Raw genomic sequence first — 120,938 nt, 5'->3', positions numbered from 1 at the left:
ATAAATGAACGAGAGAAAGAAGGGAATGAGGTGGAAAGGTAGAAGGAGACAAACAGTGAAAGATAAGACAACATCGTGTATCAACAGGCGTTTCAGGGGAGTCGCATTAAAACTAATATCCTCCCAACACACACACACACACACACACACACATGCACACACAAGTTTTCAACTTTAGCTTCATTTTCCTAGCCATGCTCTTAATCCATCTGTACTGGTTCCAGGGCTTTGTCCCCATCGACTAAGTGTGTTTGTGAGTCTTTGTGTGTGTGTGTGTGTGTGTGTGTGTGTGTGTGTGTGTGTGTGTGTGTGTGTGTGTGTGTGTGTGTGTGTGTGTGTTTTATGTGCACGCATTCACACCCACGAGTATGAGCTTCTGTTTATAATGAGAGGGTTCCCTACTGTGTATATATTCAAATGGGACTTGGCAACACACACCATCGTCATTCCTTCAGAGTCCAAACACCCTCACCACCCGCTCGCTCTAAACGTACACAGACCACAGTTAAAACTTCTCACACACGCACACACAGAGACACACACGGCGTCTCTGCCCTTGAGTCACTGCAATGCTTAAGAATTGAGGTAAAGTGAGAAAAGAGAGCCCCCTCCCACCTCAATGGCATGGCAAGCGAGCTCCAAAGGCTACTTATCAGCCCAATGTGTTTCTACTTTTCTAATCTGCATCATTTATTATGGGCAAAACCAGAATAGGGAACACAGCCATGGTCAATATTATGTCTTGGCCCAGTGACTATTACTGAAAAGAACCTTGGTGTCCTGAATACACATGTACGCATACTCACACACATGCACAATAGCAGCCACATGCTTGCACACTCAGTTTGCTCCAACAGACCCCTTACCAGAAAAACCTTGTGTGTCCTTAGAAAAATATAGTTGTTATGGGAAAAGAGCAACAATACAGTAATTTTTTTCCCAACATAAAATATAATTATGTGGGCCTTCACAGAGACTTACAAGAGCTGATAAAGAAAATACTGTGGCACAAATTAGACTGAATCACTTCTCTCTCTATGTTTTTCTCTTTCTCTCTCTCTCTCTCTCTCTCTCTCTCTCTCTCTCTCACACACACACACACACACACAATTCACTGCGAATTAAAGGGACTGGGGACCTTGAGAGATGCCTGGAAGGTTCCTGGAGGCCCAAATGACAGAGCATACACACAAACACACACACACACACACATATGCACAGACATAGATACTCCGCCCTGAGGACAATCCTGATAAAACAGAGAATACTACAGATTTATTCCAAGTAAATGTATATGAGAAATACAATGTGTCCTTTATATACAGTATACTGAGAATGCATGTGTGGCTTTGTGTGTGTGTGTGTGTGGGTGTGTGTGTGTCTGTGTGTGTGTGTGTGTGTGTGTGTGTGTGTGTGTGTGTGTGTGTCAGATAGGACTGTTTAAGGGGCCTGAGGTCTCTGAAGGATTAATGGTGGCAGCCCAGGCAGGGTAATCAGGACAGCGGATAAGTCCTGGTCATCCAGGCGTTGAGCTGAATAAACATGAGAGCCTGGTGATATCTCCTACACATTCACATGCACGCACACACACATATACACACACACGCAGACAAATAATCTCACTCACACAAATAATCACACACGTGCATAGACGTCAACCGGATCTAGAAGGAGCCAGACTTGTTCCAGAGGATGATGCCAATCAGGAGACTATGTCGCGTGCACACACATACACACACATAAATGCAAACATACACACAATATTCTCCCTTATTGCCGTCCATTGAAAGTGCTCCCTCGGGTCATTGAGTGTAGCATGTTTCTGTGTGCCATTAGGCCTCTGATAAGTCCTCGCCATATGTAGACAGTGGAGAATAAAACATGCCTAGACTAGGGGAAAGTCATTATGTGTCCCCTCTCCCAGCAAAAACTTAATGTCCCATGTGCTTCATATTACAGAATCTCTTGTATTGCCTGTGTGGAGAATAATGGAGCCATATTCAATTTAATAGACAAACCAAAAATTTCAGCATTTGTTACACTTAGCCAATAATCCTCCTCTGAATTAATTTTGCATAATGCTGCATGACCCTGGTTTATGAGCTGCAAATTGTGTTTTTTATATTGTGCATATATAAAACTGCACGAAACAAATGTTTTTCCTTAAAAAACCATTCTGGTAGGCCGTATTTGGTCATCAGTGTAATCAAGAGAATTCCTCGGGTTTACCAAAGAGAGTAAATGGCTCTTTTTACCACAGGCAACATAAGATAAAATAACTTGGTGCACACTTTCTACAGTTGAAAAACAAGCTGGGGACTATCTGAGAATGGCTGTGCTTGTTGTGGCCGCACGCCAAGGGTAGGTATGCAGCCCAATGGACACCATCTGCATGAACACATTTTTTAAAAGCTAGCATTTCAAGTGTGTTCCTGCGCGTGTGCATGTGTCTGTGTGTGTACATGTGCAGAGTCGGAAACCAGGAGCAAATGCTTCACGCCAAATCGGGGGGACGAGGTGGGAGAGCAGGACATTCCTGTGAGATGACAAGCCATCACAGTCACACACCAGCACAGGAATGTTGGGAAAACAGACAGGGTGGGTGGGTGGGATGCAGGGTGGGAGGTGGGGGTAGGAGGATGATTGAGCAAGAGGGGAGAGAGAGAGAGAGAGAGACACATGATGAAGAAAGAGTGTCACTTCATTAGACCAGTAGTCATGGGTTTCCAAAACGGAGCAGAGGAGCTGCTGTAATTAGTTTGCACTCACTGAAAAGAGAAAAAAAGGGAGCAGGCAAAGAGATAGAGATACAGATAGAGGACAAGAGAGAGAGAGTGGATGACGGAAGGCTGACTTTTGCCCCCCATCCCCATCAGTGCTCTGCCCGCCCCCTCAGCCCACCCCTGCTGGTGGTTAACTCCAATTTCTGTCATGCAACTGAAAAACCACTGGAGGGGTGAAAGAAAGAGGAAAAATGGATGAAAACAAATCTCTGCGTGCACATGTCTTTGTGTGTGTTTGTGTGCGCTTTTAGTGAGTTTATGAAAGTTAGAGGTGGGCTCGCCATAACGACGACAAAGGGCCCTGAAATGCACTGAAGGAATGTGTCTGGTGGCAGCATTGGGATATATAGAGGGCCAGCAAAGAGTGAGAGGGAGAAAGAGTGTGAACACTAGTGAATATGCGCTCCAGATGTGTCGGCCTGTCACGCTGCAAGTAAACACCCTCGCTGATGGACAGCTCGGGACTGGATGGCCTCACCGTCTTCCCCCCGGGAGCGAGAGTGCTGGAGAAGGAAGGAGAAGAGTGGAGGGAGAGGGGGGGGGCAGGAGCAAAAGGAGACGGGGGAGGAGGAGTTGGGGGGGAAGCGGTGGGTGAAGGAGGAGAGGAGAGGGCTCTGTGCTGAGGGGACCAAGCCAAGAGCAAGTCACCCTGAGGACCTGTGTAGCCTGGCAGGCTGGATACATAGGAGACAGAGAGAGACGGGAGAGAGAGGAAACGAGAGTAAGGGAGAAAGAGGAAAAAAAAAGAAGGGGAAAGGGAGAAAAAGTACATGGGAGAGGGAGAGAACGAGAGGGAGGGATAGCAAGGGAGGACTGGGCCTGATTGTTCCCCTCCTGTCCCTCCTCCATGTGGCCTCCAAGGGGGCTCCTGCAGCCTCAGCGAATTTCCGTCTGGCACAGACCTGCGAGCTCCTGGGAGCAAACTGAAATATGAACTGCAAGAAGGGAGGATGGGAGGAGAGACAGAGAGAAAGGAAAGGACAGAAAAGTGAAGGAAGGACAGAGGCACCAAAAATGAGGGACAGACAGGGATCTGGGATGAGTAGGAGTTGTGGTGGTTCATCCCCTGACCTCCGCACATAATTACACATAACCCCTTCCATTTTGTCCCTGACAGATTTAAAGTGTGGGTTCACCCAAATTACAAAAAAATACATACATTTTCTCACTTGCCTCTTTGATATGTAGCAATGCAGTGGTTTATTTGTCCAGGTTTTAAGTTAACTGCCTCTGAGATGTTTGCCAGGACCCTGATACAATGGAGCTGAATGGAATTTTGATGTGATGCTCAAACCGCAGAAAAATTAGATTTAGAAAAGTAAGCATCTCTGTCCAGAAATAGTGTCCCAGATATGGTAGATAATCCATGGGACACACAACCACTAGCTTTATTAGGACTCTTTGTTTTGTTGTTGTTCCAATGAAAACTGATGACTGTGAGGTCTGTGTCCGCTGTATTGGGGTGGCAGCGTAAATATAGGGTAAGCAAAACCAGTCTGACTGATAACAAGCTTTCTTAGGAGTCAAATACCAGTGCTGTCTGTAAAAAGGTCAGGCAGCAAGATGAATTCATTTAAGGTATGCAATACTCTCATGACTTAATCTTATCTGTGTAACTGAATCTGATCTCACGTACGGTAGTGGTTTGGTTTAGTAAATAAAAACAGGCTAGCAAAACTGGTCATGGTGGCCAGCAAGGTGATTTGAGTGCAGTCACCAGTGTAGGGATACACTGACTTGTGTTTTTCATGTCTGACTGCAAGCCAATAATAAAACTAAAATCCATGGTTATACCACCAGAGGTACACAAGAAATGTGCTTTTGTGATTTGAGGGAAGTGGCCCTTTAAGGTAAGTTTAGAAGAAAAAACCTTAGGCGCTCAGACACACACATGCAAGTGGAGAAAACAGCCACATGTTAAGATCCCACATGTTCACCTTGAGCATGTGCACCTTTCTCACTCTTATGAAACTTGTATTATGTAGTATTATTCCAACTGCTCCGCTGTTATTTTAGCTGCACCGGACAGAAGCGCTCCAGCGGAGTGTGAGAGAGAGAGAGAGAGAGCGCATGATTGGATAACTGCATACACAGTGGTCAGGTGACCATTACTGGCCAAGAGGGCACCCCTCTGGTGCGTGATGGGTTTGCCAAGTAGTCACCAAACCATGAGTTTGTCAAGCATGGGGGGAGAAAAGAGGAATAACTGCAGCATAGGCTTTTGTCAAGAATTCTCATTTTTGAAAGTAAAACAGAAAGGTCCCTCCTGATGCTATAATCTAATAGTCTTTGATGGCATATAATTTAATTGAAAGCAACACTAAATTTGACAGACTTATGAGCAGTGAATGGTGAATGGTAAGAACCCTGTCTGTGATCATACACTCCAAATCTGATGTGTCTTGTAATCATACACTGCAACTGTGATATGGCACACATCTAATACACCTTTACCGAGGTGCTCCAAAACCACATTAGTTGATCGGCTAAATGTGGGGGCTCGTGTGTAGCAGATACATTTGAGTCCCGTCAAGTGCAATGGAGCTCCTATCAGAAAGCAGCACTGATGACACTACTGCATTAAGCAGCTGTCCACTCCCATGATCATTAGTGCGATATGGATGCAGCGGAGCAGTGAACAGGATGCTGGGATTGCTACAAAGACAGGTCTCCAGGGGGGAGAAGGCAGGGAGATGAGTCTAAACAACATCAAGTCACCGCAACCCTTGGAGACAGGGTCAAAACTTTTACACGCACAAACAAACATAAGAGATTGAATTCTCCCAACATCTTTCTGTGATAATCAAATCTTATTTCACTCAGCTTCTGCAAATTCAGGACCACGTGACAGCATCATGGGAAGGAGGTCTCTTGGTAAAATCAGTTTTTAAAATAGGAAAAAATAACAGTGACACTCTCCTGTAGTCACATCTATCTTCAAAGTATTTTTCAAAAGAGGATAAAACTGTTTTTGGACATCTGAGAGGGTGTTTCTCATGGCAGCAGTAGACTGACATTAAAGGGAAAGTGTTGCTTGGAGGTGTGCTGATAACTTTTGTACTGCTGATTCAAAGGTGATGTTTTTTCTCCATTTTTTTAAAGTTGTTTGTCCCTTTACAACATTCAACTTTCACAGCAGACATTTTGACTTGTCACAGTAGGAAAAGCACAGGTGTTACTGCTAACATTAAAGGTGGCTCTGTCCCAGTAAGTGGAGACAATAAACCAGCATGCACTATGCCAGTGCCCAGAAACTAAAGCAGCTAAATGGAATCCAGCCCTCATTCGTTTGATTATTTACACCTGACCCATTTACACCCAAACGTCCTCGGTGAAAAAGGCCTATTGTGTGGGTCAAAGTTTTTGTTGTTGTTGTCCACTGACCGCTGACTAACTTCCACTCAGAAAGTAGATCCATAGCTTGCTAATGCTACTTATGTTTGATACTGTTACTTACTAATGGTACTTTTTGGGTATGTTAAATCAACCTGCTGAGTCATCGGCTGTTCCCATACTTAGCATTAGTTGTGTATTGTTTAAGACCTCAGTCCCTTCAAAACATTCAACATTTGGGATGGCCCATTGGGCTTCTTGTTTGCTTTCTAACATCGCTGATTCCCGCTAGACATTATATTTCTATTCATGCTATTTCAACACCTCATCGGCAGCTCTTGCACACTCACTGTAGTAGCTGAAGGAGAGGGGGGTTCATTGATCCAATGATCAAACTGTCAAAACTACGTAGACGCTGATAGACAGCAGCATTTCATTCAAAATAACTTACCACCTTTTTGTCGAAGCTAAACCAGAATGCTATGAAGGCAAAATTGGTTTAACTTGCTGTAATCCTGCTTTTCTTGGCCAACAAAAGATGTAAAAAGACATATTTTGCTCACTGTGCTTTGCTATGATAAGACATGCTAATGTTACCCTCCTGGTTAGCAAGGTTAGCCGAGGCATCCTTGAGGACCAGACCTGCTCCGAAACCACGGCCGTGAAACATAAATTCCACGAAGCTTCAAAAAACACACGCCTCTGAAAATAACTGCACAGCAGATTAAGGGGGGGAAAAAAATTCCATGTACTAAAAGTATTTAAAGCTTGAATGACTGCGTTGGCTCTTAGCATTTATTGAATTCTAACTCAGAGATGTAACCTTGCTCTTGGAATATTTCCACTATCTGGCCAATGAGGTGCAATTGTACTAAGATAGTGTCTAATTAGCTTAATTATGAGTTTTAAGCGAGGGATTACCAGATAAAAATCAGAGGTAGGTGAAGATTACAGCAGAGAAAAGCAGCTCTTTTCTCTATTTTCATGGAAATGGCTGCCACTAGCAATGTGCTACGTAACCTAGAGCAGTGGTCAGAGATGATGAAAAAAGGTGATTAAAAAATAAAGCAAAGAAAAGGCAAGACCAGAGGTAAAGATGTATGTATATATTGAAACTAAGCCCATATCTAGCTTGTATTTCATTTTAGCATATGGTTTGTATTATGTGGGAGCTGTATGTGCCATTGCCAATGAGGAGGGTCTGCTGTATTTCCCCACTGTGAAAAGCAAAGTCACACAGGGGGTAATTATCTGTGACGTGGAGACAGACATGGCTTCCTACACACACACACACTCAGAAATACACACCCCAACATTTATGCACGACCATATGGTCCCTGGTGCACAAATGCATGACTCCCACTATGTGTGTGTTTGTGTGTGTTTACTGAGCTATGGATGGGCTCCCCCTCAGAGCCATGGGTTGAGTGAATATTCTTAGCACGTTGGGACAGTCCACAACACAGTGCGTCCCTGTAGACCCCTGCCCTGCCTGCCTGTACCCTCTGATTTGGACAGAGGGCAATCAAGCAGACCCAGTAAACAATACACAGCGAGGCCATGGAAAACCACAATAGCTCCTCAATGTATTCCTCTCATATCACTGGGGACACCAGTGTTTGTCCAATCACTGTGGAGTCAGAGAGAGGCAGTATGGAGGGACTATTAAAATGATCAAGGATGCTGCTTAATGGCCATTGGAAGATAGGCAGCAGAAGATGACATGCTGTACAGTGCTTTCATAAAGCTTCTTAGGGAACATCCATTAGAGTGATGGCCCATTGGAAAGATATATATAGTGGACTGTCAATGGCTGCTTTTCTAAGGCATGTTCTTGTTTATTTTATCCAGCCTCCAGAGATCTCAGTTCATTCTGAGCCAGGGGGAAGGAGCATGGGGGGCCCTTCATGTGGCAGTCCAGCAGAGGGAAACTCCCAAACTTTTTTGAGAACCTGTTGGTACAAATGAGATAGAAGCTCCAAATACACAGACCTACACACAAACATATGCAACAATGTATGCAACATTACCTGTGTTTTATGATGATGATATTTGGGCATGGATTTTTAAGGTTTGTCACAATACCATTTTTCCTCTCTGTCAAATGTGCCTGACATGTTCTTTGGTCTTTGCACTTTCAGAACATAGAGGCCAAAGAGCCACACAGAAAGAAGGCATTTAAAAGTGAAACCCACTAATCCTCCCACCCAAACAAAAAAACTGGTTGTTTATCAGTGCCCTCCGTTAGATCAGGAGCCCATTTCAAAAAGGCAATTTTCAAGTGTAAAAAGTAGACCACAAATGGTAGTGGCTTCCACAAATTATATTTGCTTGCACATTGCATTGCACATTTTTAAGTTTACAAACAGAGCTCATTCATGGGTCATGAGTTTGACATTTGTTTTGATTCGCGAAACAAAATTAACAACAAAAAATGTTGCTAATTGCAGATTGCAAATTTTGTGATTTTTTTTTTGTACCGGTGTCAGGGGTTTCCTCTGTAAAGCTTCCCGGAATAAATAAAGGTTAATTAAACAAATCAGCAATGCTGGCATTTTTTAGATGAGGAAAAACAAATATATCTTGAAAAACAAACCTATAGATGAATTAAATTAAGTGTGAATTAGAACTTTGTCTATAAAAACTGCAGAGAGGGCGTATTTTCCCCTCTTCTGGTTTTTTTTGCTTTACTTCAAGACAAATCAGCACAACTTTTTTTTTTCTTTCACAGGATTAACAAGAGCAGTACAAAAAGAAATCTAATCTTTTCTAATGTTCCACTCTATACTGTATAACTATCTGTGGTAATGACTAAATAGTCAGGAGTGTCATCTCCAAACAGAAGTAGAGGAAAGAGAGTGTTCCTCTCACATTACCTACTGCTACATTGGCAAATGATTAGGCTGCTGAAAACATCTCATTATCAGTATTTATGAGGGAGTGCGCCAGCCGGAGTAATGACAGCTTTACTCCAAAGTGGCACTCTCTCCCTGCCTCTCTTTCCTTATGTGTGCACACACTCTCTCCCCTCTCTCTCTCTCTCTCTCTCTGTCTGTCTGACACACACTCTGCTTAACCGTATACATACAAGAGGGATATAAATTGTGTAGATATAGATCGATTCAGATACTGTAAATGTTATCTTACTGTAGTGCATTAATGCATTATTCCGGCCACTCTTACTCGAACCCTCCTTGCATGTAAAGCCACTTTTAAAGAGGCCTTTTATTTCCTGCTGTGCATTTGAGAGCCTGTGAGTCTGTGTGTGTGCCACTATATACTGTACAGTACGTCTATCTTTGTAAGAGAGGATGTGAGTTGTAGGCTTTAAGAGTAAGAATATTTTAACCAGACTTCATTCTCTGCAGAGTTTCATTTTAGGAGTTTAGATCAGGGTAAAGTTCAGGTTACTCAGTGGAGGTCCTAACATGTAACACAAATGTGTGGACATACGTGTATGAACTTATATACCAATGTCTAAAAAATAATGTTTTACTTATTATGTTTTATTTGGGACAACCAACCATTGTTGGGCTTCTATTTGATTCACAGTGCATCGAACACTGCAGACAGCCAAGGCTTTTATTTTGCATTAAATGCAGGTGCTGCAGGTAATCTACAACAAAAAGATAATCTCATGCTGTGGTTCCAAGGAAACTTTGGAACTCTCCTCTCTTCTTTCGTTTGTCTTGCAAAGATTGAGTCGCAGATTGGTTACCCTGTCTGGTGTCAAGATGTTAAACCTCAGCTCTGTTGCCTCCTGTTCACTGTTAACACTTATTTAAGGCAAATTTGCAATTTTTACTTGATACTCAATACTTTTATACTTTTACTTTATACCAGTAAACCGACTTTTGGCCAAACATAACTTTCATTTACATCATTTTCTTTTGCTGCTCTCAGACAACTGAACAAGAATAATATACCTGTTAATTCAGGTGAGTGGCAATTTCTACACTCTTGTATTTAGCCTGTCAATAAAATTATTATTCTACACATACAAAACTGTCTGATATCGTAAACATGAACACAGAACTATGAGAACACCTGTATTATCTGATCAGCTACAGTAGCAAGATGAGAAATGTGTCTGCTAAGATATACATCACTGTTTTGGAAAAGCTTCTATTTTTTTTACATACATGAGAATTTTAAGATTTACTGTCAAGAGATGTTCAGTTTTTTGGCGGGAAACCCCCCTAGTTTGGACAGAAAGCTGAACAAAGAAGAAACATTAGACCAGATCAGTGTGGATGTGGACTAACATCCTCCTCAAGACAGTCAACATGTCAACTTCTTTGTTGGAAGCTTTAGTTTTAATTTGGTGAACTTGTTGAAAATCTGGTTTCGGTCACAGATACATACTATCTCTGCACTAATCATTTTTTTCATCTGTAGACCCAACCCGAGAGACTGAGGAGATTTCTTATTAGTTTGGATCCTGTTGCCTGAGGGGGCAGAAAGCGATGAGATATTTGACCAAACGCAGAAACCCAATAAGGGGCCATCGATTAAGAGGGCTGAGCACCATATTGGACACACAGGTGGCTACAAAGAAATTAAAAAGCTGCAACAAAGAAATGGAAGAAATCAAACTGAGGCACCTTAAATCTCTTTGCCTCTCCGCCACAAGTTGAGCGTCAGTTTGTTTGTTTATGTTTTGGATCTCCTGGGTGGAGGGCATGTTGGCTGCCTGAAGAGGAAGTCACAATAGTAAACTTGTGTGGACCATGAAAGAGCGAGTATAAGCTGTGTTCAGTGTGGTCTAGACTGAAACTGGTCATTATTTGATGCTTATGAGTGATCTTTTCATCTTTTTTAAGTTATCCCTGTGATGTGTCCTCTGAGATCATACAACTGTGTATATTTTATACGATTGTGGTTTAAATATTTGGGATTTTGATGGATTGGGATGTCTTTAAAGTTGAAATGAAGTTTAAAATTCAATCAGGATATACTATATACATTCTAAATGTGTCTTTTGACTCATAAGGTGGTTACTTATCTAGTAAAAATTGTAAGCAACAGAAAAATTTAAGTTTTATTTATTTTTCTGCGGTGACAGGGCTTCCAGCATTAGACTTCTCAGGGGGCTGTGATTTTTTTTTTCTTCAGTACTGTATTGGTATTATAATTTGATCATTAAATGTGGTTTGTATAACTATTTTCTTTCTGCAGATATTTTTCAGTTGTTCTTCCTTAAAAGAGAGTCAACTAACAATAGTTATCCTCTTTACTTCCTGTAAATTGTCAATGCTCGGCAGGCATTGATATAATATGACCGAAAAGTGGGAATCAGTGCTAATGTTAGCAAGCTGGGCTAACTAGTTTCTCAATGGAATAAAAATGTAAATGAACAAATGGTTTCTACCAAATGTTTAATGTCACTAAGAGATCGGTTAATAACCAACGCTATGCGGGCATGTTGAAAAAGGGACAGAACGCGTCTTGTATTGTCGATCGTAGACCATAAAGGGCTATGACACAGTCCAGTCAGTAGCGCACCACTAACAGTGAGAAGCGCAACGTCGGCTCTAAAATGTGTCAGCTGCTGCTATGGGGAACACAAACCCAGAGGCTTAAAGACAGTTTTAAGCACACAAATATGCCCAAAAAAGCTTTTACTCGCTTTGAAAAGTTTTTAAAAAATGCAAAAGAGCTATATCAGTATGATTCTAGTTATGGGCTTGAAAAAACTTTATAGACATTGACGTTGACTACATTATCTGTTAAATTCACTGCTAGCTCTAACAAAGTGGCAACGCTTTCTCAATATCGTCTATATTTAACTTTGACAAGAGGGAATGACTATGTTTGTGTTGTAAATACTAAGTGTGCAGGGGCTATAATATGAATTGGCTGCAACTGGATACATGTGACTAGGGGGCAAATGGATCTAATGGTGGTCTTAATGCTGGCCTTGAATAATGAGGCCTTTGTCTAATAAAACTGGAAAGCTTCCAAATACCTATAGGGACCTCGGCTAGTTAGAGCAATAACAGTCTATCAAAAGAGAAAGCAAAGTGATTACTTAGAGGGTAATAAATACAAGGCCCATGCTGGGGAGGGATTGGGGGATAGAGTGAGAGAGAGAAAGCGAGAAAGACAGAGACAGGGACAAAGACAGACAGAAGAGGAGAAAGAAAGCTTAGCCATTGTAACAAACTCCATATCTGTTTTTCCACCAAGTAGCCTCATTCACACACATTCCAGTGTAAGATGTCCAACCAGCATCCTCATACACTGCAAAAGTTCGATATGGAAAAAACTCAGGTGAATACACTTGCATGTACCAAATAATTCAGGCTGCAGTCACACGTAACCTTGTAAATCTTTTAAGAACTACAACATCAAGATTGCTTCAATTGAGATCAAATGAAAAGTGAAAAATTAAACTACAAATGAATTTTGACCATGAGGACCTTGATTATTGTACAAGTGACAAGTAAGAAAATAATAAAGATTAGAATTAAAACTTCTTAACAGGTAGAGATTTTCTTTTTTTTCTGGAATACTTTGAAAACTACTTCACACCACACTTTGTAATTACTTGGCAAAATAGTTTAAAATTCAGCAGAAATATGCTACAAGGAATGACCACCAAACAAAGCTACTGTGTGCTTTTCTATAGCGGCCAAGGGCAAATACTACACTTGAGAAGGAACATGGAGTTCTGAGGAAATATTGTCCTTTATTCAAAATGACAAAATAGTGCAAGCCTGAATGTCAAGATTGTTTTGAATTTTGAAGAACAGTTTGAAAATCAATCAGGTACACTTTGATCGCTTTAACAGACAAAGCAAATGGGTAGCCCTGGTTTTAGCGCTCTCACAAATTTGCACACATATAGGACCATTGCACACACACAGACAACAACAACAAAAAAAAAAAAAGGTTTTCACTGTCTACCCCATTTCCAGCATGTCTTAAATGGTGGAGTACTGCTGACCTGGAGGAACGGCTGCAGGGCCAGAGAAATGGACACAATAACACCACCATCAATTATAGCCCTGAGAGAGGAAAGAGAGAGTCCAATCAGAGAATTAGAGAGATGTGGGGCAGACAGGTGGATCGACAGCCTCAAGGCAGAGGGAGAGGGTGGAAAAGGGGATGACAGAGAGGACAGAGGCAAGACAGACTGCTGGTCACAGCTCTAACTAAGTGACGGGATGAGGATAATAAAGAGTCAGTCACACAGAGCGAACGGTGGCCTCGGAGAGGAGGGAGAGGGAGGGTTCGGGGCAGAGGGGTGACAGAAGTGAGAGATGGACTTCATCAAGACGGCTGCCTGATGGTCAGGGTTCAGACTGTTGCTCTGTTTCTGGCCCTCTGTCTTCAGGGCAGGGAAAGTTGTGTGTGAATTTGTGTGTGCGCGCACTGGCTCAATCCCTAATGACAGGTGAGCGATTCATTGCCCCCTACCAGAGTGACCAATGCCTTTCCACTCCGGGCCTTGATTCATTTCAGCTAATGTATTAGTGGAGGAGCATCACTGTCTGCTGTCCGCTGACTGAGCTGGGCTGACCTAAACACAGCTTTACCGAGCTTCACTGGACTGCACTGGGCTCTCCTGAGAGTTACTAGAGAGGCAGGACAGCCTTCATTTAAGCTTCCTCACTGTGTTCAGATTACACATTCAAATGTGAACCATGAACCTGAAATGCCCGTGCTTTGGGGCACTTTACAAGTTTACTTTGGGTTCATTCATCCAAACCAGGGGAATTTGTGTATTTGAAGGCCTTTACATGGGAAATATTACCAGATATTACCCGGACCAGGCTAAATAAAAATTACAACACACTAAGAACCTGATGAATTTCTGTTATTCCAACCTGTCTCCTTAAAACTGAGCTTATGTACAACTGATTTTCAACAGCAAATGCATTTTGAAGGAAATGTTAAATGCAGCCCGGTTAATGTTTTCTAGGAACAAAATGAGGAACTGTTAAAGGCAGGGTCTGTAACATTTGTTGCTCAATTTTGGAAGTGTCTTACCAAAAATATCCCACTCACTCCCTTCAGGGTTTCCTTCCCCACAACACATGAATGCATGCTGCCTGACTAACGGTACTGCTGGAGGAGGAGTCCGCAACAGTGAACAGAAGCACCCTGTACGCAACCACTGACTGACAACCTCTCTTAGCTTTTCTATCTGACGAATAAAAACCTCTGTTGAATACAACAATCATATAGACGCAAGCAAAATAGTCGACGTGGCCTGTAGCTCAGAGTTGCTGCTCACTCCCCTCAGAGAGCGTCATAGCTTTGTGCTATCAGGGTAGCTCCATGGATGTATGGTTAGCTCAGTAAACGACGGTCTGTCGTGGTGCTCAAATTTGAGAGTCACGGCCCTCTCTTGTTCTTCAGATCAGTGGGTCTGTGCTTCATGCAGGTTAACTGCAGCTCAAATATTGGCTTCTTGTGCCACCAGCTAGCTAGCTTTATCAAGAAGTTGGCAATGCCTTGTGGAGGACAGTGAATACATGGGCAGAGCATGCACAGGTAGACATGTAAATCATAGTCATGTGACATTACATGTAGCAGTGGTGGTTAAAGGTGATAATGATGATTTCTAAGTGTATAAAACTGTGAAAGCGTCTGACTGTTTTTCTTTTGTTTCCCACAAAATATTCCATCTTAATCTGCATTACCTGTCGGCCTTCGAAATATGTAAATGCCAGTATGGCTGTCGAACTTTTGACGTTAATCTGATAATCCTTGATGTATTCCTTTATCTTCATTCAAAATGCAAAGGAGAAAATTATTTTTGACATACAGAAGGGGTCATAGAATAATGATTGCCTACAAGAGGCTCTGTGTGCAAGGACAGCGGATACAGAGAGACAGTCAGAGCGACAGACAGAGAAGGCAGAGGGAGGGGTCGCTGGTGTCCTCAGGGACCAGACTGCCCCTCCTGGCTGCCCATTAAAAACAGAATTCCTCCACAAACTGTTTGTGTTTTCAGTGTAACTCCTCCAGGGTGCCACAGCACAGGACAGTCACACCACGCCTGTCCTCTCCTCTCTCTTTCTCCATTTTCTGTCATGGCTTACATTCCCCTCCTTCCTCTGTCTGAGACCTGTCTACTATCAACATGTGGCACATGTCCTTGACAAGTCAACAGGATCCTTCACCATAGGAGTTGGGTGGCAGTGTCAACCATACACCCCCTTTTCCTCTCTTTTCCTCCTTTCTCCCTCATCCTGCCTCCCACCTTTCACTCTCCCTCTCTCAATATTGAGTTGCCGGGGTAAAAGAGGGCCAGAGGAATCTAATAACTGTGACAGTGGGGCTTTTTTGGCATTGTTCCTGAAGCTGTGCAGACACACACAGGGCTGTCTGCTGGCTCTAATGAAAGGTTAAATGAATAGGACAAAGTGACAGGAGGTACAATAAAGAAACAAGAAGGAGAAGAGAATGTGTGTGCAAGCATGTGTCCACGTCTCTGTGTGTGAGTGTCTTGAGGCCAGCCTCCTCAGCTCAGGGAACAACAAGGACAGCCCCTCCACAGCGCCGCAATATTCAAAACAGATTGGTCTGCGACAAGGTGTGTGTGTGCACTTTTTATGTGTGTCTATGTCATGCATGTGTGTGTGTGTGTGTGTGTGCATGTCTGACTCTCCCACCAGGACACAGATGCTGAAGAGGAATTTCAGCATGGGGTTCTTTGATAAATGTTAAGGTCACTAGCAGAGGGGAGCAGTGGAGGTTGGATGGGGAGGGGAGGGCCGGAGAGCGGGTATAGTGGGGGAGGAGGCAGAGGGAGTGACGAGGGGGGACGCATGTCTCGTCTTGTGCCTCTCCCTGCCTGTGCCTTGGTGGAATGCAGAGTCACATGAAAGAGGCCCTCTTTCTCTCTCCCTCTCTCAGAGACTCGTCTCTTGTGTCTGTCTCAAAAGCGCCACTGTCCCCCTCCTGACACACTACCTGTCAGCAGATTTCCCCTCAGCTCCAAAAACACACACAGCCACAAATGCATGTGAAAACACACAGACGCAATCATATGCACGCAGCCACACACACACATACAGATAGTTCACACACACACACGTACTTTATGTGCATTAAGATTCCTTTAAACAGGAAAAGTGAACTAAGGTGCAAACAAACACCCAAAATCCCATCATCCTTAAACTGCTTAATTACTATGATTAGCAGAGTAAATAGCAACTTTGTCACCATCAATGAGAGGGTAGGACTTCTAACATGTCATCCAGGTGTGTGGCGCGTATTGCATGGCACAGAATAGCTCAATAGCTGCCACAAAATCAATTAAAAATGAATATCCCATGGAGACTGTGAGGTAGATTGAGACACCGATAAGATGTAAATGTCACAATCAGATTTAATATGTGATATCAGACAAAGGAGGAGGTTTCTATCAGACTGCTTCAAATCAGTTCTACAGAGTTAGGCCATGTGTTCCTGCCAAACCATTAGGTCAAGGCCCACTGCAAGCAATATGAACGTAGATGTTCACTATCTTGAGTTTTTGGCAGCAGCTATGTAGTGGTGATAGTCAGCTCCTACTGTTTAAATTGCTTAAAAGGTTGACTCCCATTAAGTGCATGAAGTTTGTCCAACTGTTACATTAACAGCACTTATTTTGATTTCAACAAGAACAACACATATAAGCATTTTATACTATCAAGGACAACATCATTTGTCAGTGCCTTCCAGAACCATTACAAATCACCACTGGAAGAAGAAAAAAACTGCCTATAATGTGATAACAGTCTGGTTACGGTTTGGATGGGTTTAGGCACAAACACAACTTGGTTACAATTAGGGAAAGAACATGGTTTGGTTTGAAATGGATAGGGTTAACCCTAACCCTAACCCTAAGAAAAAGAAGTTTGGGTTTGTCTTGGTTAAAAAAAAAACAATGTTGACTGTTGGTAGGAAATGAAAAAACAGCAGTCTCCCGTGGAAACGTGCCACATGTTGGTCCATCCATCCACCACGACCTCTTCTCTATGTGTCTCAATAAAAACATAACCCAACTTTCTCCTTTGTCTCTAACTGAAAAAGTCACTAGAGGTCTGTGTTACTTTAACATAAACAAATCATTCATTTTGGGAGTATTTACTGAAAGGACACTTCTTGATATATCCACACAATCCATTGGGCACATGAATACATGAAAAGATCCACAACAAAAATGAACACATACAGAATGAACTGACATCCTTCAGTGATGTTTCAAAAGTAATATCTTAAATCAATGGCATAATTCATGCAAGGATAAAGAGTCCAAACTCCACAGTAAGACTAGGTAATAGAGGCCAGTTTATACATTCAGCCCACAAGGTTACAAGAGTGCCAGAAACATTATCAATATATTCAGATAAGAATCATTGTCAGAAATAATCTACTGAAAGTAAAGCCTTGAAAAACCAAGGTGACTACTGCTCCCTCTTGACCCAGCATGTATGGGATTTACACACTGGTTACTACACACTGACATGAACACACAGATTAATGTTACCTGCACTCAAATACTAACCCCCCAACCTGAAAGTTCAACAAGAGCCAGATGTGGGCTGTACAGCTGACTACTGCATTCGTACTGTGTTAAAAAAAAAAAAAAAAAAAGATTGTAGAAATAATAAAAACTGGTTATAAGTTTCTTTATAACATTGTACACAAAACTGTGATCACAAAGGGACGTGACATGTTTGACATGTTTATTTAAGTTAAATCTAATAAGCTCCCAGTTCAGTTCATACACAGACTTACTGTATAGAGCAAGCCTGTTTAATGATGTATGTTCAATATGCAGTGGCTTTACTGTTAAGATTAAATTCTATGAGCACTTAAACAAACAAAAAACATTAATAGCCCAACACACAATTACTCTAATTATGTAAGTAAAGTGGAGGAAAATTGATAAAAATGTATTCAAGTGTGCTTCTGGTTGCATTAATGCTTGTATACAGTAGCACAAGTAAAACAATGGACGGCTGTATTGACTAAAAGTGGAGCGCATCTGTTCTGTCAGAGGCAAGTGAGATGGACGTGTACTGAGTAGACATGCTGTCAGAAGCAAAGCAATACAAACAAGATACAGCTCAAACATTAAATCAAAATATGATTTATTTGCTGTATCGCTCTTACACAAAAAACGCTCCTAGTTTACTGTTTGCATTTGGGAGAGCAACCCAACATGAGTACAACTTTGCAATGTAACAGGCTGTAAGATATTTTAAGAACACCGGGAGTGTCAAACAGAAAGAACCCCAGTAACTGAGCATTTGAATACATCTTGGACATCTCTTTGTTAAGCCCCTGTCCTCTTCCTCTCTGACTGTAGCCACGTTTAGCCTAGAAAAGATCTTCAACAAAGATTCAACATTATAGAATGGAATGAATTCTTAGTAAAATTTTCCCTTTCTAACATGTAATAACAAAATAAACAGTAAAAACTATAAACCCACAGTACATACCAGAAATTCCCAAAGTCCTCCATGAACATTTTGTAGAGTGGCTCAATACTCCCTCTGGTCATTTGTGCTGAATCTGAAAATGTCTTCATTGGACAGTTGTTTATTAGTTAGTAGTACGCCCATCGGAAGCAGTGGCTTGATACAGCGTGTTGAGATGAAGCCAGGTCATTTTTCGTTGGTTAAGCAGTCAGAGTCCCATTGACAGGACATTATCCAGAAACAGCCTTAGATAGAAGCTGGGTTAGCGTAGCGCCTACCCCGGCTCTCTCTCCTCTTCTTCTGGGGTGATCGACCCTCTCGCTGCAGTGCTTGGTCTGGGTGGTCTGGCAGGGTGGCTGGAAGATGCTGTAGGCAGCGTTTGACTCAATGTCCACTTAAATCCAAATGCTTAATGCAAAACTGTAATACACGTTACATCAATGAAGGTGAAAGTGATAACTGCTGAAGCCAGCAATGTAGCGCAGTTTGAACGAGCTACACCTGCTGAACCTGGCAGCGAGGTTGTGGGAGTCAATATTAGAAGAATCTTTGAACAGTTCTACTATGGAATAGTATTTGTGTTTGAAATGCACATCCCTACTTGTAGCTATCTTACAGTGAATGTTTTGTTGCTCGTGTTATGTTTCCTTTGTTGATAACACTTGTTGCAGAAACTGTTGTTGCAGTGACACACTGTAACCCATGTTCTAGGAGTGCAGAGTCTACTAATGGGCTCTATAAGCTCTTCAAATCACTTCTGTAAAGTATCATAATGAATTTTTCATTGAATAGAGACAGTTTCTATGTGACAAGATCTTCTATTGACAGCCCAGCAGAGGAGAGTGTGAAAGCATGAAAACTTTAGAGGAGTGTTGTTTCAAGGATCCTGCAGCATAACCATGCCAGACTGATCAAAGTCATTAGAGTGTCATCACATGGACAATGAGTCTGTTTTTTTAATCAGCGGCCTTCCACACATTCTGTCGCCAAACCTCTACTGTAAGCATTTTTTAGCCTAAAACTGCAAGGAGGTCTTGTGGCACAGATTCCTTGGAGCCTCAACATTGCCAGAGTCAGAATGGAGTAGAGAGCTGGACAGAGGCACAAGGAGGCTGATGACAGGTGGAGGAACAGGACAATGCCCCCCTTCTTAATGATCAATCGGTGTTGGAAGAGGGATGGACAGAGGTGCGAACCACTGCAAAAAGTTGGTGGAACAAAAAGTTGGATTCCAGATCTGTAGTCCTAAAAGGCAATCTGTAAAGTCCTATTTCCAATCATTGTCTGCAACATCTACGTGGTACAAATCACCTGCCGCCACAGGAAAGCAAGGATAAGAGTGCTGAGATGGGAAGTTTACAGATGGGCCGAAACAGCACATGCGAATTTGGTGACCTGCACCAGCTAAGTAAGTGGACAACCCTACAGACATTGTTAAAAGTGCGAAGCCTATGTAAAATAAAACATGTAAAGCCAATGGTAAGGCCCTTCAAGCCACCATGACCATTCTTCTCAATGAACAGGCATTGTAATCTCTTTTATCAAACAGTGTACAGTAACACAATGTAGTATAAAATTGAACAGTACTACAGTAGAAAGCTGAGAAGGAAAGTGTCTGGAATTAAGTGTGAGGCTTAATTTATTCTCTCTTTGGACAGTACATAAACAGTGTTTATATGAGAGAAATCTGGATTGAGAACTAGAGGAATCATTTCAAAGAGCATTCAGGTAAAAATAACATTGTCAGGCACAGTTGCCAGCAAAAGAACTAGACACTCAAGGCAATAATTCCAAAGTCAACTTGCTACGTCTCAGTCCTCAGGAATTTTTCATGAGCCACCACTTATCTTGTCATATCAGATTTCTTCCACCAGCTTTTTTGGAGGGAAGAGAAAAGACACCTTTAGGGTAAATTATTCTCTTTTAATCAAATCACTCTGTATGGCCTGAGGAGATCTTTCCATGCCTTTTGACTCACTTGGGCACGGGGCATGAAAATCAGTCATACAAACAAACATGCACTTAAACGCTATGTATAGAAACGGCAGCAGCTTGGTGTCTTTTTATCTGAAAGCAAGAAATGAGACTCAACAGGAAAATAAAAAATACAAGAAGAAAGCAAGGAACAAAGTGGTGTCTGGAGTTCCCATCACAAGTGAAATCCCAGATTTTCTCACTCACTGTTCATGGAACAAAATCGAACAACTTTATTCTGGAGTGCAGTCAGTGCAGTGGGGAGCTATAAAATATAAATTATACCACATAACCCTATACCTCCCAACTGAGCCATTTGGTTACAACTATACTTCTGTTCGTTACACTGGTCCAGCGTCTCTGGTATTTCTATAGCGTCGACATGAATTATACTCTAGCCCTGCTGAAGAATGTATGGATTACAAGTGAAATGTAATTTCCCCACCGATCGGACAGTTGCCACCCAGTGACACTGAAGTGTTTATTTTACACAGTTGCCGGTAATTAGTTCTGGACAGAATTAATTACGTCCACCCCAAATTACAGCTGAAAATGTGAGAATCATGACTGTGTCTTGGAAGACAGAAAAATGCAGCAGAGGTGTATTTCTAAAGGCTGAGTCGTGCAAAATGTGTTCTATCATTTCTCGCTTTAAACAAACAAAGACTGAGGGAGTGTGTGGCTTCTGCACACACAGGGTGTGTTCATGTACTAACACTAAAGATTTCCTGATTCCTTCCTTAAGGAATAAGAGAGTGTTTGGAATAGCATGTGAAATGAAGCCTGTAGAATAAAAAAAAAGACACCAAAAATTGAACACATGTAAGTACACGTATCCGTTTACAGTTAAAACACAGCTTGTAGCACCGAGCCTGATTTTAATCTGATTAACTTGCCATTTCTATGTGTGATCTACCTTCTCGCCACAGAGACAATGCTATCATTTAGCAGATTAAAAACTCTTACAGATATCAGTGTGTGTGGTAGTACAAGACTAAACACATCTTAAACGCTCATGTCATAACAGCTGTTAACCCTACTCATTACTGTCTGCTATTAATTTCTTTTTTTTCTAAATTCAAGAATCACAGGCCAAATTTCATAATGTATTCGTAGGAAACTGGAGAGTTTTCACGAGTGTAAGTGTGTGAAGATTTAGTTTCTTACTTTGTGTGCTGAGGGACAAAAAATGTAATTATGTCTCCTATATGTATATTGTTTTAAATCAAGTATGTCTCACGCTGGGCTCTTTATTAGATTAGGAGACCTGCGATCCAATTTGTTTTAACATTTCACAGTGTCTCTGTTTAGTCGCTAAAGCCTGCAGCTTAGGTTACAGTGTCTTGTTCAAAGATTTCCATCTCGAGCCACCGCCAGGTATATGACCCCTCTCCCACTTTCAAAATATTACCTTTTCTGTCACTGCCAAGACACACTATCAGTCACTCAAGAGATTATTGGGGCTGAGGACAGACGGAGAGGAGAGGAGTTATATCAGTAGAGCAATGACCCACTCCAGGGTGAATAAAAACACTGCAAAAATGTTGATTTGATGTTGTTGAGGCATCACAGAAACATCGATGTGCATCATGTGGGGACAGGGAGTGATCTAAAAACTTCTCTCTCATCTTTGTTGATTATCTATACCTGTTAGCGTAGGTTAAAGTCCGTATCTTAACATGAGAGTGCAGCCAAGTCATGACTAAAATTCACAGAAAATGGGTAGTGACATGAATATCTACTTAAATGAATCGCAAACATATTAAAGCAAACAAGTGCACAAATAAAAGGAACCAAGAACTCAAAGCAGAAACTATGTAAATGTACCAAATGGGTTATCAGAAGATCCCTTACACACTTAGCACCCATTCTTTTCAAATAAAGGCAGGGAGTGGGGGGGGGGACTAGGGCAAATAGAGAGGATGGAGTGGAGGGAGAAGAGGAGGAAAGAGTTCTCGATGTGAGCAGTAATCAGAGGAAGCCAGCAGGGGGGACAGGGAGGGTTGGTGGGGTCAGAGCAGAGCACTACTAAGCAGCCTTTCTCTTCATTAGCGGCCTCTCTAAGGGGGGCGTCACAGGCCTACCTGTCCAGCAGATTATTGAACCGACTAACCAGTGGCTCCCACCCCACACACACACACACTCTCACACACTCTCCCCTCTCTGATTCCCACAGACGCAGAGGAATCACGACCTAGCTGCTGCCTCGCTGACAACTTTAACTTTTTCTTTAACCTCACGTAGCAGCGCTATAGGCTGAACTGAGGCATCTACTCAGCGTGCAATGAGGACATTTACCTCAACATTTTCTCCATTATATTTATCCAGAGTTTTGTTGTCCAACCTTTTTTTTTCTTTTTGGTTTATGTGTTTTCTTGCAGCAGCACAGTAGCACTTAATCTCTGCCACTATTTCTGAGAACGTAATAAGTGTATAATTATCTGACATGAGCCAGAGAGACAGAAACACACAGATAAAAAGAAATGACAGCATTTTAACTTGTGTGAGCATTTAAATTGCACAGATCCCTGACTGGTCTGGCAGGGAGAAAGCAGCATGGAGATAAAAGTAATGAAATGACACTCCAGGAATGTAAATTGGCGTTCTTCACTGTAGTAGAAGCACCAGCTCAGGCTCATGAAACATCCCTGACACACACTCAGGCCAGGCCAAAACACTGTGCTAGACATTAATCTCACACACATCTCTCTGTGTGAAAGTGTGAGACTACTTTTGTGGTGCTTTTAAGATGGGCCATTCATCTCAATCTCTCTCTCACTGTTTCTCTTTTTCTCCCCGTCTCCCTCCTTCTTGCCTGTCTCCTGAAGCATTCAGATATGTCCACGCTGAAATGTCTTACACTGACATGAAATGCCTCTGTGTGCTTCCGCTTGGGTTTCACTGTCACAGGTTGGCCATGAGTATTCCTTTTAGAGCTACCGCAGCACAGGGACGCACTTTCAGGCACTGAGGCAAGTGTATGCAGCAAAAAGAAATACAGTCAGATTACAGTGTTGTTCAGCTCTGATAACCACCATTGCAAAAAGCAACAATTTAAATTACCTCAAGCTTTTGTTTGCACCGACATCTAACACGGGCAAACTTGTCTGTTTTTGTATAAAACCCATCCTGATGAAGACTTCCACAAACAGACCGAAAATCAACTGAAACAAGACAGTGGAAATTTCAAGAAATCAATAAAAATGTTGCAGAAAAATAGCGTGCACTACAAGAAGGAGTTCTGCGAGAAAGGTGAGGCAGGATTTTCAGCAAAGAGATTTTGGGCCTTGCTGCCAGCTATGAATTGAAGTCTGCTCACATTTATGTAAGTAAATCCCCATAACACATTTTTATCAGCCCTGTGTAGATGTGTCTGCTGTCTGAACACGCTGCACTAAACTGCATTGAATTATAGCATTCACTGGTTTGTATGAGTGTGTAAATATGAAGGCCCAAATCTACAGGTAGTAGGGCTATAAAGTGTTTTATGTCAGAAATACCAGGTCAGCAACTGAAGCAATTAAACAATTCCTCACACTGTATCTGGAGTTAACGATTCACCGTTAAGACGTCAAGTAAGTTTTTAATTCGTCTGTGGGGAGCAGAGAATTGAACACTTTAAATGCGTGACGAAAACTGTAAAAATCATAAGTGAAATAACATTTTGATGACTTACTTCAGATGTCACAGATTGTGGGTCTTTTTTTTTTCTGATTAAGTTCTGGCGAATAGACCAACACTACAGTGATTATTATTGATTTTGCATGGCAAAGAGGGAGAGAAAAGACGACAGAAAAAAAAAGATCAGAACAAGCAGAAGAAAATAATTTTCTTTTCAATGCAGGCATATGAACAAATCTAGCGGATGAGTCGTGTGGCTGAAAAACAAGCGTGGGTAATACTCAGATGGGGAAAAAAAGGTCATTTCATTACTCAGAAAGTCTTGGCTAACTTTTCATCTGCTGTGATGAGTTCAGATGGCACACCAGCGCAGAAGTAATGACCACAAAAGTGACCGATTCTTTCATTTATATTAGTGGTGTGTTTCATTTGGTTAACTTAGGTAAGCACAAGCAGAAAAATCCATATTTACCATTGCTGCATGTTGTATCTGACAGACCCCGGGGCTGCTGGCACTTTTCAAACTTGGCGTCCTCAAAAAAGTCTGATTTCGCCCTCAAGTGGGGAACTTTCTCCTCTTCAATACTGCAATACTGTCTGGTGTGATTCACGGTCAGTGTTCCTTTTGGAAACTTATCATCGCCGTTTATGACAGTTTTGGGTACAACACGGGGAAAAACAGGCACTCTTTATCTCGAGAGCCTCTGAGTCCGCGCTGCCTCACCGACCAAAACGCGCGTCAAGACGTCTGGAAACGCGTCGGTCTCACGGAGAGGAACGAACGCACGACCACGCCACTCGGTTCCCTCTTCTTTTCCCAAAGCGTACGCCGAAGAAATCAAGGAGACAGTGGGGATCTCTGACAACCAGAGGCTGGGTCGTAAAACTGCTTGTCCTACCTTGAGAAAAACGCCTAATAAAACCGCCTTCCTACACTCCCCCGGTGAGTTCCTTCTGCGGAGTCAGCGCAGTGCGCCGAGGAGAGCTGCGGACGGTCCGGGGCTGGAGAGAAGGTGGCTGCTGTGTTATGTTGGGTGAATTCAGACCAGTGTTTTACACGCCGTGTGTGTGTGTGTGTTTGTAACCCGAGTGACTGTGGATCCAGAGATTTTCAGTGCCCGATGAGTTGATTTACGATGATGTGTCAGGAGGAAGAGTCACATCTTTGTGCGACAAAAAATGTGCCAGAAGCCCTCAGTCCCAGGATAAGAAATCGGCAGAACTGACGCGCGTTACAGCCCGTGGAAAGCATTCTGTGATATTTTTCCTTTGTGTGTATTTAATGTAAATATAAAATAATCTGTATTTTAAACAATATCACCTGTAAGATTATCTACCAAATGTAACCAAATAGGCGAGAAAGAGGCCTAGTACGAAATAAAAGTAATTGAAATGAAATCCCTGCCATCTTTAGACTCTTTATTAACTTTTTTGTTTCTTTTGGGGGGTGGGGGAGCTCAAGTAGGCAAACTTTCACTCTTTTCACTTTTTCTGCCCCCCTGAGTACAGTACACGCACGCCTCGTGCGCGTGTGCGCACACACGTGTTTTAGGCACTTAGAAATAGTGTATGGTTTCCCTGTGCACTGCAGGGATGTGACACTGATTTCCTAAGTTGTGTCCCTCAGATCCCTCAGAAGTGGGCGCGCTCATTAAAGTTTCATTGTGCACTTGTTTTTATGAGGATTTGCTCAACATTTGACTGAGACATCTCAAGAGTGAAGAGTTGAAGGAGGGAGGGCTGTGTGGGTATGTGTGTGTGTGTGTGTGTGTGTGTGTGTGTGTGCATGTGTGTGTGTGTGTGTTTGAGTGTGTGAGGATAGAGTGGAGCAGAAAAAGACACATACAGCGCTTCTCAGAGAGACTGCCTGCCTCAGCCTGGTTCCTCCACTGGGGTGAGAGAGGCAGCCGAATCCCAGGGCAGTCATTTCTATCAAGTCAAGCGTCTGGAAGCCCCACTTGCATGTTTGGTCAAGGGGTAAATAATAGATCAGGGATTAGGCTTGTGTAGAATTCATTCCAGGGTAACAAGCTACTGAGGTCCCAGGATATGCATATTCATTCCTTGGCCAAGGCCGTGGGAGAGCGAGGACCATATGCCTGTTTGTCAGAGGGCTTACATTGCTGATTAAATGAGATATTACATACTTATGTGAGCAACAAAACAAAGAGCCTTTAAAGGGTTGTCCAAAAAAAAAAGCATTTGAATCTTTTTCAGTCGACTTCAAATGCTTTGAAGTTGCTTTAATTTGACTCAGGAAGTGTTTTCTCTTCAACAGTGTTGATTAACTGTATTGATACCAGGAGCTGCGGATGAGTAATATGACATAAACTGCACATCAAAGCAAAACATGACCTTTTTGTCTTTGCTCTTAGCATGTTGCCAAACTATGAGATGAAAACTCTCTGTTATGACTAACGCAAGATGTGTGATAGCATAGTTATGATAGCGGAGGTGTAGATAGGCATACCCCATTTTCAGCTTCTAGCTATGTATTTCAAAGACAAGTATTTCATTTGTTTCTCCTACAATATCCACTCTTGCGATACAACATCTGCTTAGAGGAACTGCAGCATGATGTATGTTTTCTATGGTTATGTTTAGGTGCTCACAGCATTTGGTTAAGGTTAGGGAACAATCCTGGTCTTGATTGGACAAAAGTCAACACTAAGTTGAAGGATGAAACCACAAAGTTGTTATCATTTAACCAAAACCACGATCTTTAAATAACCTTAGCCAAGATGCTGTTGTTGCCTTACCCATACCACATGATACAAACCCCGGTCTCATACATCATAGATCCGACACAATCTATCTAGTGGATTTGATGACCACGCTCATCTCCATATGTGACTCGTTTGCTGTGGAGAAATGCAGCAACCCAGGCAGCATGTAAGTTTCTCTCTAAGCATGTTTGGCACAAAGAATTAACAGTATATGAATGTAACTTCTGGGAGATTTGGCAGCCCTTCTAACATGCTTGCAGTGTCTCATTCAACCCTGTCACATTTAGATAATGTGTTGGTGAAAGGTGCTCCCGGGTGCTACAAGTATATCTTTGAAGGTGTAACGTGCTGACATGTATTTGGCTTTTGATATTAGATTATGACACAAAAAGTATAGAAACGTATTGGTTGATTTTACAAATGTCCAGTAAAAGTAATCATTGCTGTCAACATTTAAATTAAATGACACTGTGTAATAGAGTCAATAATTGGGTGATATTTGCTTAGTGCACTACAAAATGCAAAAGATTTGTTTGATGTAATTTACATAATTCATTCAGCAACTTGGGCTTCCATTTTAGTCTATTTTGTTCTTTTTTTTTTTACATACATAACAACAGTGATTGTGTATCAGGCTCTTGCGGCTGCTAAAACCTGGGTGACCATACAGCATTACTGTAGCTAAACGCATCCTAAATGGATGCTGATAGAGGACTGAAGCTGCTGCTGCTGCTGAAGGGCTACTCTCACTACGCAGCCTGTACAGACACACAGTCAGAAAAAATACCTACATCACATAGTTTGTCCACCAGAGAGCACTGGCAAGTTTGTCCATATTGTGGTTCCTTATAAAAATGCACAAACGAACATAAACAAAAAAAAAAGTTCCATTGTGTGTACCTTCAAAAAGTAGTGTTATTAAATATTGATATAAAAAGATATCCAGTATCAGATGAGTTCTACTGTGAACCATCCTGGCATTTAAGTAGACACTGACATTCGATGTATACTGTACAAGTAAAGGCAGCTTGATAGGGAAGTAGAGTATATGTTTATTTGTCCCTGTGACAGGATCCCACTGTTCACTAATTACCCAGTGGGACCGCTGATAATGAGCTATTGAACCTGCTACTGAAGTGTTTCACCTCCTGGGAAGACCATCGGCAGCTGCACCGCACTCCTGGATCCATCAAATCCACAGAGGTCCTCCTGTTCATTAAGTTCCTCTCACCAAAGCATAGAAAAGTCCAGAAAGGTCAGTTTGACCACTGGCAAGAACCCTGAAGAGTTTTTAAAAGACTGGCTCATACAGTTGTCTTCATCAGGAGAATTTTGATGGCTCCAAGGATGCTTCTTTATAATTATGATATTTTCTATTAGATAAGTTCTGTACTGCCATCATGTCACCTTTACATATAAGACCCAAATCACATTTTTTACAGTCTGCACAATCAACCCACGTAAGCAAATAACTAAAAGAAAACATCCAGATTTTTGGCATTGAAGGTTTGATCATAAAAGGATGCAAATGTGATTCAATAAGTAAAACTAAAGCAAAATTCTAAGAATCTCTCAATGTCTTATTTTGATCTCTCCTGAAGGGAAGCACAGGTGTTGGAAATAAGACAAATACTCTTCTCATAAAAGCTTTTTTCCAACTGGACAGCATTTACTCAGGGCGATCAATGTCCCATGTCCTTGGTTTCCTCTCCCACACTCAAGGGAAATATGAACTTAAATACAACCTCACCAACTTAATTTACCCTTTCACCAAGCAAAGGACAAGCTCTCCAGGAAGAACCCAAGGGAAATAGCCTGACTCCTTGTTCCCACACATCCTGAGGGGGCTGACCGGGGTTGGGATGGCACACTAGTTGGGTGAGCCATGAGTGAGTGTGGCCCTGAGGTTCATGGCACCATGGATGCACAAACACACACGCACACACACACACACAGACACAGACACAGACATAGACACAGACACATGTGCTGCTGCCTCTGAGAGGTGGGTCTTGTGTGGATCAATTCCTTCTTTATGAGGGCTCTTGTCTGTTGAGGATAGGATCAGAAGGTCATCAGATGGGAGTCAAACAGAGGTCCACGCCATCTTTTTGGGGCAGGGGTTAGGACATGAACAAGATGCTTGTGCACACAACATGTCGGGGGGGGGGACTTATGGGAAGTCAGCGACATCACATGCATAAATGAATGCACATGATGGCAAAGGTTTGTGAAAGGTTTGTGATGAGGGAAGGTTTTGAGCAAGAATTGTCTGATTTAGGTGCACAGATATTGTATGTCTAAAGGCTGAAAAGAGGGAAGAGAAGTGGTAATCAATGGTTTCTCTGTCCTGGGGTTTTGTAAGGCAGTCCAAGGTCTCACAGGATTCAGCATGAGGATGGCTCATGCTTGAGGTCAAAAGTGGCTGATAATTCTCCCACGGACTCCAGTGAGAGATATAATATCCCTCCTCAGGGCATCACTTGAATAGAAATGTGTACAAACAAGCCCTAAAATGTCAGCAGTTCAACATGACTTTAGTGAGGAGTTTCAATTTCAAAAGACACCCGGTGTGATAACAGCTTATTATTATCTAATCTTATTCAACAAGAAAACATCAGACACTCAACAAATAGAGCCATCAGCCGTGGCACAAAGTGACTGTGTTCAAAGACTTCATGTAACTCTCACATGTTGGGGCCTGTCTGATTTTCATGCAGGGGGGGTCGATGTTCTACTAAACACTGTGCAGGTTTGACATCCCAACTGGCATTTGTACAATCAATGTTCCTCTAAAGCTGGGGACTTGTGACTCCTTAGTATCTATTGTTGTCTCCTGCAGTTCTCAGGTTCTTTCCTCCCTCAGCATCAAAGCTGGGCCACATTAATGCAGACAATATCCCCACTTACCTGAGGCGGCAGGCGGAGACTGTGCTTTCACAATTCTCCACGGAGTGCCATGTTGTGCCTCTCTTCCTTCCTCTGTCAGCATCGGCACTCCGGGGCTTGTCATTTGGGTCTTGAATTTTTCATACAGGTGCATTTGCATGATCACAGCACTGTCACTTCTTCCCTAGGTAGATTAAATGCTGCCTAGCACTTGAACTTCCCAGTGACTCTGCTGAGGCAGAACAGGAGTGAGACAAGCATGCTCAATGGGATTGTCAATGCAAGAGCTGTCTTGTTTCAAGGGGTGGCTCTACGCATTTTAACAGTTGGGCAATTAGATACTAGAGGTGTACAAACACAACTTCAAACAAGGGTGGGTTTACATTTGCTACTGTATTGTTTAAATTTGCAGCTGCATGTACATTTGAGTCGGTCAATTCATGTGGCCAGTCCAGTAAGGACGCAAAATGAACCACGATGTACAATTTCAGGCATGGCTTACTTCGTTTGGTTGAGTATGGGACATAAATTCGGCAAAACAACAAAACAAAATAGTCCGTTTAATCCAGCTGTAAACAGTATTCCACACGCGAACCTGTGCTATAAGTTGAATTCATTATGACAGGAAAAGTAGTCTGTTTCAATCAGACGAGCGAGTTTAATCACTTGACCATCTCTCCCCCAAACACTCAGCAGATCATAACAGCAACTTACGATGAAAATATCCTTTGAGCTATGATGTATGTCAACAAGTATCAATTTCAGAGATCTCATTTAAACTTAGGATGAGTGTGAGTCTTGCGGGCTGAGTCTCTTTTCAATCACAGACCCACAATCCCCATGATTGCCAGGAGACAAGCTAATGATTGAGTGTTGAATTAAATATTCATTCTTCATTCATGCTTCATTTCCTTTACAGTGACTGGTTCAACAGTAGGTTAATTAAATTTGTTATCAAAATAATGTTTAGTAAAGGCAGCCGTTTAGGGTTATTGTCGACATGTACCATTCTTATTGAGACAGTGGTACATCAACTTTGGGCTACTTCATATCAGCAAATTTAGACATTCACACTCTCCATTTCTTTTAATATATCTCGTAACAGTTTGTTTTTGATGAAAGTCAAGCCAAATGTCAGTCCTGCTGCAACATGTGTGGCTCAGATCATTATAATAATTCACATTTTAATTACGTAAGGGAAGAAAATCAGGAAATGTAACTTCAAGAAGTTTATTAAGTGCCTACACTTATCTATTCTATACATCATTTGTCCCACTAGTACAATCTTTTTCCAAGTTCTTTTTTTTTCTTTAGCTTTTTTCCTACATAAGACCAGGATGCTGCAGTGACATAAGTCATTAAGGCCACTTAATGATGGTTAAATGATAAACTGATTTCTAACCTTTTCCATACACCTAGTAAAAGCATTTAGATAAGATTAAACTCAAATGATGACAGAGGCTGAAAAGAGTGCATGAAAATGTTTCTTTTTGTCTTTGTAAATGCAGGAAGCACGTCATTGGGGATATGAAAGAGTGCTCGCCTTTAAAGTGCCCAAAATGTGCTCAGATCTGGATTAATCTGTTATTAGTGGGACAGACGACAAACACTTAAAAGAGGGAGATGCAAGCTGCTTCAGACGTAGGAAAGAGCAGCAGCAGGCACTGTCAAAACATGGTGGAACATGTCTGTGTCGAACATGCAAGCGACTGGAAGTGTCTGGGGCCAAATTATACGCATTTGATGATGAAAGAGGGGATAGTTAGACGATGATCCCTTTGAGTTACCAGCTTCCTCAGAGAGAATTGTGTTAATTTGACTTTCTATTGATCGTGTTTTGCTGTATGATCTGCCTCTTAATGAACCACTTTCAAGGTTTCTAATAAGAGAAATGGAACCTGAAATTTTTGGCACTGGCTAGTTTTGTCTGGTAACAAATATATTTTGAATCTGTGGGTGACTTTTGACCTCAAGAAGAAGGTGCGACTGCAAGGACCAGACTCAAAACCCTGTTGCAGGTGCATCATGGTCATTTTTTCTCATGACAGGAGAGAATGAAAGAGAGAGAGAGAGAGAGAAAGTAAGAAAGAGATCAAGAGGCTTATTCATAGATACCATGTGTCAGTTTGTGTGTCTGAACAAGAAACAGGGGGCAGGCAGATGTTGCGCATTATGTACCAGTCTACTGCCTCTAAAATTGTTCCGCAAATGAGGATCTTAATGAGAGGGAGTGTTCGTGGGTCAAGAAACAGCCTAATCGTGCTAAGTCAATTGCATTTTTTCTCTTTGTGTGTGTGTTCGAGTCTGTGTGTGTGTGTGCGTGTGTGTGTGTGTGTGTGTGTGTGTGTGTGAGAGAGAGAGAGGCAGTGAGCAGATGAACCAACATTTGTCTGGCTGAAGAGGAGCACCAGTCCTCATATTTCTTCATTTTCAGCTCTCACCCTGCACTCCAAATCTGGCTGGACACTTAAGTACATTAGCTACACAATATGGAGTTGTCTTGTCTCACCAGAAAAACAGATGTCAGACACGTGTCTGTGTTCATTTTCTCTTGCTTACATCCAGTTCTCAAAGCACCCACTATGGATTCAAGATTCAAAGTGTATTGTGTGTAATGTCTTTGACCTTACAACAGATCATTAAAAGCATATAAAACAAGGCAAATATCAACAGGGGTAAGATATAAGAGTGTCTATTAAAGGAAAACCAACATTTTAAACATAAACTACCACATAAAGATCAATATCATGTCTCAATGTCATTTCTCTTTACCCTCATTCTTGTGGCTGTTGATCTTTGATATAACAACAGGGATTTACAGCCTTGTAAAACAGCACTTGCAGACACAGGGGAACCCTAATTCTATGTGGTGCATGTGTGTGTGCCTATAATAGCACAATAGCTACACAACATATCTCCTTACCACTGATATGTTTCAGTTTTCTATTAATGTTAGTGTAATTTTGGCAGATTTTACGATTGGTGAGATTTTATTATTACATCTTTAATTTTCAGCTATACTGCTGTTATTTTTTAAGCCCTAAGGGTATAATATGCATAGTCTTCTTTTTCTTCTTGAAAATGTGAGTGTGTTCAAAGTCTATAAGACTGCTTTAATGTCTTTAAGGCCTTAAATTACATCTATTAAGTGGTTTAAATGTTTTGTTAATTGTTTTGACATTTTATTGTCCATAAAGATACAAGTGAAATTTTTTATTAAAATCAGATTTTATCATAAACAATAAATCAATCAACCAGCTTCATACATTATTATTTTGTTACACTGTTTTTTTCATGTAGAAGCGCCTTAATAATTCAAATTGGGGAGGACTTTATATCCACTGGCCTTTTTCACAGCAGGCATTTTGAATTGTGTCTCAGTAAGCCATGACAATGAAACAGTGAGCCATATAGCGGAGTTAAATGTAATTAACACCCTAAATAGTTTGTTAACATGGCCTGTGCTCTTTCTGAAAGGTGGGTACTGTTTATAGCTCTTCCCTGTGCATGCTTGGATAGGCCTAAAAGTGATTCTCTTGGGAAAACAAATGAATAGTTGCACAAACTGTACCATCATCTCCATCCACTGTATTAGATGATTAAAAATTCTTTCACATACGAGTTATTTATAATTTAGAGCCAATAGATTTGATCCATGGCGGTTTGGACTTGGACTTGATCTTAATCGTTGCTCAGAGTTGGTCTTAGTCAGCTAAAATGTGCTTCTGATGAGGACCCAGTGGGAGACACCGGCTGATGGAAGAAGTCACCACCAGGGCAATTCACCAGACTACCAATCTAAGTACAGGATCATGATTTTACGGCAACTTCTCTGGATCCTCTGACAAGGAAATCAGTCACTGGAATGGCGTTTAGTAACATCAAACTATGCCTGTGCATAATTTATATTATTTGCATGCCTACTGTTGTGATAAAAAAGTTCAATAAGTATCTTCAGTAAATATTGTTATAATTGGCTGCTGCTTGTTCCAATCATTTAGCCAACAGCAGGCTTAATCATTTAAAAATATTACATTATAACTGTAAGATTGAGTTTTTGTGAGCTTTTGAACTTTTTTATCCCTAAAGTCCACATTTAAAAGGCTAATCTTGAGTATAAACTTATATTGTAGTGTCTTTATGAGATAAGAAGGTAAAAAAACAAAACAAAACAGAAGGAGTGTGAAAGTGCCAAAGTTTGAACTCAAGTGTCTTTCTTTTCGTTAAGTAGCCTAAATAAGACCTAAAATTGTTGAGGACCACTTGTAACAACCATAAGGACTCCTTATGGTACCCGGACCACATTTGGAAACCACTGCTACATCCAACAAGCAGCATCCATGACAACCATGATTCGGATCCGGATCGACCTGCCGTAACTTAGTGATAGCCGTCGTAAAGTGGCGTGAATACAGTGACGCGGAGGGACAGAAACAGAAAACAGCGGGCTAGTTTGAAAGGAGGAAAGCGTTTTGGTAGTTATTGACAACGGTGTGACTTCCACAAAGTTAGTTTAGGTTTTTGTAGAAAATTATACAAAGGGCATTCTTACTGTGTTATTAAACTTTGCCGTTGAAGCATGCAGGGACGTTGCTCGGGACACTGACTTTACCCGGAAGGTTGTCAACAGCAACAGACGAGAAACGGAAAATATGAATGTTTGTTAAGCGGCTAACGCTAGCTACGTTAGCCACAGTAGCTCTATTTTGTATTACCGTAGCATTGTAAAGCATCTGCTACAGTGTTCACATCTTCCTGCTTAGCAAGCTGTCGAAAGAGGTAAGAGACAAACTGTGTTCACTTTTCCTCAAGAGCGTCAAGTGAGCTCAAAGTCTCATCCTGCGAGTGTGATAGAGACATGTTGACTAGCTAACATCAAATGTAAATGACAAATCCTCTTCTCTATAATGCCTTCAAACAAATGAACACGTTTCCAAATTACCAGTGTCATCCCCGATTAAATACGAACGGGCTTACATGCTGATGTGAGCCATCTGTATAATCTTTTTATCCATAAGAGCCTGAACTGATCTCTCTTGTTATTTTCAGCCCCAAAATGTGCTCTAAAGACATTCTTGTTTTGGAGGAGCAAGTGAGGAGTTTATCAGATGAGTTGATGCAATGCCAGGTATGTATTGATGTGTATTCAAACCCTCTAACACCGTAACAGTTACAAGTACAATAAGCTGCTCTTACATAGTGACATTTATTAGTGAACAGATGACAGCAAGTTTAATCAGCAAATGTCACATCATATTGACAATTTCAAGTTCATGAGCTGACAGTGTGGTGTTGTAATGTTCAAGCGTCCCACTTTGAGGTAAATTCAAATTACCTGACTGTGTACTAATGCAGCCCTCAAGGCGAGCACTATTTGTCATTTGTGTCTATTTACAATATGAACTGTTGTCTTCACATATTTTTCATGAGCCCGGTGAAGTAATGAGTGAAATACGTTTTTACCAGCCCATGAAATATGTAATATATGATGTGTCTATATAACTTTATTGTTTTTTACGTTGAGTATGCAGTCACTACCACAAACAGTTGGTTTATTGTCTGACAGCATGTTAATCTTCTCAGTAAATGCTGATATGCTGTGTGCAAATCCTTTTTTTTGGGGGGGTGCTTTTTGTCACTTCTATCAGAAATTACATTCCAAACCATTTCTCATGTTAATTAGCAGACCTATGACTCACCTAAGATACATACATAACATGTCTCCATTTTATAATATCATTAATAATCAAAAGATTTCTGGAGGGAGAACATTGCATGCTGGACAGAGCATTAATCAGCTGTTGCTGTTTCAGCTCTACAAATTTTGATTGTAGTTTCGAAGTTTAAGACTAAAGGTTGAGCTTGAAAAGCATATATGCCTAAGCATATTTTCAGGGAGTTAGCTATTATTTACTCCTACTAAATCGCATAGAGCATGTTTTAATTGTCTGCTTGTCACTGCTGTTTAGTTGTTTATGACCTCACCGCAGTTTATTGAATGTTCAGGAAAGACAGTAAATGGCGTGGAACAAATATCTATATATAACTCCCCATTTTTTATTTCTTCAAATAAATATAAACACATAGTCCAGAAAATGCTCATGAGCAGACTGAATGTGAGAACCTTTCATCTTCACTTTGTGAGTCAGTGATTGAGGGATGGTGTCCTTGCATACTCACCACCAGGTGGTGCCTAATAACATGAGTGAATTTAACCCAGCATTTCTCACTTTGCATATCCACAGTACCTTTCTGTACAGGTATGTAGACAGCTGTGGGGCTCAGCAGATGATGTGTTACATTTGGGTTTTTATTAGACTATTGATACCACCTAACATATGCGGCAGGAACATTTGTTGTGGTGCTGTTTGGCTATCACCGCATGTGTGCCTGTTGCCTTATTTACACTGTGCACAAGTTTAGTTTGACTTTTGAAGTTAACTTTTTAGCGTATCCTCGGAAAGAATCTTGATACCTTCATTCCATAACTTGTATGAGAGACAAGGAATCCTTACACACTGGTGCACATCCACGTATGCACCTATGCAATTTAATAAACAAGAAAAATTCATTTGCTTCCAATTCACTAAACTGTGTATGAATAACTGAAAATTAGAATGTTCTAGACCTGGTTAAAAATCAAAACACCTGTAACTGTGGCATGAATATTTTGAGTCTTTTTTTTTTTTTTTTAATTTTCAAAATGTGCATTTATTAAGCAACTTGTTGGAAATTATATGTAAGACTATGATTTTTTTTTTCCTTGTTAAATGTTTCTTAAGGTGTTTCCACTGTTCTTGCAAGTAATTAATTTGTATAATTAAGAGGTTTTGCTCACCTAATAACCCACAAAAAAGCACTACTGCTTCATCCCACGTTATCACCTGAAAATGTTCATTTTGCACGTAGTATGTCTCTCTGAAAAGCCTAGAAAACTCCATATAACATTTAATTTGTATAACATACTTAATGCTATTTACTAGTAGCACTAAGTAGACTTTAATCCTAAACACGCTGACAAGCAAATAGGGGCACCTTTAGTCTGTAACACTTGTGTTTCAATGTTTCTTTCAGTTGTAATGTAACACTACTCTGTACTACTGTGATATACCAGAATGATACCTTATGCACTTCAGACTGACAGACTCTGCTGCCCTACATCGCACTGACATTGAGGTCATCCTTGGTGGTCTTGTCAGGAATAGATCATCAGCGATTCTGTCTATCTAATTGGGACCTTTAGTTGCGCAGTGTGCCATTTAAATAGTGGCATTTGAATACCATTGATGTCTTAAGTCTCTGGCAAGATGTACTTCAGGACAGCCATTAACTACAAAGAGACTCATCTGTCGGCCAGCAAATGTTCCTACTAGACCATGTTAATTTTATTAACATGTGGCTGAATTCCAGTGGCTGTCTTTGGTGTGTTTAGCCCATGGTGTTTCAGTGTCTAGATTCAGAATTAATAATTCAGCGATCATCAAACACTCATTCATTGCATCTTTAAGTACACATACGGCAGATGAGAGCTCTTGATGAGAGTCCTGGCTGAAAACTTGTCTGTGGAATGGCTAATGGCAGCCAAAGGCCAGGCAGAGGGAGACCACCTATTTCAAGTCAACCATGCTGTTTAATTTCGTCGTTAGTTGCATTGCAGGGCTGATATGGTGAGATCTCTATCTCCATTCACCCTGCTCCCACTCTGTATACACACACTTACACACAGACACATACAGAGACAGAGATCTACAGTCCTTCCACTTTATATGTTCAGCTCATGGTCTTATCAAGGTCTGCTTCTGCCATTTTAGTAAATAATTGATTAGACACTTTTGAAAAGGGGGTTAAAATTCATGTACTAATTGGAGACCAGTAGATTCCATTGGGAGGGATGACTTTTATCTTATGATGATGTGAACATAATTTATCAGATAATTTTATATTAAGTCGATTTGGTATAATTCTGTCTTTTAATGTCAGAAAATGTAGTTTTTAGATGTCTCTCATTAAATGTAATGTAGCTTAAAAATGTTTGAAAAACCAGCGAGACAATTTGAATTGGAAATGTGTCAGGGGCTGGCTGGGTTTTTTACTTGAAGATGACTCTCTCTGTCATCAGTTTTGAGTTTCTTTGGGGCTAGTTACTTTGGAGCCGTAGTGGAAAACATATCTGGAGCGCAATTGATTAATAAAGAAAATGCAAGCTCGACTGCTGTGTTTTGATTTGGATCCCTGCTCTCCCCAGTCATAAATAGTGCATAATGACAAGTGTCAATGCTTGCTCCCCTTGAGTCGAAGGTCACATCTCAGCGATGAAAAATCCTGTTAAGAGAGGCTCATGATTAGAGAGGGCAGGACAGATCAAAAACTATTTTGTACAAGATATTTAAATTATTGATTGACTACCCCTTCTGTCGTATGCTAATGTCATTGAGCATCCCATTTAATTTTTTGTTTTTCAGTGAGATAAGCTGAGATATGCTGTGGCTTGTCTAGCAGGCCTCAATGCATTTTGAGACAAATTTATCAAAGGCCATTTATCTCAATTAGGAATAACAGCTGTTGACTGAATCCTTTATTTTCACAGGCAGACAAGGAGTTTGTGTGGTCCCTATGGAAACGGCTGCAAGTGGCAAATCCAGACTTGACCCAGGCTGTCAGTTTGGTGGTTGAGCGGTGAGTGGATACATCTTTCAAATTGCTACCTGAGAGGCTCAATAGCTGAAAATTCCTTTATCTCTCAAGTGAAGGGAAATATGTGTGAAAGTCGTTCAAGGGATGTTTAAGGCACCTTGGCCATTCTGCTGGGGTTACGACGGAATCTGGTGCAGATGCTGATTTAAGCCTTCTTATCCCCGGTCTAGCAGTTCAACCATGGAAACCCCTTTAATGAAAACACTCCTCCTCTGCCGCACCCGTTCTGGACAGTTGAAACACTCCTGCCAAATACTTGACTTTATCGGATGAATTGTGAGATTGAATATGACCTCTCTTGCAGGGTGGCTAAGCCACACCAAACATAGTGGCATGAGAACTTTCAGAGAAGAACAGAGGTCTGTGTCTTTTCACAGTTGGATAAATTAAACATATTCCTCCTTATTTGGGAAAAAATATTTGACCTTAAATTTTCTTTGATGCTGGCATCACTGCAGTTTGAACACTGGTTGTTTTGTCCACTTGTATGTATTTCAGATACCAATGAAATGAATGCAAAGCTGTATACAACTTTATAGTTTCCAACTTTTATTCTATTAAGGATTTCTTAGAATGGCATTTCCTCTATCATTTGTGCATATCACTTACTTTTTTAGGTCTGTCAGTTGTTGTGGACCCTTAATAGGGGTATAACACAGTGCAGCAGCATGCAGAGACTTCTTCAGTACCTGTGCCTCTCATTTCTTCTCCACACCCTCTTCAGTGCCTTTATAGCCCCATAGGAAACCCATCAAAGTATGTTGGTCCACTGAGACTGGTGGGGGAACATGCACCCAGAGAGTGCATGTGTATTGTATCACCTGATGCGCAGGAGGATATTGACATGGTAATTGTGTCGACTCCAGTCAAGCGCTGGTGCCCACTGGGAACTGCCATTCACCCTCCCCTCCCCTTCCTGTGTGGATCTTGTAGAGTGATTGGTTGGTTGCTCAGGACATGGTGAACACAGCCCAATATACAAGGAGATGTAGCTAGGCCAGCCCGCGTTCCAGCTCCTCCAGGGACACCAGATACTTATTTCAGTGTCTACCAGGGGAGAGGGCTGATCAGAGGAGACAAAGAGACGAGAGAAAAGGCCTCAGAGATGGGAGGTGTAGAAGGTGCAAGTGATGAGTGGAGGGAATGGGTGGCCCCTGGTGGCCTAAAGCAGTTGAAACAAACAGGTCCCCGACTGATGCCTTGTTTTTGTCTCCCTGAAAGTTCATTATGATAAAAGAGGAGCTAGTGGGCTGGAGAGAAAAGTTTGGTGCAGCAGCGGGATGGTACAGTTACTCTGCTTTTATAACTAATTCAGCAGTTTCCTTTTTATTCACACTGATAGCCTTTTTCTTGAATTTAAGTTTTCCTAAAAATTAAAAAAGAAACAAAAGACCATTAATTGCCTATTTGTTTTGGGGCGTATTTTGGTTCCCAAGATCAGCACCAGCACAAAGATTGTGAAATTGATAGTTGGAAAATGGCATTTTGCAAAACCGTTACAAAGAACAGGATTTACACTGAAAGTATTAAGGAAGCCACGTTACATAGTACTCTTGAGGCATACTGTATGACATCAGGCCAATCAAAATCTCTAAAATACTGAATGTACAGATTTCTGTTTGCCTGTCTCTATCTACTGTACATCCACTGTGTTTGAAAGTTATATTTTGAAGGAGGTGTGGGTCCTTTGTTATAGGCCTTGAATCCGATGATCTTTGCAGATATATTTTGCAATTTTGCAATCCAATTGTTCTGACGCTATGGCCTCAAGTCATTCATTTTTTCTTCTCTCTTTCTTCCAGTGAGAAGCACAAAGCGGAGATAAAGGACAGGAAGGTGCTTGAGATCCTCCAGTCCAAAGACTATAAGATACAGGAGCTGGAACAGGTGCATAACAGTTTGGTCTAAAAGGCTGTAAATGTCTCTGTTAGATCTCAGACACATCAGTAGACAGGGGTAACTCAACCAAGTCCAAGATATTTATTGACAAAGGCTGCTAGTTGTATGCAATAGGATAAGTAGTGTAGAAGTAGAAATCTCTAATCAGATTATAATATATTGTCTCCAAAAGGAGAGCATTTCTCATTGATGTCTCCCAACCACAGTCTCTAAACTACAACGCTAGATTGACTCTCTCTTACCTGGTTTCTCTTGCACCGCCCCGTGAGTAATATTTCTTGATGGTATGATGGCTAACGATAATGACATCACTAATGTAATTTACTCCAAATCATCATCCCTTCACTGAAGCATCTGTCAGTCTCCTTCATTAGCGTCCCTTATCCAGAATCGTGTTCATTCCTAATGAGACTGGCTGTAATGGAGTCATCAGCTTGCCAGGGTTTCTTTTTTTTTTTTTTTTTTTTACATTGCCCTCCTGTCTATACAGTAGTTATAGTAATAATCTTAACAATAAGAACAGATACAATAAAAAAAGACAGCTAACCAGTACAAAGACAGTACAGCACTGCTGACCGCTAACTTGCAAGCAGATCTCACAAACTTTGTTTCTATAGCCTCTGGATAGAACGGCAGCAGTGTTACAAAACCCAATAGAACAAACTATCTGTAGAACATGTTTGTTTATAAGCTAAGAACTAAATGTATTGTGAGACACTAAGGTAATGAATATGTTAGAATATTTCTACTGTAACTACTGCATTAATGTCACTGTAACTTCAAAACTCGGTTTTTAAGCCACTAGCAGTAATAAACTAAAGTAAAAAGTAAGTGTGGCTTATTTATTCTCTATCTATACGAAAGGCCTGCTGTAGCATATTATGCATGAAAAAAGTTTGTTTTACTTTAAATGGTACTTTAGAATTGAAATATTTTCCTTTTCACATTAATGTTAGACCAACACTTTCCCTGAAATTTTATTTTCCAAACAGTACACTCAAAAAATTGGAAATGTTTTTACATCTCAGTGAAGTCTACTTGATTTTAACATACATTGGTTCAACTGAAAACTGTATTGATCTGCATTAATGTAACTGTCATCAGTAACTAATGGCAGGCGAGTGGATATCTTACCACAGCTACATACACGAGGAGCCACACAATCTTAGTTTACGATTTTCCCCCAGTGTCTCAAAGTTGTGAACCAACCTCCTGTGCCACTCTCCAGCTGAAGGCCATAGTGGACTACAGTAACAATGCAAACAGCCAAGCAAAGCCGCCCATTTTATTGGCTGCTTTGAGAGTTGTTATAATTGAGTGATTAAGTAATAAATGAATCCATTACTTGTAACCCAAATTAGTTCCAAAGTACGTGTGAAAGTGTAAACCTATTAATGTCTAATGAGGTGATCTGATAAATTCCAAATTGGCTTTTATAGAAAAGCCAATAAAATGTTAAAATTTAATTAAATTGTTAATGAATTCTTCCATTTTCATACTTACATGCTTTTGTTTCCTGTGCTTAAAAGGTGTCTTGTTCTCCTCTTTAAAGTGTTGGTAATGAAACTTACAGGCTATTTGAGAATCTCATTAAGAGCATTGAGCTCTGTGCTGTGTCATCCGGCCCTCTGACAGTCATCATCTCATCCACAGTCTTGAGCCATACATACCCAAATAATGATTCATTGGTTTTCCCTCTTTTCTGGGGGGATGTGATGGTCCACTGAGTCCACACAGGATCTTTCACTCGTCTTAGTATCTCCACTCTCCAACTTTGATAATGTTTTTTTCCTTCCCATTCTTGTTTTTTTTATTCCACCTCTTTCTCCATATACTTTCCCTCGCTACTCCTTTCCATTTTTGTAACATAATTAGCTTTCATTTTTGAGCTGCACTGGGAATTTCCAAATGCTAATCTTTCTGTCCTAGACCTCTTAACTTAGCGGAACCCCCCTTTTTTCTCCTCTATCAATTGAGCACTACTGGGTTCAAATTGTTCTTGCCTACCTCATTATCAACGTTTGAATTTATTTTCTGCTCTCCAGTATAAATCTCTATTAAAGCCCCTCTGTTCTTAGCACGGCGAGCAAGGAGTAGCGAGGAACGCTAAATCCACTATCTGGATATATCTGAGCGATTTTCCCTCAACGTGGCAATTAATTGCATCCCAGAGCACAGTGTTATTTGAGAGGAGGGTGTACCCACAGAAGGCTGTGGATTACCAGCCAATGCCAAACCCCAGCTGATGCAGTGTTAAGAGGCCAGCCTCCTCCTACTAAGGCCACAAAGGCTGCCAAAAACATGAAGTGAACATATACTAGCATCAAAAGTGGGTGGCCATTAATATCATTGAATCATTTTTTGCGGCCTCTGGACTGGTGAAACATTAAATTGATCATAATAGAGCTTTATATTTTGCGACTCAATATAGATTTCAGTTGGGTCTTAATAGTTGAGTGTGTGTGGTTGCTTTTTGTTAAAAGCTTCAAAGATTAGTGGATTAGAGCCGTTAAATTATCTGTAGCTGTTTTAATAATCTATTAATGGTTTTAAGTAATTTTTCAGGAAAAAAAGCCAAAATATTTGATTGTTCCTGATTCTCAAATGAGAGAATTGCCTCTTTCTTGTGTTTTTACATTACTGTAAATGGAATATCTTCAGATATTAATTATTTATGTCATAAACAAGACATTCACTAACATCACCTGAGGCTCTGGGATATTGTGAAATGTTTTATTGTTTTCTTATATATCTTGAATCTAATCATTAATCGTGAAAATAATGAGCTGAATAATCTATTATGAAAAAATCATTAATTGCAGCCCTATTTTTTGCGATTCAAGGATTAATCACGGATTTTGTCTTTGTGTATTCAACACCTCTGCTGTTAATGTTTACAGACATAGTTTTGGGCAAATTCAAACTTTTTAGTTTTATGCTATTTTGACACAATCAATGCCTTATTTTTGATTTGAGTTTTCCAAGACTCAAACCCTTTGTGCTCTCCCTCTCTTATCTTGATCTCTATCTGTGTTACTTCGTCTTTTTCTTTCTGTCTCACTGTCTGCCACAGAATGTGACAGGGTGGCAGCAGGAGATTAACAACTTGGTACAGAGGAGGACGACAGTGGACAAGGAGAGTGCCTTAATGAAGAAGGAACTGACAGCTCTGCGTGAACAACTGGTCATGAAGAGTCAGGTACTTAAGATTGGTGGAACAAATTTTCCGTGGCAGTCTTGTCCTCAGAGTCGAAAATCTCTTTTCTGTGTGGCACTGAACACGACAAGTTCCCTGTAGCTATAGCCACAGGCGTTTGAATCATTTAGAAGAGAAAGAGGATAGCTCAGCCCTCTTGAACACAATCTCTTTATTTTTGTGTCTTCTCCTCTCGCTTCTCACCATCGCTCTGTCTCACCCTTTCTTGCTCTTAGCTTTCTTTCTTGCTACTGACAACAGAGAATACTTAACAACTGGAATGTATGTGTGTGTGAGTGTGAGAGAGAGAGAGAGAAAAAGCGGGAGAGAAAGGAAAGCAGGTTGTTAACTTGCAGATAAATACTTAATGACTGCTTCAGTGGAGAAAGCGAAAAGTGCGCTTGTGATGGTGTGGCTTCTCCCTAATTATGCTTAGATGGGACCCGGCTATGATTAATTGATAAAGGAATGGTCCTTACACAGTCTTGGTGAGGTCTCATGGCGAGAAATTGTGGGGGACAGCATCAAAGGAGACCTAGGTTGAGTCTAATGGGTCTTGCAGCAAGCACCATTCTCATTAGGAGCCTGTCATTAAAGCCGACAGACTGGCCCCTGTACCTGCATGAGCCCAGCTCTTGAGGCATGGCTCGGCCCATACCAGCCAACTTCTGGCCGCGTGGGCCCAGTCATACAGCGCTGGTGACCTTGGCCAATCAGTGGCCCATGCAGGGGGCTCCCGCAGCAAAGCCGGTCGACTGTTTACATATTCATTTCAGCTTCAACCCCATGGGTCGCTTCTCTTTTTGTATTTCTCCAGCTTTCTGTTTCATTTTCTCAGTTTGAATCGCTACTTTTCCTTTTTCTCTCCTTCAGTCACCATTGTTTATTTGGCCCTTACGACCTCCTGCTCTTCTCCTTACACACACACACCTCTTTTATCCAGGAAATGAAGACGGAGTGTGGGAGGAAAGAGGAGGAGGAGCGGCAGGTGGTGCGTGCTCTAGAGGAGGAGAAAGAGGGATTAACATCCCGCTGCGCCGCCCTGCGAGCTGACCTGGAGGAGAAAGAGAGGCAGGCCAATAGCCAACGAGACCAGAGGGATGCTGCCCAGGCCAGAGTCAAGGTATGAACATGGGGACAAGTCCATTCAGACACACACACACACACACACAAAGTTGTACAGGAAGGGCCCTGTCCTCTAGCTTTCTTTTTTCTTCTGCACACCTTGAACTCTCTGATCCCTCATACCCTTTCCTCCTCAGCATGTGAATATAAAAAGATTTCTGTAGCAAAGCACACAATTTAAATATGCAGGGACTATATTCAAAGGAAGGAAAAATTATGATTCAACATGGGGGAGACTGGTCTTCCTTAGTTGGGGTAAAAAAAAAAAATTGAGCTGACCACAACTGAGAGGAAGTTTTATGAAGTCATTTCCATATGTGGGTGCAAATGTTTGTGGTTGGAAGTTTTCTGTCATTCATTTTTCGCAACTATAAGCGGGTCAGAATCTGTCTATTGCTTGAATCATCGTTACGAATCAATACTTCCCATTTCTGTGAACATGAGGAATGCAGAGATCAGAGAATAACAATAGTGTTGCTGTTTAAACATTCAACCAATCAAATCATAATTAGAGTCCTTGAAGAGTTATCATTCACAATTTAACCTGCCGCCTCTTGCCATTCCCTTACACAAATCAGCTGCCTGCCAATACCAGAGTCTCCGGACAGCAGGAGCAGCAGAAGAACCTCACATTCTTCCCCATCCTTATAGACTAATCGTTATGAAACATTTTGCTTCGCTACTCAAATGGAGTCAGACAGAAAGTCTTGAATAAGTCAGGGCAGCAGAGTAATTACACTTGGACAGAATGAAGCCCAGCAACTAGTCTATGCACATCCATCACAGCCTAAGACACTCCACCTGTTCCTCATTTTTTCTATCATACATTGATTTGAAAGATGGAGATGGAGAATATGGGGTATGCGGTGGATACATCATGCCAATTTGTTTGACATAGCAACAATTTGTCCAGGAATTTATCATTTAATCCCGTGCTTGCACAGATAAAGAACACCTACTGTTTAACTAGACAGGGTGGACAAAATGAAGGAAACACTTATTTCAACACTTAAAAAGTAACTGCCAGACAGTACAAATTATGTCTTAAATAAATGACCACCAAATTAATAAGCACAGTCTCCTCGTGTATAGACACCATACATACTGGATTGTTGTTGTATGTACTTTGAGTGTTATGGCATCGTTTTATGTACTTTCTTGTAATTGCAAGATGACTACTTAATTTTACATATGGTTAATTTTGGCCCATTTTTTAATTACAGTGAAACTGTCAAGGTTTGGAGACCTTTATGTGTGCTGATGCCATGAAATGTGCTTTTCTCTGCTGATTTACTCTTATTAAGGAAAAGCTGTCACTAACACCTTGTCTACTCCTGCTGCACAGCAAAAGTAGCACAATAGCAGCAGCTGCAGCCCTATATCAGTGTCTCCTCTGGATCTGTTCAACCACAGTGCTGCTTTGCAGTCAAAAGTATTTTGACAGTGCTGACAGCCCAAAGCACAATCAATCAGCTGTATGATTAAAACTGAGGAGTATCTGTTCCATCAGATTGATATGAGGGGGACAAATGAGAGTTATTACTGAAATGTGTGTGGTATGGGCAGCCAGTAACAGCAAGGGGTTGTTTGATGTCCAACATAAACACTTTGTCACATTGTCAAATGAAAAATGTTTGTTTCCAGTGCAGAGTATGCAGCCTCACTAGTCTTCAGTGGATTGAGCACTAAATCACACAACACATCGAAATGTAGCAAAACACATAGTGGAGAAATTCCCTCACATAGCACAACCCTAACCCCCAGAATGGTTTTGATAAACTCATGTGGAATAATATGTGGAAAAGTCCGTCAAATTTCAAATTGTTCCTTCATCTCTCTGAAAGTGCTCCAAATGAGATGTTGTTCTTCTACACCAGGAGTTGGAGGAGGAGCTGCACAACGCCTGGCAAGAGTTGTCAAGCTTGCAGAGCCACAACAGCAGTCTAGCAGCTCAGCTTTCTTCCAAAGAGAGGGAGCTGACAGTAAAAGAGGCGCAACTCATTCAACTTCGGTGAGCCCCACTAACTAAAGCGATGTTTTTGGGTAATTTCATTAGAAATCATCATTAAAAGAAGTATGAATTTCTCCTGTTCAGACTTATACATGCATATCCTTTCACATATGTTAGTGTGTGCAGCAGTTAGTGTATCGCTCTTCACACCGTGAGGCTTTTGGGTGACACAGGTTTCTTCCACTCTGGCTCACCTAAAGCCACTTGATAAGCCCTGCATAGTGGATGTGCTTTAAAAGAGGGAGAAAAGGGAAACGGGGCAGGCTTTGGCTAAGCTGTAGTCGATATGATAAAAACTGTGAGAACCGTAGGAGTCTTAGAGGTAATCTCAACCTTTTTTAGCTACTTTTCTGTTTTAATGCCAGAGGCACTCTTGACGTGTCAGTCACACCAGGGCTGGAGACCATTCTTAAGGTTTAGCAAGGCGATTAAAGATGTCCTTAAAGTTAGAGCAGCACTTTCTGGTAATTCCATGGGACACAAAACACATTTCTGCTTATTTGTTGATGCTGGCGAGAGATTTGCTCAAGGAAAGTTAGATTTTGTTGACTTAAGAAAGAACGTATCATTGCCGTTGGTTCACAATTATTTTTCAGTTATGTATTTTGATTATTTGTGTAACTGAATGACATTTGTATCAATTAACACATTTTAACACACTTCATTTAATCATTAAATCTAAGAAAATCAATAATTCACTTTCCTGATGTGATTTAAGTCCTTTGACCTCTTCACATCATTTCAAATATGATCTCTCTTTATTAATAGACTTGAATTGAATCCAAATCTTGACTTAATTTCAGTGTATTAATAGAGAAGAGAATGACATCGCTGCTCTCATGCGTATTGACATACAATATTTTTTCATTAACAGTCCCAGTGCCTGTACAGTATGAATTTGTATAACATGTTCTGTATGTGTGGGTGTCTATGTGAGTGTAGTCGTGACTGTGCAGAAGCACAGACCCTTTACAGACAGAGTACAGAACATGCAGCAGAGCAGAGCCATCTGATCAAGCAACTGGAGGGACTCAACCTCGACACACAGAGAGTCCTGAGGAACCAAGAAGAGGCACATACTGCTGACACCACTTCCTACCAGAGGGTACTTGCACACACTCTCACGCCAAACCTCAAACTCATCATTAATGTCACCACTTTGCTGCACGCAATAACCTACAATTATTTCATCTGTGCCAGAAAAGAAGGACTTTTCTCACCGTATCCTGTTACTGTGAATGGGTTCTCAGCCTACCGTCCCTCCCTCTGATAACTGTACCACTGTGCCATACATTTCACAGGGAGGGAGAACAGAACAGTAAACATAAACGTTAAGGAACATTTTTGCTATCCTTTCATATTATTGTCCTTTTTGTTGACTTTTTATCCTTCTGATTTTCATTTTTGCCCTAAGTTCAATGATCAATAATCTTAGCATATATTTCATATCTCTATAGAAATAAGAAAACATTTGTCAGTCTTCGTGTCACCTAATTTCATGTGTGATTTTGTCTCATATTCCTCCATTTGACAACCTAGCTGGTTGTCACGACCCATTCCCTTGCCTCTTCACCTCCCCTCCTGCCCTCCCTCTGGTTCTCCTAACTTTCTGTCCTGTTGATTGTGTTGACAGCTGTACAAGGAGTTGAGTCAGTGCTACCAGGCCCTCACGTCTAGCGAGGCCAACCTCCGTCAGAGTCACCAGGAGCTCAGCAGCCTGCTGGCTCAGAGAGACCAACACATCCTGCAGCTTCAAGCCCAGTTACAACAGCAGCAGCAGGAACAAATACAACTGCAGCAACAACTTCAGCAACAGGCTCAACAGGCAGCCCTTTACCCCTCACCAACCAGACAGACCAACTTCAAGGTAAGCACCCTTCTCCGTCTTCACCATCTCCCCCACAGAGGCCTCCTCTTTATGAAGTTCATCCAGTGCATCACAACTCCAGGCTAAGGGGTGCTTTTCTATTTTTCTATGTTCTGCTGCAAAAGGTGTTGAACTTTGATATGCATTTGTGTGGGTATGGGTAACATCTATGCTTTCTCTTACATAATAAATACATTACATTATGATACATCTGTCAATCACCAGTCTGGAGCTATTGTCTAATTGTCCTAAGGTACAGAAACGGTAATGTGTAGGTTGATTAGTAGGCACAGTAATAACTGACAAGCCCCAGCAATGCCTGTGGCGGTGGTCTTTAACTGAGAATCACTCTCTTAATATCGCTGTAGTTCACCCTTGATCTATCCATCTCTCTTAGTACCAGTGTCTTTCATGTCAGCTATCTGATCTTCTCTGTCCTGGGCATGCATGCACTGATTTACTTACTTAATCTATCTTCTTTCCATCCTCCCACCCAAGTACCTGGAAGTCCTTTTAACACACTCAAGTCAGATAGAAAAGGTATATCAGAGGTTGAGAGTGGTGATTTAATAGGAGCCCAGTAATTCTTGAAGATGGTTAGAGTTACAGTTCTACATCTGTCAGTCAGCAGGGGTTTGGCTTTATCTCTTTACCTTTGAACTGTCACCCCAAGGCAATAGAGGCTCTAGTATGAAGTTAATGCTGCAGCTACATTTAAAGTGGCCTTTAACAACTGGTAATGATATGGTGATAGGTGTTTCTTAGACCACACAGTGTCAAAGACATGGTTGAGAATAGTAACAGGTATCTATATACATAGATACATTTATACATCTATATACTCTCCATCAATATTGCGGCACTGCAATGGTTGTTACGAGTCTGCAGTATGACTCTTGCTTCATTTTAAACTACGTCCTATTGCCGATGAAACAACTCAGTGTAGCTGAGGCAGTGGAAGATAATATTTTTGCAGCAGCTGAGTAATTTCTTTGCCTCGGCAGACTGTAATTGTTTAATTTGATTGGTTGATATTTTCTGACAGTGCTGCCCCCAGACTGTGGAAGTTAAAAGATATCAGCTCAAATGTTAAGTGAGTTACAATCGCCCTGTCTCACTTAACCCTGTTAATTTAACCAGCGGTGAAATATAAATGGATCATTTAGTCAGTAATTAAATACAGTACTGCAGTGTTCCCCAGTAATTAATACTACATTTAGAGAAGATGCAGTTAGTGCTGTGTGTGTGAGTGTGTGAGTGTGTGTGTGTGTGTGTGTGTGTGTGTGTGTGTGTGTGTGTGTGTGTGTGTGTGTGTGTGTGTGAGTGTGTGTGTGAGTGTGTGTGTGAGTGTGTGAGTGTGTGTGTGAGTGTGTGTGTGAGTGTGTGTGTGAGTGTGTGTGAGTGTGTGTGAGTGTGTGTGAGTGTGTGTGTGTGCGTGTGCGTGCGTGTGAATGCATCTATGAACGATATGTATGTGATGTAAGTGTGTATATGCATATGTGTGTTTCACTCCGGGTCTCTTCCACAGCTAGGTCAGAATGAGTAAATTGATTGCACATTTTCAGGACTGAGATATGATTAGAATTATAACTACAAAAATATCACGTACTGTATATAACCTATGCTAAGAATTAATATGAACTTTTGTTTACTGAACACATGTAGCTGCTGTCTGTCTGATTTGTTTCTTTAACTTTCTTACCTACTGACATCAAAGTGAACAGATCAGGTATCCCAAGGTATAGCTCTCAGTCAGTAGGGCTTTTTGTTTCCCACTCTGTAATTTCACTGACAGGTTGTGAGTATGTGTGCTCGTGTATGTCTGCGTGGGTGCGTGTGCGACTAAAAGTGTGTGTATCCAAGCACATAATCGCAAATTCTGTAACAACTTCCTCCCGAACACCTGTTAAATTCTAATGCTCAGGTTGTTAAGGCAGATTTAATTTTAATTTTAAATGTTTTGGTGGAAGTTACCATTGGAGGTGATCAAAGTGCTGATCGCAACGGGAGCACAGAGGGGAGACGCAGCGCTCATTTGAATACGGACCAGAGCGACGGCTTTGAACACCCCTCCCGCAGTGGTTTTTGGGCAGGAGCGGGGATAAAGGAGGAGGGTGGGTGAGAGGAATAACACCCATTGTGTGTTATACTTCCATGCTGTGCTCCAAGACTGACTGTCTGTTCTCTCCTGGCTTATGTCAAGTTTACTCTTAACAGAAAGACAGACAGACTTTACAAAGGCTTAAAGATGAACAATGTCTCGAGTAACCAAACAGTTCTGTCTCGCTGACAGTTACTATGAGTGAGGCTATGTTTTTTTGGATACTGATACCTTCTATATCAATTAACCTGCAGGGTCAGCACCAGGTTGAAAAATGAATATTGCTTTTTTTTTTTTTTTTTTTTAACATTATTATTCTTGTTCCTAGTTTTTAACTAATGGTGATTTTCATTATTGACTAATCTGTTGAATATTGATTGACCATGAAAATAGTTTTTGTCAAAAGTCAACAAATTGAGTGCAAGTAGTGTTTCAGCACTACTGCTTCCATAATGTCAGACTGGAAATGGCCTCATGCTCTGATCTTCTAGCTGTAGGGTCTGGCTGAACGTCAGGCACCTGTGTGATCCCACGCACAATGAGATTCAGTTTGGACAAACCAGGTGGGGGATGTTTGGGTTGCCAGGTTGGGTGGTCACCATAACAATCAAGAGGCAAGGAAGAGTCCTCATTAGTGGACAAAAAACTAGTTAGAGTGAACGTTCAATCATTTACAACTATCTCCCTAACTGCATAATTGTATTTGTAGTAGTCTAGTGTTTGGCTATTGTCAGAGCTGTACGGTGATTAAAGACCAACATTAGGATCCATAGCAGACCTCAGGCTTTCTGGAACCTTCACCACAGTAAATGAGTGGTAAGTTGTTAATTGTGTGGGCAGTCATTCAAAGCACTGGTTATTCTCTCATCAGCACTAGAAAGGGAAAATTAGACATGTTCATTCACTCCAGAAAAGTTTCATATAAGTAGAACAGAAGGAAGCTCCTGTGTCTTTTAAATGTTTTCCTAAAACTTTATTAATATACATGAGGCCCTTTTCACAGAGGGCATTTTCACATTTTACAGTAAGAAAAGCACAGGTGTAAATAACAAAAAGAATAATGGCTGAATTCCATTTAGCTGCTTCAGTTTCAGGGTCCTAGTATTGTTCTTGGTGGCTCGCTGTCACACTGGGACAGAACAGATCATGATATTATTAGTAACGCCTGTGTTTTTCTTAATATGACAAGTCAAAAAGGCCTGTTTTCATACTATTAAATACACCAATAGACATGTCTATGTCTGTGAGTGGAGGAATTGAGGAGTCGCGCACCTGCACAATGCACAAAATGTTGTTAAAATGTTGAAGTCCATAATATGGGTTTTCTAGACTGAACCTTAAGTACGGAAGCAACATTTCCCAAGGTGGCCAGGCTATTTTTTCTCCTTTTTTTAATAAATTGAAAGAAACCCACATGGTGCATCTCCCTTAGCTTATTGAGATGGTTTTTAACATCTGCTTCTGGCTTGTTATTTATGTTAGCCAATCTAAACGCTTTTAGATGTATAATTAAAGTGCTAGTTACACACACATATGCGCATAAATACACCCACCGCTTTGCCGGGTCACGGTTTGCTTAGGTGAGGCATTTTCTTTTGATCATCATCATCATTAATAGCAACCATCAAGTGAAAATGATGAAGCCATAATACTACAAAGAAACATTGAAATTAGTTTTTCAACCAAGAGCTCAACTAACAGAATGGATTCAGCCAGAGGGTTCTCTTGTGTATTTTTATGTTCTGTATTTAACTCAACTTTTCAGTGTTTACGACCTTTCAGTGCACCTTAGACTTACAACAGTATAAGGATAGAGAATACTTTAAGTCTTTGCTGATGTTCAGGAGAATGTGTTGGAAAGCTTGTGAAAGTCTTTTGCATGGGTCTTGTTTTGACTCTGGCGCTCTTCAGTTTTTTTTTCCCCATCAGGAATGCCACTCCTTTAGCCTAACTGTCAGGACCTCCCTCAGAGTATGTTAAAAAATTTAGTTCAGCCTGCTGCTTGCATTTTTATATGCCTCTTCTCTTCAGATACATCAGTCACTATTTCCATATGAGAACACACATACACACATACAAGTTTATACATTCAAATAATGCTTACAGATTAGAATCTGATAAATACTGTATTGAAATGCTGTTTTTGTCATCCACTTATCTTGTTTATGTTGAGTGTTGTCAGAAAATAGCGTTGTCAACATGAGTTTGTGTATGAACGTGTATTTGGAGCCGGGCCATGTCCAGGGCCAGAGACATACTAATGACATGGACTCCAGTGGTGTGTTTTACCAGCTCAACTGCTCTCATTAGATGAGAACCTCTGTGTAGCACAGCTCGCCTCATTAATGAAGCACAGCCATGTGCCGCTGCAGATACGTGCACTCAATCGTTCAAGCACATACACTCGGGTCAAACAGACTGTGTGGGAGGACTCAGGGCTGCGTACACGCACACAAAAACATACACGCACCCTACATCCCACTCACTGTGTGCTGTCCTATAAAGTCCCTCTTCACTGCACTCCAAGTTAACACACGCTCATACATAAATGCACACATGTATTCTTTGAACAGTCCTCATCTTGAATACAAAGCACACCTGGACCGGTGGGGGGCATGCACCTTCTAGCCCTCACTTCTGAAACCTATCCAATCACTTTCACAGACGCTGTCGCTCTACAGATGTGTCAGAGTGCGATTGTGCGAGTATGTATTTGTGTATGCATGTAGTCGTGTGTGTGCTTGTGTCTGTGTGTGTGTGTGTGCGGCAGGGCCCCTCCTGATTATAGCTGCTACATAATTAACAGTGATCAGATTTGTTTTGTGGCATAAATGGTGCATGTGTAGAACATTAGGCCTGGCAAGTCTCATTTCACATTCAGCTCAAGGGCTCGGCAGCAGACGGGTCACGAGCTTCAGGGAGCACAATCACAAGCCTCCCTCCATATGGTCCTGCCTGCCGCATCCTCACCAGCGAGGGCTGCGAGTGCCAGACAAGTTCCCCCAAGAACCTAATCGTGTTCAGTAATTACCAAGACCGGCTTTTCTTTTTTCCCCTCCCTCCTTTTCTGAGCCTCCCACCAGTCTCTTGCTCTTTTTTTCACTGCACCTGCATACTCTCCTCGTCTTATTCAATCTCATGCTCTCTCCCTGTCTGTTGCTTTCAATAAGCTGCTTGTAATATGTGTATTTTTCCCTTTTACTTCTTAGCTCCTTTACTGCCTTGCAGTTTCCCAATGTTTCTGTGTTTTTTTTGGTGGATGAAAATCAGGATGGGGATGAGAGAGAGGAAAAAACTCAGACACTCCCACATCAGTTAATTTCTAAATTGCTTTATGTGGCTGATGCCGAAAAACCCAGTCCGTCCTCCTGACTGCCTAGAAATTATAAATAATTGTAACAGATGCGCCAATATGGCCGGCCTCCAATAAACGAGGCCCCAGATAATTTGACCAACCCCCTTTGACAGGCCAATTTAATAAAACATGAACAAAATCTTCCTCACTAATAATTTATCATCCCCTCTCCTCCCCTTTGGTTAAAGTTGATTACCCTGGCAGTTAACAAGGTCACGCCCAGATGCCAGGTTTCTGATAATGCAATCAGGACTTGTTGGAAAAAAGGTAATGACATCCTGTGCGGTTTTCCTCACTACCTGGCCTCTTAGTAAAACATAGTTGTGAAGGCCTCTGTTTGTCAAAAGGCTTTGGTTTGATGTGTTGAGTGTTTTTGATAGCAGCAGGAGAAGGTGCGTTTTTTTTCTTTTGTTTCACACCCTTTTACTAAGGATTTAAGAAAAGAAAGATGGGAATATATGCAGTAAGGTGATGGAGTCAAGAGGTATGTGGGTGAGTGTGTCTTCAAGATGAAGGACTCTGACATCAACTAAGCTTATTCACAGTGTATAATAATGTCCTTTAACTATAGGTGGATGTGTCTCTTAAGAAGAATGTATCCTGTCCCTTAAAGCCATCCTTTCTGCACACACATCACCATCATAAAGGGCTGTGAGAAATGTTCATAACAGCAGCAGCAAACATGTGAAGATGGAAGGTCACACTTGGACATGGACATTATAAAAGAAATACATGTGTGAGTGTATGCGTGTACAGCCTACTTCCTCTTTGGACAGGCCCTCTGCTTTATCCTTCAGTTTGTTTTTGAAGTCCCTGCTGTGTGCTGAGTTGTGCAGATGCTGCTAGACACTGGCTAATAGACACTGATAAATAGATGGGCCACGATAGCACACACACCGCAATGCTGGGAGTGGTAGAGATCTGCCCCACTGCCACATGACATATATGGTTTTTGACTTCGGCATATGAAAATGCTGTCAACATCTGTTGTCTGTCTGTTGAAACTATCATCTTGTGATTTTCTACATTTCTCTGAATTATCAATTAAAGGTGGAAATGTGGACTTCCTGCTCACCCACTAGTTTTTGGTGACTTGAATATGTCAGTGATCTGTTTGGGGGCCCGTGTCTTATTTGCAACACCACGTGCTTATGACATCATACCATTATGGGCCATTGAGGTGACTATCACTGCACTAGATGGCATCTCTTCATCCTACAGATTTCTCCTCTATACTATTGTAATTTGTAATCATAGGTGGAAATTAGAAACTACACAAAGAACCTTGCTTGCGCTTGAATTTTAAAGGCCATTTTCTGTTGTCCTGATGCTGGAAGAAAAACTTGTCTAACCTCATCTCACCTATCTTGACCGCTTCTGGATTGAAACCACAATTTGTATTTAAACTGGTGTTTTGTCTCAATTATCAATGTACATTTTAGGGTTTGGTAATATTATTAAGTAATGTAACTGCTTGTTTGTTTGTTTGGTTTTGGTTTTGGTTGAGAATGTTGGCTAGAAACCTTTAATTTAATTAATTTTAAAATTAATTTCAAAAATGTCACAGATTATGGATCATGACTTACTTTTCCTTACCTACATGATAACATTATCCTATTATATCTAACACATGTTGTACATATTGACACTAGTGTAGATTGGAACATATTATAGGAAATTATACTACATTTTTACACAAATCACAAGCAAGCCAAGCCCTTTTAACTTTGGATTCGCAATTTGTTACTTATCTCTTATTCTCTGCACCAGAGCCCTGTCTCGCTCGCACTCTCTCGTTTCTCACCCACAAACACATGCATTGTCTCTTTCTTCCAGGCAGTGGTGTCAGAACAGGTTGATACTACAGCTCAGAGGTCTAGCCCTGGTTCAGACTGGGCCTCCACCCAAGTCCCAGATCCCAAGCCAGAGGATAAGACCCTTCGACGCAGATCCACCAGTTCTGTCAGAAGACAGCAGGTAGGTTAGCACACACTACTGCTAATCATGTCAAAGACAGCACGTGGGTGAGCAGCTAACATGCCCACATTTATCCATTACCACTTTGCTCAGATTAGATCAAAGTCATAGAGAGGGGATATGAAGGAAATGGTCTGTGGAGAATCATGTGATTTATCAGACCCTGCCACTGCCAACCCTTGTCCTGAACTCCCAACACACACAAGCACACGCACGCACACGCGCACACACACGCACGCACGCACGCACACACACACACACACACACACGCACACACACCCTTGTTCCTCTGTACTTGTGAGGACATTCATTGACATAATGCAGCTGACTCTAACCTTAACCGTCCCAACTAAATGCCTAACCCCGACCCTTATCCTAAACTTAACCTAAACCTAATTCTAACCTGAACCATAATCCACAAACAGCCCTTTAAAGTTGTGAGGACTCACTCCCAAGGTCTAAAACTCAAATTGGCTCTCACAAAGAGAGCTGTACAAGTACAGTCACACACACACTCACTCACACACACACAGATGCCCCACCTACTGTGACCGGGCCGTCGTGTGCTGCTGGTTTCACGCATGCCTTGGGCTCAGGCACTGGCTAATTTACCGCTTCAGCAGTACATTATGAACAAGAAAGAAGCTTTTGATCTTCTCAGTATTCCACTCATAAGTTTGGCAGGACATGTTTCTAGATGGCCTCACTCACTCTAAAGCTGGCCTGAAGACACAATGTATGATTTATACAGCTGTCCTCATTATAGCTTCAGTTGAAGCTCTGGCAGTTATACATGCTATGTAATTAGTTTGTACAAAATAAATAAATAGTATTGACATCATTTTATGTGCTTCTCTTTTCTGGAAGCCCTAGGACACACACACACACACACACACACACAGTCTGTCTGTCTGTTGTTATGCACCTAGTATTAATTATTAAGAAAGGTACAAATTTTGAGCCTAGTGCAGATACTTTAAATTAGAGTGGGACTATAATGCATTTTTCACACAATACATTTTTAATACCTTTGAACGATGAATAAAAACATGAATCATAATCGGATTTATAAAAGTTTAAATTGGTGTGTTTAACACAGTGTGCATGTTCCATCCTTTTCAATAGAATCCAATATTGGGTTAGATTAATTGATCAAAATATCTGCCAACTAAAATAACTTACTATAACGTCACTTTTTTAGAAGTCAGCATTTTTAACCTTGTATACCTTCCTGTGAGCATATAATGCATATGGATTGCAAAAATCTGTGTTGATAGGGCACTTAGCCCTCCATGAATCTCACATCGGACACTATTTCACGATGACAAAACATAAATCCATGAGTAAGAACCTCCCGGTCCCAGCTGGGACAGCTGAGTTTCACTTGATATGTTGTTATTTTGGCCCCTAACCACACACAGACATCTATTGCATACAGAGATCAAAAGGGATTGAATCAAAATAACTTTTAATTTTCTGTATTTTGCTGACATGGAACCATTTAACTAAAAAATGTATATGTTGCATATTTGTTGAAATCAATATGTTTTTCAATTTTATTCAGCAACATATAGTATATAACACAATTTCAAATAAAAAATTGAGTATGATTAACAATGGAAAACTTGAGAGAAATTGAGTGAGGCTGTAATTAACTTCAATTCATGTTTAAAATATAATTTTAGATGTAATGATTACAAAGCAGCCATCTCTATAAGGCTACTACAGTAGGAGTGGACCGGCATTCTGCAACCAGCGAGCCATTAGCCACGTGGGACAGTAGCATGTTCATCTCTTCATCCAGTCTTTGGTTCTCACTCTCCCCACTAAGTCTAAAGAGTTATATCAGCTTTAGGTAAGAAATCATCTTATCAACTTCATAAGTCATGTTAAACCTTACTGTTGTTAAACACATGAACATTTGAGGTTTTATCACTGACTCAGGGGCAGCATGGTGGTGCAGTGGTTAGCACTGTTGCCTCACCTGGGCTTGTGTGCGTTTTCTCCAGGTTAATTGGTGACTCTAAATAGGTATGAGTGTGAGCATGACTGGTTTTCTGTCTCTATGTGTCAGCCCATTGATCTACCTCACCTCTCTGCCAATGACAGCTGGGATTGGCTGGCTACCATTGCACATAGATGTGTTACGCTTCTGAAAGGGATTTGCTTGACAAGGGTGTATTTGGCTGCAATGTCAGACTGCCATGCAAGCTTTGGTAACGCACCAGTTACCAAGAGATTTATAAAGGGAGCCATGCAGCCTGCATGCAACCTTTAATTCCTTCTTGGGACTTGTCCATTATTTTGGAGAGACTTCCAGAGTTTCCTTTTGAGCCCTTGGAGTGTTAAACGCTCCTTCTCTTAAAACTATGCTGTTGCTGGCATTGACATCAGCTAAGTGGATAAGTGAAATACATGCTTTGTCTGTGCATGCATCCTTCTTGCAATCTTCCCAGACTGTGGGAAGGGAATGTTATGCCCTAACCTTGCTTTCATTCCTAAGGTTAAGGCCTCTTACAGCTGCATACTGGAGTTGCTTGCCTTTTTCCTCCTGCCTTTTACAAAGTAGAGCAATTGGCAACCTAATTCACTCTGTCCTGTGCTAGCTTTATGCATCTAGTTGGGCAGGACTATGGGATTTAGGAATAGTAAAAACCTCTTACTATGCATCTTGGGCCTCTTCTCAGAGAGGAAAGCCCCCATCTCATTAGAATCTCTCAATCTATCATTTTGGCTTATGAAAGCTGCTGATTGCAGCGCTCGGTCCACCAGGGGCATGGCAACCTCTTGGCCCTTTTCAAGAGCATATCCGTGAATGACATTTGTGCTCCTGCAAGCTGGGCATCCCCACACATGTATTTGGTTTTACCACCATGACGTGACGGCGCTGTCTTTGGCATTCTCAGTCCATTTCTGGGTCTCATGGGCTTTGGAGCATACAAGTCGGGAGTGATCCACATCTGTCATAATGAGATACTGAGTGAGGTTTGAAAGATAACTTTTGGTTACCAGGTAAACGTAGTTCTTGAAGGACTGGATGAGATACGTATCCCACAGCTCTACCCTGATTGCCTGTGTAAGGGCATGTAGATGAAATATGCTTAACCATGTGTGGGGCCATGAGTGGTTATAAAGGAGGACATATTAGCCAGTGCAATTCAAGTGATTGGCTTGTCCCTTGACAGACGTGGTGGCTGTGGAGCTTCTGTGATTGGTCACAACAGAAGGTGCTTACTGCAGTGAGATACCTCACTCAGCTCTCAGAGAACTGGGGTTACACTAATAACCAAATATGTTTCAAAAAGTTTTGCACAGTGTCACTTTCACTCAGCCATTGCATTTGTTTGTAGGATTTCTTATAGGAGCTACACCACATCACGTTGTTTACTTACAACTTTCAGTCCTCAGTCCAGTACCTGCTCTTACATTTATCAGTTGTTTGGCAGTGTATCTTGGTCTTTTGATTTTTTTGTGCACTTTCTTAATGGATTTTTTGTGAAATGGTGTACATTTGTATTGTGTTTATGTGTGCACCCATATGTAGATGTTGATTTGTCTGTTTACGTAAATGTCTTGTCCTTTGTGTGTGTGTGTGTGTGTGTGTGTGTGTGTGTGTGTGTGTGTGTGTGTGTGTGTGTGTGTGTGTGTGTGTGTGTGTGTGTGTGTGTGTGTGTGTGTGTGTGTGTGTGTGTGTGTGTGTGTGCCCGCGTTCGCGCAATCGCCCAGGAACCTGAACAAGTTCAGCTTTGAGAGCTCCAGACGCACACATGACACGCTGCTGCAGTCATAAAGAAGCCCATTGATGACAGTGACCCCTCTCTCTGGGAAATGCAGGGGGAGAGGTGAAGGGAGGAGGGAGACAGTCGATTAAATGTTTTTTCTTTGCTTTACAGCCAGTGACACTGACCCCACAGTAAATAAGTTTTACTCTTGCTTGCATACAGACTCTGTGTAGATATGGGCCTCTCTCCTCATTTCCCTCCTACTGTATGCCCTCCTCTCCATCTGCATTGCACTCTCGTGTTTACAGAGCCATTACAGGGTGCGATGCACAGGTCAGGTCATGGCCGCCAACCAGCTGCCGAGCTGAGGTAGACAGCGGGCACATTTTTCTTTTTCTCGTGCTCTCTGCTTTTTATCTTTCAGGCCTGTCTTGTGGAGCATGAACTGCAATGTCACAACGTAGAGCTTCCCACACAAACAGAAGGCATTCATGTGTCTTCTGAACTTTCAGCAAACAGTCATCCAACTATACCAGAGAAAGCATCTGCAGCAAATCTCTGTCATTTGTCAGTGTTGCCATGTCATCTTTTTCTGTACTCCTACAGAAAAAGCACAAATCAGTTTATCTACTCTTATTCTTGCATGCAGAGGAAAACCAATGGTGGGATATTCAGCTTTCTGTCAAATAGATTCTCCCCAATATTTTTACCTAAAAACCTATATATAATCTGTCCTCAGTAAGTCTTCAAAGTTGGTCATCTTTACTTTTAAGTTTAGAGCTTTTAGTTGATTTAGCTTCCCCTTTTGGCCTCTCTGTTTCTCCCCATGCACATACAGGCTAAGCCAGTTGGCCTGCCACTCATCAGGAATATGCAGATCAATCTGCTAATTAGATGGATAGAGTCATTAAGGCTGAGTTAGAACACATGGTTGGCACCCATGCAGGCATGATAGCAGAACCGTGCACACCAGGTCACTGGAGTCAACTGTAGCCCAAGGGCACATTCCCAAACACACGAGCATACTTGGAAATCTTTGTCACAAGCAAATGATTTTTACAAACATTCATTCTGTAGTGCTAAAATTAGAATAAATGTGTTGACATAAGCGACGTAAATGTGTACTTAATATGATTCTAATTCTTAATATTTTTGTAATATCCACCCCCTTTTTGGCCAGCATTTTTAATTGGCATTAAATGAACAGTATTTGCATTCTCCAATTTCAGTTGTAGTTTTCCTTGTTCCTGGAAATGTTTGTCTCTCTCATCCAGGATTCAAGTCATGTTCCCACACTCGCGGTATTAACAGAATGATACAAAGTAAATGTTACACAGCAGGCTAAGGTGTGAGCATTTCACATAAGGACAATCTTCAGTCATGAGTTCATTAATGTTGTCGTGTTAGTCTTCTCTCTGTTTTTTCTTTTTCGTGGTGTATGTATGTTGGATGATTGTTCTTTTGTATAGCACTTTGTGATGCCTCTGCTCTTGAAAGGTGTTTTAGAAGTTAAGTAATAAACTTCTTTAGTGTTCAAAAACTTCATGCAATGAATCCTCAGTCCAGATTGTTTGGCTGCACTGTAAACAAATATGACTCTATGACAAATATGACTCTTCCTCTGCTGAGTAGGTCTTAAAGACTGTTTGCTGCCGCCAGTGGTTTATCCATGTGTAATTTCAAATGAAACAACTGGACTTTTTTTTCTATTATTATTAAAATTGTTATTAAAATTTGTAGCCAGTTTTTACCAGTGACCACAGGTGCCGTCAAATCAACCAGGCCTGAAATCTTTAGTTTTATAACTTTAACAGACAACGTAAAGTTTGTAACAGCCATAAGAACACATTTTTGATGAAAGGGGCTTATTGATCCACCATCATATTATAAACCCTCTCACACCTCCCCCTCCTCCTGTACTCCTCATCCACTTCAGCCCAAGGACTGTTGTACGTTTAGTCGCATTGCATATTTTAGCCTGCCATCTGGTCAGCCCTGCCTGGCACCATAGGGGGCCTCATATCCTCTCATATTCATATTCCTCTAGCATATTGTTCCCACTGATTTTCTACAGTGCGGCCCCAGCACTTCTCCACTTCTTTATTTATTTCAACAGAAGAGGCTGGCTAGCAAACTGCACCCCCCTCCTAATCGGCGGCTCTTCCAGTTGTCCTATCAAGTGTAACCTGGAGGCCCCTAGTAGAGCAATTAGAGCGGCCTCCCTGCCCACCTCTTGTAATGAAGCCCAGCACATTCTGGAATCTATAGCCCCTTTAGTCTCCCCTAATGGGACATCATTATTGTCAAAGAAACAATGTAAATGGAAATGAACATACTCATTAGCCAGTCGCAGGGAGAAACCTTTGCCGCTCTCAGCTTGCAACTCCCGCTTCCAAACACACACACACACACACACACACACACACACACACACACACAAAACTGAACCTCCTCCCCTCAGCTTCTGCGGACGGCTGCTCCAGCTTGCTTTATTCCTCTGGTAGCACGTTCGTTTGTGTGTGCATATGTGTGTACCGAAGAAGACAATGTGCATGTTTTTACTCAAGGTGAGAGGGGAATGGAGTGAACATGGATAATTCCATTATTGGCATTCACTCAGTGTTTCTACAGATGTTAATTGTTGCATGGGTTTGTGCCTGTGTGTGTAAGTGAATTGTGCTCAAGTTTTCATCCCAGTGCTTCATTGCTTACCTGTCCCAGGTTGCTCCTGTGCAGCGGTCCAGGTCTCTGTCCCCAGCCAGCAGTGTGGAGATGGGTAATGGGAGGAGAAGAGGAGCAGAACAGAGGATTCAAGACCTCGAGGAGCTGTTGCAGTTGAAGGTAACCAGCAAACATAGATGAATACACATAATATCCTCTCACCTTCTCTTGCCTACGTGAATTTATTAATCCCCAACTCTTCTTTATGATTTAGTCTAACCGTATGTTCTTTATTTCCTGCAGCCCACAACACCCTCTTTGCCTTTTCTGTCTCTCTCAAAGTTTTCCCCACATAGTGGTAGCTGTTGACTGCCAGTAACTTTGAACTACTTAAAGGTATTGTTTGCTGAACAAGGCACATTCAATGGCATAGTGGTGTCCAGCTGATAGTGTGGGGCACAACACATGCCTAATGGAGCTGCTTGTTGCTCTAGCCACTATTTCACATATGATTGCTGCTATCAGCTGCTGGGTTGTAGGAGGGTCTGCACTCTGCAGCACTGTAACAGTCACAGTCTCCAAAGGGTTCAATTGCACTAGTGCTGCCATTGCCTCCTCCATGACCTTCTCTTACGGTTTCTTTCACACACTACGTGTGTGTGTGTGTGTGTGTGTGTGTGTGTGTGTGTGTGTGTGTGTGTGTGTGTGTGTGTGTGTGTGTGTGTGTGTGTGTGTGTGTGTGTGTGTGCGCAAACAGAACGTGCGTAGGCAGTGAAGCAGCAGGAGAGAAGTTACTCTGGTGAAAGTGGATGCAGCAGGGTTTTTTTTTCCCTTAAATGAATCAGCTTTATTGGTCTTTTAACCTTCACTTGCTCTATGACGTCTTTCTCCCACTATTCTTCATTCCCATGTCTTTTTTCCCGCGTTCAAATTGACTGCAAGGAAAATACACATAATTTTCACCTCCCCCTATGTTTTGTTTAAGGTCTCAAAATTTGACTGTCTTGCTCAGTAGAGTATGTTTTCTACTGGAATTGTCTTTTTTTATTTGGACTTTCGCCTACAGCTGTCCTCCTTGTTGCCTTTCTTTATCCTCTCCATCTTTCAGGCTGACCAGTGAGTGTGTGATAATGCAGAGGTCATCTCCCTTTGAGCACAATCCCAGGAACACATTAGGCATCATTTTCTTGTCAGATCTGAAGTGTCTGAATTACATCACTGGCAGACACCTAGGCAGACAGTAATGCTCAACGTAGATTCAGAGGACATGCATGACTGTCTTAGTTAATGGTGCCATTTACTTGTCTGCCAGTTCAGGGGCATTTAGCAAAGGTAAGCACAGAACAACTGTGATTGGCAACTCAAATCTGTGACTACATTAATGAGGGCATTAGTTCAGAGCATGATTTAGTGGTTATGTCCTTTGCTTGGATCTGGCATTGAACCACATGCCTTCTGTCCACATACAGTTTCGACCTCACCTCTAGCATCTTACAGTACAGTACTTCACTCTGTCCTGTCCGTTGTTCTTCAGTTGATCTTATCCAATTCTTTCCAATAGAATGCCTTTCAAATTGGGCACGCTAGCCTGTACCATTGACATGTTGACCTTAGCAGCTAACAGCAGCAGACAAACAAACAATTCTCATAATAATGGCCCTTTTTTTCTTCTGCACACTTTCAAGTAAACAGTAGCTGTTGCTGTGTAATTATTTTTCAGCTTGAGAACGTCCACAGATGTGTATGCTGGCTGAGTAAGGGGGTGTATTGATCGGTGGGCAAGGGTCTGTGGCCTGATGACCAGAGCTGGGCTGCCCAGGGGAAGCTCTATAAGGAGCCTTGGAAGCCATGATGTGGTTAATGCCCTGCCACTTGCTCCATCCTGCCCCCCCCCACACTCCTCCATCAGTCAGCCTCAACCCCTCTGTGTCCTCCCCCAGCTCTGGGTTCCACCAGTTAACACTGCCCTGGTCTGGCCCCTTTCATTAGAGCCTTGTTTTTGAGAGGTTGGGGGCAGCATGAAGGGGCCGAGGATGTCTTGCAGATGTCCTCTGTGAATAATCCGCACTAGGGAAAATCCATACTTGTCACATTGGCAGTGTGAATGTGCATCGTGTGTGTGCGAACACCCGTTGTGTGTCCGGTACATGTTTGTGTGCTCTCTCTGTTCTCTTTGTCCTTGTTAATAATAACAGGGCTGAGGGCTCGCATTTCCCTCTCTGCAGGGCAGCCGTGTCATATCAGCAGTAAACAAGCTCCTTCCCTTCAGAAAGCGCTCGACAACTCTCCCTAGCCCTGGCCACTCAAGCAGAAACCTGTCCTGCACTCTTGCTTTCACTTTCTCTTTTGCTTTGCTCTCTCTTTCTTCTCTTTCTAATTTATCTGTTCTCTCTCTTTCTCCTTCCTCTCTTTTCATCAGCTGCCTTTCTCTCTTCCTTTGCTCTCTTTCCACCTCTGTTTGTCCTGCCTGTTGAAAGTGTTTTCTCCATCGCCCTCACTGTTAAGGTCAGTGTGATGGGAAGGAGGGGTGCCCCTGACAAGAAAAATCTATATGTTGTCTTCTCTTACTCCTTCCTTAAAGCTAGAGCCCAATCTTGCTGTGTTTTAATAGCTGTCAACAACAGTGTCAGTAGAAACCCACTGATACAACCCCCACAACACAACATGTGCTGGTCATCATTTGGAACTCCAGGGAGTAAGTTTCTCTGCTGGTTGAAGAGTGTGTCTGTGGTGTGCGTGTGTGTATGCGTGTCTGCCTGGTGTTCTGTGGCCACGTTGACTCGTCATGTAAATGCCGTCCTTTAATGATGTCTCAGTTGCGCAGTGAGAGTGGAAGCACTTGTCAGGGAGCAAGGCGAAGAGAGAAAAGAATCTGAACCTGCTGCTTTCTGTCAGGCAAAGGTGTTTCAGAAGTAGACCAGTTTAAATATGCAGACAGTGAGGGGCCTTTTTCAGTTTCCCTGCCACACCGCTGTGCCAGTGTACATCAAGCTGCCTCCCAAGTTATGTTTCATTTGACATGTACAACTTTTGGAAAAAATCTTGTCACTGTACCTTACAGATGGAAGAGAATGAAACGCTGAGGAGAGCTCATGATAAACGCCGTGAACGCCTGTGTCTGATTCAGACCAACTACAAGACAGTCAAAGACCAGCTGAAAGAAATGGAGAAATCAAATGGCTTGTGAGTACACGATTTAATGTTCAGTAACAATATCTTCTCACACAACGCATTCGAGAAACGTGAAAAATCCAATATTGTGCTCATATAAAATGCACAGGAACTGTGGGTGTACACACAGTACATCCATAAAACACAGATGATGTGTTTATACAGAAAGTGAGGTGGCTATTGGATAATTTCTAGTTCCACCCAGGAGCAGTCAGTTAAAGATGTCTCAAAGCACATAACTCACTCTGCCTTATGTTAAAAGCCCTTGTGAAATGCCACAACCCTCTGAAACCAATGCTGTCTGCATGTTGTCTGACAAGACCTGAGAGGGGGATTTGGGAAAATGGGAGAAATTCCTTCCTTTGGCTTTGAAAAAGCTCAGAGGTTTTAAGCCCAGTCAATTTGGGCCGTTTTGTGCCAAGTGTGTGTGCGCTACTGCGTCTCTTCTCCCTCAGCTTTCATTAGGATGTGAGAACCAGAGGCAGGAGGTGTCTGGTCCTGGGGGTGCAAGGTGTTTGAGTAGGCCTGTGGAGGCAGGAGGAGGAGAGAGGGCCATTTCCTGCTTCGACCTGTTATCTTCACCAGAAACCACAGGATTTTTACACAAAGTGGGAAATTTGCTGGAAAATGGCATTAATATAATGGCCTTGTTCTCTCCATTGTCTCCCTTGGTCCTTTCCCATTTTTTCTGTCTCTGTTTCTTCTCTCCAACAGCGTCACTGAGTCCAATCTAGAATGTAACTAAAGGTGCATATGTTTGGTGGCCGCGCGGGAGCAAAGTGTTGACCCCGTCAGCTGTTTTCTCTCCGGGTTAATTAAAGAAAACAGCAGTGCAATGTGAGCCCGTGTGAAAGTGGAGTGAGAGAGAGAGCGTGTTCAGCGCAAGGCTCGACTCGGCTCATGTCAGCTCAGCGCGGCTCAACAGCATGTGTCTGAGACAGTGGGAACAAAGACAGAAAGATGTAGAGAGAGAGAGAACTCTCAGTCAACACCAGTTGTGCCGCCATTATACATTTCAATAGGTTATCAATGAAATGTTCTGTCTGGTAAATTGTTTATATAATAAGACAAACGCGACTGTGGTTAAGAGTAAAGAGCTCCTGTAAAAAGACTAATAATAATCCCTAATAAGTTTGTAGTATCACTGTCAGTGTATCTGTATTTGATGACTGATCTGACATAAAATTGATGCAATAGGCAGCTTTGCCCTTTTCAGTCAGAGCCCTCCATGGCACCAGCCAGTCACTCAATGTTATGATCCTGGCATTCATTTGGCATTAAGCCCCATCCTTAAATAGCTGTTAAACCCACTGGGGTAATGCCAGCCTGAATGAGAGACAATAGAAAATGACTTAAATACTCCCATTAGTGCTGGGAAATCAGGGCCCTAACAAGTCAGTGGGGATAGGCGTCGAGTCTCATTGCATTTCGAGCTTGTTAGGGATTTCCCTGTAGCTTCCATGCTGTGTTGTTGCCTTTTTGGAAAGATGCGGGGGGTCGTTTTTGTTCCCCTTTTGTGTGCAGGACCAAAAGATAAGACTGCAACGTGTATCCCTCCTTACCTGCCACACACACATGCCTGTACTTACAAATGCTTCAGTTTATATATACAGTTTATGCCAAATATAGATTAGTGTTATGCCCTCCAGACTTTTGTTTCCCTCACATCAATTTTCACCTCTCATCAGCAGAACAAGGTATTAAATTAGACAATCGGTTGCTGTATGGCAAGTTGCTGAGTGACGTCACCAGTGCGTGTGATAACCAGTCCCGCCTAGGATAGAACTACCAGCCAATCACAAGGCAGATGAAGAGTCCATTGGCTCATCAGCATGCAGGCCATGTGCAGCTGGCCAGTCCCAGTGAAACCACCCTGCCATTCACCATTACCACCATATTTTCCCAAAATGGCATGAAGGAGAGGGGAGAAAAAGCCAACTTCTTATTTATATTAGAGAAGGGAAAAAGTTTTTTAATCAGACTGGGGATGATGGGGGTGAGCAAATAAAATTAAAGGTTATTAAAGCATCCGTACTCTGATCAAAGTTGCGCCCATAAACAGATTCCCCCTGAATCAGAGCAATTAGCCGCAGCGGCGTGGAAAAGTTCTCTCTATTTCCTCCTGCTTAATAATGGAAACTAGGATACCATAGGGGAGGAAGCACTGAGGCCTGAAGAAGATAGCTCTCTCATGGCTGCATGTTCAACAGCTTTTAGGCCCATTGTAAACAAATTAAAATGTATAAAGCTTTACTGTGACTTAATAAAGCTTCATAGACCTTTCATAAGGAATGCAGTTGATACACTATATACCTAAAAATCACACATAGAGAATTAAATCAGAGCTGTGGGTAAAATATCATGTACTTTTACAGCTCCAGGCAGTGATAGTTTAGGGTGAATTGGCTGTTTGCTTGCAGTAGAATGAGTAAAATTGTATCAGTCTCTGTGACTATACAGTGAGATTATCCGTTAAGTAGCTTTGCACTCTGGGAAACGAATCCAAGCCCAGATAGCCCATATATACACTTACACACGCATACACTACGAAGAAGTTCAAGGGCTCCAAATTGCTCACAGGGGCGTTAGCAGTATTAAATGAAAACATTTGCTGTTCCTCAGTAGCCTCCAACTCCCAGGCACCAGGGTTTAACTAGTATTAGCGTAGCGTGGCTGTGTCTACATAGCCAATAATGACCACGAGAAAAGGAGCCCTCCGCAATAGCAGTGACCCTCACAATCCATTTCCACACCTCCACCTCATTGATTGAGTAAAAATGAGAAACTGTAAAATGTGTGTCTGTGCATACGAGTGTCTGTGTAACAAAAATAGTATTTTCTTCTCGTCCGCTATTTTTGCAATCTGTGGATTTCTCACTGGAATCCATTTTAGTTTGCAAATGAAAGGCTAATTGGAACTGAATGTGTTTGGCTAAGACTGATTGATGAGTTGAGTGTGTGCAGGGATGCATTTGGGGGTAGTGGGGACAGTATGTATGTGTGAGGTGATGGGGAAATTCAACGGAGAGGGCAGCTACTGAGCACAAAGTGTCATTAAGTATTCATAAGTGAGGTGTAGACATTTGAATGACCTCGTTTGCGAGTGTGTTTTGCCATTATTTACATTTGCATGGCACACAGGGAATGGTCCATCGCCCTGCCACACGGGCAGTGCCCTGGGCTTTAACAAACATGCATACGTGTGTACATGATTTGCCACTGAAATGTCAAAGTCAAGGCTGCTCATTTGAATACTGCTAAAGATGGCTGAATAACTAAACCAGAGTGAGTCTAAGGGGCCTTGTTACCCCATGTGAATTGGCCAGAGGCAGCAAGGTGGTGTACAGTACCAACCATTTTCCCTTGTTAGTATGTGTGCTTTCCTTTTGTGTTTGTGTGCCATAAGTGAGGCTATGTGTTCAATTTATATGTATGCCTTTTCTTGCCTCTACCTTTGTTTTCTTATATATTGTGTGTGTGTGTGTGTGTGTGTCTAGGCCAGGTGGAAGGATACAGCGTGCAGAACCATGGCAGCTAAGACAAGAAAACAGTGATGCAGTGTGGAATGAGCTGGCCTATTTGAAAAACCTCACCAGGAAACTCTCCATTGAAAAGTAAGTCACCTGCTGTCAAAGTTGCCTGGCTGAAACACACCAGCACTGGACGTTCGTTTAAAGCTGTCTTCTTCTCTCTTGCACGTGTGCACACGTACAACACACATCCCTGCCCACTGTCCCCTCTTGTTTGTGGGTGTTAAAATTTGAGTGTGCCCTTCCCAACTTCACAGCATCCACCTAGCCCTCCACATCATTACCAGACAGCAGGGGCCAAAGCAAGATCATTAGACTCTGTGCTCATTTGTAAAATTGGCTGCCCAAAAATTCACACATTAAAGTGCAGGAAGTAAAATCACATTATGATAATCCCCGGCTGTGTCTTTGTGAAATAACTGCATTTTTAATGGAACATTTATGCCAAACTGTTGTCCTGTTGCTAGTGTTATCAAGTTAGTGTCAATAAGATAATTTACATACCCATAGTCTGTAAGCTGTGGCCGTGTTGTTAGCTCAAATGTTGACCTAGAGTTTGGTGACTTTTTTTAATCAGAATGTAACTTTTCTACGATAGGTGCTTTTCTTTTCTTTTCTTCCTGCGTTACTCAGTTTTTCCTTCTCTCGTTCTGCCTGTCTTTCCTCCTGTTTTTGTCTTTTTGTCTGTGTCTGGGTGTAGTAAAGCCATTGTCTTGTTTGATCTAAAGAAGGCCCCTGTAACCTTACCACTAACACTGACCCTCTATGATGCTACACAAAGCTTGGCCTAAAGCCACAGTCTTCCTCTCTCCTATCTCCCCGAGCCTTCACCTCTCCTCACCTCTTCTCTCCTCTATCCTCTGCGTCTATACCCTCCTCTTCCCCTCTTCCTACACGTCTTCCCAGTTGCCTCCCTCCGGCCCTCTGCGATGCTGCAGTAGGCTGAGGCCAGAATTCTGGTACTTGCCCTCCACCCCCTCTACTGCTTTCCCCTCTGCTCACCCCCCTGCCCTGTCCTCCTAATCCCAGCTGAGCTCATTATGATATAGCCCGGCTGCCTCTCTCCAAGCCTGAGCTGTCCGAGCTAATTACAGGCTAGCAGCCCTAGTGCCGCCGATGCTGCCTGTTAAGGGATGTCCATCCGCCTGCCTGCCTGCCTGGCCACGACTAGAGCTGAGCAGAGCTGTGCTCTGGATGGTCTGGGGGTGGGGTGTGGGGGGGGACGAGCAGGCTACAGTGAACACGCGGGGTCCTTGGAACTGACCTGCGAGGGAAACCACGAGGGATGGAGAGCGGTTGGCCTCTTTCCTAGCTGTGTAACTGGGCTGTCCTCCGGGGTTAGTGTTGATCCCCTTCATGTGCCCCTGACCAGCTCCACCTCATCTCCTCCATTCCCGCCCCCAAGGCCCCTCCTTACCCCGTTGGCTGGTGCAAAGTAAACTTGGCTGGGGTCTTTAAACTTGCACTTTCGAAAAACTCTCCGTTCCAGGGCATGCATCTGCACACACGCATAGCTCAGTGTGTTAAGCTAAGCGAAATCGTATTGCCCATCTCTATTCCACACCTCGCTTTCTTCCATACCTGTTAGGAGAAGGAGTGAACAGACAGGGTTGTTGGGACTATGGACGAAGCCAGCTTAACCAAACAGCTTTACTTCCCCGCAATGCAAATTTCTGTTGAGAGGCAACAGAGAAGGCAAAAGTGTGTCCATCATAGTACAACATGAGTGGAAACATAACTGCCAGGAAACTCTGGGGGCAAGTAGTTGCAGCTTGTGGTTCCGTTGACCGTATTATAATGATTGTGCTTGTGAAGGTTATGCTAGATAAGTGTTAGCAATGATCCACTAATGGCTAATTAACTCCTGGCAGCTGAAAAATTTAGGGCCAAATAAAGGCCCCTAATAAAGCTTTAAATTCCTAGTGGCAGGCTTTAGAGGAGTCTCTCTTTAAACTCTCCATTCGTCTCTCATTCACTCTTCCTCATTGTCATGATACTGTGCACAGATGCTGTCTATCACCTCCTTCAAAAACAGCTCTTGTAAAACACTGTCTTGAGGCCCAAATGACCATTTCCCAGAATGAATATTGCTGGGATAACTCTCGCACAGTGGGTCCCCACAGTGTTAAGAGAAGGTTATGAAGCCCTGCACCCCTTCCCCCCAATCGCTGCACTTGAATTAGAGGTTGAGCAAGAAGGTGAAACAGGTCTATTTCTCTGCTCATTTAGATGATTTACTAAGGACGCAGTAAAGAACAATTAGCTAGTTCTTTGACAACTTTTATTTAAAATACCGTGGAACCCACACCAGGAATTATTAGCAGGATAGTTTCTAATGCCACGTTGGCTATGTTTACATGCACACTAATATTCCACTATTATTTTGAATATCCTTTTGGATAGAATTATGCCTTATGCCGTATTTTACGATTAAGATATGTGGGATATAGTGATAACTGAGCCCAGTTATGTGCATGCTTGCAGAGCTGATCCTACTGAGTAATGTTTCAAACTAATAGCCACACTCAATATGTTTCATTTCACTGATTAGTGGAATAACTTGGCAGCATGTCATATGCAGAGTTAAGATTTTCACTTACAATAAAATAAAAAATTCCAGACAGATTTGATGGAGCCCAGTTCTCCACTGCTTTATTCCAAAAGATTTGACTGGATGAACTTGGAATCTCTGTGTTAAAGTTTATCTGTTTGGTGTGTAGAAGAAGATGTAATTTACCAATAAATCCTGACCGGTCATCCTGACAGGTTAATTAACAAATAGCAATAAATAATGCATTTACCTGCTGTGCTGCCATACATAAAAGTACCCATTCTGAATTTAGAGATGCATGTGTTGTTCTTGCTGCTGTGTGATGATCACCACCAAGGAATGAAAGAGTGAGGTTATGTTGTCTCTGAATATTGTAAATAAATGCATATTATTTGGTTAGTATATTTGAAATAGACATGCACTACATGTCCAAAGGTGTGTGGACACCAGAACATTACACCTGTTATAGTAATTATTGAACATCTCATTGTGAAACCACAGGCATTAACATGGAAATGACCCTTCTATGTTATTTCCAGCCTCCGCTCCTCTGGGAAAACTCTCCAGCTGTTCCATCCATCATAGAGCTAGATATTTATTCATGACAAACTTTTAAAATTGAGTAACCAAGTTGAATTTTTCTAAAACACTTCATGTATTGATGCTAGCCATCGGATGTCTTCAACTTTTCTTGATAGTATTGGACTGCCTGGTTGCATTCATTATTTAGTCAGCAAACAATCCTACAAAAATAGCCTCTCCTTTATGTAATCATGTGATTATGCACTAACAGAATCTGACAGAAATCTGACACGAGGACCCATCTCTCAACATTTAACCAGTTTAAAATATCTTTCAGATGCATGCTGGGGTGCTTTAAGGCAAAAGACGCAGACAAATAAACATGTCGACACCAAGGATGATATTTGATTGAGATTTCCTTCTGGTTGTAGTAGATGGTTGGCATGCAGCTACGGGCAGGGTGGGCTAGAAAATTCGCAGTGGGATCATTCTGTCTGCCTCATTATGCATCTGTCTGCAGCACTCCATGTCCATGCTTGTTAATTGTTGTTAAAGGTCTGTTGGTGAAAAGAGGCAGGGATTATTTAGGCCCCATAAACAGAATAAACACATGTAGTGAACCCTCAGACTTAAGATGCTATACTCAGACGACATCAAAGCATAAATTAGCTAGCGATTACTGGGGAAAAAGCCTTTGAGATCATTTGCACTGCAGCAGCAGTGAAAGCTCCTCTATAGAGAGTGACCATTATGGACGTGAACCTCCCCAGTAAGCGACGTTGACTCTAATTAAGTTTAATAAAGTTTACCCTGATGTTCCTCATATTCCTCTATTTCTTTTCGTTTCATCTTGATTTGCTAAAAGGTATTAGAAGTAATGAGAGTCTTTTGCCCCCTGGACCAGGGCTTAGTTGGAGGAGGGACACATTTGCTCACACAAACACATGCACACACACACATACTAACAGAATGTTTTATGCATGTTTTTTAAATCAGACAACTAAGGTTTTTCCTTCATTAATTATTTGCTAAATTAATTATTGTGTAAAAAAAAAAAAAAAAAGCTAGTTTACACTTACTAATTATAAAGAAAGCTTCAGAGCACCATCAAGTCTTACCTAAAGTTGATTCATGATAAGATAAAATTAGAGCATAAAGAGCACAGTTATTTCAAAGAACTGAACCTCACAAATACGTTTCACACATTCAGTAGATAATGTAGAGTGCATATTTCCTCTCATATTCAAATAGTCATTGACTGCAGAAGTGGTATTATACAAATGTCTTATTTCATATTTAGTAAATACAGCGTCATACTATTGTTCTATTTCATATTAGGATACCTTGCGGCATCAACAAGCCTCTTAAACAGGGAATATTGTGGACATCCTGGGCTGTTTCCACCAGTGGTTATTACATGAATCCCCATTTACCTCTTAAATCAGTGGCCTGTGGCTGGAGAACCTAACTCTTAAAAGACTCACTGTTGCTGCTGCCGCTGCATCGCTCGCAGCTAAAATACAGCACCGAGCCATGTAAACTTCACCAGTCACCATTTCTGCTGACAGCAGTGGCTTATCCACCCAAACTCCCTTTATGAATGAATAGCCCTCTAGCCTGAGTTAAACCATAAGGGAATCTCCCCCACACCCCCAAAAACAAGATTCTTTCCCTAGCGATAAAAATGCCAGAGGTGTTTTCGCTTTCTCACCCTATTCCCTGCTCTTCCTGTGTATTTTTATGCGCCAAGCAAGAAACCAAGTGGAGACTGGTATGTGAAAGCACAATGGCTGCAGATGATGTTGTGTTGTACACCCTTGTGGATGGAGGCTGGCAGTTTGCGCTCTAAGCTGTGTTAGGTGCAACACAGGTAGAGTCAAGATCAAATGACATGGAGTGGATAGCTCAGGGCTGAAGTTCTAGCGCTGCACGAGAGAGAAAATGTTTTCAAAAACGGAGCCCAAAGAGCGGCATGAGACACTTACTTACATTGCAGACCACATCATTACCAAACATAACACCTGTCTGTTGCCTTTAGTTTTGTTTCTGCCAAGAAACTTCTTTTGCTTTAATGCCTGCTGAGTGTTATTCTACCTTAGGTGAAGCGGCAAGTTGAGAGGGAATTGAAAATTGTCCGGCTAGCTTCATTTGATTTATCATCCAGATTTTTAAAAAAAGACTACACGATAGGGCTGTAGAGAACCTTTTCTTTATTGTGATAGCTTGCATATGACAGGACAACACGGGTTCATTTCAGATCAGTTGCAGGTTACAGGAGATGGTCTGACATTTGTTTCAGGTGGAGGTGGCTATAAGGGGACACAGATCTAAAACATATCTGCTCGAGGTTGGGGTTTTAGCTCAGCCTTAGGGTGCTGCCTAAACATCTTTATGCATTCTCAAAGATACTCTTTTCCCATCGTCAGGTAAAAAATAGTAAACATTTGGTTATCAAATGATGTAGTCAGTAAGGGAAGAAAAGTGTTGAGAGACTGTAAAGGATGACCTGAGCAACACCCTTCAAGGAAGCAGTTTTGTGCAGTCAAAAATAAAATTGTAATTTTGAAATTTGTTTTAATGTGTCGCCTCAGGAGAAGGAAAGAGGCAGAAAAATGTGGTTGTTTTCAGCACTTTAATTAAATGAGAATTTTCCCACAATCAAATTAACTGAAAGTAAAATACTAATAGGTTTTTTTTAGTTTTGCATTTGGTTTTAGTGTAACCTACCATTTTCAATCTATTGAAGATTAGTCACCAAATTTGTATTATTCCTCTGGAAACATCCCAGGCTCTGTTAATATCCTATCTGTGCAGACTGGTGCACACACTTCAACAACTGAGTCTTACTGAAAAAAGACACAATAGTCTTCCATCTCCAGAATGTTACAATGTGAAACTGGAGGCCCCTGGCCATTGAACTCCATCTGCAATCTAAGCCCTTCTCCATCCAAGAGAGTATGCTTATCCTTCAACAAAATGGAATGTTTTGCATATGAACTTTGGTTTAGCATCAATACCATCAGCATCCGAAAAGGCATAAAAGAGAAACATGAGATGGAACAGGCTCCTTTCACATACTGCATATTTCAGCTCATTTGTCCCATTAACAGCCTGGACACATAAGGCAGTGCCGGTGCCTCATCGACTTGAGTTCATTTATGGAGCAAAATCTATAGAGGAGCGACACATATCCATCTGCTTCCTCACGCTCCCTCAGGGAGAGTCATTTGTGTACTTATTTAAGCTGCGGTCAGCCATTAGACCAGGCCTCTACTGGACTGTGTGGGCTAAAAAGCTAATTACTTTCTTTCCCTGTGCTATGGCGATAACTTTTCCCAAGTCATTTTCTTGGCATATGTATGGAAAAACCTCTTGGTTGATCTAGCGAAATTAGATTGGTTGAAGCAGGCGTCCAGTTTGAGTTAATTTCCATTATGCTCATCGTAGTTCACCATAGCCACAAATGCTGCACTCGGTGCATGCCTTAAGAAGTCAGTCAGAAGGAAGACCTGCTGTTGTAATGAGGTTAACTGAGGGAAGAATGCCACTACAGTAGCAGGAGCTTGTTTCCAGTGTTTCTCTCTGACTCTGTGGAGCAGAGGGGAGGGAAATTAGGTGTGTGTTTCAGGTGTGGTTGTCTCAGCGGGCCTGTGTGTATCCTCAGTAGACTTCAGTTGGGGTCCTAATAATAACTTGAAAGTGCAAAGTCTCGAGCATGGCTCCACATAATTAGCCTTTAGCAGGAATCAAGCTAATTGCAGAGAGGTAATTGTGCACACTTTCCAGTCTGTTTGTCTGTTATGATACACACACACACACACACACACACACACACACACACACACACACACACACACACACACACACACACAGAGTACTTTCCTACCTTGGCGTTTCATGTTGCTTGTCACTTTGATTTCCAGATGAATTAAAAAGCATTTTAATTAGTTGATTTCTTCACCATGTCGTCTTTTCTGTTGGGAAGAGAAACCCAGTGCATGAGACTCAAGTTATAATGTGTAATAAAAGTTTCTATAATAATTGAGTCCACAGTGGAATCCAGAGAGATGTTTGTGGAGATTTAAAAAGATACTCATTATAATGTTCACTGTTTGTGTTGGTCGTGGTCTCATATTTCACATATTTTTGCTATTCAGTTTATATTTGAAACATAGATTTGACATAAAAACTGTGTGAAGAAAAGTTAATGTGTATGACTGCAGATCTGGTCTGGAAGAGGAGCTCGACATGCTGCGAGTCCAGGCTGCTATGGACCGGGCCACAGTGAAGGAGCTCCACCTGTGTCTTGCTAATGAACACCAAGGTAAGCCTTTTTTCTTCATATTAAGGACGTTTTTTGGGCAACACAAATCTTTTTCCCATTTGCGTTCCCTTTTTTCTTTCTTCAGATCTTGAAATATTTTTCCTACATTGAATTCTACACAATTATTCTTGCATTCATTTTACTGCAATTGTTACCCAAGGATCTTGCCATAGGCCTTAAGTACTAAGTAAAAAAAGTGAGAGCATCACATGACAGCACCTTTAAACTATCCTTTTACCTCTGGGCCATGTGTATTAGTGAGCAGAATTAATAAGACAACTCCCAGTGGAATTAATAAGACAACTCAATTAAGACTTGATCAACTCCTTGCAAATTGATTGGGAGATCAAGTAGTGTTCATCTTGTCTGCATATGTCATTCCCAGTGTTAAAATGCACATTGCTTTTAATCCAATCTGCAACCTTTTGTCAGACGCTGACCACCACAACCACTGGCGTTAATTAACTAGTTCAATAACAAATCTGTCCTAGATCACTTTAATTTTCTTCACAACCAATGATGGGGTCTGTTAGAGATGCATTGGAGATGGGATTTAAAGGATGCCACTAATTAAAACACTGCATACTCTCCTATTGACAGTCTAGTCAGGAATACTAGGAAATAACCTCCGTCGATAGGACACATATAGTTTTACGTCTTGTCAGACAATCACAAAATATAAATGTTACACAAGAGGGTCAGTATCTGCTTCCTTGTCTTTAGTGTTAACAAATCATTTTCCAGTTTCTACCAGGTAAACATTCACTCTGGTTTAAAGGGTAGGGCAGTACTGGATATGGCTTGCCTTAAAAAATATTGTATGTCTGATTTTGATTTAACTAACTTGAACAAAAGCCTTTGCTACTGAGGCAGGGAGGGCTTTACACAATCTGTTACCCGTTGCCGCTGTTTTTGTTGTATTACCATATCGTATTCTCAGTATTCTCTTTGTTAAATAAATGCACTCTTGGTACAGTACCAAGCTTTGAAAACCATCCAAATGAACTTACTGTGTGGGTGCAGGATGATAGTTGATATAGCTGCATTTAGATGAATGACATTAATGGTTATTATATCACCATTGGTTTATATTATGATAATAACCGACTTTATTGCAATAACTTGTGCACACTGAATAGGAACACACCTGCCACATGGGAAAATACAGATGCCTGACATAATTTATTTAAAAGGACATAAAGCACTCTCTGGTCTGGTGGAAATGCTTAGTTTTTTTTCACATTATTTTGCTAAAATCGCTATATTTAGAATACAAAACCCACTTCAACATTGTTTCACAATATGTTTTAAATGTGTTTATTAAGTCATGGAGGCATATTTCCGTTTTAATTCTAGTTTAGGTTAATACAGTTGTAAAACTGAATTAATAGATTATATATTTTGATGATTTTGGCGTGTATAATCTTACCATAATCCATGTGAGTCAGTCAGTGCCAGCTGTGTTCATTTTTTTTCCCTTTAAATAAGACAAATAAAGTTTGGTAATATTTGTAGTATTTACCTCTGGACTAAAACCAATATGTTTAGTAAACAATAGGAAGTAAACTCAGCATTATTAAAAATGGCCTCAAGATTTGCTCCAGAAGAACCTCTGTGACCCGATCAAAGGGATGGAGGGTTGAAGCGCTCACGCCAGGATCACACTAACGAAAGGCAGCAGATGAAAGGAACAGGGCCTTTGTGCTGCAACCCATGAGGAGACGTGGGAGGGACGTTAATATATGCCGCAGTGCCAGGACCTCCTCCAACAGTGGGTGACTAGGGAGCCACCACGTCTTCTTATCAAGGTAGTGCTGAGGTGCCAACTCCCAAGCCACCAGGACTAGAGCTGGATAATTGTCTCCCAACCTGGTTATGTATCCAGCGAACCCGGCAGCCCTCCTGTCCTATTTGGTGCTCTGTCTGATTGAATGTGACATGCTGGGAAGACAAAAGAGCAGGCTAATTCAAAGTAACAAACTTCCCTGGGCAAAGCGTCAAATGCAAAGCAAGGGAGCAGCAGCTCCTCACAACATACCCTCTCTTTTTACTCTCTCCTTCTATGGCCTCTTTGTCCAACTCACTCTCCAAAAGATCAACTGACCTGAAAAGTCAAGGTCCTGAATATTTAATGTTTCCAGCCTCATTGTACAAATTATTCTGGTCATCCTGTCATGAATGTTTAACAGGAGAGAACGAAAGACAGAAAGTTTTATATTGTTTTGTATTGCCCTTTGCATCTAGGTGAGCAATGAAGATTTTGCTATTTCTGCATTTATATACTGTATGTCAAACAATGACACTGAGACTTGTTGGATTGTGTATGCCCACATGAATGTGTGTGCATTAAATCCCCAAGCACTCTGACTCCTGCATGCATTCTGTTGTTATCATTAAGTCTAAATCATATATTTGCCAAGGCCACAATTGAAGTTTTCAGACTAAAGCAGCATTTTAGTCTGCAGAGATTAGTTGTCCATTGGGGAAACATAGTGGACTACAAAGAGTGCAGCCTGGGGCTGTGTGCTCACAAGGGATTCAAGCACTTCTCTTCGTTTGTTTAAGATCCCTAGAGAGAGGTTGCACATAGCATGTACCAGTGTGTGTGCTTTTGAACACTGTTTTCCTATTTCTGAGTGGGCTACTAAATAAAACACCTTTCTGTTAATGTGGAAAAAAGACTATTTGATAAGATAACAAGAGATTGGTTTATTAAGCAATGAATCAGTGTCAGAGTCATGTTTATTGCCAAGTAAGCTTTCACATACAAGGAATTTGTCTTGGTTTTTTTAGTGCTTACAGGGTTTACCCCAGATTTTGTTGTTGTGTGTTTAAGTGAGAAAAAAAAATCACAATTTGACAGACAACTGTCCATAATGACTTAAATTTTATACCAAGGTAGAGCAAAAACAAGAAAAACAAAGGTTGTGACACTTTACAGTGCTTATTTTGACACAAAATTCAATCGCAGATTTTGGACATTTCACACTCTTGCACATAGTGGACACCTAGTCACAAACACTGTGTGGTGCACGACCACACACCGCGATGACTTATAGATCCTTTGCACTTGAGAAACGTGATGACATCATTTTTTGTGCACTCATCCTCTCAACAGGGACACTGCATTGCACTTAAACCTAGCACATCTAAGCAGTTGCTGATAAAGGGCAAAGTAGTGTAGATGTAAAAAAAAAAAAAAAAAAAAAAAGATAAATAAAAATTGATACCAAGGTGACCCACCTTTGAGTTAGACAGGCAGGAAAAACCCTGGCATTAACAACACGCCTGGTAAGAGAAAAAAAGAAGTAAAAATCAAGTACTGCAAAGTCAAGAACCAAACATGGAAAATAGAAATTTACATTTAAAAAAATGTGACAATATGAAAATTCCAATCCCTATGAAAAAAGCTTCTGAAAAGATTCTGTGTTCCTTCTGATTTGATTGACAAAAGAAAACAAAAAGAATCAGGACCTTAGGAAGGAAATTAGACTGTGGTAATGCTAATTGGTTTAATGTACCCTCTTTATTATCATTCAATTGATTGAGCAGCCTGAGTTTGACACGTCATGTCACAATAACGAGCTTTGTTCCGTTTTGCAGAATTGCTTCACAAAGTGGAAAAGGAGCGCCAGGTCAAAAGCAGCACTCCGAAAAAGCTTTCTGTTTCTTCAGAGCGAATGGAACAGTCATTTAAAAAGGTACAGCACTATGCCATCACTAAGTGTTCTTTGTCGTTGCCTATAAAAGAAACCCGACAGAGCCCTAACTACGCACAATGCCTTTCAGGTTTTGCTCTATCAAGAATGACTCAAATGTGTTTTCCCTCTTTGTAGAATTGGTCATGAAGTCGTTTCCAAGTCAAGTGTCAGCTAGGAAGAAGTTTGTATCTCTGTTAAAAACAATTCTACAAATAACCAAAATAATAACTGTAGGGATGGAGTAGAGAAAAAAACGAAAACGTTATCCCAGAAAATAGTAGATAATTTAATATAAATATTGTAGCATAGCTGTTATTAGGTTGCACATGTTTGTGCGCACAAGCTTTAAAAAAAAATCATAATGCATGAGTTCATATGTTGCCCCCCTTCCACTTTTATTGCAGTGAATCATCAAGAGTGGGGATAGCCATCTAATTTTGTTTGAAAGGTACCAGGCTTCACTAACGGGTAGAGTGAGAACCAAATAAAAGGGAGAAATTGCCTGGAGGCACAAACCCAGCAGGCATCTACTGTTCTCTTAAACAGTCTCCACCAAGATCTAACAAATAGACTAAGTGCTCCTGGTTTCTGCCTAGTTAGGGGTGATCAGGGTAAGGGGGTGCCACTCAGATGTCCATAGCCTTGCTAAGCTGGGGGGAGGGGGGTGTTTCTCTGCTCACTTGTTTAACTCACAGACCATATATGCATTGGCACATACACCCGTGAGTAAATGTCTGGAGAGGGAAACCGCTGTGTGCATGATACCACACACAGGTCAAATTGGGAAAAGGCTTTTCTCATAGAAATTTTTACTGATGACTGGAACATCAGGTGAACTCAGGCTTGCCATTTTGTTGTTTTCACTAGCAGTGCAAGAGTTGCTTGTACTAAAGTTTGAGTGTTTATGGTAAAAACGACATTTGCAAGAAACTGACCGTGTTGTACCACTGAGGTCCCATATCTCTGATTCCTTCAGATTGAACAGCTGGAGCGGAGGATGATGTCCCTGGAGGAGGAGACAGAGAGGCTGAAGGAAGAGAAAGAGCAGCTACTTGAGGCCAAGGAAGACTTGGCCCAAAATTGCCGCAGACTCAAAGCCTCCCTGGATCATCTACGAGTGCAGGAAGTTGCCCGTGAAGAGGCATCCCAGTCCCAGGCCCTGGCCCAGGGGGAGCAGCATCGCAGCGAGATCATGGCTCTAGAATCCCGTCTGTCTGCCTCTCAAAAAGAGGGTAGCAAGCTTCATCATCAGTTGCTGAAGCTGAGACAGGAGCTCGGGATCCTCAGAGCAGCCAGGGACTTCTATAGGAACCGTGCTGCAGTTTCAGCGCGGCCAGGTGGGACTGCTAGCAACATTAGCAGCAAGGTCAAATTCAAAACAACCAGACTCAGAGGTCTGCCGTGCCAGCGCAGCCACCGAACAGTCAGCCCCAATCAAGCCATCAGCTGGCAAGGCCGCAGCCCCAGTCCCACGAAGGACGAGTGGGAGGACATGAGCGTAGATAGGTAATGATACACACACACACAAATGCACTTATCTTCACCGCCTCCCTCCTCATTATTTTTAGCTGGTCGGAGTAGAGAGGGTGGGCTGGATGAATTGTGGGGGGCCATGCGGCATCGAGGGGACAATGTGCAAATGCAAAGCGTAAGCAAATGGGTGATTGAATTTCATCTTCTGTCTAGTTGGTATTCAGGAGCCAAAAGAAGAATGCGAGCAAGAATGATAGAGAGAAGGAGAGAGGAGGGGGAAACTACTGTCAGATCCTTTGAAATATCCTGGGATGCCTTGCTTGGAGCTTATTGACTGAAATTTGCATGCAAAATTAGCCACCTCTCCACACAAAGTTGAACCGATGCCAGAAAAGCCCAGGGATAAGGGGGCCGCCAAAGCCTTGATACCTTACAGTGATGCCATTTTCATGCAGTAGTCACGCTACCCCGAAATTGACAGTTTGGCAGTTTGATTTAATTTACTGGTCCTTTGCATATTCACTAACCCCCCCTTGACAGCGCTAAGAATCCCCCTGCAAGTACCAAGCCCCCCCACTCACCTCCTCTACCCGTACACACACAACCGCACATGCACGGAAGCTAACCCCACCCTGTGTATAGTCATGTTGGTTATCTTGTGGCATGTCAATTCACAAATGTGTGTGTGCTACTCTTATTTCCTCCAGCCACCTCGTAACCCCCTCTTAACACACACACACGCGCACACACTTCCTTTCCATCTCATCCACCCTCCTCTTCCCTCTCCTCGCCTTAATTTAGTTGGATAAATTTTGAATGACCCTACTCGGCTTACTACCAGATGTCTACAAGCTGTTTAACACCCTCTAAATTAAGAACCATCGACAGTAATTATTTCATGTATGTTTTATGCAAAAAAGCCACTGAGCCAACATTTATTGAGTGATGGTCGGAATGATTTGATTTCAAACACTCAGAGCTCTCGCTGATATTTATTTCCCTTCACTTTCTCTCCCCGTATGCCTTTATCCACTCTCTCTTCTGCTCGGTCCTACTAACTCGCCATCTCTTCACCAACTAATTTGTCAGGCTGTAATCCACCCCATCTCTATCCACATGAGGCCGTTTAACAGGGACTGGGTGCAGCTCTGCCCTGCTTTCCTAATGCCTCTCCATGTGGCTAATAAGCAGTAGTCTAATATTCGCTTTACCTGTGAGGAGGATCTAAGTGGATTTGTGAAGAAGGGGTCTAAACTGAGATGTTGTCTTATTTAAACACCTGTCAACTGATTTGTTACTGTAAAGCCTTCTGCGCCTCGTATCTCACGGCGGTCTTCCTCAGCAATATGTCTGGTAGGCACTCCTGGAAATACAGTATTTCTGCCTAAGGAGGTTTGGCCTAAGTAGTGCCAAATAAAGATGTCAGACTCGTTAAGGCTACTGACAAGTCTTTGTTTTTTTTCTTCTTTTTAATGCTGCCTCTGGCTCCCTGTCTCAAGTTTTGAGCTTCTGGAGGCAGCTGACCATTTTGAGCAGATCAGCAGTTTTGTTAAAGAGACAGAATGAGAACAAGGCAGCATGAGGAATATCATTCTGAATCGTATTGAATTCTCCTATCGGAAGGAATATGTGGCGTGTGTTTTTGATAATGTTTACATATTCCACACACTCTTAATCACTGCTGGAATACACTACTTTACAGATGGGTGACAAATTATTGACAAAAAAAGGGGTTCATCAAGTGTTTTGATCACCTCTAGCCATCTGAATGTTCTCTGCGCCCTCGCATAGATTCTCCAAGTCTCTAGAACTCAGTTGAAAGAAGAAGCCATTCTCCTAAAAGGTATTTGGTTTTTTGATGATGGCGGTGAAGAGTTTTGTCTCACAATTCGCTTCAAAGTCTCCCATTAGTGTTCAACTGGATAGAAAAGATCTGGTGACCATGGTGAACACTATAGCATGCGACTGACATAATTTTCATGCTCATCACACCACTTGCTTAGCCCATTTATTCTATATGGAAGCATCTTGCATTCATTTTTTCAGGTTTTTCTTTTGTTTTGTTTTTTTTATACCATACCAGCATCCTTAACTGTCCTTAAGGAGACAACTTTAATAGCCTGTGGATACAGGTACAGCAACTCATGTGATCCAGTAGGCCTCATGGTCTCTGTAGACCGATTGAGACAGTGTCATGCTGAGCGTAGTATTTGTCAATTTTAATCAGCATGCGATGTGTTCCTACAAGAAAAGTATATTAAAATTATTTGTAAGATGAAATTGTTTTCACAGGGTAAATTCTAGTCAGACCCGTCTCACCAGAATGAAGTGGGAAGCATTTTTCATCAAATGTGTGTAACCTTGGTGTTATTGGTGGTGATTAGTAATCCTCAGCAAGTCCCGTGCCCCTTCCAGACTGGGTTTAACCCTAACTAGCCTCCAGCCCTGTCATGTTCCAGTTAGATCCTCTCTCTGTGGTCTTTACCTCTGCTGCTTCTCCCAGGCCCCACCTTAATAAACCCGCCAGCGTAAATGTCACTGGCTTCCACCTTCACGTCAAAGGTCACTGTCAATAAACTTGTGTGTGTGCGCGTGTGTGTGTGTATGTGTGTGTGTGTCTCAGGAAGCCCTTACCATGTGTCCATCAGATGCAACTTTGCTTGGCTCCGCTCAGCCGTGCCTCTCACACACGTCTGTCACACACGGAGGGCTAATGAAGGCCACAGCCGCTCTCATACATGTTGATGCATTCACCATCAGCACCAGACACTGCAGCTTTTCACTTAATTTACACCCACATTTACACTTCTAGCTCAGAAATTGGATGGGACATTGATTTCCTGCTGGAAGGAGGGGGTGGCAAATGCACATATTTTTCTTGATGTCAACTAAATCAACCATAAAAGGTAAATTGGATTTTTCTCCAATGGTGGTACTTTCAGAACCAGGGTTGTGGGTTCAACTTCTAGCCTGTAATAACCCTTCTCACTTTTTCTTTCCAGTGACAGTGGTGAAGAGTACTCAGACAGTCTCAACAGTGTGCCCGCAGGGACAGAGCCTTACAGACAACACACTAACAGAAAGGTTGGTCTGCCCTCATCCTTTAATTATTTTTGGATTAGAATAAAGGACTGATCTTCTACAGTCAGATTTGACTTTTGGGATACTGTGCATAATGATGTTCTCCTGCAGACTACTTCTGCAAGAGTAGCATTTTAGTTAGAGTTTGAGAGCGCCTACTGATTTTGTTCAAGTTTATCTTGTTTTAACTATGACATCATTCTAGTGTTATAAGACCATCATAAAAACTATTTCTTAACCTGTAAAACACTGACTCCAAACTCTCAGTTATTGAAGCATAAACTGTGTCAGTACAATCAAACATTTTACTTCTTAATCCTAAATTTGTCATTTGATTTTTTTTATGAATGTGATGTATAATTTGTAAATTGTTCCTCATACATTAAGGCAGAATCTGTCAAGGAACATCACCAAACAAAAGTGCAGGCAGGATTTTATTTTAATTTAAGTAATTTGAGATTTAAGTTGCAGTATATGCACATTTATTTACAGCTACCCAATCAGAGCTTTATAACAAGGTAGGATTAATTGCTACCCAAGTAACATTAAAAAAGTCCATGCCATCTTTCATGTGTCTTTTAGTAATTTAAGGAATGCACTCTTGTGAACTAAAATGTCCTCAGCATCTACATATTTATTCAGACAGAATGTTTGTTAGAGTTGTAGGAAAGGAACTGGAGAGAGGACAGTATATAGTGTTGATGATGCAGTGTGTTGTACGGCTTGTGTCTTTTTATACCACTGCAACTTTACATAAACGCACAAAAACGAACAATCAAACCTCTACGTAGGTAGATAATTAAATGGTCCATGCCACACTATACATTTTCTAACTGGCCACTCCCTTAGCTCGATCATTCACAAAGGCCCCTCTGTGTGGTTGTCAGAGCTCCTTCTTTTCCCTCTCCTCTCCACACCATGAAATCAATAGGCCTGGACCCTTGCTCTTGTCCACATCAAACCACTTCACGGCAGGACATGGCAGCTCCAAACCCCAGAGAGATATGTCCGTCAAGGAGAGAGATGAAGAGAGGAAAGAGGGGGACCTTTAAAGATATTCTGTCTTTCTCTCTTCTCCTCACTTTCTCTTTTCGAGAAGGTGGAGAGGAAGAGAGGGTTGTTGTTGTACACGTAGCCAGGGAGCTGTCAGGACCCTTACTTTCAGATCCCCTTTTCGTTTCCCCACTCCAGATCCGCTAAATGCGCCCATCAGCTCCTCCCGGGCTCATCGCTATGACAGCCCTGGCCCCTCGCAACGTACTATGTCACAAACCAAAGGGTTCATCTCCCCTCTGCTTTCTACAAGGCACCGTGTGATCAAACCTGGCACTGATCAAATCCTACCTGACCCTATATACAAAGGAAACAGGCAGAGAAGAAGGAGGGGGGTGGCGGTTGTGGTGGTGGGGGTTTCTTTGATGTCACTACAAACGATGGTGCAGTTGGGAGGTGTCACACATACACACACGCATACACACTTATGGGTGAAAATGACTACACACACACACACACACACACACGTCGTACTGTAGGAGTGAATCAGGCCTTTCAGACAGTGATTGAACAAAGGCGGCAATTGCAAGCATCTGTCAGAAGTAATATCCGTGCTAAGAGGCGTTCAAGTCGAAGTCAGTTGAACATGCTCAGGTGAATTATTAAAGCACAGGGTGATTTGTCTTGTCGCGTTAAACTGAGTACACCCTGTGATCATAGTGTCATTATGAGCTGCGTTTCAGGAAGCACAACATGTCAACCAGTTGTGTTACATTTTAACAGCCGCTTTTCATCTCTGCCTCAGACTTTTCCGTTCCTTCAGTCCTACAGGTGTTCTCTGATCCCAAACACAGAGGCTCCGGCAGCAAAATCTGGCAGAAAGCAACCCGACGTTCTGGCCCAAGGTAACATAAGTTTTCCTTTTTTACACCCATGCAAAACTACAAAATCTAATCGACTATTAATTGAAGCAGGAAGAACACCCAATGTATGTACATGCTGTCGATCGGAAACAAGTATTCAAGAAGTTAACAAGCTTTGGCTTTTTTTGTTTGTTTTTTCAGAACTTGACATTCCAGAATTAGTTATGAATGGGAAATGTTAATCACTGAAGTTGTTAAATATATCACAGTTTTCACTTGTGCATACACAAAGACACTTTTACATACACCTGTTAACTCCCAGCAGTAGCTTCTAAATAGGGATTTGTTCTGTGCACTTGTCAACTCTGAGGTGCCTGCATGTACTTCCTCCTGTTAGACGATGAACAGCATGAGCCCTGGGATCGAGGGATGAGAGGAGAGAAAAGGAGGTGGAGGAGGAAGAGGATGCTAATGAAGACCCAGCGCTGCTCCTCCTCTTCCCTGCAGCAGCGCATAGAGTCCCTTCAGCGTCACATAGACATACTGCGAAGTGCCAGGAAAGATGCTGTGCTTTCAGCCAGAGAGCTGCGAAGGACCAATGAGAAGATCACGGTACAGCTCAACTCTCTCACGGAGAAACTCTGCAGCAGCAAGCAGCTCACACAGGTAACAAACCAGGCAGACGAGTAAAAGGAAAGGCCAGTAAGTGTTGGGAAGTTTCTTATTTTTCTGTCTTTGTCTTTCTTTTTGTGTTTCTTTTGTATTTGCTGGGGGCTGAGAGTGCAGCAGTAGCAGGTCCTTTGCCCATATCATGCTTAATAAGTGTGGCTGACAGGCCTACCCTTGCCTGTGGAGGTCAGAACCATGGAGCAGAAGAGAGGAGGAGAATCTCTCTCTCTCTCTTTCTCTCTCTCTCTCACTGACTCTGCTTTTGCTTCGTCCCACTGAATGTTTCAACAAGCCAGTTCTCCACAACGATCTGTGTCACTGGCAGCAACTTTTTTCCAAATCGTGCACCTCTATGCACAGATACACACAAGGTGACTGTTTTTCACTGCCACACACCCATTTAGTTATTTAGTACTTGCCTCCAGGTAGGTAGCTCTTACAGTTGGTATAGACTATAAATAAAGCACCAAGCACTTTTGCCCTAAACAGTATCTTTCCTGTCAGGTCCTCCTTGTGCACACCAACATATAAACACACACATATATAGACACACAAAACCACACATACAAACACCCAGACACACACAATCGTTAATCTGACAGGCAGGAGACTTCTTTTGGTGAATTCAGACAAAGCAGCAGCCAGCGAGGGCCCACTGGATGCCTGATTAGGTGCATGTGTCTGTATGTCTGTATATTTACTGTGTAGAATAGTACAGATGCAGTATATTGGATTTGTACACACGGGTCAGAGTGCAGCCCTCATAGTGTTGCTACCTAGGAAGTGGCCCTTGTGCTCCCACCCAGGCATCTGATTGCTAAGGCCCAGCAAGACCTTAGACTCAGACACAGCAGTAAAGGCACATGTGTATGCACACACATACACAAGCACACACTCTTACGTGAATGAGTGGACAGAGAGGGAATTGTTGTCTTCCTGTTTGTTTCCTCTTTGCTCCTGCAGTATTAATGCCACTCCACTGGAGAAAGTTGGAGCCGACTGACTGGCCAAAGCCAGGTCTTGTTGCCCTCTCTGGAAAGGGCAAGAGGTGATGGACTTTGGGCTTATTCCAGCCTGTCCTGGCCAACTCTCCAACTAAAACTCTCTGCTTGTAATTGGCTTAGGACAGCCTCCACAGGGGCCATCATGTGAGAAGTAGCATGGCAGTTTCACAGAAACTTGTTTGTGTTGCTGTGTCTCCTGATCCTTTGGCCATTCTGTCCTTCCCTTATTGCTTCCTCCCTTTATTAAGTCTTATTTCCTTATCCCTTCCTTTTTTACATGATTTCCTGTGTGCTGGCTTTTTTGTAGGAGTTTAAATTAGACTAGACCAGCGGTGGAGAGGTGTGATGTGCTTTGTCATGCTCCAGGCAAAGAAGAACGTGTCTTTATCAGTAGCAGAATGTGACCCTGACTCTCAAACATGCAGTGCAGAAATTTTCAGTCGCTAACTTTTTTCTCTTTCTTCCCAACATGTTAATCTTAAAGGTTGATTCCTATTTGTAACTAGTTGGGCCAGTTATGATAATGATGATTACATTAATCAAATTAAATGATGAGATCTGAGAACTTTGCAGTATCACTACAACAAAGTCCAGCATGGCATTTAATACAAGCAGTCAGACAGTCATACAAACCAGCAGTTTAGCCAGATGATCTGAGCCACTTTATTTGCAGGTAAATCTGAGCAGGAAAGTGAGCGCCACTCCTAGGTCAGTAATGATCCCTCATTGCACAGGAAAAGTTTGTGGACTTACAACTACAGCAAGCGCTGAGGTTAAAGTTGAAACAGAAAGTCAGCCTGTGCACTGTGACGGATGTTTACAACATTCACCATCGCTTTTGCTTTCAAACAAATTTGTTTTACATGGAGGTTTGCTTAAAAAAAATCTGACCTGCCACGTTCAATTTCTAGAACTCAACAATTAACTTTGAGATCTACAGTAGGAATATGGCAACTATTTCTAGATCTAAGTGTTATAACTCCAGATAGAAAGAATGGTCACAAACTCCAAAAATACAACTCAAGTTGTAATAAACCAGAATTATCCCTTAAGGTGGCGTAAGAAGCTTAAAAAAAAGTCAGGTGACAGGTGAAGCGTACCCTCCTAATTCTACCGAGTCTAGCTCTTGATGAAATGTGCTAGTCACGCATATCCCCCAAATACAGGATCATTTGGTTGCTCGGATTATCTGCCTCACTCAGTTATTACCTCCTCATTTACTTCACTTTGCAGCCTACTGTGACATCTCCTCCCGTATTTACCCGCCTTATCTCTTTACGTGTGGAGTGTCCTACCCTCCTCTAAAATGTAAAGGGCTGGGATTATCACAGGATTAGGGGGTGCAACAGACAAATTGACTTGACTTAAAAAGCTACAATTTTAATGATGTTTGCAGTACAAATCACGTAAAAAGTCTGGCCAACAGGAGGAATACAAAGTGACTGAGGGACTTCTACAGCGAAACATTATGCTCATGTTTCCCTGGGTCGATTAATGTTGACAAATTCATTTTGACTTTTGCATGCGTAACTGCATGCATTCGTATACGCTCTTTGGTGTGTGGCTATTTCATCTGCCTCCGCTTCCTTATTTATCCTGTTAATGATTGAGTATCTCTTGGAACAATATCAGTGAGACCACTACTCAGATGGGGGAGATGGAGAGAGAGGGAGAGAGGGAGAGAGAGAGAGAGAGAGAGAGGAAGGGGGGGGAGAGAGAGAGAGGTGTCCTGTCTTGCAGCCTAATGGACCACCAGTATATCAGTCCATGTCAGTGTCATCTCTCACCAGGGCTGAAAATGGCCTGTGAAATCAAAGCCTGTCTTACAGGAAGTGTCATCAATGCCACTCTTAATTCGTGCACTACTGCCACTGCAGCCATAGCCTCACTTTTCATCCTCTACTCCTCCCTCCCTCTTCACCTCTCTCTCTCTCCCACCCTCCCTCCCTGGGGATATGGCATCTGCGTCTTCAACAGAGCAGAGGAAACCTAAAACAAGAGGGATTCTATTAAAAGGTGTCAGCCAGCAACCAGATATCAATAACCTCCATGTATGCAGAGCAGAAAGCAAACTCCAGGGAATCTGCGGTTTCACTTGGGTGTGTGTGCATGTGTGTGTTCCAGCATTTTACCCCACATGTGCAGCATACATCTTCATGTATCATGTCTCCTATTTGTGCCATTAAGCATTCTTAATGTGTGAAATTATATCAGCTCAGCTAATTGTGGCAGTATTGAACCAAACTTACAGAGATGTGTTTCTCTGTAAGTGTGACTGTCCCATATTTTTTTAATAAGCAGGCAAAGAGTTTTATTAGCTTCACCGCATACGTGTGGTGAAAAGTGCTCACCTCAGATGCTTATGTTTAGAATCATTGATACACCGTACATTGCACATGATCAGCTAGTGCCATTATGGTTCATCACACCAAACCAAACCGCTCACCAAATACTGATATCCCTCTGTCCCAAAGAGCGCTCTGATTCTGCAGGATGGCTTTATTATGCATGCCAATCACAGTGAGAATTAGGCCCTATTGACCGGGCAACGGCATAATCTGTCTCCTAATTAGCATAAAAAAGGAGATTTATCACACCTGAGATATTAAAGTAGAGCTTGCAGCTCTCCTGTGGCTAACACATGCAGTATTTACAACATATTGTGTTTACTTTGTCTCTGCATTTATCATATTCATGTAATGTGAATTTAAAAAAAAAAAGACTTGTTTAAGTCAGAGGAATGATATATTTTCACATTGTAAAGCAGGGAAAGCTGGGAATTGGTTTGACTCAAACATCAATTTATTTAGCAGTGTATCATGTCTCCCATTACTTTTTAAGTCTTGCCATCCTATAACAAAAGTATAGGTTTCCTTGGTTTAATAACAGTTGGCAAAACTTTTGGTTTTAGTTTTAGTATCGTCATCAGCAGCTGTCTAGCCCACCAATTCTGTCTGTCGGTCAATCTACAGAAGCTGACCTCTGACCTGGCTGGTGTGGAGCAGCAGAAAAAGGTTCTGGAGATGGAGCTGGAGCAGTGGAGGCAAATCACGTTCCCCCAGCAAACTGCTCCACCACCATCAGCACCAACAGCACCAGTAAATGTGGAGTGTTCCTGCCAGGGCAGGACCATGCCCACCCCTGCTAATCCTGCCCCCCAGGCCCTGGCAGCTGAGGTCAAACTACTTCAAACCAAACTTAAGGTTAGTGGTTATAAGTTACGAGTAGAACTCTGGGGTTAATGAATTGCCCACATGCTTTGTGTTATTGTACACACTTTATTAGATATATCTCTTAATAGGATCATAGTGTTAAGAATTGCGTTCATTCCTAATTTTGTGCACTATGAAGCTTGGGCAGATAATACCAGAAATAACAAGGAAGATTTTAAAAGTGTACATGCTGTCATATGTGCTAAAAAAATCATACATTCATTTAGTATGTACAGGGAAGTTTATTGATTACTTAGAAAATAGAGTGTATGTATAATTACGCACGTTTCAGTTTGAATTTCAGTTTTGGTTGCCTTTTTGCTAATTATTATGCAGTAACAAACAGTCTGACAGTGTTGAAATACACATGCATTTTTTTTTTGGCTAGAAAAAACATTTTCCTGGTATTTTATCAAACATTGATATTTCTGAATCACTTTAACATCTCTCTGGTTTGAACAGCCCGCAGTCCTTGAGGACCTTAGAAACTCTGAAAGAAACTCTGTCAAGGTTTTACTTTCAAATCATGTAGCGTATATATATAAAAAAAAAAAAAAAAAAACACAAATTCTTGAGCCCATCAATTTACACTCAACATCACCTGAAATTGCATGTGATTTCGACATGAATTAGCATTTCTTATCATTTGATCTTATTACGAAGTACCTGTCAGAAAGATGAGAAATGGGGAATAGCAGCAGAGACGTGCCCTACATCATAGGGAATAAGGTGTGAGTGGAACCACGGTATTATCACCCTCTCCACAACCAGCTCGTCAGTGTCACCGAGCAGATTGCTGCTGTCGTTACACACAGCTGAGGAAGTCATGTCAGGTGACAGCAAAAGGGAGAGGCGAGGGATGCACTGTGGGGGTGCAAGCACTGAGTTAGCGCATTGTCAAAAGCTTGCACTGGTACGGTTCCCACAAGAGACTTTGGGCCCTTTAAACCAAAGTGAACATGCACGTTATAATATCCATCAGTCTTATGATCACAAGCCGACCTGTCGTCATGAGCCATATGTCTTAATATGTCATAATGCAGAGATATAAGAGATAAAAAAAAACAAGAATAACAGTCAGTGTTTCAGTGATATTAATATCCAGCAGCAAATATTTTGCTAATTAGCAAAATGTTTGCTGCTGGATTTTTGTTGGTAAAAAATATTAGTTATTCTTTTCTTATACACAATCCTCAATGCTTAAAATGCTGTATATTCAGTAATATAGCTCTATAAATTGTTATTTTTCCTAATTACTTCTATCATCCACTTTGAAAAATACCACTTTCCTCTTAACCTCTTTTAGCACCTTCCACCCTCCCGCTGTAACTATAATGAGGAAGCATGCTGTGTCTGACCTGTCATCAGCCGTGTCGAGAAAACCTTTCCCACCCCCCTATCACACATACTGAAACACATTAACAAACACGCACACCGTGTGCCCTCCCCCCAGAGTGCAAGTGCGGAGGTCACAAGGCAGGTGGCAGCTAACAAAGCCCTGCGAGGCCAACTCCAGGAGAAGGAGGACAAGCTCCGCCAGCTGCAGGACAAGTTAGTTTCACACCTTTTTTTTTTTAATTCATTAGTGTTAGTTTTTTCCCTTTGTGTGTCTTTGTTACACTTGCTCTGCAGTACAGCTCTTACTTCCTCTTTTCTGTCTGCATCCCCCTCTCTGTCTTTGTCTCTCTGTCTCCCGATGTCTCTGTCTGCATGTTTGCACATTCACTGCAGCTCTCATCTGTAGTGTTTGATTCCACCATGTGGCAGCACTCTGTCTGCTGCACTCCACTTAGGCATGCTTCTCCTCTGCTTGAATCATTTGTCAAATTATGCATGTTCTCATAAGCGAGTGAATAAAAAAAATCACTGAAGGAATTAGTGTGTATGCACATGTATGCGTGCGGGTATCTTGTGTGTCATGTAGTGTGGTGTTACTTATGTGGGTAGCTGATGTGGAGTGCTGATCAAAGCAGTGTATTGATTGTTTGTGTGCCGCAGGAGGGACCATTTTGGCCCATGACACTAAAACCCACACAGCATCACTCTGGCCTGTGGGCCACAAGCCCTAATGAGTTACATGGTTCACCTACTGTAGCACTCGCTGCATTACATAGTCCGAATGTATAGCTATAAACAATTCACTCAGGGAAACTGTCGAGATTCGAACAGTGATGTGAAAGATGTATATCATCATTCTGCATTAGGATCTCATCTTTGAACTGAGAGAAAGGCACAAAGAACAACTTGGCTTTCCTCCCTTCTCCTTCTCTTTGTCTAGTATGCTGTGTCCTCTGCCTGCCATTCTTAATAATGCATCCAGGGCATGTGTACAATCACAGTGGGTATGTGTTTGTGTGTGACCGAAGCACAGCGGATCACAGCCAGACTGAGTGAACATCCCTCAACAGAGTTTCCACGACAGCCTCAGCCTCTTGTCACACACTCACTCACTCATACACACACACATGTAACTTGCCATCTCTTCTAGCCTGCCTCTCCATTTGCCTCCATGGAGGGACCCCTTCTCAGAATGAAAGACATGTCTAGACGTCTCTGAAATATACATCTCAGCACACACACAGGGAGCAAGGCTGCTTCGCCTTAAAGAAGAGAAGGGGGAAAAAAAGAAATGAATTTCAAAGTACACCGGCATGTCCTCAGTCAATATCCGGCACTATGGCCCTGCCTTATTTATGAAGCTGCTTCTTTCATCTTTAGCCCTGTTGTCTATCAGCCACATGAAACGTCCAGCCGCACTTCATTCTTAACAACATACACAGAAATGTACGCTCTCGCTCTCTCTTACGCATGCACACTTCAGACCACTGACTGTTATCATTACAATACACGCATGTTTGATGAACAATATTGCCAACAAGCACAGAACAAAGGGAACAAACGTGTGAGTGATTGGGATATAGTTTGAGGCTCTCTTTCTCTCTTTCCACTAACACTCATAAATAGAGATCACATGCTCCGGCAGCAGCACCATATATCCTTCATTCTTTTTTATCCTCTATTCTTTTTGGGTTGCAGAAGAAGAGAACATCTAAAATAAATGTTGTCGATCTAATTGCCATTAGCATTGGGGCAGAGGGAGCTGCCGGGGATCTTATTGCTGCTCTTCGTCTTTAAGTCAACACCAGACAGTCATCTGAAAGGTTCAATATGGGTTTTCTCATTAATGGCCAAATCCATGGGGTAACCAGGCAGCGCGACTTCCCCCCAAAGACCGCAGGCTAGACTCCTCTCTCATTTAATTTAATGTCACTCCAATAGGACAAGCTCACATTTATTTTGCCAGTCTGCCCTCAGGCATTCATCCACCTAGGGAGACAGGGACATTTACTTACACGAAAGCATTTGCTCTTGCGTTGCGTCATCTGTTTATTTAAAACACACAAGCAATGATGCGTGTGGGAGCTAAGAGATCCACTACATCTTTGAAATAAAAAAAACAAAAAAACCCCAGCAAAAACCATTTTAATTAACAGCATCCTTATGATCTTTATTCTATTTGTTCTAATTCCCCAAGGTATAGACAACCATGAAAAATGCCTCATATTTGCCTTTTATGAAAACAGAATAAAACATACTAACATACTGAGCCCATTTAAAACAAGGCCTCACTATAATATGGCTGTGCAGAATGCTGGAATATTAAATATGTCAATAAAGCAGGTTATTGAAATAGGAAGTGACATGTGGTGCATGTTTGCAGCTGTTAAGACATGAATAGCTTACAATACAGAAACCTTGCCTCTCTTTAGGGGAGAATTATCAGCACAGTGCAACACACAACTAAACAACAATTTTTAGAGCGTATTCCCTTCATAATAAGTCCTCCCCAAGCCAAGTCCCCCTGCTGACGTGTGGCTGGTGTGATGCTGAGCAGAAAATAATAAACATTTAAATATTGATTACAGTCTTTCAAGTAATGTCACTGCTGATTCAAAATGCCGTTTGTCAAAAAGGACTCCCCAGTCACACTTAGTGTGGCATTCCCCGCCAGAGCACTTGTTCTAATATATGCCAGTTAGAATTATATATGCATCCTTATTTCCCCCCCCCCCCACTTACCCAAACAGCATGCCAGTGTATTTAGTTGTTATAATGAGCTGTCATGCCTGATGCACTGCATGGGGACACTGTGCCTGCCAGCTTCGTGTGTGTGTGTGTGTGTGTGTGTCTGTCTCCTTGCCTGTCTGTGTTTGTTGTGTTTGTGTCGTATGTGAGCTTGTGCCTGTGCATGAATGTGAATACCTGTGTAGAATGCACACTCATTTATTCTCTATACCACATTTGCGTCTTTTTGTGCGCACACCTTTTTGTATCTTTCCAGGACGAGCCACACGGAGCGAGATGTGAACATGAAAAGGCAGCTGGTGGAGGACTTGAAAACAAGACTGAAGTTCCTGCAGGAGATGGAGAAAAGTTACCGTGGACAGCTGGAGGAGTTGGAGAAGAAGGTACACACAACACGTCACAGCTGACACATGTCCTCATGTCATCCAGTTAGTTTGATGCTCCTTGATAGAATGATTTCTCAGAGCTCCATTATTTTGTCTTTTGATGTACCTGCAGTGGTCGAGCCCTGACCTCAGATTAATTTTTTACCTCTCTGTACCTCACTGCAGGTGAAAACTTTAACAGAGGAGGCCACCAACAGAAAGGCCCTCATTGAATCTCTTAAGAGGAGACTGAATGTTGCAACCACAGAGAAAAGCCAGTATGAGGCCTCCTGTACAACACTGAAGGAGGAACTGAAAAAAAAGGTAGGAAATAGTTCACTAGAATTGTATCATGTGGAGCATTTTAGATTTTTATGATTTAGTTTTTTAGACGCACCTTCTGTTCATTTATTGACCTGTGTAAACTCTCTGTGCACTCACATCGTACACTGTGTTTAAGGGGGTGAAATGTCATCATATTGGACTTCGGTTTATCTGTGCGTAATTAGGTTTCATTATTATAGAAAAGTAACTTCCATTCATGAATCTTTAACGTGCAGCTACACATTTTCAGTCGTCCTCTCACATGCAGTAAATATCAACCATTACACCTCTTTGGACTTTTTAATGTTTGTTGTTATACAACTTTTAATCGTATTGTGAAATATGCATTTTATCATCATTATTACAATTATTCTGATTGTACTTGATAAATGAAACAATTGCTGATGAACGTTGTTGTGGCATACGTCTTTGTATTGCTTTTTGCTTTTAGCCTATTCATTCTCAATGTCCCCAGGTTAAACACCACCACTAGGAGTCGGCAGATTACAGTTGCCACAATGTCTCACAAGCCTATGCGGACTCTCTACTTTCCGAAACAAAACAATATTGTTTGCTTTCAGCTAACCAGTTCTGCCTGCTATTTTTCTTTACAGGAGCAGCGCATGCATGCCTTGCAGGCTCGTGTGGGAGCTAGTGAGCAGGCTTTGGCTACACTGGAACAGACTGCCACTGAGCAAATGGAGGGGTTGACCCAGCAGAGCTCCCATGCCTTGGACAGGCTTCAGAGACAGTTAGGGCAGGCCTACTCCCAGCTGGAGCAACTTCATTCTTTTATCAAGGTACTGCACTAAAGGGGCAAGGGATCAAAAGCCGTGAGTCCAGAGTTTGCCTGGCCAAATCCTCTAATTCATCTTAAATCACTATGGTGTGCCTGCAAGTTCTTCACCTATGAATTGTAATGATATTGTGTGGGTGTACCCCCTGCAAGGTTGGTGTAGAGGTCTGCTGTATTCTTAATTGAGCAAAAAATTGAAAGTGGCTTTGTCACTTTGACCCCTGTGATCGAAAAATGCCTCACATGACACAGCATGCCACCTGTATCAACTAGATACTGTATAGCAGGGCTCACTTCTATTCACAACACCTACTCAAGGGTCTGGACAGCCCTTTTCCAGAGATGTTTTGGTGCTTGTGGAAATACGCACAGGCCTTAATGGCAATATAATTTAGCCCAGAGAATGATATATATATATATATATGAGTTTGTGTCATTGAGACGAAGTTCTCTGAGCAGAGAAAACCTGTTCAAACTATCAAGATTAAGTTGGGGTTCTGATGGATTTATGGCCACACTGCCTACCTCTACCTGTGTGTGCCTGCAGGGATTCTATCCACATTAATGCTACAGGGCTTTTAGTTTGAAACAGATATAGAAATTGAGTTAAAAATATGCTTACATTTTTTCATGTCTGTGACTCGGGAAGGTTTGGATGAGGCCCACTTCAATCACAGTAATAATTTTTGCAGCCTTGTTGCGTTTTGGGGCATGACACCTGTGAACCTATGTACAAAGCCTTGACTGTAGGCAGATGCTCACAGTTGTGGCCAGAAGATCATCGGCGCTTGTCAAGGAGTCAACCCAAAAACTCTATCTAGAGGCCAGAGGGATTGCAGCACCCATGGGTGTGAAAGTAAAAACTTGCATGTCAGGCAATTGGGGGATCCCTTTGAGAAGACTTTCAAATTGCCTCAGTAAGGCTCTCGCAAACCTTTGAACAACAGAGAAACGGTAGGCAGGGCCTTGCCTGGGCCAGTCTTTTTAGCAGAGGTCACTGAGGTAGTCATCTTCAGTTGGCATGCTGGGATACTGAAAGTTCTGGGTAGTGTTGTCAGCACCTATAAATCTGGGGTAATGGTTCTGGGGATTTCCCACTTATGCCTGGGAGCGACTTACTGCCTCTAATAAAAAAGTTCTAGTATCTCAGAGTGTTGTTCATAAGTAGAAGTAAATGGTTTGCACAACAATTTGCCTTTCATTTAACATGCAAGACACAAACCTCGCTATCAGGAGCAACTGGCGTTCAGATTGTTGCTCAAGGACACTTTGGCATCAGATCGAACAGCCAACCCTGTGATTCGTTCCTTCCCACAGAAAGGAACCGGCTGACATGACTGTTCAGTATTCTGATCAGTGTGTCAGCTTGATGCATCTCTGTGGACGTATTCTGGGAATGTCCAAGTGGGAGGACACCAAGACCCAGAACATACAGGAGGGATGTCTGGGCATTAGAATCCCCCAAGGAGCAGCCTCAGGATGTGACAAGGGGGAAGGACGTCAGCACTACCTTAGTTAGACTGCAGCCACTACAACCGGATCCCCCAGAAGTGTCAGAAGATGGATGGAATTGAAACAATGTGTGCTTGTGCCATTACGCATTTGTACATTCTTCTAATGTATAGGGTCACTACTGTGAGAACCCTGTGTGCCCAGTGGGACTGGGCACTTTTGTCTTTGTTTAGGCCTAATCCATCACCTTGAGATGTGTTTGTGTGTCTGTGTCAGTCTATGTGTGTGTCTGGCAGACACTGATAAAGACCGTCCATCAACTCTGTTCAGCTGACACCTGTCTATCAAAGGAGAAAAGGGCTTGGCAGAGATAGATAGTGGTGGCAGTGAATTTGCACACACACATAAATCAAGTGGCAGATTATGGACTCAGTTTAGTTGCGTGTTTCCACCGCTTTTGTCCTCACAAGTCAAAAATATTACAAATGGCCGAGACTATGCTTGTGCTTGTATGACTCACTTATATCTGAGGAGAATTTGAAGGTGGATAGGATGTGCTTTATCTTCTGTTTCCTTGTCCAACCTGTGATTTCTTTCACAAAATCAATCCTTTTGTCTTCCTTTTTCAGCCTTACACGTTTATATAGTGAAGAAGACACACGTGCGTGCAATCTACATGTAACCTAAAAATAATAGTTGCATGACATGTGAAAGCACACGCGTATAGACGTGCATAGAAATTCAGTTCACGCTCGTATAACTCCTCTCCTCCATTCCCATAACCCTAGGCTGGTGGGGCCATTGTGTTGTTGTTGAGGATTCACATCATTGTTTGTCTCCCCCTGGCTCCTGTGATTCCCTATAAGAACACCAAGCCCTTTGATTGGACTGCCTGACGTCCGGAGGAGATTTACTCTTGTCATGTATTGATCAGGACCGGAGGGCTGCGCATGTGTGTTTGTGCGTGTGTGTATATATGTGTGTGTGTGTGTGTGTGTGTGTCTTTATGAGCTTGTTTTTTTGTTCTTTGTGCCTGTATGTGCTGTGTGTGTGTGTGTGTGTGTGTGTGTGTAGGTAGGTGTGTAGGTGTGTGTGTGTGTGTGTGTGTGTGTGTGTGTGTGTGTGTGTGTGTGTGTGTGTGTGTGTGTGTGTGTGGAGATTTTTCTTTATTGTGTGCCAGCAAACCCTTTTGGCCCCTGCACACGCCCCAGGCTGTAAGCACTGCTGTTGAACTGCTAAACAGTGGCTGCATGTAGTGACTACTTCACAACACACACACACACACACACTGAAAGTAATGCTCTTGTAACAAATATTTTGGCTTCTCGTCCCTGCTAAAAAATATAAGATTCTGCAGAATTTGATTAATATCTTTTTTTTCCTCAATTGGAATGTATGAGTATTTTTGTATTTTGCTTTAAGTCTTGGATATGATGTAACCTCCAAAAATGATGTAACACATTTTCATGTGATTACTTTACAGTATATAACTTTCATATACCCATTATGTGAGACGTCTTAACATAATTAAGACATTAATCTTTCTCAAGTTTGTAGGGTACATGAACAACAGTAAACAGCAGTTGTTTTACATCAGTGCCTGCATAATCTAATAGAATGAAAGCATTTTTTCCTCACGCTCTGCTCTTTATGTTTTTGAATGGCCCTTTGTGTCCTCATGTGTGTTAAGAGGTTCAGAGGTAGCTAGTTATTAAAGAGGATATCTTTTTGCTGCTCATTTGATCCCCATCTCCATGCCCTAATCCTCGTCCTGTCTAAATTGCCCCTCTGGCAATAGTGATTGTGGTACTAGCTTGGCGAAGAGAGCCTAACAAACTCGCGCGCGCACACACACACACACACACACACACACACACCCTCCATGTATGTATTTAAATAGCTTGTGTGTTTATGCGTGTGTGTGTGTGAGAATGCTTGCATATCCCCCTCCCACCATTTTTCTCTCCCAGGGCTGAGAATGAGTGATAAATTCCCCCCTTAATTTCTTCCTGGATTATTCCACATGCAGGGTTTAGGTCAATTGAAAGTAACCCTTGACTAGTGACAGTGAATATCTATTAGGCTGTAAATAAAAGAATAGGATCTACGACTGTTCGTTAATGAGCTGTGTATTCCTTAAGGGTAAACACAGCTCACAGATCACCAAAAAGAACTAAATCTACCTCCCTATATCAGGAGGTGGATGGTTATGATTTAGTCCAGTGCCCCTTTAATCAGCGCTATTCTGCTTATTCTGTTACGTGGACGTAGTTCACCACCTATGAAACTGGATGTGAAATTTCAAATGTAATTAAATTTAACTGGTCACATTTCTGTTATCAAGAAGCAGCAAGTCAAATGTCTTCATGGGCAATTCACTTTTGTCCTGTTTTACATTATAACAGTTTATACATTAGACTTTGAGATCAGGAGTTAAAAACTAAAAACAAAAACTACTGTTTGCTCTATGAGTCCATTTATATGAAATTTGAATGTCTGAGCTCTGCTTGTGTTTGATTTATTTATTAATTTATTTTGTTATTTAATGTCGCTAATAGATAACAAGCAACACTCCACGTACTCCAGCTGCAGGCCTCTAACCACTCACTCAGCTCTCTCCTGTGAGAACCACCACTGGCTGTGCAAACTGCACCTGGTCCACCTGTGTGAAATTAAGAGAGAGGAGTGGAGATGTTTGCCGCTATTCAACATTGTTCATGTGTGATTACCCTTGTTACTGTAATGCACTTGAGTGCTTTCATATGTTTGTACTTATGTTTGTGTATATGTGTGTTTACACACTGTATTCCTTGCTTGCTTGGTTATATTGTGTACTGTCCAAGAACAACTTGTACTTTTGTTTTTTTTTTTGTTTGTTTGTTTTTGTGTACTGAGCTGTCTCTAGCCTTCCCTCATCTGACCATCTATTCCAAGGTCAGCTTTTCAGGAGGCTTACAAGGGAATGATACAGAAGATTATTGCCTCGATCAATAAGCTCAAAATGAAGCAAAGGGGAGTTTACTTTATTGACTTTCTCGTGTACAGTGGCAGTTTTAACATTTAATTGTCTCTCTGTATTTAGAGCAAACTCCCATTTAGTGCCTGACAACTGTGCCATCCCAGGCCTTCCTCGTCTCGCTTGCCATTCACTCGGGCACCATTTAAAGCAGCTCCTCATAGCTTAATTATTAACAGTGTTATGCTGCCCTGTTGTACTGTGAGACATTCAGAAAGCAAATAAATAAATGAATGGCTGTATTTTCAGCAGCTCTCTGTCTTTCTCTCTCTGATGCATGATTCTCTGTCTGTGGAGATTTTAGCAAAACTTGGGGTGCGTTTGGTATCAAAGCTGTGTTCCCTCAGCTTTCAATCGACAGGGCAACAAACCCTCCGGTCCACACTCCTACAAGGGAGCTTGAGGCGAAACCGAAGAGAATCTGAGTGTGTCAAACTCAATATTCCTCCATAATGTACTAGGCCTCTCTGGCGCATGCTTGATCAATTTCATTTATTCATCTGCCAGGCAGAGCTATCCCTCTTGTTTTTCTATATCCATTTCATCATCCTCTTCTTTTTTATTCCTTCTTCTCCTCCCCCTTCAGGCCCTGGCCAGTGAAATACTTTTAGACGTTCAAGAGGTCAAGCAGCAGTTGATGAAGAGGAGGAGGTTGAGGCAGGCCAATGCTGTGGCAGCAAAGGGCGGCCTCTCAGCCAAGTCTATGATCAAAGCCAAGTCCATCGCTGCCTCCATCCTCAATATGTCAGAGAATGATCTTGCGGACATAATGGACACTGACCAGGTAAAGCCAAGGGACAGTGGGTCAACATTTCATACAAACGCTTACTTGAGGATCTATATCAAGCCTAGATTATGCCCAGAGCGCTCAGCACACCTATAATAGATTTTTTTACTGTAAAATTTTGAAGCATCCTAAAAGTTTTCTGGGGTTTTTGCTTAGTGATTGCACCAGAGGACTAGGAGAGGCATTATATCATCAATATCAACTTGTCAATTGAGACAAAATGAGTGGCAAGGAGCTATCAAAATTTTCCCTATCCTCTGGGAACAGATACTGTAGATTTGCGTTGGTTTAGAGGGGAGGAAATATGGAGAGACACAGGCCTCCTCTTCTTGGTTCATTTCAGCTGTATCTATCAGTATTTAGCCTTGCTGGAAATCTCTGCTTCTGACTGAACTTATCCTATTGATGGGTAGATAGATTTTGGCAAGTAAGCAAGGTTGAATACCAGGAAAAGGTGAACCACACACCAAGGCATGTCACTAATAAGTTGGGAAGTTGCAGTGCAATAGAGAAAGATGTGGCTTCTTGTTTAAAGTCGGTGTTCTTGCTCTCGTCAAGATCAAAAACCTGTCAACACCTCCAGCGCCTGTCAATGTGATATAAGATTTAATATGGCACAAGCTGAGTAAGTACAACTCTTTTCTTTGTGCTGAAAGCAGTCATTGAACTGAAAATTCTTGCTATTGACTGTTGTCCGCTTGCAAAAGTCTGAGTTTCACACTCTTTTCCAACTTGGTGGGCCCTTTCTCTACCATAGATCATACTGTACCCAGCCATGTCATCAATTAGCAACCCCATGTTACAATCATCCTCCCATCCCAGGGGACTTCCTCCCATCTATCACAAGATGAGAGAGGGCGCACCAGGCACTTACTCACACTTGAAACCAATTTTAGACCTTTGCAGCTCAGCTCCACCCAGGAGATGACAGGGAACAGTTTCTCACTTGACGAAAAGTTCCCCTCATCAGAGCTGAAACCTCCGTGGATAAAATCACTCTCTTCTCCTCACCACTTGTTTTCTCTGTCGTATTAATGGTGGTTAATGGCAGGCTGCATGGTGGGTGTGTTTTTTGCCATTTTGTTAATTGAACACACGCAGATCACAGCGAGAATGCACGCACCCACCAGAGAATTGCAAATGTTGTGTCACAGAGTGAGGTTAATTGTTCAAGTGTGATTATGTTGATTATGTGTTACTGAGTGTAAGTTTGAATGATGGAAATGAATCCCAGGAGAGATGGTTTGTTTTGCTTTTAGGTGGGTGTCATGGAGAAACAAGGGCCAGTTCACGTGTGCACTAATTGAATCTTCTACTGGATAAATTAAAAGATCTTGAAAGATCTTAAAAGATATTGTCGTGTGCGTCTACATGTATAATGTTAGTCATCTTGGAGTTGGAGGTTAAACTTAGCTAGGCTTATAGTTGTGCAGTTGAGGTTTAACTAGCTGCAAGCATTTAAAAAATGGACCTTCAGTACACAGCTATCCACAATCTAAAGGCTTATTCGTGGCACATCGTTGACACAGTATTGAAAGTGATTTAAAATTTTGTTAACGAGTTAAGTTTTATGATACTTGTTTTAGAATTATGATTTCCTTTTCCCCCTCGCTCCAAAAAATGCACAGAGCTTTTGGAAGACCTTCGTAGATTGCATGTTTTTCTTTGGACTTGAGGACGTGACATGAGGTTATCAAGATGTCCCAGCAGTCTTCAACAAGTCCAACACATAGCAAGTGTATTCATTTATTCACTTGGTTGTGCGATACCAGTGTGCTGAATGAGAGCTCAGGGCTCAATGGGATTGCTTTTACTTTTCAGTTTTACTTTTAAATGAGAATACTCCATTGCCAACATAGCTACTTTTCTTTAGTTTGGCAGATTTCTCTTGTCAACAATCTTTGCAGAAGTTTTTAACATTGTAAGGCACTGGTACTTGGTTTTGAAATCAATGCACTTTTGAATTTCAGGCTTATCAAACATTTTATATGAATTATTCCTGGTTCTGGTTAAATTTGTGGAGAATTTGGGGAACAGATGACCTTCGTGTAATGACCAACATCTTTTCCTAAGGCTGCATATTTTCATTCCTCCAGAGCATTAGTCTTGGCTTGTTGATTTGTCCCTGCAAAAATATGAGCTTTTGCTTGAGGTGTTCTACTAAACAGAAATATGGTTGTGACAAGGCTATTTGTTCAGCTGGTTCTGAAGTTATAGACAGCTTAGTACAGAAAGTGAGAGCAGCTATTTCATGGGATTGGGGATTTTTTCTTTTTTTCTATTTTTAGTTTATTATTGATTTTCAAAGCTTTTAAAAGCCGGACAGAAACTTACAGCTGCTTTCTTAAACACAAACGCACAAAACTAATGTGATGTATTTGCATAGATGCAAAGAAAGTGAGCTCAAACATTACTGCTCCACACACGCTTACACACATATCATGTTGCACATTCATATTTGCCTCTGTCCATTCCATGGCGTGAGAGGGCCGAGCAGCTCCAGGCTCCCTGGGCAACTTGTTGTGGAGTTAATGATCCAGATGTAATAAGGCTATAATTGCCCGGCCAGTTTGTTTTGCACCTAATGTTTGATGGAGGGTCAGTGCTTTGTTATATATCTACCTAGGGGGGATTAACACTCACTCTCACGCACAAACACTCCTTCATTCACCATGTTCACCCCTGCAGGAGGCTTGAAGGGAGTAGTCACACAAGGCTCCCCTCTCTCACCCTCTTTTGCTTTCGTGCTAATACAACCACCACCCCCCATCCCTGGTCAGTCTCTACCGACTTCTCAGTTACCCTGAGCGCCAGTCACAATTAGGCATACTCTGAAATTAGCCTAGACTACTGCTATCACCTAGGATCACACTTAGAGGGTACCAGGAAGCTGGGGAATGCCAGGGAGAAACACATGCTTAAATCTAATGTCAACCCTCATGCCCTGGGGAGTCCGGAGTTCTCACTGTCATCAGGTCAAGGTTGTAAGGATGCTGCGCTTAAAGTGAATAAAATGTGCATTGAGATAGGACTTCGACCCCCGGAATTTATACAACATGTGCGCGATTACCTGCTATGTATAAAATAATATAAATAATATAATGATTGATATTGACATTGTTAATCATTTTCTCAGCCGATGGTCCTAAAAGGCACAAGTGGTCCGATTTTTTTCTTAGCTGGCTGAAAGCTAAGCTGAATCTGTCTAACTCATGTAACTTTTGCTGGAAATATTGGGCGATTTACAGAGCACTCTCTGGTGAAGTCATCGCCCAAATTGGACTCCATCTCAGTTCATACTGCATGAATTCCCTTGCAGACTTGTGGCATTGGATGGCCCTTGCCACCTCAGACTTCACAGGACTGTGCCTGTTAGGTCCACCAGTCTGCAAGGCAGGGACTTAAAGATTCAGCCACACACACACTTTTCCCCCCTCCAACACTCCTGGGTCCCTGTGAGGCAGTACAAGGCTCGTCATATCATTTCAAGCAGCAACACCTGGGGTTGGAAGAGAAGAGGTAACACGTTAGTGCTGAGGTGTACATGGCCACACAGTCGCTCTTTTCCCTGTTCATTAGCAGTAACAAGCCTACCACTCTGTTAGGTCTTTATACATGAGTAGCATGCAAATGTATACCGGTATACCTTGCCACTGAGTGTCCAGAGAGCTGCTTCAAGGTCCTGGCTGGTGTGATGTTACAATTTTGCCTTCAAGGAGGAGACTCGTGGAGGCCAATATTATGACACAGTGGCAGGTTCTCTCTAGAAACATCAAGTATAAAGAATACCTCTTGTCTGATTCACTTGAAATCTTGCATATTTCATCCACATACAGATCACTAAGATTCCTGAGTTTCTCTGATTTCTGTCACCATGTGTGTCTTTCGGTGTCCGACATGTCATTGAAATGTGTGTATTTTCTCTTTACAGGGGACAGAGGCCCATTCAGAGAGTTCAAGAGACCAGGAGTGGCTGGACCACCTCACTCACATCCTTCAGCAGAAGGTCAGGCTCAAACATTTGCAATAATAATCACACAAGTACACATACACATGAATGAAAGCCCTGTGCAAGCTATTAGCAGCCTCGCTTCAGAGTAAAATTGTTTTTTAGCCTAGGACAGTTCAGTTGAGGTGTAGATTTGTAAAACAACTGTTGTCTGGGGTGTTTTTGGTGTTAAGTGCAATGGCTTGGCTTATTTCATTCTACTGTTAGTCATTATTATTGAATATTATACATTGTCCCGACATGAAGACACCTGGTTTTCTTAAACTATATATACAGTATATATAGATTTTTCTGTTGTTGGAAAGTATCTCTTGTTTGCTCTATAAATATACAGTACATTGTTAGAGGTAGTTAATATTACTAATGTAAATGTGTGTTTTACACAGCAATAGATGTTTTGTGATGTGTTGATTTTTTTTTTTTTTTAGAATTTTGTTTAAGAATAACTCATATTAAATTTCATGTCCATTCGGATAAGATTAGAATGATACCATTACTTAGTGTATCTCTAGAAATAAGTAAAATGCCAAGAGGTTTTAGAGAACTGAGGCTTAACTAGCTGCAAGCATTTTAAAAAATGGACCTTCGGTACACAGCTATCCATAATCTAAAGGCTAATTTATGACACATCGTTGACACAGTATTAAAAGTTATATAAGATTTTGTTAACGAGCTAAGTTTTATGATAGTTGTTTCAGAATTGTGATTTCCTTTTCCCCTCGATCCAAAAAAAATGCACGGAGCTTTTGGGAGACCTTCGTAGATTGCATGTTTTTCTTTGGATATGAGGACGTGACATGAGGTTATCAAGATGTCCCAGCAGTCTTCAGCAAGTCCAACACATAGCAAGTGTATTCATTTATTCACTTGGTTGTGCAATTGAATGTATTTGCCTTTCCATAATAGTTGGACATTTTCACCCAGATACCCATCATACCAAATATTTTAGTCTAACATTGCAGATATGGAACTTTGTCAATCCTCAGTGCAGAGAAATTTGGCCATCAGTTTCACCCAAATGCAGTAAATGGAGGATGAATTTTAGTTCCCACCCCAATGCTCAATGCTATCTGCTCCAGGCAAAAAACAATGATGCAAAAGATAAAACAAAGAAAAGCAACTACATCCTCTGTGTGTGTGTCTTTGTGTGTGTCTGTGTGTGTCTTTGTGTGCACAGCCACTCATCTGTGAGTGCTCTGCTGGAGCTTTACTCGATCGCTGTCAACGTCTGCTCACTGTGATATGTGTATGATTGAGAGTGTCGAGTGTGTGTATGTGTGTCTTGTCTGTGTTCTTGTCAGCGGCTGCCGCAGGCACTCATGCGTCGCCTCCGCACCACGACACACACCAGACACTGTTCTCTTGTTCCCCAGATCTTCTTCTGACCTTTCCACCTTCCTCTCCCCCTCCCACACTAACACACACACAACACTCTACTGAATCCATGTTTTTCCCTTCTAGCTGGACAGCTCTCAGTCCCTGTTCTCTGTCTCTCTCTGCCATCCTCCACTGTCCTGCACTCCTCTCTCTCTCTCTCTCTCTCTCTCTCTCTCTCTCTTTGTCTATCTCTCTCTCTGTCTCTCTCTCTCACTCTCTCTCTCTGGCTCAGACCCCGAGGCAGCTTGTTAGTGGGGAACTAAATATTGATTTGGCGGGCCTGTCGATGCCGGGAGAATGAGCTAGTGTCCACCAGAGACCTCGGCACCAGCAGCCTGCTATCGACGTTTTCCGTGGGCAGAACAGGGGTGGTGGAAGGGGGGTCTGGAGCTGCTGTGCAGAGTGGAGGAGGAGAAGAGCGGAGTATGACAAGGCTGAGACTTGCCCGTAGGTCCCTGTGGGGACCGCTGGGACCACCGCAGTCATCCCCCTTCACTGCAACAGACTTTTTCTATCCCCTTTCAAGTCCATCTTGTTCTGTTTTTTGTTTATTTATTTATTTATTTCGAATGCTTTCCTCTTCTCTCTGTCTCGCGGCTTCCTCTCGTCTGGTTTTTAAAAGAGTACTGTCATATCAGGGGGACATCAGATTGTATCTCCGCCTGTGTCTCTCTTCTTTTTAATGAGGTTCTGGTGTGACATCTCACATGCTAAGAGACAGAGGGTACAGTCTATGAAGACGCTTTTAGCACCTGTCTGTTGATTAATTAAGGGTGATCTCCTAATTTGACGTTTTTAAGGCTGCAATGATAATGTGCCTGTACTACACACATCTGCTGGTGCTGAGAAGCGAGTGGTTTCTTGGTGAGGGAGTACACTTCAAGAACTCTCACACTGTACCCCCTCTGCCTTTTTACTCTCTGTCATGGCTTATGAAAGGCTCGCCAAGCAGAACATCTGTGAAGTGGAATGGCCTGTCCTGTCACCCTGCCTGTGACACTAATAACACACTCCCCTAATAGTGATATGATCTTACCCCCGAGCTGCACTCACACACACTTCTTCGGATAAAAAGACAGAGACAGAAATAGACCGAGTGAAAGGAAAGATGAGAGAGAGATCCATGTCCTTAACTGGCTGGCTGTCACTGAAAGAGGATGAGGATGTGTCCATCTGTGTGTGTATGTCTGGGTATGTGCACATTGTAGTGTGTGCATGTGCACTCTCACGACAGCCTCATCTTGTCACTGTCAGTGCCTAATGGAGCTGCCAGTGGGACAGCACTTTATTATCTCAGTGGCCCTGTCAATAGCAAGCCCATCACTCACTGTGTGTGTGTGTGTGTGTGTGTGTGTGTGTGTGTGTGTGTGTGTGTGTGTGTGTGTGTGTGTGTGTGTGTGTGTGTGTGTGTGTGTGTGTGTGTGTGTGTGTGTGTGTGTGTGTGTGTGTGTGTGTGTGTGTGTGTGTGTGTGTGTGTGTGTGTGTGTGTGTGTGTGTGTGTGTGTGTGTGTGAAAGAGCGGAAAACTGGTATGTATGTGTGTATCTGTGTCTGACAAGAATGAGAGACAACTACAACACATTGGCAAACCGCCTTGCAGGCATGGAGATATGTACCTGTGAACGCGTTGAGTTACTGCTCCCTTCGTGCCAAAGAAGTGGCGGACATTTCAGAGGGTGCCCCCTCACCGTTGCCCCAGATGTCCACTCAAAACCAAATGAAGCATTGCATTCATATCTTCATCTCTCACCTCCACTGGTGAGTTAATGAAATCAAACCCTACACCTCTCAGTGGAGAGCCACCATAAGCGGCGCTCCATGGTCAGGATCGAGGGACGGTGCTATCTAATAATCATGAGCAGGCCAGGGGGTGTACTGTATGGCTCCACTGCAACCCACCATGAATAAGGCCAGCAGAGAAGATGGAGTGTCCATGTGGGCCATGGGGTCCAGGCACTGGCCCGGGGAAGCATTGATTTAATTGCCTTTGGTTTATTTGTGGAGTCCTAATTATTGACTGGAGGTAGAATTTAATGGGCCAAGTCTTTATGAAGACAGGGAAATGACTGGCTTCTGCTGCTGGCCAATAATGAACAGGAGGAGCATGTGCATGCAAGCGTGTGCACATGCATGCAAACACACACGTTCCCTCCAGATCATTTTTCAGACTCATTTTGTACACACACATACCCATCTCAAGCCTCATGACAGCATAATAACATTTAAAAAGTCATTGACTGTTGATTTCTTTATGAGAGGACAGCGGTTTGGTTTACTGGTATGGGGTGGCACTGAGGGCCTGCTAATATTTACCCTACAATCACACCCAAGGGAGACGTACAAGCATCACTTCTTATCAGCCTCCAAACTATAACAAGCAGGCGAGCATTAAGACAGTAGTAGAGACAGCCAAGGCCAGTCTGGATTGGACTTGTTATAAAACATCAAAGGCGTTTATAGATGGACGGCAGGGATGAAATAATTCCACTTATTTCAAATCCATAGTGAACTTTAGGGAGGGGTTGCTTTATCTCATTGCTACGACGGCAAATGGCATCATTTATCTTAAGTTAAATAACAAACTATATTCATGTCACTTCCTCTCAAAGCTTCTCACCGTATTGGCGCCTCCATGGGGCATTACATCATGAACCCTCTCTATTAAACATATCAAAGGCTCCATGCCTCGCAATGCTAATGTACTGGGAAAGTTTTCTATTGTTGTCGATGCTGTGAGGGCAAGCGGTAGTGCGTTGTGTTGTGTGGCTCATTATGCCTCCGTAATGACAAGGAACAGCTCAGAGTCCCACACGTCTCTCTGAAGGAAAGTGACTAATTAAGCCTCATTTAATGATTGAGCTAATTAAATCAGCCACTCTTTTCCGTCTCTGTAAGTGTGTTTGTATGTTTGTGGAGGGACTCGAGCCGAGCCTTTGTACTGTAAATATGTCACTGGAACAGTGGTGGGGACTAGGAGGGAACTGGGGGGGGGCTCCCAGGAGGAGGCCGTTGTTAGAGTTGTTGTTAATACCAGAGTGCACTGTGACTTTTTTTGGTTTGTTCAATTTGCAGTTCATATAAATAGAAACAGCAGATACAGCGTGTTGGTGCTGTTCCTTTGCCATTAAACTGTTGGTGTGATTACTTAACCAGGCGAGCTTCAATGTAGCAAACAGCACATTACAGGAGATCGGTAGAAATAGGCCAGGGGAATAATGTTATTATTCTTGAGTCATGATGCCATTTGGAGCTTTAAGGTTACTGCCAGTCTGATTGTACCCAAGGGTCGCCCTATGGAGCACAGTGGACTTAAAGTCCACTCTTAAAGTTGTCACAGACAGAGATTAATGGCAAAAGTAGACGTTTCCTCATTGACTAGATGACTAGATGTGTAAATTCCCTAATGTCAGTTAACAAACATTAAATGGCAACAATTATTAGCACCCATTTCTTTTGCATGTGACAGTTTGCTGCAGGCATAGTCACTTTTGTTGATTGTAACTGCTTCCCAGTACATTACCTCGGCCAATGAGCCATACTGTTAATCACGCGTGTGTTCTTGATTGCTGAATCCTACCTAAAGGTTGCATCTCTTTTGTATGTATATCACCTTTCTAAATTTATACCCCAGTTGTGCCTGAATCACCTCATTTTCACACCTAATGAGTAGGAACCTGAAACAAAGACCCGGTGCTTTCCTGTGTTTAATCTAGGGTGTATTTAGGTCAGATCCCTAACAAATGCACGTTGCGCACTGAAATGATGTTTCCAAACAACGTATCAAGAAAAGGAGAGATTTTTAATTACAGTATTTGTGGCCCCAAGTGTCCAATTCCCTTTCATATCAGTCTCTAGTGGCCTAAAGGGGAGAAAAGAGAGGGATCTGCTCCGCTGCAGGGGTAGGTAATTATGAAGGAGAGGGAGAGAATAGGCTTGTCTGTGCTTTAGTGATTTTCTTACCTGAGCCCCTCTTTGCAAATGTGACATATTCATTATCGGAGATAATCAAATGCAAGACTTTATAGTATGGTGCCTTTGTGCTTCATCTATTTATCATGCTGTTGTTGTTGTTATTCCCCCGTTTGATAAATTTGATTTTCAAACAAAAGTGAGAAGATCAAAGATCAAAGAGCTGTTTTCTCCCTCTGTGATAAAACTACTGTAACTACTTCTCCCTTACCTTGAAAAGTGGCCTAGATTGGAGGCAGCTCACCAGCCAGGGACAAAGATTATTAGCAAGAATCCTTCACCACCTGTCACACCAGTTAGTTCTGAAACCTTACTGTTCTCTTACTGCGAAGTAAAGTGGTAGTCTGCATCCTTGTTTGTAACAGTATGAATATACAAACTGTATATAACTTATGTTGTTACAGGTATACAGGTAGACTTTTCTGCGGGACCAAAATGTCACTTCTGTAGTAGGAAAATGTACTTAAATTGAGCGGCAACATCCACCTAATTACACATTCTATTCATAAGGTGGTAAACTAGAATATAACTGAGAAAAAGCACCCAGTCGTCGGTTGCTGAGCCCATGCAGAAATTTAGATTATGTTCCCCCTTATATCTCTTTTAGACTCTCAGATTCCCCCTCCCTCTTCGTTCGCACTCATTTAGATATCCAGCAGCTTGACACAATCTTCACAACTACCCACAAATTGGGCCCTTGGAAATAATTGCGCTTAACCTGTTCCGAGGGAGAAGACAAAAGAGCTGGAATGATCGATCTTTCGAGAAAAAATAAAGTTGGTGTGTGTAATGCCACTACCAGACAATGGTCACTGGAGTGCTGCAACTTTGAGCCGCTCCTTGCCTTGAGGTGTGCCCCAGGCTGTAGAATAGCAATGTCATTTAATTGGCTCATAAAAACACCTTTTGCTCGCAGACCCTGTCCTTGTCTTCACACACATACAAACAGACACACACACCGACAATCACACACATGTCAGTGTCAGTGGCTTTACATGTCAGTTCACTTCTGAAACACGTTCATGAGATTATACCTAGACGAAAGGTCTGCTCTGCAGGGCCTGTTGAATAGTAATGGATGTGAGTTAGAATGGCTTAATGCTACAGTAGCTTTTTTAGCGTTGCCAAAGGGGACAGGGCCTCTTGCGAAACATCAGCTCTGTTGTTTAGTGTTGGTGCTGGCCAGCTCTGCCAAAGGGGACAGGGGCCCGGCTAAATCAACTGTAGCATAACATTAGTGCCAGTTCCTAACACTGCCTTAAGGAGCCCAGGGGACCCAGTAGAGCAGCTGCATCGCAGCTAACCTCCAACCATCCTGCAGGGTATTGGTCCCCAGCAAATGTGGCAGTTAGATGAAAGGGAATGGTAGTCCTGCTTGTCCTGTTTGCGAGCCCGTGTGTGAGTGCATGTGTTTTCCTTTTGCCAGAATCTGCTGATCTGAGTCACACACCGTAGGGAGATGAATCAGAATGAGAGGTATTTTATCAAACGCAACAGAATCATTTATCAACCATGAGACCAAAAACTTCGCTCACCGTACTTGGTGACATATATCAACTTTAATGAAGCTGCTCGCACTTTACACAGTTTTTGTGTTTTTGGACTGTCATGGACGAATTGAGATGGGCATCCCTGTGCTTTAGGGGCTAAGACGCTGATTATGAAACACAACATCACAGATTCAAGTCCGGCTGTGGACCTTTTTTCATCCGTCTTTCCCTCATTTCCAATGCCTGTTATAAGGACCTAAAATGCCCCAAAAGCAGTTTGAATTGAAAGTAGAGAGGGTGTTGGGCGTGAATTTCACCCATAGATTTATCTAGATCATGTTTACCTGTTGGTGTTGTTTACCCATATTCCCATATTGGTACTTTTAATGATCCAGTCTCCCTCTTTGCTGTCCCATAGAGCCTTGTGTTGTGGCTGTGTCTCTATTTTAGTGGGTTTGTTTGCATAGTTAGTGGCTCTAAGTGCAATTAGCTGATTAGGAAATTGTGTGTATGTGTGTGTTCTTATGTGAATGTGTGTGTGAGACAGAGAGAGTGAATTCTCCCAGGGGGACGGAGGCAGAGGGAGATGTCTCAGCAGTTACTTCAGTGTAGTGGTTCTCTGAGGAATAGCACTGTGTGTTTGATGCATCCACTACTGCTGGAACTGACTCCCCACTGCACACATGCTCAAGTGCACACACACATACACACTTCCCGGCACACGGGGCCTTATGTTCCCTACTCCTCTTACCTTTAATGAAGAAGAGAGAGGTGTCATGGGGCAGGGGGACTGTGTGTGTGTGTGTGTGTGTGTGTGTGTGTGTTTTTTATGTGTGTGTGTGTGTGTGTGTGTGTGTGCGTGCGTTTCTGAGGTTCTCCCTCTCCAGACATGTTGGAAACTGATAAGACGATGGTTTCAAATCATATCATCGTCCTTTATCATGTCCTTAAAACATGTCAGCTGCAGATCTAATTCTAATATGGGCTGTGAGTGTGTGTTAATCACCTTGTATTCCCTGATGCAGATGTTATTCAGTAAAGTTTGTTACAGCTCTTCAGACTTGTATCAGACGGTTTCTGTGTATGGTTCAATAGCTTATGTTTTCACATTCTCTTTTAAGAGATAAAAAGCCAAATATTTTATGATATTGAAGTCACTATATTCAGCCTGACCAGTCCACTTCTCATCTCATGCCATGTGACTTGGGAAATTGCTCAGGGATTGAATTTGTTTCTCTGCTTGAAAGAGGCGCCTATAAAAGGCTTCACATAACTTGAAGTGAATATTTATGGGTGATACAGTATGAATGCAGCCTTTGATCAGGCGCCTTAATGACCATAAAATCCTTGTGTCGATTCAGAGGAAAAACAAAATTAGTCAGAACTCCGAGGAAAAGCCTGTCCACTTCTTTATTTTTTACTTGTCCATCATTTCCACAACAACAACAACTAAGCAAGCACATGTAGAAAGTTCCTTCATACTCAACCTTTGTTATCCTGTATGAGTATGTGGTCAGTATCAGTTCTCATCGTCTTACCTTCCCAGCATTAACACAGTCCGCTAAAAAGACAGCAATGCTGTAAATGTCCCCAGTGAAGCCTAGTGGTGTTTTAATTCCTATTCCTATTGTTAGTGCTATAGTCACTGCTAGTACGCTGGTTGTTGTTTGTGTTGTCTCTCTCTCTCTCTCTCTGTCCAACCTTCACCCAACGCAGACCCCTACAGAAGCCGCTCACGTTGAGCCTGGGTCTGTTCGAGGTTTCTTCCCGTTAAAGGGGAGTTTTTCCTGCCACTGTTGCTCAATATAATATCTGATGCTTGTTCATGTGGGAATTCTTGAATCCCTAATTTTGAATTCCTGAATCGTTGGGTCTCTCTCTAATTAAAGAGTTTGGTCTAGACCTGCTCTTTATGTAAAGCGTCTTGAGATAACGCTGTTGTGAATTGGCGCTATATAAATAAAGATTGATTGATTGATTGATTGATTGATTGATAATTATGCCTTGAGGCGTGTCTGCAGAGAGGTGATCCACTCAAGTCTCTAGGGGAAGTGTAATGTGTCTTCAGCCCCCCACTCCAAATAACAGGCAGTGCTTGCCATATTCCTCTACTTAAAGGGTAGGTTCACATATTTTCAAGTCTGTCCTAAAAATACTGCTGATATGCCCAGATCTAGCTCCATGCCCACTGTCCGTATTGGCCATGAAGAAATCCCTTTCTGACATGATTCCAGAATAAGATGAGGAAAAAAATCAAAATGAATTTTGAAATTTAGCTAAAGCTTATATTAGGCTTCAGCAGTCTGAGTTTTTTTTAATTAAGTAGGGATCTTCTAATATTATAGGCACGTTGGTATATATTTCCCACTCAAGTGTTTCCTCACTGAGCTGCAGCACAGAGATTGTAACAGAATGAGAGAATTTTAGGACACTTTACTCGACCAGCTGACACTTCATATTAGCTTTTTCTTAAACTTAAGAATGCATATTTGTACAGAGTTAAGACTGTGTATTTTGTCCTGTATCACTTACATTGAATTTAGAATAGGAAAGGATGTCCTTGTTGCCACTATGCACATGAGAAACTACAGCAGCAAACAAGAACTGTTTGAATGTGCATATTGGCATGTCAGTGTTGTTTCAAGACAGACGTGAAAAATGTGAACCTGTCCTTTAATACTTTGGAGTTGTGCATTACTGTACCATAGATTGAGAATGGAAGCTTAGGAAAGAAAGAGAGTGAATCAGGTGTAGAAACTACTGCTGTGTGGCCTGTTTTCTGAATTTCTTTGCCACAACAGTCAAAATGGACAGTCCCTCAAAAGTTTCCCAAGTCCTCAGGCGCTATCTGAAGTTCTGCTGTTTCACAAAACAGCGCATAGGCTCTCTGAAATGCTGCCAGGTGTCAAAAATCTGGCTTTTTTTAATAGTGGTGCATTTGTGTGTTTTCCTCATTTTCTCTAACCCCTTCTACCGCCGCCCCCACACCCTTTTTCTATCCTTCCCCTCCCCTGCAGATCCCCTCTGCCGGCCAGCTAATGGAGGCTGTTCGCGTGAAGATGAAGGAGAGGAAAGTGCTGACAGAAGAGCTGGCCACGCTCGCAACACCAGTCAGCGAAAAAGCCTGACTCCCTGGGCTGAGGCTGGGAAAACTGTCATCCTCTTCTTTTTCTCCCTCCCTCCCTCTCTCCCTCCCCGGTTCCTACTCAGTGGGAGCTGGGCTGAGCCAAGCTGAGCCGGGGCAGCAGAACCAATATTTGTGAGAAAAGCGCTGTCGACTCACTCTAGGCCACAGGCTCAACACAGCATCCCAGCTTTTGTAAATGAGCCCTCGACATCTGTGTTAGCGCTCAGTGCACTACGTCTATCAGACAGGGCCCTTTAGCACCAAGCTAATTTACAGTGCAGCCACTCTCCCCCACTCTCAACACAGACCTGGGGTGATAAGGCAAATGCTTACGCTAATGTTTAAGTTAGAGGTTTTTTTTTTTTCTTACTCATTTTTACCTCTCCCCCTAATTTATTTGGCACCTCAAGGACCTTAGGGTGCAGGGACTTGACCTAGCAATGCCAAGTCGACACTTTGAGAAAGTAAGGAATGCAGCACTGAGCAGAATATTCAGAGACCTTATCCAATGACTGAAGCCCACAGAATTTTATTCTTCAAATGCACAGCAAGTTTTTATTTCAGAGGGAAATGATGAGTTGTTTTTGAATGTATAAAATTTGTCACAGCTTATATTCTGTAAGTATTTGTTCTGTTGATAATTTAATAGGTAATTATGCTAAATATCAATGATTCTCCTCTGAAAGCCGTTTCTTTATTTCTAAATAAAAACCCATTTAATATATTTTTGTCTATATTTTTTTCTTCAAAGACAGCATTGTTGTCGTGAATTTCCTTTTAAATCCCACATCTAAATGGTCTTTTGTATTTTGTTCCTTCCAGCAGTTCAAAGGAGTGTCAGTCGGTGTGTGATGGTGACTGAGGATGCCCTGGTGGACAGCAGGGTTCTCACACCTCTGTCATGATTGACAGCTGACTGTTGGCATGGTTCCTGTCTGTAACAAGTGACCCCTGCTGTTGACATCATTAACAAGGGTCCACATGGGCACGTATGCAGCACAGCACAGGGGTGCATTAGAGGAGTGGTTCCATCCTTGACATAACTACCTCCAACCTCTTTTATCTGTTTCCCTTTTCCACCCTCTCTTATTATTCATTTTGAATATTAAACCATGATCCTGGTCTCCTCTGTCCTTGAGTTGGCATCCTACACAAGAGACCACACACTCCTCCCTTCAAGTCATCCTTTTTTTTTTTTTTTTACTTCTTTCTTTACCTCTCCTAGCTTTTGTTTTCCTCTTCACCACTTTCTTCCTTTCTTTTATTATGTATAATTAACAATGGTGTGAAGAATCCTCCGTTCAGGAATTAAAAAGAAATAATTCCACTTTTTAATCCCCCCTCCCATCTCAAATATATGCTAATGATGTCGTTTTCCTTTATCTTTTTATAATAAAGGATTAGGCCAGGACTGTCTCTAGCTGCAACTCGGGGACCAATTTAGCTGGGATCCAGGAGAGACAAACCCTTGTGGTTAATTACCATTCATTAACATAGTTTGCATCTTTTCTTCTTCTCCAATACCCAGGAGCCAGCTATTGTCAATATTTGTCCCATATAAATTTCTGCAGTTTTTTTTTTTCTTCCAGTCACTGTCCTCCAGCGTAATGCAGCTAATGACAAACATTAATAACTCAGAGAAATCCGGTGGCGCGGTGGGTATAGAAGAGCAAAGCAACGGTGCCACACAAATTATCTGGGAGCCCCCACCCCTCGCCGTCTGACTGTCTCTATTCCTCTCTCTTCCTTTTAGCCTGTAATGCATAGTCAACATGTTTGCTCGCCAAGCCCCGGCCTCGGCTGACACACTCGTGCTATTTCTGTGACATATTCAAATGCGGGCCCCCTCAGCTGGTACTCCCGTGGGTTTAATTAACCTGGCCTTGCCTCTGACACTCCCTCAGTGAAGACGTTAAAACGATCTTGAAAACACCCTTCAAACAACCCCCCCAACACACACCCATGTCTTCCACTAGGCGCTGTATATAATTCATCTCTTTATTTTCTGTGTAGGAATGGAGTGCCATACCCCTCTTTTCTTCTTTTTCACTCTCTCCTTGTCTTCCACCCTTCTTTTCTTTTACAGCTCTCATTAAGAGAGCTTTCCTGTGGGAATTACTTTGATCAGTAGTTCCAAATGCAAAGTTTTCCTCCCTTCCCCTTGTATTCATTCTAGCACAATCAACTCGGTGTCATTTTTTTTCCCTCTGTCTTTATCTCTTTGCCTCACCCCGACTTCGTTTTAAATCCAACTTTCTTGTATTTTTTCCTTTCCATAGATTCCTACAGGAGATTGTTCCTGGAGGGGTAGAGGAGGTCAGGGTCACGGGTTGACTTTGGGGTCGATCAATGATTTGTGTATGTGTGTTTTTTACTTGTGTGTGTATCCCAAGGCTTCTCTGCTGTACTTTTAAGTTCCCTCGGTGTGGTGTGAGTGCGTGCCACTTGGGTGGGAAGGCGGGTAGCCCACAGTACAAAGAACAGTCAAAGCACAAACCGAGAATTTCTGCAACCTTCAACTGATGCACAATTAGTCCTTGCAAGATCTCGTCAACCAGCTGTTGAGTGAATAGAAAACAGCCTCTGGTGATTTCCTTTACTTCACTGACACAGTTTCACACCCCTGCTATTGCTGCCAATACACCAGTCTGCTTTGATTTCACACACACAGACACTTGGCACTGTCTTAAATAACAAGGTACTTGTGACATACAGCCAAATGTGTTTTTGACGAATGTATAATGCATCATGTTTACAGTTTTTCATTGAGTCTATCCTTCACATTTGATCCATAGGGAGAGAGTTCAGAAACAAAAGGTAGATGCTTTACAGAATCCGTGACAGAAATCTCACCATGCTTTTGCAATTTCCCCTGACTGTGGTGTGAAATTTTAGTCAGCAATAATTATTTTTTTTTTTTACTTTTAGATCACAGGCATGACTCCTCAAGACATCCATGTAGACTTTTCTTTTTCATCAGAGTGGATGCCACCAAAAAAAGAAAAAAGGAATCACACTCTTCTGATGCACATATGCTATGTATACAACTTCATTGATCTTCACTTGAACAAGTCCCTTATCCTCCTCTACAGCGCTCCAGACATGAAACGGCAGCAGATTATGGGTGGATGCGGCCCGCCGTGGGAAGCTCGGGAGCAGATAAAAAGGCCAGCCACTCAGGGGACTAAAGCTATGTTTTGATGCTGTGTGATAAAGCAGAGGCATAGGGCGAGAGGAAGGGGAAAGTTACAGGATCTATCTCTCTCTCTATTTTTCTCTCTCTCTCTTTCTATATATATATATATATATATATATATATTATATATATTCTTTTTGGATTTCTCTCCCCTCCCTCTCACCTCTTTGTCTTGTCCAACGTAACCAAGCTGCTCCTGCACTTTTCTTGTTCTTTGACACTTTCTCTGTCCCCATGGACTGTCCTAAGCCTTGCTCATGGCAGCTGTCTCTCCAAAGCCATGGCCTGAGCTCCTGGGCAGAAAAAAAGAGAATGAGAGAGGGGTTGATCTGGTCTCTAATCCACCCTCTCTTACAGCATAGGAGGGAAGGTGCAGTCCTCAACATCACCTCAGAGAGAAGCGACTCTTTGAATGTCCTGATGACTAATCTAGGATGTTGTCTCAAATGGTGTAGAAAATGAGGCTCCTAATAGCCTAATAATTTCATTCTTTCAGATATGCCAGGTTTTCAAGCAAGAGACTTTTGTTCTGATGTTCTGATGTGAGTTCATCATTTGGCACACTGTCCATAGTGCAATTTTGTTAAGTGCATTCAAAATCAAAAACTAACGGCTAAAACACTATCAACCTTCATTGGTCCAAGCTGTTATAAAATAGGCAGCTATCCTTTGTTTTCCGCTCCAGCATATATAATAACACCTTAGTCTGTGGTGTATAGCTCCTCAAAGCACCTCTCCACCTTGACTAACTTTTCCAAGCGCTCATTAGTGGACTGGCTGAAGTTTGGAGGGTATGAAGCGGGCTGGAAGATTACCCCCTGTAAAGTAGCACACCTCAGGTAATCACACTAATGAATTCAAGCACCCCCCACTCACCCACCCCTCACTCCTTTCTCCTTTTCCCTTTACTTACTTTCTCCCTTTCTTCCACAGTGGCGGGTCGGTGCAAGAAGTGCCAAACAACAAAGAAGTGTTTGTTTGCATAATATTAGCACTGCACGCTCGCTCGCAGTGGCGGGGGCCTGACTGCAGGACTGACTGGAGGCTTCCCATGAACACAGGTGGAGCAGGGCGAGCATCACTGGGACCAATTAGAGCAGAGCACAGGTACATTAGCATGTTTGAGTGGAGTGGGATGGCGTGGGGATTGATAGGCCTTATGAAACACACAAACACACGACCGCGGCCTGTTGTGTGTTAGTTGCTTGTCTCCTGTGACACACCTGGCATATGTGTGACAAATGACCTGTGGTCCGCTGCCCATCCTGGCTTTTTCATCTGCAATTAAACGCACATTTTTCACCAGATACATCTGCAGATTCTGTGAGATGCAAGTTTATCCTTTGTTTATGATATTATATAAGCACAACCATTTGTCGATGTTTTGAAAATGAATATAAAAAGGTTTCTTGTGGATTGTGGCCTCAAAGGGGAACAAAAACAAGCAGGAAGATGTGATTCACAATGGGTTTAGTTTACAGATGCAGACAAT

At 42.0% G+C, this 120,938-nt stretch overlaps 1 protein-coding gene across 1 annotated transcript; it reads left to right on the top strand.

The window, feature by feature from the left end:
• Window positions 1–34,807: 34,807 nt before the first annotated feature.
• cntln (centlein, centrosomal protein) lies at window positions 34,808–116,881 on the top strand. The gene is made up of 26 exons (XM_070827952.1): window positions 34,808–34,879; window positions 38,339–38,427; window positions 40,248–40,332; window positions 43,418–43,543; window positions 44,484–44,663; window positions 46,543–46,676; window positions 47,619–47,781; window positions 48,310–48,543; window positions 55,836–55,976; window positions 62,420–62,539; window positions 65,421–65,542; window positions 69,028–69,144; window positions 76,357–76,457; window positions 80,061–80,158; window positions 81,135–81,664; window positions 84,634–84,715; window positions 86,529–86,610; window positions 86,966–87,234; window positions 91,214–91,444; window positions 92,907–93,004; window positions 95,796–95,922; window positions 96,091–96,228; window positions 96,843–97,028; window positions 102,079–102,276; window positions 106,211–106,285; window positions 116,141–116,881. The coding sequence occupies exons 1-26, from the start codon at window positions 34,808–34,810 to the stop codon at window positions 116,249–116,251; spliced, it is 3,909 nt and encodes a 1,302-aa protein (XP_070684053.1). The 3' UTR covers window positions 116,252–116,881.
• Window positions 116,882–120,938: the final 4,057 nt, after the last annotated feature.

Source organism: Pempheris klunzingeri, chromosome 3, assembly GCF_042242105.1.
Source record: "Pempheris klunzingeri isolate RE-2024b chromosome 3, fPemKlu1.hap1, whole genome shotgun sequence".
NCBI lineage: Eukaryota > Metazoa > Chordata > Actinopteri > Acropomatiformes > Pempheridae > Pempheris > Pempheris klunzingeri.
Note: the sequence above shows the minus strand (reverse complement) of the source record. Positions and strands in the feature narration are given on the sequence as shown.

Bases quoted from the DNA above. Each gene is read 5' to 3' on its own strand.
- cntln (XM_070827952.1), top strand. From the start codon at position 34,808: ATGTGCTCTAAAGACATTCTTGTTTTGGAGGAGCAAGTGAGGAGTTTA. The intron at 46,677-47,618 runs GTGAGCCCCACT...ATGTGAGTGTAG, and splicing joins GCGCAACTCATTCAACTTCG to TCGTGACTGTGCAGAAGCAC. The intron at 102,277-106,210 runs GTAAAGCCAAGG...TTCTCTTTACAG, and splicing joins ACATAATGGACACTGACCAG to GGGACAGAGGCCCATTCAGA.